This window comes from Juglans microcarpa x Juglans regia, chromosome 2D (genome assembly GCF_004785595.1).
Source record: "Juglans microcarpa x Juglans regia isolate MS1-56 chromosome 2D, Jm3101_v1.0, whole genome shotgun sequence".
Lineage (NCBI taxonomy): Eukaryota > Viridiplantae > Streptophyta > Magnoliopsida > Fagales > Juglandaceae > Juglans > Juglans microcarpa x Juglans regia.
Genome location: NC_054596.1, coordinates 550,751 through 691,978, shown reverse-complemented (window position 1 = coordinate 691,978; position 141,228 = coordinate 550,751). Strand labels below are relative to the sequence as shown.

The window sequence follows — 141,228 nt, the reverse complement described above, 5'->3', positions numbered from 1 at the left end:
TCTGCTGCTAATAGCCCAGCAAGAAAGTGGCAATCTAATAATCAGATGGTTGGGTTTGATGATGTCGAGGGTGTTGATGCTGCTAAGGTGGAGCTTATGGAGGTAACATTTCGTCCATGAAGTTACATCAAATCACGAGACCATTCTATTTTGAATTTGAAAAGGCATAGTTGCAATTGATAACTGTAAAACAGTTGATAAGGAGGTAGAACACTGTTAAAACTATTATATACTCCAGGAAAGCTAGGGAAACCCTTGGCATATAAGCTCCAACTCATAATTTGCTTTTTGGACCTTTAGAAGTTGTGGCATTGTTGATATGGACTATTTTTTTGTAGAGAAACGGAATTTGAATGCCTTAATATCCTTTTGCTGGGAAGTCTAGACTAGTGACTTAATATATATGGACTGCAAAAAAAGCCTCCAGCAATTGAAGATAAAGTTAAAAGTTTGAGTTAAAAAAAAAAAAAAGACTTAAAGTTTGAGTTGAATAGGATTATTCTTTTGTAGCTTCTAAATGATTCATAAGTTTTCTGGGTATGTAAAGGATTGTGATACCCCATATGATATGGATAAGGGTAGGTGGTGTATGAGATCTCACATTGTTTGGGAATGAGAAGTTTTTGCTCTTTGTAAAGTTCTAATGGGGTTCCAATTATATCATTGACCAGTCCTTTTGGAGTATAGGCCATGTGGTTTGGGCCTTCCATAGAGGCGTTACAAGGATACAAGGAATGATTCTTCGGCAATTGAAGATAAAGTTAAAAGCTTGAGTTAAAAAAAACAGTTAAAGATTCAGTTGAAAAGTATTCTTCTTTTGTTTTTCTTCATCAACTGTTCTGTTCTTCAGTCTATTTTTAATGAGAAGAATTGTGGGAATTGGTGAACTGTGCCCTCTGTTCATGTTCATGTTACTTGCCCTTTGGCTTTCTTTTTGTGTTGTTATTAATATTCTTGTGGAAGCTTCTTAATTTGTATGAAAATATATAGCAAGAAAAAGAATGATGGGGTAAATATCATGCAGTCTCTTCCTGATGTATGGACTGGTGAAACCAGTGTGCTTGAAGACTGTTGTTTATTGTCCAAGTGGACATTATGTGAACCAAGCGCACTGGATCTGATTTGTGATTAGCCATGTAATTTTCTTCCTTCAATATTCTTTTTGACAAGTAATTTTGTTCCTTCAATATTTATTGACACAGTTATTGTTTATAGATAGTTTCATGTCTGCAAGGAGATGTTAGCTATAAGAAGCTAGGAGCAAAGTTACCTAGAGGTGTGTTGCTCGTAGGGCCTCCCGGAACAGGGAAAACATTACTGGCCCGTGCGGTTGCTGGAGAAGCAGGAGTACCATTTTTCACTGTTTCTGCTAGTGAATTTGTGGAGTTGTTTGTTGGAAGAGGAGCAGCCCGTATTCGAGACCTTTTTAATGTGGCAAGGAAGTGTGCTCCTTCAATCATATTCATTGATGAACTTGATGCAGTTGGAGGGAAGCGTGGTAGAAGCTTCAATGATGAACGTGACCAAACGCTAAACCAGGTAAGCATTCAAATGTACTAGCATCTCTTGCATTGTTCTTGTTTGTTTGATTTAAAATCACTATTATGTCTTATTTCAAGTGGCATGTTGCATTATTACACTGTAATTTGGTTTTGTAGGGTGTGATTCTATATTAGCCAGAAAATTTGAATTATTGTCAAACCTTCTGAATGATCCAAAAAATGACTATTATGTCAAGTCACTATTCTGATTTTTCTTTTTGTAGGGAAACATAAGCATCCCTGGTCATCCTCTGAAGTCTTGCTCTGCCTTTTTTAGTATATACATTTTTTTTTCCTGTACATCAGGAACTATTCATCATTTCCTTTCATGATCCCAAGAGTGAACTTTTCAACTGTTCACAATGGAAGTTCCTTTGTTTTTAGAACTTTTCTGCTTTTGTAGTTGCTGACAGAAATGGATGGATTTGAGTCGGAGATGAAAGTGGTTGTTATTGCAGCCACTAATAGGCCCGAAGCATTGGATCCAGCCCTCTGTAGGCCTGGCCGCTTCTCCAGAGCAGTACTTGTAGGAGAACCAGATGCTGAAGAAAGGAAAAAGATCTTGGCTGTGCATTTGAGAGGAGTTCCGCTAGAAGAAGACACGCATCTTATCTGTGATCTAGTTGCTTCTCTTACTCCAGGTTTTGTAGGTGCAGATCTTGCTAACATTGTCAATGAAGCTGCTTTGCTTGCTGCTCGTAGAGGTGAGGTCGAAGTAAACACCTTCAGTATCATTCAAGCGGCCCATCCCTCCCCATTTTCTCTCTCTATCTCTCTCTTTTATTTTTTTAGATCTGTCTTCTTAGTGTATAATGAAACTGTAAATGTAGATATAATTTTCTGGATTTCGCAGGTGGTGAAAATATATCAATGGCAGATATAATGGAAGCTATTGAAAGAGCAAAATTTGGCATCAATGATAAGCAACTGAGACCTAGTACATTAAGCAAGGAGCTTGGGAAACTGTTCCCGTGGATTCCCTCTCTGGTGGGAAGAAATGGCACCGGACAGGATGGACTGCAAGGTCCTTTGGGCTATCAAACTCTCAGCTGATAAGTATGTTCACCTCGTATTGTTACTGAGATTTATCTGCCATAAGATTCATGAAATTATAATTTTTGAATGTCTACTAAATGCTGATTCATATTCTTCTACACGAGAAATAGCAATAGTGATAATAAATACAAAATGGTTATGTTCTACACCCCATGTCGTGGTTGAATGCCTATAACTCTTCTTCTCCGTAGGCTCGGAATCTATGCATGATTGTATCATATTTTTTACAAACATATAAGTCAAAGCAATGGTAATCGGAAACTTCCAGACTTGTGCTTTGCTTACCATTTGTAAACCTTTGCATACAAAGTGGATTACGTGTGTTTGCCAATAATGGACTCATGATGTTATTATTGGGAGAGTTTAGCACGACAAGGACCTGCTTTGCCACATGAAAATTTTGGATCAAGTTGGTGGACTATTGTCTAGAAAATTTGCACGTCATTGCTCCATGTTCCTTTATTTTCTATGCATGTTGTTTAATTCATTGTTTCTCCTTTAGTTTCTTTTTAAAGTCACGCGTGCTTGAGTCAGACATGCATGAACTGGGGTGGCAGGTGAGAGAGACATTCCATCTCTTTCACTTGCAAAGATTGTGAAGTTTAGAAATAGCGAAACCAAATTGGATACTGATCTAGTTGGGATTTGACTTCTTTCATGCATGGAACACGTTGTTCTGAAATCTTCAATATTGGCTTGTACCAGTAGCAGAAAGGAAAGAAAAAAGACAATTCGATGCCAAATCATTCTAACACCTGTGCTTATCCCTTGCGCAAATAGCATTCTTCATTTCTTCTTGGTTTATTTATAATATACACTATCAACGTAAGGGATTGAGACTTCGAGTTCCTATCAAAGGACAGCATGCACTTTCCTGTTGACCATACTTTACATTTTATAACGATTACACCACCAATGGGACAGACTTTAATTTTATGAACAGGCTAACTGAAGGCGATAAGGAATGCATTTCTTGGTTTAATTCCTGCTAAATTTAGAAGTAACTAGAACTTACAAGCAAACCATCAAAATGAACTTTCATAGACAATAAAACTCTGGAAAAAACACCACGATTAAGCATCAATAGATTGATTTCTAATAGTAGATTGAGTTTACATAGGTAAGAGGTGACTTTTTTGGTTTTGGGGCTGAAATTCGTTTGTGTTGACTTGTGGAGGCAGAACAGGCAAAAGGTATTGCTTCGAGGTATGTACCCAAACAGAGTATGCTATTAACCTTAACTCTCAATGACTTCCTGCGTGCCTAGAAGACTTTCTTCCAGGAAAAAATGACTGCTGAGTGCTTGGCATGATAACAATTCTTGTTTTTGTACCGATTGCTCAAAGCCACGCTCTGCTCCTTAGAAAACAGCTGCCATTATCCTCCTTTTTAACTCTTTCCTGCATGTATAGGAATTAAACCCTACGTTAACATCAGATCAAACTTCTGAGCCATAAAAGAATTTTCAGGTCCTCTTAAAACTACAATTTACCTAATGAGTTGCCTGTCAAGGGTTGAAGCAGATAAAAGACCTCTGTTCTCTTCAGCCCTCCGTAGAAGGTATGGGATAACCATCTCTACAGGCCCAAATGGCATGTACTTGCTAACTTGAAACCCTGCATTTCTCAGGCTAAACGAAAGCACGTCTGCCATACCGTATAGCTGTGCAAATTGTAGTTTCTGGTGTACCTTCCCAATACCCAAATCTTGAGCTTTTGCCACTGCCACTCTCCCTATTGCCATCAACATCTTGAATTAGATATACCGCTCAAAACCCATCATGCATGAATTATACATTGGCAAAAACTAAAAGTTTCAGATTCTTTACCTGATTCAACATTATGAGTTGCAAGAACAAGTGCACCAGGGCCGTTGGCGATCTTTTCGAGCATGATAGAAGCACAGTCATTGTAGCACTCATGTGTTTCCTCTATGCCATTGTGAATAGGAGATTCAAAGCCTAAAGAAGAAGCTAGTTTACTTTCACTTGACATGTAAGCTCCCCTCACCAATTTGAACCCCATGGGAACACTCATTTTGTCTGCAGCCTTTGATGCGAGCAACAATCTTGCTTTTGCATCTTTCAAGTAGCATTGAATAGTCCCAAATATTATTGGATTATCATCTCTGTTGTACAAGATGGCCGAAGAGTAAGTAAAGTAATCAATGGCAGGCTGAACGAATGAATGCTCTGCATCAACCGTCAAACAAATATTTGCTTCGACGCATTTTTGGCATATCTTTTGCAGTCTCTGGTGGCCTAATTGGAGATCATGCTCTTCTTGTGGGGTTAATGGTTCTGGCTTTCTGAGGGTGTGATAGGTAGGGCTTGAATCAGAGAAAATTGGGAGGGTATCCAGCTTCCATGGCAGATTGAAAGAAGGGTCTTTGTGTTGCCATCTCAACAAGTCACTGACCCGCTCAAGCAGCTTCTTGGGGCAAATAGCAGTGATTTTCACAATGACAAAGCTCACCTTTTGAAAGAAAAAACTCAATTATTCCTGCTATTATCGAAGTTAGACCAAACTGCACAAAGTCAGGGAGAAAGAAATGAAGAACTCAAATCAAACCACCCTTTTGACAAGTCAATAGGCCATATCATCTAGCATCCAATGGATAGCATGGTGAAACTGAAGTAGAGCTTTCCCCAAGCTAGACAAGCATGCGAATTTGTACACGTTCCCAAGTTGATAAGTAGAGGAAATAAAAATAGTTACGTCAGTTCTCCCCTGTTTCATCCGCCGACTCTATAGCATAACTTGAACCAAAATGTTTAACGCCTATTCAGTTCTCGGTAGGATCGGTTACATCTAACCTACCCAAAATGGTAGGAGACCCAAGACAAATTATGATAATAATGAACGTGATAAAAAACAAAAAAGGAAAAGAAGAAATTCAATATTTCTATCTCACGAGTCACGAGATCTTTGTTGCTTGTATTTTCTTTCCTTTTTGAGAGAATAAAATTTCTTGGAAATTACACTGATATATTATTTATCTATAAATAGATGATTAGCATAAAGTAAGTTATTTATGAATGATGAAGAAGAAGAAGAAGAAGAGATTCTTGAAGCAAATGAAATGAGTGGGGAAGGAGGGTGTGAAAATGAAAGCTTACTGAAGGTGGAAGAGACTTGGAGGACTCAACGGTATGAAGGAAGGCGTCCAAGTTGCGATCACAAGAGTCATTGTCGGCGGCGTATTCGACGGCGTACGTAAGCATGGCTCTGAGGCCGGCATGGTCGAGCCTCCGCACAGTCTGTACGGCCGAGACGGCGTCCTCGCCAGCACAGAAGTGCTCGTAAAAAGTGTGTCGTATGGCGCCCAATATGGCACCTCGCACCACGTCCACGTTCATGAGCTTGGACTTCATGAGCCACGTCCCGAAATCGACCATGGGCTCGATGGCCGCGGCGTGGAGGTTGGCAGAGGCGCGGAAGAGCTGCGTGGTGGGTACGGAAGAGAAGAGCTTCTCGGCATCGTCGAGGTTGAGGGCGGAGGAGGCTGTTGCGGTGGATGTTCTTCGGATGTTGGGTTCAGAATTATCGGTGAGATGGACGGCGATGGAGGAGGAGGAGGAGGAGGAGTTGAGTGGCCTCGTGAAGTGGCTGAGAGTTTTGAGGAGCTTCGGGGGAGAGACTATTACACGGCTTGCCATCAAAATAAACGCCTTCCAATTGCCAAAAAAAATTAAAACAATTGAAAGGACTCTCTTTCTCTTTCTATCTCTCTCTCTCAAAAGTTTGGACCGAACTCTGATCTGGTGGTACTGTCTTTGTTATGTGTGTGTTCTTGAGGCTTTGGCGGAGAGGGAGGCTCTATATATATATATATATATATATATACACAATATAATAAAATAACCTATGAACCCCTTACATGCAATGAGAACAGAATTTAAGCACCAGGATTTGAACAGAATGAATATATAGCATTTATTATTATTATTATTAATTATGGAAACCACAACAATCAGAGATAGTTGGAGCGTTTCCTGAAAATAACAGTGAGAAAACAGAAGGAAAATACAGGGTGGCAAAAGATGTATTAAAATTTAAAACGTTTCTTCGTAGAGTACGTGGTTGGAAAAGGAGGGTGGTGCGGATCATGTTATAAATGGGGCGGTGAAATCTACGTTCATTAATTGGAGGGTGACCTGGTCCACAGCTACACTTTGGCAAATGGAGTCGTCAAACCATTACGTGGCTCCACGCGGATCATATTCATCTCTATCTCTCAATTACAATTTTCATTAATATCATAACATGGTCATCTGCACTGTTTGCTTCCAAACAGTTTCTGCACTGTCATAACATGGTCATGTGTATGAATATTGCTGATCTTTGACCAGGGGAATATATATATATATATATATATATATATTGCCCCCAACAATCTTGAAATTTCTACGTCATTAATTATCAATTATTATGTATGGTCTCCTCCAAATGAAATTAGAACTTTTATATATATATATATATATATATATGATTAATTCTTTTCATCAATCATAATTTACTATTCCACATCTCATAAAGTAAGTATAAGATATAGAGGTGAATAGTAACTAATGTATAACAAAATCTAATATATATATATATATATATATTATCATAACACAAAATGAGTTCTGATAGTGACTCATTTATATATATATATATATATATAAATGTGGGCCACTTGCAAAATAGTGACTTACACACACGCACATATATATATATGTTAATGTTGTATTTCACAATCCGAGCAGTACCACGGCAGTCAAACTCGTAGGACCTACAGTTGAGAGGAAGAAGGGGGCTTCGGTGATGTTCGGGATTACTCCGATACTAAAGTTAGTGGAGAATAGTTAGATGATGAGGAGAGCTAAGTGAGTAGAAAATAGAAGAGTTTATAGAGTCTTCTCGTGGGAGGGATGATTGTTATTTATACTTGACTTTGACCCAATTGCTTAGGGAGATCGTGTGGTGCAGGTCGTGCTCAAGTCAGATCTACTACCACCCTTCTATCGTGGCAGTGTGTCAAGTCGTGATTGAGCCGTCTTACGATACCTCTAGCAGCACGTTGTTGCGTACTGGGTTCCTTGACACACATTGTATGCGGCTTGTCTCTAGCCTTCATGCCCATGATTGGACACGCCCACTCGCCTGCGCACTGCAGTAGTTGTCCGCTTCGTACCCTATTGTAGTGTTTGGCAGCCCATTGAGGCCACAAGTGATCACTGTCTTATTGTGGGCTCCTTGGTTGGGTATGTGGTCATGGGTTCAGTGCACGACTTCCCAGTTTGGACTCTAGGCCTGCTTTGGGTCTCTGCCTGAGGGGTCTAGGGTCTCCGCAGCTTGGTCTCTTTGGATCTGGGTCATTCTCTCATAGGCCCCCTTAACAATATATATGCTTTATCTTTCAAAATAAAACTAAACAAAATTCAGTTTGAGTTACATGAACTGAGTATTGATTTTATTTGATTATTACAAAATGTCACCGCGTCATTAAAAGACGATAACTATAAGAGAAAATATATTTGTAACTGTGAATTGTATAATCACTGTGTAATCGTTTTGAAAAAAATGAATAAAACATGAGATCTACATAAAAAAATTAATTTTTTAATAGTAGATCTCATTCAAAGCGATTACGTGACGTTTATGTATTTTACAATTGTATGTAAAATTATTCTAATTGTATAAGCCTGATATGTATTTTAAAATTACCTAATAATTAACATTATACTTTCATCAGTCAGTTTTTATTTAGTCATGCAGTTATGATACTTACGATATTACCAGAAATTATAAGTTTTAAAATGGCAACTTGAAATATTTCTTATCTTTATATATATTCGAAAGAAATATTATCTCCAAAAATGGTGTGTCGTGTATATATATATATAACTAGAAAGTTATAATTCACAGCTCATTAATGCCATTATCTATTGGAAGTTTATAAGACTTTGTCGGTACTGTGTTTATCTCCAGCTTACGTGGATCCACCTCAAAAGAAATATCTAGTGCCAACCAGGCCAGCATCTAAATGTTGCAATTGAGTAGACAGATCGATCAGATCGATGGTCAGGAATAATAACGTACTTTTATGGCGTCTAATAAAATAATAAAAAAAAATCTGTCTATTAATTAAGATAAAGTTCATATATTTTATATATAATAAGCATCAATAAACAGATAGCATCGTCCATCTTTTATTCCATTTTTGTCCTTCATTTGGTATTTTTTCCCATTTCTGTCTCTCTTGCCATTCTTACTCTATTTACGATTTTGTCATATTTGTCCTTACTTTTGTTCTTCTTATATTCATGTGTTTTCATTTTATCAAATTTTAAATTTCTCTCTTCCATTTTCCACTTCCTTCTCGAATTTTTTTCTTTTTATCTTATCAGATTAAAGATTTATTTTTCCCCCATTTCCCACCGCCTCTATTTTCTATTCATTTTTCTACTCTATTTTCAGTTCTCCTATGTTCTAGATTTTGGTTCTGCCGTATTCTTTTCCAGTTCTTATCCTTCTGCCAATTTCTTTTCGAGATGGTTATTCTTTTCATTGCCGCTTGAACCGAATTTTGTCCTTTTTATCCTTACTTTTGTTATTCTCGAATTCTTGTGTTTTAATCTTATCAGATTCTAAATTTTTCTTCTTCCGTTTTCCATCGCCTTCTCGAATTTTTTTTTTTTTTATCTTATCAGATTCTAGATTTATTTTTTCCCCGTTTCCCACCGCCTCCATTTTCTATTCATTTTTCGGCTCTGTCCTCAGTTCTCGTATGTTTTGGAATTTGGTTCTGCCGTATTCTTTTCCAGTTCTTATCCTTCTGCCAAATTATTTTCCAAATTTTATTCTTTTGATCGCCGCTTGAACCGACTTATTTTGAGTATAAAATCAAATTTATTTTCCAATTGTTATCCTATATTCTACATGAAGCAACCTAACATCACCACAAAGAGAGACCCAGGGCCGTGCAGCAGAAGCTCATCATGAGGTAGAGAGTTGCAAAGGAGCACGGTGAGTGGGATGTGGCTGATCCGACTGCTGAACATAGAGAAAAAGAGAGAGTGACGGCTGAACACCGTGTTTTCCAGTTGTTATCCTATGTTTTGCATGAAGCAACCTAACACCACCACAAAGAGTGATGAGCACGATGTTGCCGTGCTTAGAGGCTTCGCCTGCACTGTTTTGGTGGTTAACGGTGAGGCTACTCGAGTTGGTGAGTGAGACTCACGGTGATGGGTCTGAGTAGTGGAGGCTCACCAAGGTGCCTCCGGTAAGGGCAGCATCTGGGTTGACTGAGTTGTGGCTCATGGTACCCTCCAACGATGCTCTGGTTTATGGAGTTAAAATAGAGGCCTCTCGGTGATGGCCAGCGGCGGCTCAGTGTGAGCTCACGGCTGAGCTACGGCGGTCAAGTTCTTTTCCTACGTGCTTGGCGGCATGGGGTAGAAGAGACATGGATGGCCGGTGGCTTACAGTGGTGCGAGGGTCAATCAGTCTTTAGTTTCCTCCTCCTTAAGGGAACGCCACGGCTTTGAATAAAGCACGCACATGTACACTTTTAGAAGATGTTTTAGACCATTATGAAAAACTGGACGTGTCTGCTAGCTCTGGTCTTCAATTTTCACCGCAATCTCTGCTTGACCACCTTGATTCTTGCATGTTGTACAGTACAGATTGAATCAACAATAATTCAATCTAGCTAAAACTATTCGGTTTTTTAAGTCGTGAGGATTAATCTTATCAGTATATGGACATTAGCACTGTGAGTTTGGTTTGATCTTATAAGGAGTTCAGTGGGCAGTAAAAGAATATTGGAACAAGATCTGACTATATTGGCATAACAATTTTCTTGTTCAATGGTCACTATGTATAAATAGAGTTATAATTTATGACTTTGGTTTTTGTTTATAGCACATTGTACTTGAGTTTTCATCAACATGGTTGAAATTGTTATTATGACATTCTTTCGACTCACGTGAGGGTTATTCAATAAAATTATGGATAAGCATCCTTAAAAAAAATAGAGTTTTGGTCTGATCTTCAAGTTGCATTTGGTTCAGGTTTAGGCGTCATGATCATGTTTTGTCTATTGATCTTGGTCGTTTTCCAATTAAGTCTGCTTCCAGGGATGGTCTTCCAGATGTATGGATCCCCACGTGTTTATAATCCAAAAATAAACAAGCCATTTGATGTACTTTCTTCTGGTTGTGACACGAATTTAGCTAAACTTAGACCTAAAAACATGACTGTTTGGGTACGTGTGTGGGTGGAGATGTTAGGCTGGCTTTCAGACAGTGTGGAGAAACTGAATTACGGTGGTTGGCATGGTCGCTATGTTGAAGCGGCAACAACAACAATACCTTGAAGGCAAGAAGAAGGAAGCGGTGATGATTACCTTGTCGTGGCTAAATGAACACTTATGTGGTAGTCTTGCTGGCCATTGGGTTGTGGGGAACACATCAAATGGGGAAGGAGGTGCAAACGAGTTGTTTTTACTGAAACATATAGGTGGTGGCAAGTTTGCTACTGTGTTTGTTTCCTGAACACTTGGGGACATGCAAGCTCAGTGTTGTAGATCACGTAGAACAGGTTTAAGAAATTTAAACGTGAAAGTAGCATGTAAATGTAAAGTGTTGTAGTTTATCCCAGTGTAAACAAACTTGCATGTAGAAGAAAACTGGCATGCATGTCGTGAGTTTCATCCTAAAATATAGATGAATTTTTTTCTATTCATAGTTACATTTGAAATTTGTATGGATTTAAATTCTTATTTTTTGGTTCATTGTAGATTGACTAGTAGCCAAGTAAGATCACTATCATATATATAAATTTGTCGGATACTAGCATTTATTACATTTCAGAACTATATTTTTTATTCTGTTTTCTCTTATTACATGTTTTTACAAGAAATTTGTATTTTTGAAGTTAAAAAAAAAAAGAAATTTATATTTTTAGAATATTTTTCATGTTTTTGCAACTTGTCAGTTTTTTCATGTTTTTGCAACTGGCAAGTCTTTACAAGAAAAAAAAAGATGAAAATTTTTGCAACTAAAGCTAAAACTTTTTCATGTAATATTTTTAGAATATTACATATTTTTCATGTTTTTGTTCTTATTTCATGTAAAAACAACTGAATGTGGGAAAAATAATAATGTTTTATGTTATAGTTGAAAAAAATAGAGAATTCACAATCAATGTAAACATTTTTTCTCATATTCTAGAGTTAAAATTTTTTACATTATAATTAGAATATATTAATTGCTAATATCAATAAATAATAATTTATTTACTATTTTTAGATATCAAGTTTATTTAAAAACATTATATGATGATAGCGCATCAACTTCAATAGTCACTTTCGGATTTCTAATAGAAAATTGTGTAGCTGTAAATGTGTTTGTAAAAATTCTTATGTTATAGTCATGGATATTCTGCACATAATATATGTAATAATTTTTATGATCAATAAAAAAATATTAAAATATAGACAAAACTATTACATTTCATAATTATATATATATTGATCTATTTTTTATTATTACATATTTCTACAAGAAATTCTTATTTTTAAAAATACTTTTCATATTTTTGCAATTGGGCACACGTGCAATGCACGTGTGTGCTCTTTACTAGTGTGTGTGTGTGTGTATATATATATATATATATATATATATATATATCCCTCTAAAGTTATAGAGTAACGCTATATAGAAGTTATTGTAGCAGTGCACACTTTATACTCACTGCATGGCTGCTTCTAGTTGATTGTTCTCAATACTTATTTGGGAAGATGTGTAGTTTAGATGATACCATATCATGTGTACAAAATAGATATTTCTAAATAGTGACTTCTATATATATTTATTCAAAGTCGTAACCAGCTTTGAACTGAATTGCAAGTATCATCAAAAGCCGTTCCTGGTCCTACGGCAAAAGTGCCCGTTTCAATCATAGGATGACACATGATCAGGTTGTGAACAAAATATATGTTTGACGAATCACGTACGTGTCAAGCAATGGGTTGGTCTGAAAACCCTATAAATTTTCACTCACATGTTGTGAGCTGCAGTACCAAGTTGAAATCTCAGAGTTTCGTTTCGTTTACAGGGTGTTTGCATTCCAAAGAGAGTATTAAATTTACTGATCATGGACCAATCCCAGAACGCAAGTTACGAAGCTGGGCAGGCCAAGTGCCAAGCTCAGGTGAGTTGTATGCATATATATATATATATATATTCATGCATATCTATATTTAGAGTCCACTCGAGCCATTTAAACCTGCATGCATGATCGCGATGCAACTAAAAAGATGGTATTTATGATGCGTTTTTCCTGTTTGGTTCAGGAAAAGGCAAGCGGTCTGATGGAAAAGGCTGGCAATACAGCTCAGAGTGCCAAGGAATCATGCCAAGAGGTTCGCCAAAGTTTTTAATACGTTGGAATTTATATATAAACACGTCATGAAATCAAATCAAGATGCTCTTCCTTTTATAAGCCATCAAGTTAAATGCTTAATTATCTGTATTAGAGATTCAGACAACTGCCTGTTTAATCTCATGCATGAGGCGCGCATCATTGATATTTGCTGAAGTATGGAGTTGATCTATTTCAGGCTACTCAGCAGGTGAAGGACAAGGCGCAAGGGGCTGCTGATTCTGCTAAGAGTGCAGTAGGAGCGAACAAATGAAACTAATAATCTATCTAGGAGCTCATCGATCGATCCAGCCCTCCGCAAATAAAAGCTCATGCCATATATTGACTTCACTTCCATTTTCTTTCTCTTCGCACTTTCTTTAGATCTTGCTGTCAATGATGTGGTTGTTAATTTGTCCTTTGAATTACGAAGGGATCCTCTTTTATAGAGTGTTTTGGAGAAGTTCATGCACATTAATGTTTCCTGATGTGCTGCATTAACAGTTCGAAATTCCTATCTATTGCAATAAAAAATAGACAACGTTGCAATCCAATTGCAAATTATGCTTCAATGATTGTAATTATCGAAAAATATGACACATGGTCTTTATTATTAGATGGCCTTTATAAAATCAAGAACATACACGTGAACAGGTAAGTAAAAAATAATCACGATTTCGGGAAGAAGAGGAGGAAATTATTGAGGTAGATCTAGTTCCTCTTTCTTCTGGTACTCCCTCCCTAATCAGCAACTACTGCAAAAGGAGGACAAGCTCATGTTAGTGGGTATGTGTGTAATAGGTCTTGCTATTCTTCACTGTGTTGTAATAGGGAATGGTTATGTTATTAAATATTGAAATTGAATAAATTAATTACTATTTAGAAAACCGAAATTTGAAAAATAGTTTATCTAAATCAAACTGAAAAAAAATAATATTAAAATTAAGATTTTAGAAATAATGATAATAGATCTAGAGCATTTGATTATACCTAACAAATAAATCCTACACAATTTATTCTTCCGTGTTATAGAATCTCAATTATCCCAAGTTGATGATCATAAGAATCCCTTAACTATTCAATATTTTATCTCAAACAATACCAAAAATATCTCCAACTAATAACTCTATATCTCTATGTGAATTTAACTAATTGGAGACTTATTAAGTTTTTTGAATTTTTCTTGAAAATCACACTAGTCGCAGTAAAGTATTTTTGTTTTCCCTCAACTAATGGTGTTTAATCATAGAGCTTTAATCACAAATCACATCTCGATCTCGAACAATCCAAAGATCAAATAATAGTTAGTTAGAAAATTATAAGCATTAATAACAAGGATTAAACATTCAATTATGGAAATATCGAAAATAAAATAATTTGGAATATAAACTATATGTTCAATACAAGGCTAAATCAAAGATTTAGAAAATAGAATTAGTTGATAATGGAATTAAAAAAGAAAAAGAATAAAACTTGTGTTCTTTGTTGAAGTCGGTTGATGAAACATTTGACTCTTACCTCTGCCCTCTAGTTTCTTCTTCTCGAAAGAACACTTCAAGAATAAAAACTGTAACTCTCAACTTAGACTCTAAAACTAAAAACTCAAAAACCCAGGACCCCCTATTCATCCCACAAGTCGGGATTAAATAGATGTCGAAATTCAAATATGGAAACAAGATAATTGTGGCTACAATTTAACCTAAAAATCTAGAAAATAATTTCTAAACATAAAAGAAAATTATCACAAAAATAATGGGATTATCTAAAATAGAAGATTCAATGATATACAACTTAAATTGAGGAGTTCGAGAGGATTTGGTAGCCAACAGATTCATTACAGAACTCGAATTTAGTGGTCAACAAAAGATTGAGCCTAGCTGGGAGGAGTTATCCCACCGAGTAGATGTCGTGTGTGCTGAATATAATTGGCGTGGAGGTCATAAGTGAACGAGCATGGAAGTCACAAGTGAACGGGTGTGGAGGTCACAAGGATCACACAACCCTCTCCTCGCCTACCGAGTGAAACCTCTTTGCTGCCCATGGGACCAGACTCCTCGCCCCAATCTCATCAGCTCTTTTTAGATATCGCTGCCTCTCATCAGTCTGGATCCGTAGTCTCTTCTTTTGTACCAAAATACTCTCCTTTTGCACTAAGTCTTCTCATTCCTTTGAAACCAAGAAAATAAATAAAAATATATAGAAATAAAATAAAATCAATAGTATTTGAGGGAAAATGATACTTTTCACAAATAAAAAAGTGATAAAAATCATATAAAAATAACACTTATCACATGACAGCCAAACTCACAGGACTTGTAATTGAGAGGAAGAAAGAGCTGTAGTGATGTTTGGGATCACTCCGATGCTAAAGTCAGTGAAGAATAGTTGGGTGATGAGGAAAGCTAAATGAGTAGAAAATAGAATAGTTTAGAGAGCCTTCTCTTGGGAAGGGTGACTGTTATTTATACTTGACTTAGACCCAACTGCTGAGGGAGATCGTGGGGTGTCAATCTATGCTCAGGTCAGGTCTGTTGCCACCCCTCCTGTGACAGTGTGTCAGGTTGTGGTTGAGTCATCCTACGGTACTTCTATCAGCATGTCGTTGCGTGCTAGGTTCCCTGACATGCATTGTATGCGGCGTGTCTCTGGCCTTGCGTGCCCACGATCGGACACGCCCAACCACCTGCACCCTGTGACAGTTGTCCACTCCGTACCCTATTGCAGGGCTTGGCAGCCCACCAAATCCCTAGGTGATCACTGCCTTATGGTGGGCTCTTTGGTCTAGCCAAGCTCGGTGCCAAAGCCTTTCCAAATGGGTATGTGGTCGTGGGCTCAGTGCACAGCTTTCCGATTTGAGCTCCAAGCCTGCATCGGGTCTCCGCCTAAGGGGCCTGAGGTCTCAGCAACTTGGTCTTTTTGGGCTTGGGCCACTCTCTCAAAGCCCCCTCACAATACATATGTTTTATCTTTTAAAATAAAACTAAACAAAATTCAGATTGAGTTATATGAATTGATTATTGATTTTATTTGATTATTACAAAATGTCACCATCAGTAAAAGACGATAATTGTATAAGCCTGATATGTATTTTAAAATTACCTAATAATTAGCATTATACTTTAATCTGTCAGTTTTTATTTAGTCATGCAGTTATGATACTTACGATGTTACCAGAAATTATAAGCTTTAAAATGGTAACTTGAAATATTTCTTATCTTTATATTCGAAAGAAATATTATCTCCTAAAATTGTGTGTCATGTATATTATAATTATATATATATATATATATATATATATATAACTAGAAAGTTATAATTCACAACTCATTAATGTATGTCATTATCTAATAGAAGTTTATAAGACTTTGTCGGTGTTTATCCCCAGCTGACGTGGATCCACCTCAAAAGAAATACATATTGCCAACTATGCCAGCATCTAAATGTTGCAATCGAGCAGAGAGATTGACTTGACTAAAATTGAATGATAGTTAAATTTTAGTTAATATGTGTCAAAAAATTACCATATTAAATTGGGTATTTTTATAAAATTTTAGATTTTTGCTACAGTAATTCTTTAAATTTATAGGATTTTATTATTATATAGAAAGTAAATGATCAATTCAATATGGAAATTAAATTTAAATAAAATAAATAAATATAAAAAGTATGATAGTAATTAAATTTTAATAATAAATTTGACCAAGCGAACTAGAATGCTTTAAAGTCGTAACCATCTAATTTGAACCGAATAGCAAGTATCATTAAAAGCCGTTCCTGGTCCTACGGCAAAAGTGCCCCTTTCAATCATAGGACGACACATGATCAGGTTGTGAACAAAATATATGTTTGACGAATCACGTACGTGTCAAGCAATGGGTTGGTCTGAAAACCCTATAAATTTTCACTCACATGTTGTGAGCTGCAGTACCAAGTTGAAATCTCACAGTTTCGTTTCATTTACAGAGTGTTTGCATTCCAAATAGAGTATTAAATTTACTGATCATGGACCAATCCCAGAACGCAAGTTACGAAGCTGGGCAGGCCAAGTGCCAAGCTCAGGTGAGTTGTATGCATATAAATATATATATATATATATATATATATATATATATTCATGCATATCTATATTTAGAGTCCACTCGAGCCCTTTAAACCTGCATGCATGATCGCGATGCATCTAAAGCGATGGTATTTATGATGCGTTTTTCCTGTTTGGTTCAGGAAAAGGCAAGCGGTCTGATGGAAAAGGCTGGCAATACAGCTCAAAGTGCCAAGGAATCATGCCAAGAGGTTCGCCAAAGTTTTTAATACGTTGGAATTTATATATAAACACGTCATGAAATCAAATCAAGATGCTCTTCCTTTTATAAGCCATCAAGTTAAATGCTTAATTATCTGTATTAGAGATTCAGACAACTGCCTGTTTAATCTCATGCATGAGGCACGCATCATTGATATTTGCTGAAGTATGGAGTTGATCTATTTCAGGCTACTCAGCAGGTGAAGGACAAGGCGCAAGGGGCTGCTGATTCTGCTAAGAGTGCAGTAGGAGCGAACAAATGAAACTAATAATCTATCTAGGAGCTCATCGATCGATCCAGCCCTCCGCAAATAAAATCTCATGCCATATATTGACTTCACTTCCATTTTCTTTCTCTTCGCACTTTCTTTAGATCTTGCTGTCAATGATGTGGTTGTTAATTTGTCCTTTGAATTACGAAGGGATGCTCTTTTATAGAGTGTTTTGGAGAAGTTCATGCACATTAATGTTTCCTGATGTGCTGCATTAACAGTTCGAAATTCCTATCTATTGCAATAAAAAATAGACAACATTGCAATCCAATTGCAAATTATGCTTCAATGATTGTAATTATCGAAAAATATGACACATGGTCTTTATTATTAGATGCCCTTTATAAAATCAAGAACATACACATGAACAGGTAAGTAAAAAATAATCACGATTTCGGGAAGAAGAGGAGGAAATTATTGAGGTCAAGTACTCGTGTTTTGGAGATCAGCCTGCACAAGATGCGAAACCAAAAGCTTTTGACCATAAAGATTTGTACAAAAGAATGGAAATTCGTAACCCGCGCTCTATGGATTTCTATGCCACATCTGTACTTCCTAACTGCAATCCTCCATCGTTTCTGAGAGAAAAATACTGGAAACCTACACAACGCCCATGTTATGGTAGTTTTGATGATGCTCCAGGGCTCAATTCTTCACTTCGAATGAGCCTTCCACTCCTAATTTGACTGTCCTATCAGTAACAAGCGCTCAACTCCTATAATCGTAGGTAAATGGTATTCTCCATTTATGTTCATAAAAGAAGAAGGTAGTGTGAAGAACCAAATGAAGAAATCTCTGTTTTACAAGATAACTTTAGAGCGATATTGGGAGGAGATTTATTCCGAAGAGAACCGTGGTGATGGTGGAGACATTGTGACTGTGAACACAGATATAGGAAGAGAAGTTTATAGCCTGGCTGGCTTGATAGCACAGAGAGTCAGTGGTCATGTTGTTGGCTTTGATGGTTTTATGTTTATGGTGCGCAATCAGAACACTGGGGGCGTGGGTTTGAGTTCAGCCCTTCTAGACGGAATGAAAGGGATTCAAAAGGAAGGAGGGTGGGTTGATGGGGCAGATAGCAGTGTGAAGGTGGAAAAAGTAGTGAAGATGAACAGTCAGTTGAAAAGATTTTGTTGTTATGTGTTGGTGGAAAGCTTTGTTTCGAGAAGAACGGATGGAAGTACAGTGCTGAATTGTGATTTCAGGCACACCCAATGGATCAAAACCAAATGGGAGTCATGAATAAAACTCCTATGGCTACCCATGTGATTTTCTTATTGTTTTGTGGTTAACTTATATTTCTACTAGTGACAAAAAAAGTGAATCTATCCAAACAAGGTGCAAAAGAGCACCCCTATCTGGAGCGATGCTTATGGTCTCTGGCTGCATATCAAAGCAGCCCATATTTTCTAAGAATAAACCACTATCATCTCCATCCTTTTTTTTTTTTGAAACTTGATTGGCCTTTAAAATTGGGGACTAAGCAATTATTCATTTGTCTCCATTTTTCATTTATTTTATTTTGTCAATTTACATTACTGTAGCAAGCATCATGGATTAGTACAAAATATTTCTATCATGGTGAAGAGAGATAGAACAAATTAGAAGGAAGAGTAGGGGACAGAATTTTGGTTGTGATCACGTGCTGGAAAGTTTTTGTGTCGAGGAGAATGGATGGAAGCTTGGTGCTGAAATGGGATTTTTCATTTTAGGCACTCAACGTATGGGAGGATCCCACTAGCAAATGCAAAAATGTCTATTGTAAAACACAAAAGAGTAATAATAATAATTTTTTTCATCTTCTCATTATCTTATTATCTCGTATTAGTTAATTAAAAATTATTTATTATATTTTATTTATAAACTTGTTATTCAATATCAAATGATAAGAAAATGATATAAAAATAAATGATGAATAGATTTTTTATAGCAGAAATCCATTAAACTAGCTTAAAATAGGTTATAAAAAAAATAATAAAGAAATGAAAAATGTGCCTTTTTTCTACCAATGGATTTGGAAGGGTTTTATATGAACAAAAACAATATAGAAAACAACAAAAACAATATAGAAAACATACTGCCTCATGAATCCTGATTTGGGAAATCAAAAGGGCATTTGATGCCAATGGATGCTCCCAAAAAAATGAAAAATAATAGAGAGAGAGATGCTCCTTGAACCTTCAACTTGACGCATATAGTTCGGTCGGTAAGGAGAAAAGAAAGGACAAAAACAGCAGAGAAAAGAGCTTTTGGGCGTGAATGAAGGTATGGGTGATACGTGGTCTTTAGATTCCGATAACTTCAAGGCTCTGTATTTTATTTTTGGTGAAGATGAGATATATAACGTTAAAATATTGGAATTCATCTAAAAATTACGGTAATAATGTGTGAATTTCATAAATTCGATACTGTGAATAAAAACTCTCGAATTACGGTAATAACGGACAGAAAGAGCTTGTTTTTGGGCCCGGAATGACATTTGTAAGTCACCGATCTTAGAACGCAGTATGGACCCACCCAAGTTGCAGCGGATTTGACCGACTTCCTCGAAACTCTTACCAGCTATAAATGCGTCTGCACTCCGAATGCCCGCAGACTACAAGCAAACGAAAACCCAAAACTCATCATCCTCTGGTCTGTCACTCTCCCGGAAGAAGTACAACAACAACTTGAACTACTCGAACAAGTTCAGATAATTGAATGGCCACTCATTTTATTCCCTCTGGAAACCCAATTCCCAGTTCACCGGCATCAAGCATCCACACAAGAGGTAACTCCACCCGACTTCAATTTGTTTTTTTTTTTTTTTTTTAAGGGAGGCCGGGGGGGGGGGGGGGGGGGTGGTAGTTGGGAGATAGCTGCTTTTAATGTATTTTCGTACAAACCCAAGTTGGATGAAGTTCAGTTTTGCTGATTGGAGTTTATTATTGCGGTGAGAAAGGCTCCCGATTGGATGCTGAGTATGCATATACATGGTAGTAAAATAGATTGTGAATAGTAATAAAATATCCGTGAAAAACAGTGAATTAATAGTTGGGAACTGTAAATAGCAGTGAAGTAGTATGAAAATAGTTGTGTTTCCACATACGCAGCCGGAAATCTTGGTCAACCACATTGGTTTTATGCATTCTGTGGACTGCGGTTCTGAGCCCATAGCAGGCATAATTTGTTAACCTGTTTACTCTGTAGCTTGTACTTCCCGAATGTGATATAGTTTAGCTGGCTGTCTTGATGAAGATTGATCACTGATGCAGTATTTTAACCTTGCCGACTGCATGTGTGGGCATCACCCAAAAGCTTTTTCAGTGTTTCAACATGTAATTTTCTTAGGGAGTAATATCAGAATGAAGTTTGTACTAAACAGGTTGGGGAATGTGAAAACAAGGTTTGGATATACGTGGAACTCTCGCATTGAATGAATTAGTAGATGGTTTGTATTTGGATGATCGGATCATACCAGTCTTGACTTAAAATTGCCGAAGTATGTAGTTCATTCCCATTTCGTTACTGAAAAAATTCGTACGGGGAATTCACAATCATAATAGTACGGAGAATAATATTTATCACTATTTCAAAATACTAGGAAAAGCCCATTTCTATTTGCAATTGAATTCCTTAAAAATCTGAGATAACTCATTGTAGAAAACATTTTGACATCATATTCCGCCTAGTCTTTGAGGCCTTCAATATGTGGTCTCTTAATAGAATCCCATACAAATGGTAACCTGCTTAATCTTGAGGCTTTAGTTGTGCACTGTTTATTAATGTTTGTTGTCATATTGATTTTTGTAATAACTTCTACTTGTCAAAAAAATATTTGTAATACCTTTCATATGCTCATGTCCCTTCAGTTGAGAAGGAATGGCTTGGGAATATTTCCCTGAAGGCAAAGCCAATGTATCTGAGGCTTTCAAATGGCCATAGAGCAAGAGCCGCTTTAAGCGCTGATCCAAAATCAGTTGAAATTCCCCGTCAGTGGTACAATCTGATCGCAGATCTTCCAGTGAAACCCCCTCCTCCATTGCACCCTAAGTCTTTCAAGCCAGTCAAACCCGAAGATTTGTCTCCCCTGTTTCCTGATGAGTTGATTAAGCAGGAGGTGAGCAATGACAAGTTCATAGACATCCCAGATGAAGTTCTTGATGTGTACAGGCTTTGGCGCCCAACCCCTCTGATCAGGTTTGTTTTGCTATTCTGTGATGCCTTGTATTTTCTTGGAAATCTTTTCCATCTGCCATGGAGAAAAGCGTCTTATATTTTCCAGTTGAATTTAGAGCCAAGAGGTTGGAGAAGCTTCTCAATACGCCTGCCAGAATTTACTACAAGTATGAAGGTGTCAGCCCTGCTGGATCACACAAACCCAACACTGCAGTTCCACAAGTCTGGTATAATGCTCAGCAAGGCATCAAGAATGTCGTGACAGAAACTGGCGCTGGTCAATGGGGATGTTCATTGGCCTTTGCATGCAGCTTGTTTGGTCTTGGCTGCGAGGTAAGGAACACTTGTTCCTAAATGTTGACTCATGTCAATAAATTGAAGAAGACTAAATCCAAATAATGTTTATTCATCTGATTGGCTTGTTCCAGAGGGATGACCCCATTCACATATGAACTATCAGATTTGACCATGTTTACAATACTCAATATAATATGAAGAAGGTCTTCCTAAGGGAATAACAAATAAATCTTTTGCAGAAACACTCTTTGTTTGCTTGATTTGTCATATATCTGGGTGAACGAAGAGGTCTTCCTTAGGCTTCGTTTGGAACATGAACTACTCTCAACTCATCATTATAACTTTTTCAAATCCCAACACAAAATATAATAAACAATTCAACTTTTTCAAATTCTAAAATAATAATAATATTAGAAAATAATATTCTAACAATATTTTATCATCTCAACTCAACTCAACTCACTTCAACATCCAAACTCACCTTAATAATATTTATTTATTTTATATTTCTTATCTTATGTGCAAAGATACAGCTAAAACCAAGTCTAATTATACTATTATGCTCCTCGATAAAAGCTATCTGGACATTTCTAGTGCCACCAAGTACATTCTGGTCCAAATTTATCAATCAAACCTGGTGTTAAAATATCATTTGAATTTTATTGATTCAAATTTCCTATTAGGTGTGGCAAGTCCGTGCTTCTTATGATCAGAAACCATATCGAAAATTGATGATGCAAACCTGGGGTGCAAAAGTACACCCATCTCCATCTACTGTTACTGAGGCAGGTAGGAAAATTCTTCAAATGGATCCATCAAGCCCTGGAAGTCTAGGAATAGCCATTTCAGAAGCTGTGGAGGTTGCGGCTATGAATGCTGATACCAAATACTGCCTAGGGAGTGTTCTCAATCATGTTTTGCTCCACCAGACTGTTATTGGCGAGGAATGTCTCAAACAAATGGAGGCTATTGGTGAAACCCCAGATCTTATAATAGGGTGTACTGGTGGTGGGTCCAATTTTGCAGGGCTCAGTTTTCCGTTCATCCGAGAAAAACTCAATGGGAAAATCAACCCCATTATAAGAGCAGTTGAGCCTACAGCATGTCCTTCATTGACCAAAGGTGTTTATGCATATGATTATGGTGATACAGCAGGGATGACTCCATTGATGAAGATGCATACACTTGGTCATGACTTCATTCCAGACCCAATTCATGCTGGTAATATGTTGTGGGCGTTGAGAACTGAGGTTTGTTGGCATTTTCTTATTCTTCAATAATGTATTTGTCATTCTACAGGGGGATTGCGATACCATGGAATGGCACCTCTAATTTCACATGTCTATGAATTGGGTTTTATGGAAGCTATTGCGATTCCCCAGATAGAGTGCTTTCAAGGTATATCATATTGTTCTGGATGCATTATAGAACTGAGATCAACTTGTGGAACGTTTGTTGTATGCATGGAATGTTTAGTACAGAAGCAAGTGAAGACAGGCTAAGATCGTACCTTCGCTTTGTTGCAGGTGCCATACAATTTGCGAGGTCTGAAGGGTTGATACCAGCCCCAGAGCCAACTCATGCTATAGCTGCCACCATTAGGGAAGCTCTTCGATGTAGAGAGACTGGGGAAGCAAAGGTTATTCTCACAGCTATGTGTGGACATGGCCATTTTGACCTGCCAGCTTATGAGAAGTATTTACAAGGGAACATGGTTGACCTGTCATTTTCAGAGGAGAAGATCGAAGCATCACTTGCCAAAATTCCTCGAGTGAGAAATTCTTTTTCTCCTTGATTTCTATTGCCTAAGGACATGCTCTTCACTGCATTCTATGTATCAGACACAATCGATGTCTAAACATTGGTGAATCAGAATCAGGGCTGACTTGAGAGGAAACAACAAAACAAAGTCAGTTGTTGAACTTATCAGAGCGAAAAAAGAGTTGTTGGTGTCAATAAAGAAAAGTTCGGCAGTGTTTATGAGGTGAACAATTATTCATGATAGAGATCATTCAGAACCATAAATAATGTTATCTAATTGGTATTTAACGGTCTAGGGGTCATTGGTTTTTAAGATTGTCATTTGGTGAGATAACATTTCTTTTGCTGGATCTATTCGTAGTGGCTCATAGGATAATCGGACCAAATATCTTAGATTTAAAAATAAAAATAAAAACAAAAATAATGTTAACTTAAGGGCTTGTTTGGAAAAAGTTTTCATCTCAAAATTTTCATTTCATCACATCTCTTTCTCAAAAATATCACTCGAACATAAATACTTTCAAACTAATCATTATAATTTTTTCAAACTAATCATTACAATTTTATTAAATTTTTAAATAAAAAATAAAAAATAATTTAATTTTTTCAAGTTTCTAAACAAAAATAATTTTATAATAATTTTTATTAAATTTTTTTTCTATCATTTTTTAAAATTCTATAAAACATTAATTTAAATTATTTTACTATTATTTACAAAATTCTGATCATTTCACTCCCCAAGTTTGTCCCTAATGATGCACAAATGGGACCTAGTGGATTTAGCAGACGAGAGGGAGGCACCGACGGGCATTGCCCTGCTATTCATGGTGTTCTTTGTGGTGAGATCTAAATTCTAATTCAATTCGATTAATGGAATCTCTTGGAGGAAGGGTCACATTTAGAATAAATCACAAGTACATTTTTTACTTTATGATTATGGCAAATTAAGCAATTCAGTATAACTCTTTGCACATCATTAAATTCAAATTGTCCGAATCTACATCTCATTCCAAAACTTGCCTATTGAACGGACCTTGATGGGTTAATTTCTCAACTTCAAATAAAATAAATGTTATTCTTCTTTTTAAATTTTGAAACCTTCGATCATATTGTTTAATGCAACATATTTTAACTATTTTTTTTTTATTTAAGTAGTTTAGGTTTCGTAATATCATTTTTTAAGTAAAATATAATAAATAATAAAAATTGATATTATGAAAATGATAATAAAAATTGAAAAGTCTCATTCTATTTTGATCATACTAAATGGTATGTAGTACATTCATCACTATTAGATAATAAAGAAATATACAATAAATGATTATTTAATGATGATAAATATGTCACATCATACTTAATGAGATGAAAGTGAGATAGTAATATAATATATAAATTTATTTATTCCCACTTCGAAAATATCCGGTTCGGTCTGAAAAGCATTTCGGCACGTAAAGATTTTTCAAACCCTTGCGGTCCATTGACTCCATTCCGCCATAAAAATTTCGAAAACTTTCTATTTCCCGGCAAACTCTTAAGAGTCCAGCGGAAGAAGAAGAAGAAGAAGAACGATCCGCTTCACCGGCATCTTCCCTCTTGGCCCTGCCAACCTTACGGTCTGGATCTCTCTCTCTCTCTCTCTCTCTCTCTCTCTCTCTCTCGCAAAACCTAATTTTGTTAGGGTCCTGACTGGTGACGTTTTGCCGACAAGACATTGCTGGAGAATAGAGGAAATTTATGTTTTTTTTTTCCTAATGCTCGACTTATAAGAACTTTAAGGTTGAAGATGCTAATAGTTTCGAAGTGTGATCGATTGAGCTATCTGGCTTAGCATACTCCATTTCGTATTCCTGTACTGCTTCGGTTATGCTAATGTTATTTTTAAAATTTGTGATCCTATTACAACCCCTAGGGCTTGACTCAAGTGGTAAAAGCCTTGGACTTGGGTTATGCTTACTCCAAAGGCTCAAATCTCCTTGGATGCAAACAATCTCTAGAGGCTATTGGACCGAGGATTTTTCCCTTGAATTATCGGTCTATCTGGCTTAGCATACTCCATTTGGTATCCCTGTACTGCTTCAGTTATGCTAATGTTATTTTTAATATTTGTGATCCTATTATAACTCCTAGGGCTTGACTCAAGTGGTAAAAGCCTTGGGCTTGGGTTATGCTTACTCGAAAGGCTCAAATCTCCTTGGATGCAAACAATCTCTAGAGGTTATTGGACCGAGGATTTTTCCCTTGAATTATTGGTATACTTGCGGAAACTCCTTGCTGAGGGCCTGTGCAACCTGGAATTAGTCAGGATGCCGTTTTTGGACACTTGGTGCCAATAAAAAAAAAACAAATTTGTGATCCTATTATGTTATGTCTTGATAATTTTAGTAATAAATAGCAGAATGAGTTCTGTTTCACTTAGATGCTCTCTCTTATTTATTAAACATGCATATTCATTAAGATTCGTAGGGCATTAGGCTTTCATTGAAACTGCCTGATTCTGAATGCTGGCTCGGTTGCAAACTATGATGTTTGCTTTTTGATTATTCTGCTAGCTTTGATAGATTATTTATTTCTGCTGGTAATTTATATACGAATTCAGTAAGTTTTGAAACCCATGACGTTCAGTCTAATCCTCCCCTTGTAGAGCTACCATTTTAGTTAGAGCTCACTGACGTGATCAATAGCTATATTGTCTGTGCTAAGATTACACATTATGTGTTTTGTGAAGTTATACTTCTGAAGTGCTTGTGGATTGGGATCTAATGCCAGGACGTTACAGAGTCGATGGCTTGCCCGATCCAGGGCATGGAGTCTGTAGTAGCAACAGTCAGTGGTTACCATGGCTTGGAGCGGTTCAACCTCATAAAGCTGGTTTCGTATGCTGGTGCGAATTATGTCGGTGTATTGTCAGGATCAACAACACACTTGGTGCGTTTTGATCTCTGGCTTTCATTTAACCTTAACAATGTTCTGCACCAATGGATTTCCAAATTTGAAAATGAAGAAAACGGAAAAAAGGGAAACTGAAATGGAGTTTTCAATAAAAATAATTTAAAAAGTGCCAATATCGAATATGTTGTCTTTTGTTGATGGAGGATATATGTTTTACTTGGTTGTTTAGGTGTGTTTGAAATTTGAAGGAAAGAAATATGATTTTGCCAAGAGGTTGAATAAGATAATAGTCAACCATCGATGGGTTGAAGAATGCATAAAGCAAGGAAAGCGTGTCCCTGAGCATCCTTATATTTTGAATAGGTATGACTAAGTTCCATCCTTTTCAGCTTTCGCTTATCAATAGAAAATAATACACTTTATTTTATTTGATGTATATGCACTATGCAGTGATACTGGTTATCCTAGAGCTGCTGTTGGTATATGCCAACGATGCAATTTATTGTTAGGAAACTCATGCTTTCAAGATCTTATTTGTATGCAGTGGGGAAGAGGTGGGGCCATTATTATTGGAAATCCCGCCTGTTACTGTGGGTGTGTCAACAAACAATTGTAGAGTGCCTGCTGACAAATTGAATGTTTGTGACAACTCTGGAAAACAAGCTGTTGATTTGGCGTGGGAAGTTTTTGGTCTCACAACAAGAACTGAATCTTGTTTTTTAGATAAGGTAAGTAGCGGGCTGCGGCACTCTCTAAATGATGCATATATATCTTTGGTACACAGTGTAGTTGGCAGTACACACCGATTTGTCCGTGCAACTTAGTCTAATATTATTTTCAAAGGGCACTAATTTGACCGCAGCGTATTAGCTTTGGATTATTTGTTGCTCAAGACTTAAGTTTCCCCTCTAAATGAATCGTAGGGTTTATTTTCTGATCCTCAAAAGAGCAATGACACTTCTCATAAATCAAAGCACAAGTTGTTTAAAAAGACTTCAGCAGAGCAGAACAGGCCAACTAGCAGATACTGTTTAGAGGAGCCTCCTTTATCTGGTTTATATATGCAGGTAATAAGTTCCAGTACAAATTTTCCTGCTTTATTGGGAGAATAACAGTTTCTGCAGAATGACAGTTTCTGCTGAGTTTCAGAATCTAGCTGATCTAGAAATTTTTTTCCAAACTGAGTGATTACATTGGCATGCAAAATCTCAGCAATTAAGTGGCTTGCGTAAGATGCTAGTCTTGCTTACAATGTATATCTGCTTGGTTATTTTCAAAGTTATATTTATGTTTTGCAGTCGGAGACTATTGCTTTTTAATTTCCCTGAACATTGTTCTAAACTAGTCTCAATAGTAGCACTAGTTTTGCTTTATGAGTTCATACATATTTCCTCTGGTCATATCTCAATCTTTTTCATCTTTGCCTTCACAAAAAAGAATTAGCCATCTCTTGTGATAAGTACTGAGAATTTTCCCTCTTTCCCCATGAAAAGCATGAAGAGTCCAGTTTCCGTTCCTCTGAGCATCTGGATAAAGAGAAGAGAAAGATATTTAATGGTAATGGACACAATATTTTTTCTGAACCTTCATGTAAAGGAAGGAGGCTTGTGAAAAAGAATATTTGTATGGACATGTTGGAGTCTGCAAATGTAGATTCTAACCAAAAGTGCGACCCAATTAGAGTTCATGACTCGTATAGCAAAATTTCAGCTTTTCCCATGTGTTCGGGCGGTACACAGAATGCCCATATGCAGAAAATTGGGGTAACATTTGATGATCAATTCCATAATCAAAGAGGACTTAGAAATGAAGGTCGAGAAGCTTCCAAGGATTCAAATTTATTTGTTAAGCAGGAAGGAACTTCAGAAGATGGGTGTACCAATGTTGATGACTTAAGCGAGGGGATCAAAGATGAGAGTCAAATTGAACACGTTACTATATTACCAACTTCAACCGAGTTATCATGTGTTATATGTTGGACAGATTTCAGTTCAACCAGGGGGGTTTTACCATGTGGACATCGATTTTGTTATTCATGCATCCAGAACTGGGCTGACCATATGGTATACATTCTTCTCTTGTTGATATATGTCCAATCCATCTCCATTAATATGCTTGTTCATAATGTTAAAGTTACAGTTCATACTTTAAAGCGCACTTGCATTTGTTCTGTTAATTTTCAGAACAATGAGAACTTTTTGTTTTCAATAAAAATAAGGGAGAATGTTGCTTCTTAAGGGAGTTTTAGTTTTCTGAAATTGTAAGTTGCCTGGATGAAGCAAAATAGCGATCCAAAATAATTGTTCTGCCAGGAGTTCATGACAGAGATTTTTGGCTCATATATTTATTATCTTCTCTTTCTGAACTTTTAAATAATAACGTGACACTTATCATGTATCAATGCTGTGCATCATTAGAAAATTAGAGGAAGAAACTTTTCTTTTCATTTTTTTTTTAATGAGATTTTTGTCCTCTTTTCAAGCCATCAACATATAGTAAGTGTTGGAATGTGAGATTCAAAATGGATTAGACAAATGTACTACTTTGTGCTATTAATGTCTTTTCACTTTAAGTGCTCATAAGTTGGCGATCATGTATGTAGGCTTCAAGGAGGAAGATTTCAACTTGCCCTTTGTGCAAGGCGATTTTTACTAGAATAACAAAGGTTGAGGATGCAGCCGCTACCGATCAGAAAATATACTCCCAAACTATTCCTTGCGCTCCTTCAGACTTGGATATTTTTATTCTCACTGATCAAGAGACCCGCAGTTTTGGTGCTCAGGTATGTTCATACTAGTGATCCTGTCTAGGTTTGGCTTTGCTTCTCAAAATTTGCTTGTAGGAGTAAATATTAAGACATCTTTCTACTGCTTCCTTTTGACTTCTTGTATATAATAGTGAAATTATCTAAGTACCGCTGTAACGCACGTTTAATGCTAAACGAAGGCCATTAGCACGGATTAGTAACTAATATAAAATATTAAGAATTCAATAATTTGGTTACGAAGGGAAACCTTTTGAAGAACTCCTCAAAGGTAAAAACCCAAACCAAGTATACTTCCTATGTACTTGGTACATGCCTATTTCATTCACATCAATAAAGTTTTTCTCTTATAAAAAAAAAAAAAAAAACCCTAACCAAATTCAATAAAGCCAATTTTATCGATTGAGATTTTATAAGTAAAATGTTTAGAAAACCTTTGTAACTAGACACGTTTACCCAAGACACGAAACCCGCTTGTCTTCTACCTCAGTAGGTAGTCACTAGTCAGAACCTCTGACACTCCCAATCTTTGTCTTTCCTACTGGAACTTCCAGTGGATGAACTCGAACACGGCAACTCCCTTTTGGAGTGTGCTCTCACTTAATCTCATAGACTGAGCTTTTTAGAAAATCCTTTACTCAAGAATTTTCTCTTTCATGATCTCTTGAAATTCTACCCAGATCTTCAAGCTCTCAATATTTGTGACTATGTGCTGTTCAAGTTACCTTGAAACCCTCAGCCGACTTCTCTACAAATAGGTAATCCTGTAATTGATTTGGAGAAGCACTCTGCTGACAGGTTTATCCAGAATCCTAGTTAGATACGTTGTTCACTATCTGCGAACATCTCGGACTAAATTACTTCTTCTGAATTGCCTCGAGTTCAAATAAAGCTTGCATCTTTATTTTTTTAACTAACTCTAAAATTCGAAACATGCCTATAACTCTTGTAGACTCTTATCTTATAATATTAACAAGATTTGATAAGAGTTACAATTCAAACACTCATCCTTATCAGATAAATACTTATCTTTATCGGATGCACTCCTAGAGTCCTATCACTATTACATTCATCTATAATTTGAATTGAGTACAGACTCATCTAATTCTAGCCAAACATAAATTACATTTACAAATAGAAGTCCAGTCATTTCTTACTATTAAAATTCGTAATTTAAAGATTGGGGAATAAGAATAATGTTCTTATGATGCATCCTAAACCATAAGGGCACATATTCTAATGATTTTTTTTTTTTCAAGTGAAAACCTATATTTATATAAAGTAAAGAATACCAACATTAGAATTCATTATGGAGTGCAACAATAAAATTCTCGGGTTGTCAGGTGCTAGTGCATAGGATGGCCAACCTTCTCTTGGTAGTACAGAAAATATTCTAAGGTCTGTACCATGCCAACGTGTCCATATATAGCTTCATCCCGATCAGCCATTTGCCTTGGCATGGAGAGTTTCATTGGCCATTACTAGTCATTGATAGCTATTAATTTCTCTAACTTGAAAATGACCCTTTATGGACTCATTTTTCTTGAATTATAGGATTTTCATCTTCATGTTTGAATGGCATGCGATTATCTACTCTATATACTACAAACATGTGCATGACATGAACAAATATGGCATGCTATTGGAGACATGAAAAACTGAAAAATGTTAAAAACACACAATCCCACCCATCAAGGCACGACAAGAACATGATATCCCGCTTTTCTTTGTTATGATAGTGTTTGTATTTGCTCATTAGTAAATATCCTCAGGTGTCCAATATAATAGTAGTCCATCATACGTTGTTTGAACCATAATAATTAAGTCCGAAGTCAAAAAATCTATTTGAGATTCTGGATACATGTGAAGTGTAGCAGATATTGATAAACAAATGAATACTGGCATGCGGCACTTGCAGGGACTCTTTCAGTGAATGTTTGCATGAGTTGGATCTTTAGTGATTCTTTAGTTCTCACCCAGATAATTTTAGATTCTTGTGCAGATTTGGTAGATTTTGTAGCTAACTATTTGTTTGCGTTACACAGTCCTCCTTTGCACCTACTTGCAGCGCATGCCGTTGCCGGGAGCCTGAGGATCTCCTCATCAGCTGCCATCTTTGCCAGATGCGACGCATCCATTCCTACTGCCTGGACCCTCCCTTGTTACCATGGACGTGCATGCATTGCAACGACCTTCGGATGATATACCATCACACCTAATACATATCTTAATGTCACGAGTGTACTTCTACGATGCTGTATTGATCCCTTATACAAAAATCAGGTGATTCTATATTTTTGATCCGCGAGATCAATTGACCCAATTAGTTGATTGATATAGGCAATTACTTAGTTGGAGAACCGTCTGGTTTCACGTTTTGCCTTTTTGTTTGTGAGAATTATTGCTAAAATTGATTAGGACAGTGAAGCCTGAGATAAGTTGATATGATTGGGTTTTAGATACGAATTTATGGACTCCTTTAGATGCATCGTATGGACTAACTCTAAAATGCCAAATTAAGCTGTAATGGGAAATCTGTGGTAGAAAGTGTGCAATTGATATTTTATTAATCTGGCTAGAGAGCGATTATTTACTGAGAGAATAAATCTGAGTGGGGTGTGGCGTTTAGCTTTCTGCTTTCTCATATATATAGAATAGAAACTGACCATTCCGTCTTATGTATTTGTTTGTTCATGAACATCAGGAATCGTGACTTGGATCCGCGAATAAGCCCAGATTTGATGCGTGCAATATTTTGCTCTGTCTAATTTATATATATATATATATATATATAACCCACCAAATAAAAAGGCAGCTTTGATTCAAGCATGTTTATACAAGGATGGTGGAGTGAAAACATTCGAGGTCTTTTGTGCAATGATTCTTTCTTCAATATGCGGCGTGCGTATTGGGCCAACAACCAACCATGCTTTATGTTGTTGCTAACTAGTAGGTTATAGGATATGGTTTTCCAGGAAACATTTACCACTATCTTCTAAAGCTAATTACCCCTTCCAATTACTTGGCTTCCTAAATATTTAAGGGAAAAAAATTATTAAGTATCCTTAAAATATGGATGACGCAATAATGTTATTATTATTATTTTTATCTTATTAATTATCAAGTAATTAAAACAAATTATATAAATACTAATTATTATTGTCATGAGATTATCAAATAATTACCCTTTTTATATAGCTCTCAAAAAATACAATGGAGGAGCATCATGATAGACTTTAATTTCTAGAAGCAGCTTTAATCGTATGATGGGGACCTTTCCACTATTGTCTTATGTCGAGAAACTACTTTAAGCAGAAATACGAAGTGGCAGTGAATGCGGACCTACTTTTTGATGGTGGAGGTGATAATCAATGAAAGCCTGAAAGGTCCAAACTCATGGACTCATGGCGTCCACACATCATTATCACGTCCACTCCACACAACTGCTAACACTTACAAAGGACAATTTTCCTTCCTTTGTCATTTGTGCTCAGTCCTCCCATTCTCTCCCGTCTCTTGATTATTAGAAAAATAATATTTATAAATGGAGTGTAAAGTGTTGTGTATTTTTTTAAAAATAAATAAATAAATGTGAAATTTTTATGAAAAATTTAACTTTTTAATGATAAATTTCACTATTTTTTTTAAAAAAGTGCACAATATTTGAATGACCGATGACTATATCTAACGTTAGTTTTAATTATTATAACTCAAGTTTAATTAGCTAGGTACTGCATAACTTTTATTTTTTTTCTTTGTCTATCGATCATTTGATTAAACAAAACCAATTACTTCAGCACTAAATAAGTAATGCTTGCGAAAACGAAATAAACAGGACAATATGCATGCGCCCTTTTTAATGAGCTCATTAATTATATGTTTATTAATTACATGGGTGATCGATCTAAATGAGTTAACTAGAAATTAATTTAATTGAAGTAGTAGCTAGCTAGGATGATATATAATTAAGATCAAGATTAAATTAGATGGTTGGTACGTCCAAATCAAGATCATGACATGAGTTACGTACATATATAGCTAATTAATTTGTTACACACATATATCGATCCATGAGTAGTGAGGAGATCAAGTACATGTCCTTCAGAGATAAACGGATCGACCTTGATCGAAGACGAAATATGGAACTTATATATAATAGCTGCGCTTTAACATGACCATCCGGATCGAAAAAGAAGAATATCTATCTTATAATGTCATGAATTGTTCCTTCAATGGTGAATCTTAATCACAGAGCTAGAGACTAGTCCGTGAAATTGAATACTTGAATTGATTCATGTATTCGGATAAGAAAATTAGTATGTTATGAAGCCGCATGCTAGCGCTACTAAGTAGCAGCTTCATTAATTAATTTGTCCCCATTTTTTTAATTTTGCCGCACGCGGTACCAGGGTCGACTCAATATATAATTTGAACGAATAGCTAAATCCATGAAAAAAGTTCAACAAAATTTCCAAATTATGCACCGAATTAAATGAAATCATGATTGGTAAATCTATAAAATCTTAAAGCATTTTAAAAACCTAATATATATGGTTGTACAAGGCCTTGCATATATGCATAATCATAAATATTTAAATAGTAAATTACTCGCAAGAAGAGAGAGTGATCAGAGAGCTAGGCCGGCGGAGGGGAATCCTGATCAGCATCTCGATCGTATATTAAACCATGCATGCACAATGGCTAACGTACATAAAAAAGTAGGAATTAATTAACCAGCTAGCATATATGGTTGTTGTTTCAAGCATTGGATGATGATTAGAAACGTACACCAGCTACGTACGCTGAAGTACTAGTCTTGATCATGGTCTTTGGCGAATCCGCGGTTTTCAAGGTCTTTTCAATAAGCTTCCGAGCCTTCCGGCTTCTTATCTCAAATCTCATGCTCTCGCTCTTTTCGATTTTATCATAAGGTTTCTTCATCTTCAAGCTGGACCTTATTTTAGATTTTAAAGTCACTACCAACCTCTCCAACCCCATCATCACGGCCACTGTTGCTAGCTAATTAACCTGCAGTAAACAGTATAATTAAAATTAACGTCACCCAAAGCACAAAAGACATAAAATCCTAAACAGAAGATGACGAGAGAAATCCTAAACATGTGATACAGGTATACATATACATATGCATGGAAATTAAAAAGAAAACCTGAATTAAATTAGTGAAAAGAAAGAGCTAGCTGGTTGAGCGGCAAGCTAGCGTTTTAGAGTAGGAGAGAAGAGGAGGAGGAGAAGGTGAGGGAGAGTGTTTTGGCAGGAGAAACAAGTGAGAGTGAAATTATGTATGAATATTATTTGTAACGGACGGTTGGACGTCACAATGAAAGCATTAAGGGTTTGGAAGGCAGACCACGCAATAGTTAAGTGCTATCTAGTTTTTCTCTTCCTTTCTTTGAGAAAAAAAGTTGCGTCCATGAAATATCTACCTACCCACTAGTGTTAATTGTCCTTTGCTACTTTATTTTGAAAAAGATCGATCATGATTCATCAGGCTGCTTTTTATGGGTTGAATTTATTTGTTTCATGTTTTTATTTTATTTTATTTAAGATATCATTTGGTTATGAGATAAAATTTAAAAGTTAAATAAAATATTATTTTTTTAATATTATTTTTATTTTAAGATTTAAAAAAATTGAATTATTTATTATATATATTTTGTGTGGGAGTTTAAAGAAATTTTAATGATTATATATGTTTCATCTCATTTCATCTCTTAAATCAAACAGGACTTAAGTTGTTCCTATGAAATTATATGAAAATTATGTACTATATCAGTCTGTATATTATATTCGACGAAAAATATTATTATATTGCTCTTTTAGCTTTTAATAATTTCATCATATGTCATAATCAATCTCTCCATCCAGCAGATGCTTGAAAATTAATAAAACAGGCCATTAATTAGGGACATGAATCTTGTTGAAAAGAAAGAATAAATCATCAGGTAATTAGAAATTAATCATAATTAAGTCATGTCGACATGTGGGTAAGAGTTGGAATTTATTAGTTTTGTGCTTTGATATTATATAAATATATATATATATATATATTATATGGTCGAAAATTAAAGTTGTATTTGTGATCCAAAGCCATTTTCGAGGGAATTGTTTTTCGGCAATTTTCTGTCGAAAAGCACAACACTTGAGAGTTGGAATGCTTGCTGCATGCATAGGATTCTTTTATTAAACTCCTAAAGCTACTAATGAATTATCTCTCTCTTTTTATTAATTGGGCCTCAAACACCCTAGCCTGGACAAAAACGTCCTCTTTTATGTTATTAATTAATAAGACTCATTCTAAAATTAATACTAAGAGATATCATAACAGATCATGACCTATAATATTTATGACGAATTAGTATTTTATTGTTCTCTAAAAACACTCACCACCCACTTCACTTGATAATTATCAACGTACGGGCGATGATCTTACACATCACACACACATGCTATTATGTTAATTTGTTTCGTACAAAAAAGAAAAGAAAGAAAAAGACATCTCATGAGATCATCATGTATGCATGCATGCAATAATTATAAGCACATCATGATCTTGGTGTAGATCATAGGCCAATAATATATAACAAAGCAACACATTTGCTTGCATAAATCTTCTACGTATGTATGAGCGTACGTGATCATTCGCAATACGATATTTATATTGCACTAACTAGCTAGTTCTCTTTAATTTGTGGCATCTTTTATGGTTTTAAATTCATGTAGTGTTAAGTCCACCAAAAGTCCATAGAAGATTAAAGTCCATGCACTATGCTAGAGTACTGGAAAAGAGAAAGAGATCAAGATCTCACAATGACAAAATTTGACAGGACATAAATGAAATATGATCAGATATAAAGCTAGAAAACAAGATATAAAGAAGGGAAAGTAGCTTAAAGAGGGGGCCGAGTGAGAAGAGGAGAACTAGAGATCAGCTTTGAGGCTAATTTCCAAGAGCTAAGTGATTGTAGGGAGCCGAGTGAGAATAAATAACTTGTATTCGACCATGTTTAAACATATAATTGAAACCCACCACCCACCATGTTTACAGGGGAGATTTCATAAGACCCAATATTTAAAATTATTGGCAAACTGTACGACAAGCTTTCTCTTAGGCCTCATTTGTTTATACAATTATTTTCATCTTAATCTCATCTCATTTCATCTATAATCATTACAACATTTCAACTTCTTTAAATTTTAAAATAAAAATAATATTAAAAAAAATATTTTAATATTATTTAATTTAATTTTTAATTTTTATCTCAACTCATTTTTAAAAACAAAATAACGACAGCAACTCGATCCAACCTATAATTGGTTGTGCTGACTGCTGAATGAGAAGTGAATGGGGCCTGGCCCAGTCGCGGGGTGCTGCATGGACGCGCGCCGACATGGTCCAATTATTTCCATCACGCCTCTATAATAATGTCGTTGTCATCAGGGTAATGTGGGCTTTTATGGGCTAAAGTTGTCCCCGTTTTGGGGCTGCTTGCATGTCCATTTTCTTTGGGAAAGTATAATCTTTTTTTCTACGCGCCCTTCAGCTCAAATCAATAGTACGATAATAATAATTCCTTAAAAAACATGACAATATTAATAATGAATAATACTATATATATTTACAATTTTATGTATAATACTAATTTTATCAATTTTTTTTAAAGTTCAAATTTTGAATTTAAAATATTAAAATCTCCAACGTATCATTAATAACTTATACGTCACCATATATTGTTATGTAAGTAAAAATTATAAGTAAAAATAGTATTTTTAATAATTATATCAGTTGAAAAAAGAGAATAGACTCAACAGTGACTAAATAATGGTGAAGAGTCCTTCTACAGTCATCGCTCGTCCCTCCCACTTGATGTGTCATGCCACGTGTCATTATATTAAAAAAAGAAAAAAAAGGAAATGATCAAAAACGCAAATGAGACTTTTCATATCTCATTTCTGAGTTCTCTGGCAATCAGCCTCAACAAAAACGTCACTTTTAATTGCATTTTTCTCATGTGAATTTTCCAGTGACATCGCCTCCAGTATCCCTTGTAAACGAAGTTACCAATTCAAGAACAAAAATTCACAAAAAATGCGATCCAATGAAATATGTCTTTGAAGAAGAAAGGAAACTTCCACTCTTAAATTCCAAAATTAAGTAAGAATTTTGGGTTTTATGAGAAAACAATACAAGCATTCTCTTCTTTTTCTTTTATTATGCTCATCTCAGTTTTCTCGTAGCCAAACAGGAAACATGGATTTTAGCAGATAATAGTTTCCCAGGAAAATAACAAGTTTCAGACAAATACATGCGTAAGATGGGATGCGAAGAAAAATTGATGGGTTGGCTTGTGGACGATGGGATTCGAAGAAAAATCTATGGGTTTGGCTTGTGGAGGATGGGATTTGAAGAAAAATCAATGGGTTTGGCTTGTGGACATGAAAGGAAAATTAATATCGAATAAAGAACTTCTGTATCCCGAACTTGCAAAGCTGCAAACTTTAGACCGACTCCGAAAAAGAGAGAGATATTAGGGTTTATGCAAAGGGTTTATTGGATGGAATATTTGCTTACAGGAAGGGGGGGGGGGGGGGGTGAAGAAGCAAGAAAATATTAATGAAAAGGCAATAACAGGAGAGAGTTTTCGAGGAAAGGACATGAGTTTGGGAGGGAAGAAGAAAAATTGATAAGAGGAGATAAGAACACTGTATATTCAAATTTTATTTTTTTATTATTTAAAAATCATGCCACGACGGCATTCCACGTCCAGCGGGAGGGAGGTGCGGTTAGTAGCAGCATTTCTCAATGGTGAAATTTACGAAAAAAAGAAATTCAAGCTAATTAACCAGCTACTAACGACAAAAGAGATGAACACTCTTATGAATTGAAAAAACGATGACCAAATATATATTAATTATCCGTCATGTCACATGACCCTAGTTAATTAGCTCTAAAATGGATGCATGGTACCTATATCTAGCCAAAGATGATAGGTGCCGTTTCCCATCATAAAAACGACAGCGCGCAATTTGGATATATAGTTCAAGCTTCAGTGATTCATATATTATATGCATTTTTATAAATATGAAAGTCAGCATCAATGACTTGATATCATAACTAAAATTTTTATTTAAATTGAGAATATTATTGTTCCAATCAAATCATCAAGGTCAAATTAAATCATGATATATAATACCCTCACACCCACTAGCTGGAGGAGAACAAATAAATGGAGGAAAAATAATTAAAAGAAGAATATGATGATGATGATGATGCAAGTGATCAATGATGAACCCACTTAGCGTTCAAGATAGGTACAGTAGTACGTTGGTTCGAGATCAGGTTGTCCATATGCATGAATGACAGTCTAACCTATATATATACATAGATGATCAGGTGCATGCATACATGGCCAATGGTATTGGTGGACCATATATAACAGTTTGAAACGACATGCATGTGGCATCCAGTTGGAAACCAAGCTGTGTGATCTCTCGCCAATCATTGGCAAACCTTTTGCATGGTGATGCCCAAATCAAGCAACGCTTCTATCAGCACGCTAGCTGCAGGCCGCACCACCCCCAGGTATAAGAACTACTCGCCGTTTTATCCCAAGTCCTGGTTAATGTTTTTTATTCTAAAAAATAATGAATTTTATATTTGGACTTCAATTGTTCGAATTTGCATATTAATTTTTTCTCATAAGTTTTCGGTTTTTTTTTTTTTTTTTTTATCATCAAGCTAGCAAATGATACTAATTATCATATGGGCTTACAAATTATAACGTCAGCATTCGGGGGCGCACGTTGGCCGGGTAGAGTAGTACTACTTCCCTCAACTTAAATATTTTATGATCAACCGATCATCTCGTCGTGATTTGGATCAATAGATGATCTCTCACATGCATGCATATGCATCGCATATATATATATATATATATCGACTTTGCTGATATAATTTTGATCTTTTCCCCTTTCTAATCAAGTGTATATATATATATATATGTATGTATATATATATATATATTATTCTTTTGTCGGCTGGCCGCAAAAATATTGTATTCGACAAACTGTAATGAGTATACCCAAAGAAACGAGAAATTACAATAAAAATCTAGCTACCATACAACGTCGGGCAAAAAATTCATGTCAGTGTAAGTTGTAACCAACCATATATATATGCAACTGCGCGCGAGTAGCTAGCTAGCAATATATCATATATGGCTGGGGGCCAAATAATTCAGAGGCGTTATATATATACAGCTTGTTCGAGATTCTAGTTAGCTAGGCTTCAATATTATTAATATTGGTACGTACCATTTGTAAAAATAAAAGGGAGAGAAAAAAATCCTCGAGTACATTGTCTGTGATCAAGCGTGATCATGATCATGTTCTGCATTACTGATCATCATTTTGTATATATATATCAACTGCCAGCTTATAATTCATTAATATACGTGCGTAAGATATAGATTTAATATATATATATATATATATATATTGTATCTTCAAGCTTCTTTTTCCTCCTTTTGATAGAATCGCAGACGCGCGTACAGATCGATATAAACGACTAAATATGAAATTATTAATTGAGCTAACGGCCAACCAAAAGAAAAGCAACAAGACTTGCTACCTATAAATTTATAATGGTCATTTTTTAAATAAACATCTCGATCGGATCCCCACAGGAATCCACATGATTATTCGACAATGGTTAATTTAGTTAGGGTAGATTTACGTAAACCAAAAACCATATAATAACCAAATTAACCCCACATGTACCCTTAATCTTTGAATTCTATACCCTTATATCTGAACCAACTCGATCTCTTTCTCAATACCTGCAGAACTGCCTCTCTCTCTCTCTCTCTCCCTCTTCCCCCCCCCCCCCCCCCCCCCCCCCCCCCCCCCCCCCCCCCCCCCCCCCCCCCCCCCCCCCCCCCCCCCCCCCCCCCCCCCCGCCCCAAAAAAAAAAAAAAAAATGAAGCACCAATCCATTGAGCTTCCCTTGGGGAAAACCCAGCAAGTACTACCGAAGTCCCCAAAGATAGTTCTACTTATAATCTTTACCCTAGTTTTTCTCACAGTCATCCCCTACTACCCATTGCTAAAGTACCCTCTATACCTTCTCAACCACTCTTCAAAACCACCATCTTCATTTGATTCTAAGGATGATTTACTCAGTATACCGTCCAGTACTACTGAGAAGTGCGACCTATTTTCAGGAGAATGGATTCCAAATCCGAAAGCTCCGTATTATACAAACACGACGTGTTGGGCAATACACGAGCATCAAAATTGCATGAAATATGGGAGACCGGACTCTGAATTCATGAAGTGGAGGTGGAAACCATCTGGGTGTAACCTACCTATTTTCAACCCAGCACAATTTCTAGAACTGCTCAGAGGGAAGTCATTGGCCTTTGTTGGAGACTCTGTTGGAAGAAACCAAATGCAGTCTTTGATCTGCCTGCTGTCCAGGGTAAGTCCTTATAGATCTAGCATGCATCAAATTTTTAATAACAAAAAAAAAAAAAAAATCACGCTATAAATAATATAATTGAATGATATTTTTCATTTATGATGCATATATATATGTTAAAGTACTTTATTTCTATACAACATTATATTCTTAACAACTTTTACTATGCGTGTGTGCCTCGGGTTAGATTTTTGAGGTGTTGCTACTGTGGCCTGATAAACTAATTTGAAGTACATATTACTAGGTTTGATGTTTGCTATTGGATTTGATTCTAATCTGCTAAATTCCTACTCTCACGACTGTTTTCATTTCATTTTAGAGAGTTGTAACCAGGAGGTTAATTAGGTTAGTTGACCTAATTAAGCGGCCCTTTATCCTCCATGGATTATCACGTAAAATGACAGGACATGCAGTAGCATGGCATGGAATCTTTGCCACCGGCCACAATGGTGCCAACGAGTAATATCTTGCACTCATTAAACAAATAGAGCATTAATGAAACATATAATATGCGTCCCCTCTCTCTCTCTCCACGTGAAAGGTCAATATATATTCGAAGTATAAAGTGTGACATATTATCAGCCTCGTGTGTATTATTAGAGCATCTTACCCAAATTGAGCCTCCCTCTAATCATGCAAACATGCCACGAGGAAATATAATTGCCCATACTAATGGAAAAATATAAGTTAATTTCCAAGGTGGGCGGTTATATACTCTGATCTTACTCTGATCTTTTATGATTTTGGATTTCTTTTTGGAAACATTATTTGGAAAAAAAAAAAGTAAAAAATTAGACAATGTACGTTGAGGCCAGAAAGTTCCGGGATTTTGCCAAATTGCATAAATAATTCCTCATGTACATCCAAAGATATCTCTTTTCCCACCAAAACCGACAAAACATATAATTATATATTACGCTCAGGGGCTGATCAGAAAACAAACGAGGCCTGTTAATCATGGAGTTGAAGTCATCAGGGCAGTACGTAGTACTCTAGGCAGGGATGCTATAGATGAATTCAGTACTTAGTCATAATAATGGTTATTATTGTAATAATAATAATAATAATAATAATAATAATAATACATTTTTTCAGAGCGGAAAAGTCCAAATTATAAGTTTTTTAATTGTTCTTAATTTTTTAAGTTAATTAAATAATTGATGGTACAAAGGTACGTAAAATTAAAGTAGTGGTCCAACGTCATCCTTGGTTGAGTTGCACTAGCTAAGACGTACACAACTTACCAGAAACTTCGTGGAAGTGTCGATCTATATATCTTTTTTCAGTTTCCATTCACAGGAACTAAAACATCCTGACGATTTATCATTTGAAAGTTCATTTGAAAGTGTTTTCTTTTTTAAAAAAAAAAACATATATATTTATATGTTAGTGTATTGGTTGTTTTAGTTTTAACTTTTTTACTTTTCAACCAACGATTATTATCTGCAATGGTTGATGATCACATGATCATATATTTGCATGATCTCCCTTTGCTTGACATGTGATGAATGATCTTAATTAAGCATCTCGATCTGAAAGGGGGAGTATTAATGCTTGAGTACTACTAATTACAATGAAAAGACATGATCAGGTGCTTGCATTATTGATTGAGTGGTACTTCCGCTTAATTAGCTTCAAGATGCCTAATTAAGATTCAAAAACCATTGGCTCAACTTCAATTTTCATCAGCTTTCCATATTATTGGTCAACCGCTCAGAGATTTGAATCCAATATATAATTATGAGTCTTGGTGCATACAGAGATAACAGGAGGCAGCAGCAAAATACTATATAGACAATTAGACTAGAGTCATGATCGAACTTTTAACACCTTAGTTATAATAAAGGGTTATAGTACTATAGCAATTTTAGACCAAAACACTCACATAATGTCATAAACAAAGATGTATATATAGTATTTTTTTTTCTTTTCAATTGCCTGATGATCTTGATCTGGTAGATTTATGTTTTTTGTTCAAATAAAACGAAACCCAGAAGGCCTGACCATCCATCTAAACGTGGAGTCAGGAATATATCAAAATGTACTTTGGAATTATCTAACCTACCAAATGCGAATAGTTGAAATTAAGCTCTCTCTCTCTCTCTCTCTCTCTCTTTCTGAGTCGATATAGACAATTAATAGCTTACGTCGCTGTCTTATGACATTCCAACAAATATTTATTGTTCTGTCTATATACCTAGACATGAATTATTCTCTATACACGGACGGATCGGGTGGGCATAACCCTCAGATCACTGTTCTGGTGTGTTACAGTACTACTATTAATGCATGTTATAATATCATTGCTATTTTTATTGGTAAGTGGATGTGTGTGTGTGTGTGTGATCACATGAAACTGCTCGACATGAATCATGTTCATGATTGCTACCTTACAATAGTTCTGAATTAGCTGGACCCTACAAAAATCATGTGTAACATGCTGCATGCACCCTAATGTACATATATAGGAGACCTAATAAACTGATCTTTTGCTTTTGATTTTTTATTTTCCTTTTGAGGGGGGAGGCCGGGGGCCGGTGGGTTCAGACAAATGGCATATTACCAACCTGATGGTCATCACGGCCGGGCCAGTTCATAGTACTCCAAATCAAATTAATCCATATCGCCTTTGATAGTAGGAGTAGAATTCAATTTATATATGATTCTTCATAATTTGTTTGCGTCTCTCTAATGGGTTATATACGTACACTTGTATAGTGCATGCCTTAATAATATTGCAAGTCAGTACTCTGATCATCTAGTTTTCTATTTTCTTATGGTTGAGCTCCTTTCCTTTCATGTATATATGCTCGATCAGGTAGAATATCCTATAGATGTTTCATACACATCTGATGAAAGGTTCAAACGTTGGAAATACACAAGCTACAACTTCACCATGGCCAGTTTTTGGACACCCCATTTGGTAAAATCCAAGGAAGCGGACAATAATGGTCCAACCCACACAGGCCTCTTCAGTCTCTACCTCGACGAGTTCGATGAGAAATGGACGACCCAAGTCGAAGAATTTGACTACCTTATCATCTCTGCCGCCCACTGGTTCTTCCGGCCAATGGTATTCTATGAAAATCACCGGATAGTTGGCTGCCACTATTGTCTCCTAGACAACATTACCGATTTAACAATGTACTATGGCTTCCGAAAAGCATTTCGGACTGCCTTTAGAGCCATTAATAGCCTAGAGAATTACAAGGGCATAACATTTCTTAGGACTTATGCACCGTCACATTTTGAAAATGGGTTGTGGAACCAAGGTGGGAATTGCGTGAGAACTAGGCCATTCAGGAGCAAAGAGGCAAAATTGGAGGATCAAAACTTAGAGCTGTACATGGCGCAGGTGGAGGAATTTAGGAAGGCAGAAAGAGAAGGGAAAAAGAAGGGTTTGAGGTATAGGTTACTGGATACAACGCAAGCAATGCTATTAAGGCCAGATGGTCACCCTAGTAGATATGGGCATTGGCCTCATGAAAACGTGACATTGTACAATGACTGCGTACATTGGTGCTTGCCAGGTCCCATCGACACATGGAGCGACTTCCTGCTGGAGATGTTGAAGAGAGAGGGAGTGAGGTCCCATGAAGAGAAGCTTCAATTTTTAAGAGACAGAAAACTGCAAGTCAGATAGATCTTCATGTACGTACTTAGTTTATGTTTCTTTGTTGTTGTAATATGTAGCAATCATTTACTGTTGGAATCTCAAATTGGTTTTAATTATATATATTATATAATGCGTGTGTGTGCATGGTTGGTCTTGAAAGGAGATCAACTTTTAGAAATAAAAGATGGCAAAGATTTGTCGACACTGCATCTTGAGGCAGCACACATGCCCTTCAATCATTATATGCAGCATGTCCTTTTAATAATTTCTTGTAATTACCTACGTTAACCAATCTCTATATTATAAAACAAATCTCCATCGATATATTGTATGATCGACGTTTTGCGAAAAACAAGGCAGAAAAGACTAAATTCCTCTAATTCTACGTACGTGTAAGAACTTTATAATTAGCTTATTTATATGTACTTTAATTGAAATAAAACCATTACACAGATCAAAGTTAAATGTTAATTGTTCTGTAATTAGATTTAACAGTACCCCCCCAAAAAAAAAAAAAAAAAAAGAGAGAAAAATCGCAAGACAGTTTTTGGACAGGAAATCATTGATTTTGGGATAGATATATACAGAGCAATATTACAGGTGTCATGATTTTCTAATTCAGACTAATTAATTACCGCCTGATGTAGCCTTGGCGCCCAGTACGTACATATGTTATTAATTATATATCTAAAGACGTCATCGATATTGGTTATTGATTGAACAATCAAACTAACTTAATTGATCGTAGGTTGCATCATATGGGACCAAGATGTCTGGACAATATTGATTCCATGGCCTGACAGACAGCTTAATTTGATCTGGACAATATGCTTTACAAGTTTTTTTTGTTTGACTCTTTCCGTCAAAAAGATTTTCGTATTGTTGAAGAAATTAAATCACTAATAAATATGGGCCGGATTACTAGTCATGTCTACTGCTTTAATTTCTTCACGGTTAGGTTTGGATGACACTAGCTAGATAAATTATATATAGCTAGCTAGCTAGCACAAGTTAAAAATATTCCTACCAAGTTATATATATAGCTGCTACATCATCCGATCCACTCCCAACTAACACGAGTTGATAAAAGTTTAGAAGTTATTGTTTTTATCGTGCCTTTAATATATAGTCGTCGACCCTTCTCAAGTACTCATTGAATTTGGAAGTTGCATGAAGTAACCGATCATATATATATATATATATATATATATATATTCATTGACTATATATGTACGTATATAGTTAAGCAGAAGTAGTAAAGATTTGTAAGTAAATGATCGATGGGGTTAGGCATCATGATCAGTGAAGTGGGATTCAGAGCTAAACTGAAGTTCATTAAGAAGGTAGGTTGGGAAGATTGAGTCAGCATTTTTTTGTTGGGATTAGGCCGGACATATGCGTTTATGGAAATATGGTTCCACCTACAGGCTGGTGAGGAAATAATTGAAGGATTATTGTATGTATATGCGATGGACTTTTTGAGTTGGCTTCTTGTGTTGGTATCTTTTTTTATGTTATTAATCTAATTTTATAGATAATTATTGTTCAGATCAGGATCGATGGCAGTTGGTGTTTTGTCATGATATGCATGCTCATGATCATCTTTCCAATTTCATGCTGGAAGGTGCCCACAAGCTGTTCTTGAAACATTAGATCTCAATCAATATTTATATTATTATATTATTATATATATGGTTTCAAGGTCCAATAAGTGAAATAATTTCATTTGGAATATATAGTTGTCAAGCATTAGTCTTTATAATCGAATGGAATTGCATGGTTTCTTCTAGCCGACAGCTAGCATAGATGGCATGACATGTATTTCAGTTTCTTCTGTTTAAATGCAAGAAAGCCAAGGAAGAGACAGTTTATACCTCAAAATCAGACCCCGGACTAGCTCAAGACATGGTTTAATTACAAACCATGCATCTGCGAGCTATTAATTTAACTGTCTTTTAGGCCTAGGCCGGTTCTAAATTCAGCATTTCTTTCAAATTAAGGGAGATTACCAATTAAAACCGAGTAGCAGGAACTCATGATTAAGAACTAAACTGCATGATATATTCTGTCTAGAAGAATATAAAATATCATGCACAAGATGTCTGCATGTACCCTACGTACCGGCTGGCCTGAACCCAATTAATTGATGCTAAAAATAGTTTGAATCTTTCGCCAAACAATGCTAATATAGAATAATAAATTATCTATTCATGATGATAGCTCGTAATCAGAGATGTTTCCAGATGGAACCTGCTACCGATATGCTTTCACTGGCTTCTTATACGTACTACTTTAAACGGCCTACTGCTCTAAAATAGTAGTCCTTCTTTGGAAGTTGGTGAGGAAGAGGAAGGTCACAAGGAGATAACAATAAAGAAACGCAACTTCGCTGGCTCTTCTTCTTTTTTGTTTCTTTCCTATATACTTGCCTTTGAAGCATCCAAATGAGATGAGTTTTCATCCTTATCCCACACTGCAGGCCAGTCACAGAGGCTCATCGATCACTTCAATATAAATCTAAATTAGCTCCATTATCCAATACGGTCCCATATTAATTGATTAAATGCGACAAAATATGAAAGAATATATGGATATATATATATATAACAATCCAAAAAAGAAATGGACGTAATGTGTTTGAAATAATAAGCCTAGCTAGCTAATTTATGATCATTGAACTCTATCTGTAATCATGATTCATCTGTATATGACTTCGCTAGCTCTCAATTAATTAGCCACGCCAGGGAACCTAATAATTAATTGATTGAAGAAGCGCCTCATGAACCATTGAACATCCAAGGCTATATTATTTGAGTTTTTCTACTCATCATCTTCACACACCACATTTTTTAAAAAAAAAAAAAATTAAAATTTTCTTTTAATTTTATTCTTCTTAAACTTATTGAATTCTTCTACTCATCATCCATATATCACACATTTGGTAAGATAAAAATAAAAAATGTGGTGTGTGAGCCGAGATGATGAATATAATTTTTCATATTATTATTATGATCGTAGACATATCTATAGATCAATTTATAAAAAATAATATTTCTGTTTAATTTATCCTGCAATTTGGCAAAAGCCTAAAAAAACTTTATTGATTTGGCCTTTTCCTCGAGCAACCGCTGGATTAATGTAGAACTGGACCACTGGTGGCCTTAAGAGGACCTTATTATATATACATATATGTATATATAGTGATGCGTACATTAATCATTATTCCGGTCTGCATGCACCAACTTGAGCAATTAATTAACAAAATTGACCTCTCAACCAAACTGATCATGTTGATTATACAAAATCAGATACGGCCATATCACCAAAAAAAAAAAAAAAAAAAAAAAACCAAAACTAGAATATTTGATAGGCACTGACTCGATCGAGCTAGCTTGGATGGTCTCATTTTACTTATAAGCCGTTGAGTTTGATTCCAGAACTTGACCTCTCCTCCTGATCATCATGTATGTATGTATGTATGTTCACGAAGATCACCAAGTGTGCATGCAAATGGGGTTAAATTTGCAGCAGTACAAGGAGCAGCTAATCATGATGCATGTAGGGGAAGACATTCTGTTAATTTATGAAACTTATAAAAAGAGCACAAGAAGCTGTTTTTCTTTAATAGAACAACTTTTTAACCTGACTTTGACTTTAGAAACTTTTATATTTAACAGGAATGCTTCTTTATAACTCTGTTCCTTCTCGAACATTGCATGCGCAAGAACAAACTTGGACATGATTAATCTATATATAAACCACCCAAGTACAAAAAATTAATCTAAATTCAAAAGCAGTTAATAGATTATGAAAACCAGATCAGGAGCATACCCTGTTCACAATTGCGATGCTTCTTCAACTTAGTAGCTTATTTTCTTGTTGCGAAATTAACTATTCAAAATAATTTCTTTCATTAGATGGATAACTCAACTGTCAGTGTTCATGGACATTAATGATGGAACCACCAAATAAGAAACATACATAGGAAGTTTCGTTTGTTTATTTTTCTAATTTCTATTGATAAATCATGACAAAAAAATTTATCAGGAAAGTGACTTTTCTTTTCTTTTTTCCTTTACAAGTTAGTAACTGATATGAATTATGAATCATGATGCCTTTCCAGAAAACAAAGAAGATTAATTAAGAGGGTGATTTGGTTGGTATACCCAAACCTCCACTCTAATTGTAGCTTCAAGGAGTATGATTACAAATTTACAATCCATATTACTATCCAAAGTCCGTACCATCGCCCCACATCATTATTCAGCCTATGTATATTAACTCGAATCCGAAGTATCTTTCTCTTCTCAACACTTTTCCATCATGAAGTTTCATGCCATCGAGCTTTTCAATGGAAAAACCTCATCACCCAACATCCCCAAACAGGTTTTCCAACTAGCCCTTACCTTGATTTTCCTCAGCATAATCTCTCTTTGCTTGAACAGAAACACGCATTCACCATTGTCCTTTCCTAAGTTAAATTTCCAAGGTTTGAGAAGCATAGGATTTCACAAGGAATGTGATATATTTATTGGAAAATGGGTTCCATTCCCCAGGGGGCCTTATTACACAAATGCAACTTGTAGTTTGATCACTGATCAGCAAAACTGCATCAAGTTTGGGAGGCCTGATACCGAATTCATGAAATGGAGGTGGAAACCGGATGATTGTGAGCTACCCCTCTTTGATGCAGTTCAGTTCTTGGAGCTTCTCAGAGGGAAGTCACTGGCCTTTGTCGGCGACTCCGTGGGAAGGAATCAAATGGAGTCATTGTTGTGCCTCTTGGCTAGTGTAAGTGCTCCATCACTCACTTGCAAAGTTTCTTTCTGCTTGAAAGAATGCTTGCTTGCTTGGATGATAATCCCCTTGAACTTGTAGATATAAACACATTCTAATTCTAAAGCTAGCCTCAAACTATTAGCTTAAAAAGTTAACTCCTGCATGGACTAAGTCCCAGTCCCTCCCTTTTTGCTCCAGAGATTGAACGGACTCAGAATTAATAACCTCTATTCTGCATCTTTCAGGTGGTTTATCCCGAGGATATCTCTTACAATATGTCAGACACAGACTTCAAACGCTGGTTTTACGCTGACTACAATTTTACTTTAGCGACACTCTGGTCTCCATATCTGGTTAAAGCAGGTGACGCAGACCCCAGCGGTCATTCCTCCAACAGCATCATGAACCTCTACTTGGACAAGGTTGATGAGGCATGGGCGGCAGAGATCACAAAATTTGACTATGTAATCATCTCAGCTGGACAATGGTTCTTTCGACCCCTAATGCTCTATGAAAATGGTCAGCTTATTGGGTGTCACAAGTGCCAAAAAGAGAACGTCACAGATCTTATAGCCTACTACGCATACAGGAAGGCCTTTCGAACAGCATTTAGAACCCTCCTAAACCTTAAAGATTATAAGGGGGTGACATTTTTGAGGACATTTTCTCCCGCACACTTTGAGAATGGGGACTGGAATAATGGAGGCAGTTGTGTGAGGACAAGGCCATATACCAAGGAGGAATTCAAGGTAGATCGATATTATATTATGAAAATGTACTCAACTCAAGAGGAGGAACAAAGAGCAGCAGCAAAGGAAGGGAAGGAGAGAGGTTTGCAATTCAGGCTGCTAAATACAACAGAAGTTATGTTGCTGAGGCCAGACGGACATCCAAATCGTCTGGGGCACTCGCGGCATGGGAATGTGACAATAGCAGACTGTGTCCATTGGTGCTTGCCAGGCCCTATTGACACATGGAATGAGTTTTTGCTTTATATGTTGAGGAGGGAAGGTCATATTGCATTCGGAAGAAAACTACAGAAAAATGCTTAGAAATTTAGAGACATACATATATATTATAATACATGTCTCTGTACCATTTATTCATTCTTTCCATTGTAGAAATATGCGCTATAACCTACATTTTTATCAAATTTAATGGGTTTGGCGTGCACTTCAAAATCATTTACATAAAACATATCTAACTCCAGAATGCCAGTGTCACCTACAATATGGGTTTAAAAGACGTAGTAACGTGCTGCTTTGTTCCCGTAGATGTCACTCTGTTGCTCCGCATCGTCGTTGATGCTGCTGTGTTGCTTTAGTTTGCTATTCAATGGGGATATTTGCTATTGTGTTGTGCCATTATTGGGCAGGATAGCTAAGCTTGGCGCTTCTGTTAAGGTCTGCTTGTTATGCTCATTTTGCTGTCCAATGGTGTTGTTTGCATTGTGGTGGTGTTGGGGTTAATTTGGTTTGATTGCTAGCTGCTGCTTGGTTTCTGCTTTGTACTTTTGCGTTGGTGCTGTCTTTAGACTGATGTATCGGCTGCTAAGCTGTCTTGGATATATAATTTCATTATTAATATTTCTTAACTTGCCAAAAAATGACTTTACACTGAGATTGAGGATGACGGTAATTTTCAGTAGTATCGTGAAACTACTTCAAAGCTGTCTCTGCCACTCGGATCGTTTGTATTTTATGCATGGACGTGTTTTACAGTTTTATAACATTTTGCCTAAAGTTTTCAAACATAGGACAGTATTGTTTTAAAATAGTTAGCCAAACATAGGAAGCAATCTACATTGAAAAAAGGGGATATAACTATAGAGAAATACTCTAACCACAAAGTGATTATACGAAAGTAATCTCACAAACTGATGTAGCTTGATGTAATTTGTCAAATTGTAAAGTTACATTTATTGTAAAGCAGATTTGACGGATCACATGAAGCCATGTCAGTTTGTGGGATTACTTTTGTATAATTCTTTTGTAGCTGTAGCACTCCTCATAACTATATATTAAATATACAAAAAAAGATTCTTATAACCATAGGTCCATGACCATGACTACCGAATAGAGAATACACTCAAGTTTATCATTCAAACACATATTCATGAAGTTTTAGTGCCTTCAAATAGAAATCTTGATAAAGACCAATATGTGTAACGCAAAAATATAGAGCACGAAAGTCGACCTGAGTAGCATAAGTTTCTGCTGATATACAGATCGGCCACCAGGGTAATACGAAGGTTTGAGATGAACATCAGCAAGATAATCTGAAGAAGCAGATCCTCTCTCAGATGTGCTTCTTCCATACCGGTTCCTTGCAGTATTAACTTCTATGTTGTCGCTCTCAACCCTCCTCCACAATCCATTCAAACTTTCTAGCTCCATTTCTTTTAGGTGAATTTCACCGACCAGACTTTCTGCTTGTGCCTATATAAGCGAAACAGAAAACATTGAAGAAACTCTCTCCTTAAACAAAAATTTCAAGATCAAGAGTAGACACGTAATTGAAAAGTTTTGCCTACAAACCTGTTTTGCTGCCAGTTGCTCAATTAGGCTGTGAAGCTGTTTATCTAATATCTTCTCTCTCTGAGCTGCACAATAGAAATTTCTAGAAGTTAAAATACATCTACAGCATACTACTTCAAAAGAGTGTTTTACTGTGATAGTATACATAACTTTCCAACTATTACATCTCACGAAATCTAAGCTAAAAGTACTCTTGGAAAGCTTTCAACCATTGGATCGGACTCTTTCAGATTGAGTTTGCTGAAGAGAGAAGATAGAAAACCCACTTTCCAACTTCAACCAAGAACATGACTAAGACCAAAATGAGAACAAAAAAACAAAATGGTGATACTAGCAAGAAATCATTTAGCTTCTTCAAATTTTTTTGCCTTTTCCATTTTTTTTTTATCAGTAAATAAGATTTTATTGATCGTAGGAATAGGCAAAAGCCCAAGTACACTTCCTCTTCCAATGGTCCCACGTCCAATGAAGGATCTAGCTTCAATTCTCAAAATAACATGTTCTGCATTCAGCCTTTATAACTTCATGATTGACGAGAGATATTGAGAAGGATCATCATACCATCCAAATCAGAAATCTCCCTCATGGTTCATCTATCATAATTAGAAGTTCAGGAGCTTTTAGAAAGATGAACATAGTGCTAAAATAATTTTTTTATGAAAGATACCTGGGGAAGGCTGCTTCAATGCTTTATCCTGAACATGAGCCCACCTTTTTTCCAGATCTTGAACAATCTCCTCCACTGAACTCTGTGAGGATTGAACAATAAATAAGCCAAAACAAAATAAATAAGAATTCAATGTCTTATAAAGAAAAATTGAAAAAAAATTAAAAAAGAAAAGAAAGATCAATAGAAAGAACTCAACAAACCAATTCTTTTTTCTTGTTCTCTAACTTGTCCAGTATAGCTGACCTTGACACTTCTGCATCTGCCCCACCTTCAGCTACCATCTTGGATTGAACAACTGAATCACTGGATTCATCAGATTGGCTGGCAACCAAGGCAGCTTCTGAACTTTCCAGCTCCATCCTAAGATTCTTCTCAGTCTCGTCCATTCCCTGCAAGCACCAATCAATGTAAAGAAATTTTAAATGATACCTTTAACTTCTAGAAAATCATCGAGCACAATAATCTGGATTCTAGAGAACCTAAAATATCAGCTTGTAAACAATATAAGGTACTTATCAAAAATAGATTCATCACAACAAATTTCCTAGAGAATAATGATGATATGATCATGTTTAAAAAAAGTACAACATAAACAGTTCGAAGCATGACATGATGTGTCAATAAGACAGTAATATAAATAAAAGCCCGAGAAACATCTAGATATAAGTTCATAACGTTATAACTCACCTTTAACTTCCTTCGAAGAAGATCTACCTCCTGTATTTTCTCCTGTATATTGTTCTCACAATTCGATATAGCCTTTTCATATGCAGCATTTTCTTCCTGCAGTGTCACCTCTCTCAATTGGGCCTGCATATCGTAATCAGTACCAACTATTAATTCAGAAAAGGAAATATGACCCATTCATATCAAATTGACCAGCCTCTGGACCAAAATTCATACAACGTAGTTAATTACATGTAAGAACCCATAACATTATATTGCCAAAATCAATCGAGACGAGAGCAGCATCCACAAAGAAAATAGTCCGCGTATTACTATTTCTTTTTCTTCAAACATTTTTATGTCTGAATATATATTCTTATCTGGTCATAAAAAATAAAAATAAAAAAACCTTTCCTGTTTGCTCATGCTGATCTCAAGTGACTACACATTGATTTTGGCACAGCATATCAAGCACAAACGCATTTCATACAATCTAACTCCCCTCAGGACCACCTGATGCTTGCAATAGATAAAATCAAAATGCATAAAAAATACACAAACAACAATCAGACTAGGATAAAGCTATAGGAATCAGAGTTTAAAAAAAAAAAACAAAAGAAATGCATTACAAACCATTGAAGTTAAATTATCACAGAAATTATTTTTTTATTAAGTAAGAAGATATATGATTATTGATATTGAAATAGACATAGCCCAGGTACAAGATTATCACAGAAATAAACTTACATAGAAGCAGAGAAATCAAAATAAAACTTAAAAATTTGTCCAAATAATTAAAATAACAAATTCTTATAAAATCTATAAAGTGAATTAAAATCGTTTCCCACATGAGAAACAACCATGAAATAGAATCAAAATCCCAAGAACCAAGTGATAAAATCCCTGGAGTTAAATAAAACACGCACCATAGTAAGCCAATATGCCAAAAGAACAGCCAAACAAAAAAACCCTGATAAGAAAAATCCATAGTCCATTGAATAGAGAAGCAAACCTGTTCGCGTGTGGCCGAGTGAGCGTTGAGTTGCAGGGCAAGAGCGGCATTGGAAGCGAGGGAGTGAGCGTGTAGGTGAGGGAGGCGTTGGGAGATGTCAGGTGGAGGCAGTCTCAGCCGTAGATCCTGGATCACACGGCCCAGAGAGGCCGCCTTCTGGTCCAGTTCTTGAACATACTTTTGCTGCTCTGCGGTGAAAACTATTGGGATCGAATTGGGATCGTCTTCTTCGTTGCTTTGGGCCCCACCTGCTCCCACTACGTCCGCTGCCCATGCCAGCAAACCCGCCATATCTCTCTCACTCTCCCTCCCTACCCCTGAGAATGGATGTGATGAAGTTCGGAGATGAACCCGAAAGGAGGCCGTTCGGACTGTTCCGGGTCGTTTGCCCCGATGTATATTGTATTGGGGGGCCGAGGTGTTTTATTATTAGTCCCCCATGGGCTTACTAAAACCCAAATGCAGGGTTCGCTTCAAATTGGGCTTACTTGTTACTCCGTGAGACCAATTATCTACAGCCCACGATCCAAAACAAATGAAAACTCAACGGTTTTTTCTTTTTTCTTTTTTATCAATCAAACTGATATAAATGTTCTTATTGAGTCTAAACTGATATAAATGTTCAATTAAAGAGAAAAATCAACCGAAGTTGTTATAATGTTTGTAGATGAATCAGCAAAAGCTTGAGCAGGAATGTGCACTCACTTCTTGCCTCTCAACTCAAGCATGCTAGAAAGTAGAAACCTTAACCAACCCACCTCAATATACCTTCCTTCATAGTTCATACATTCATATTCAAAAACCTTCATACAATTCTCTCATACCCTTTATAATTCAACTCCCACATGTCTCTCAACTTCACTTCCAGTCCAACCTTTCCTCTCCCTCTCATATCTGCAATTCCCCATTCCATTCCTAGAAATCATTGAAGCCAAGTCAAAATACCCCACTTATTTTGGTTTAATATTACCTTCAGAGAACTTTTGTTACCAACTCCGAATAAGCTAATCCCACCTCTCAATAATTCAGCCCAATAAATGCCCAACTGCCCGACAATGTTGAAAAATATCAGAAGAGTCGTCGAAACCTTAGTCATCAAGAGTTTTAGGAAACGTAAAAAACCCACAACACCCACGCCGCCGCTGCCACCACCACCACCTGAACCCCCCGCCACCACCATGCCACCACAAGCCCAAGCTTTCAGACCATTCCTCTTCCCCCAGACTCAATCCAGCGTTCTTCCCGACCCCTCCCGCTTCTTCTCCCCTACCCTCCTCTCCACCCCTCTTCCCACAAACTGTTTCTTCCAAAACTTCACTCTCAAGAATGGTGATCAGCCCGAGTACATCCACCCCTACCTCATTAAATCCTCCCTCTCTTCTCTTTCCCTCTGCTACCCATCTCGCTTCTTCAACTCAGCTTTCATCTACCAGATTTTCAACCCTGACCTCACCATCTCTGCCTCAGACAACACCCAGCCAGATTCCCAAAAAACCCACATCATCTCCTCCTTCAGTGATCTCAGTGTCACTCTGGACTTTCCCTCTTCCAACCTGAGGTTCTTTCTCGTTCGGGGAAGCCCGTTTCTGACTTGCCGCGTCTCCGGCGGCACTGCCATTTCGATATCGACCATCCACGCCATTTTGTCATTCTCTTCAAACACCGCTCTTACCAAGTACACTGTCAAGCTCAACAACAATCAGACATGGCTCATATACACGTCCTCGCCGATCAGTTTCTCACAGAGCCTCTCTTTGATCACTTCTACCGGGTTTTCCGGCATAATTCGGATCGCCGCATTGCCGGATTCCGATCCAAAACAGGAGGTGATCCTCGACCGGTACAGTGCTTGTTACCCGGTTTCCGGTGATGCTGTGTTCACTAAGCCATTTTGCTTGGAGTACAAATGGGAGAAGAAAGGGTGGGGGGATTTACTTATGTTAGCCCACCCTCTTCATCTTCGGCTACTAGCAGGTGATGGTTCTGGCGTTACTGTTTTGGGGGATTTGAAGTATAGGAGTATTGATGGTGAGCTTGTTGGTGTTGTTGGAGACTCTTGGGAAATGAAATCAGCCCCCGTATCCGTTAATTGGCATTCAATTAGAGGTATAAAAGATGAAGCATATGCTGAGATTGTCTCTGCGCTCTCTCGGGATGCTGAAGCGTTGAATTCAACGGCGATAACAACCAGTTCGTCTTATTTTTATGGGAAATTGATTGCAAGAGCGGCGAGGTTGGCGTTGATAGCTGAGGAGGTGGGTTTTCCTGAGGTGATTCCAAAGATAAGGAAGTTCTTGATGGATACAATCGAGCCATGGTTGGATGGCACTTTTAGTGGGAATGGTTTTGTTTATGATGCTAAATGGGGTGGAATTGTCACTAAGCAAGGGGCAATGGATTCTGGGGCTGATTTTGGGTTTGGTGTCTATAATGATCACCATTATCATCTGGGGTATTTTCTTTATGCAATTTCAGTGCTTGCAAAAATTGATCCAGCGTGGGGTAGGAAGTATAGGGCTCACGCTTACTCGCTTATGGCGGATTTCATGAACTTGGGCAGGCGATCAAATTCGAATTATACGCGTCTTAGGTGCTTTGACCTGTATAAATTGCACTCTTGGGCTGGAGGGTTAACTGAATTTGCTGATGGACGAAATCAAGAGAGCACGAGCGAGGCGGTGAACGCTTACTATTCAGCAGCTTTGATGGGGTTGGCCTATGGAGACACGCATCTTGTTGCCATTGGATCAATGCTTGCAGCAATGGAAATTCAGGCTGCTCAGACATGGTGGCATGTCAAAGAGGGCGATAACATATATGAGGAGGATTTTACTAGAGAGAACAGGGTGGTGGGCGTATTGTGGGCCAACAAGAGGGACAGTGGACTATGGTTTGCTCCACCTGATTGGAGAGAGTGTAGGCTTGGAATTCAGGTGCTACCCCTGTTGCCAATCACTGAGGTCTTGTTCTCTGATGTTGGTTTCGTGAGGGAGCTTGTGAATTGGACGTTACCTGCTTTGAAAAGAGAGGGAGTTGGAGAAGGATGGAAGGGATTTATCTGTGCCTTGGAAGGGATTTATGACAAAGAAGGTGCTTTGGAGAAGACCAGGAACTTGAATGGTCATGATGATGGGAACTCACTCACTAATCTCTTATGGTGGATTCACAGCAGAGGTGATGAAGAAGAAGGCGTATGGGAGGGAGGCAAACAATACTGCTGGTTTGGTCACTATTGTCACTGAAATTTGTTTATTGTATAATTTGGTTTGAGTTAAATAAGACACTACTATGTGATTGAACTTTTTATACAAAAATATCATAACGAAATTAATTATAAGCATATTCTTACCATCGTTTGCCTCTCTTTTGTATATCAACTTATGATACTGTTGAGCTTCCTAACAACAGATCGTTCATGGTTAGCAAATAGAACAATAAATAGGCCATATCGTTTTGAATTTGTCGGTAATGCTTTGGTATTTTCATGCTGTAGAAACTTGCTTATGAGATGAATTTTTCCTGAACTTTGGGCTTAAGGTTAATCTCATTTTTTTTCTGTTTCTTTTTCTTTTTCTGGATTTCCTTTTGCTGCCTTGATTTGCATTCTACTCCCACTTCAACTCAACCTTATCACATATCTGACTCATTGCAAGGTTGAATTCGTGTCTCCATTATACTGATCTACCAAATAAGAGGAACGTTTAGCTTGTCTGGTATTTGTCAATTGTCATAGATGCTACAAGACATTGTTTACCTAGAGATTAGAGACGTAGTTTAGATTCTGCAACTTGCAGTGATTAAAAACAGACAATTATAATGTTAACACAAGAAACATCCTCTATGCATGTGTAATTTTCTGAAACGTTTTGAACGAGTGTACATTATTTACAAACTCGTGCTTTTAAGTGTAAAAGTTTTTCTTCTGTTTTCAATCGGGTTTAAAGGACCTCACCTACTTGTTCAACAATTATCACACTTTAGAGATTGGTTTGCAGCATATTTATGTAACTTACATACTGGAATAGTGTGATTTGTTTCATATAATTTTCATTATCTTCTCGTAATTTACAGCTCAAGGCAAGTTTCAACTTTTTTTTTTTTTTTTTTTTCACTTTCCTGGGAAAAAAGTTCTGTTTTCAAAATGAGAAATTCTTCTCATCAGCCGGTCTACCTAATCTACACCACACACCTAACGCAGAGAACCCGGTTCAGGGAACAACTCGAGTTCCTGGAGTTCCAGTTTCGCACGGTTCGTCTCAACTTCGTCTGCCCCTCTCTTGTCGAAGCTCAAGCCCCTCTCTCGCCGAAGCAAGATCCTCTGGCCCAAGCCCCTCTCTCGGAAGCTCTTCACAACAACCCATTATAGTGCCTTCATCCCTTCGTGATAAGATCTCTCTCCACTGAAACAGCCTTCCCCTCATCGTGCTTCTCTCTGTCTCGGTTCCTCCCGTCTCTCTCTGTACGTCCAGATCTGCGGTAGAGGAACCGTGCCTGCGTTCAGATCTGCGACAACGCCACGGTTGTTTTCCGGCTGAACCCCTGTTTGTTGTAACCCATTATAGTGACGGGGTAAGCTAATTTCTATGCTTTAGACTGATTTTTATACACCGAATTTTTGGTTGGTGACAAATATTTAATGTTGTACTCTGATTGTGTGTAATTTTTTATTTTTTATTTATCTTGGTTTTGTGTTAATTTTTGAGTGATTCTAGTGATTTTTTTGTGTGCCCATATTGTGTTTGACAGAATCATTACTTCACCAAATGGTTCATAGGAATTATTCCCTTCCATAAAGTGTAATCTTCTGCTTGATTCTGAAGGGGAAACCGTGTTGCAGTCAAGTATTACTCAAATGACCAAAGAATAGTTCAAAGTTAGCTTTTGAAAAATCTGTGTTTACTTTGAAGTCTAATGCTCAGGTAGAAGGTATGCTGCAATTACATAACTAACCTCTTTAAGATTAGAACATGGTTTGTACAATTATCATGGCCTGAAGGTTAGGAATTTTGCTGAGGATATGTAGTGCAGATCTCTCATTGTCTAAGAATAAAACAAGGCCAATTAACTTGTGTTGTAGGCAAGCACACTCTCGTTTGTATTGTTTTTTACTTCCAATTGTTTGCTACTCCATTATAGTAGAATCTGTTTTCTAGTGATTAATTCGAAAGCAAATTTAATCTTTCAACTAATCTTTCCAAATTATTTTAGTGCTGCGGTTACTTGCAACATGGATTTCAATCTAATTTGCAACAGTATGCATCCATATTTGGTATAAAGGAGGAATCCGTCATAGTTACTTGCTTAGGTGGTAAAGGAAGAGATTGGAATATAAAGGAGGAATCCATCCTTTTTTTTTCCTTCCCTTTGAGATTAGAAGAATTGAAAAGAAAACTCAAAAAAGAGGGAAATAATTTTAACTACTGCTTAGTAGGTCTTGCTGAATAATTTCTATTGTCTATTTTTTTTCAACTTTTGGTAAGATTAATTAGAAATTCATAGAGAATTTCTAGCCTACTGACATATTAATATCTTGAATAGGTTGAATGAAAACATATTAGTTTCGACTTATAAAAAAAAAACATATTAATTTCTAACCTACTGTCACTGTTCAGAATTTTTTTTTAAAAAATTATGTAGAAAATGAGTTAATAATTTTGGCTATTAGAGTTTGATGATCTGGGCGAATATGCGTAAAAGCGTTATTGCATTACTATTAATACATGCAGTTGAGAATTGTTTATAAATGTTTGGGTTTTGCTATAGATCAGCAACTGTTCACTCTCACACTTAATGTAGAATTTTTTTTTCCTTTTCCCCTTACAGAAACGGTCGTTTTGAGCCAAAAGATTCTTCATTCGAATTTCATCCCACAGGCATGAAGACCCCCTCCTCGCCCAGCAACCCACGACGCCCTCCCTCTGCCCAGTGCCACCCCGCAACGCTCTCCCTCTATTCAGTGCCACCCCGCGACGCTCCTCCTTCTGCCCAGCAACCGCCCCTCCCCACAAGCTCATTTAACGGAGCAAACCAGGTGGATCTTGAGAAAAATAGACAAAAATAGTCGGTGGAGCTCTGTTTCACTGCCGTCCCTGTGCTCAGCTTTGTAGGTAACTGCTTAACCATGTTTCCTTTCCTATTATTGAGTTCTTCTTGTGTATTGAGAGAGGTGAATTTTGGGTTTTGTAAGATGGTGTATTGCGGCTTAGGGCATGGAGAAAAAACAAAGGATATTGTGTGAACCTGCATTATAAACACATTGACTCTGCATTATACATATCTGCATTATACTCCTCTGGTTTTATCTTGGGTTCTTCAATCTTACGGTAACTGGCAATGGGGTTTCATTAGCCTTGAGCAATATGTGGTAATGCCAGCACTACTTATTACCCAAAGTTTTCTCTTATAAATGACCTTCTTGGTTTTGGAGAATTGTAGAGATGGTGTGGATTTGTTTGTCTGAGTTGGGTTGAGGAGAAGAGATCAGCTCGTGCTTCTCTCTTGTTTGGTGTTAGAGAAAAATGGATGATATATATAATTAGGCACATATGGAGTAAGAAATCTGTCTAATACTGCCAATGTCACCAACTCCTAATTCATGATCATCTCAGTTTTCAGGTCATTGACTCTCTTCTTTCTTGATGACATTTTCTTTTTCTTGCTTGTTTTTCACTCTCTAATTTGTTCCTCATTTGCAAAATTATCACTGTTTTCTAGAACATTAATTTGAGAGTCAATGTTTTCATTTGAAAATGTTATATATATGGGTAGGGGTTAATTCCTTTTCAATTTTCAAGGTGTTCTTGCCTCTTCATCTAAATAATTCTAGTTCATGAACCATTTCATCTAAATAATTCTCCACAGAATTCATGTTTAACTTATCTCAATTTTCAATCACAATATTTAGGGCTCTTCTTGGAATTTTGTATAGCATGACTCTGCTTTCACAGCTATCCTCAGGGAGTTGATAAATGTTTTAGATAGGACCTGTGGACTTGGTTTTTTATTGGATTAGATAACAGGTATGAGTAAATAAATGCAATCATTAATTGTTAAATGAGCTTAAAATGCATGCAACTTCCAGTAATCAAAATCCAAATCATTTATATTCAATATAATCTAGTTGGGACGATTCCATAGCTCAATCCAAAGTCTAAGGGTGTGTTTGGCAAGTGAGAGTACTTGAGGTACTCTCACTACCATTCTTTACTTTATTATTACTTTTTACCTACTTTTCTACTATTCATTACTTTTCACCTACTTTTTAATATTTTATTATTACTTTTTCATTACTTTTTCACTACTATTCACAAACATTCTCAACACTTCTCAGGTATTCTCACTATTCAAACGTAGCCTAAATCATTTATATTCATTCATATATAGCCATAGCTCAATCCAAAAACCAATATGAGTTGGGATGATTCCAACCATGTCCCAGAAAACTACATATACTTAAAGAAGCTGATCATATTTTCTCTTTTAAACTGATCTCATGTTAACATCTCATATTCCTCTGATCAAGTTCGCATTTCTGGCATGCTAATTGACCTTATTTCATGAACATTTGGAGTTGGCAAAAGATTAGATATTTATAATGACTTTCCTTGCCTTCTATTGTCAAGTGAGAGATAACAAAATCAACCAGTTAAATTGAATATTCTTTTAATCTGATTTTGTAAGATATTGAAGATGGGTATTAATAGTGAAGAACTTGAGATAATCTCTATGTGGTGATGAATTTGTAGAAGATTGAAGGTTCACATACGGACAATGATACGGTAGAAGATCAAAATAATTCAAACTTACTATGGAACTCGATGACTTTTTCTTTAGTCCTCACACTGCAGCAATTTGGCAAATACATTTCCTTCAAATATTCAAAATCTTCAAATTCAGCAATTATCACAAACTAGTATTGAAAAAAAAAAGTGAAGAAAAAAATGAAAGATGTCTTTAAAAAAATTAATTAACCAGAAAAACAAAAAGACGTGTGCATTAAACAATCCTACTAAAATAGTGAAAGACATTCATTTGTCTCGTTGTATGACCTTGGAATTCATACTTGGGTTTCTATTTTCACATTTTGAGGCCTAGAGTATTTTGGAGGTAAGGATGAACTCTTAACTCTTAACCTAGAAATAACTTGAAACTCCTAAATATTGCATCCCAAATTTTATTAAACATGAAACAGAATGGGTAAAAACTAGAACTTTGATAGGTAAGAATAAATAAACCAGTTAAGGTCTGGTTTGGTTTGCCAGATAAGATGAAACTATCTCATCTGGTATGTACGGAGATATAGTTTTGTCTATCCAAACGGTTAATTTCACAACTCTATTTCATTCCTAAGTTTTCAAACCCATCTCATTACTTTCTGACATAAACAGTACAAAGAATCTCACACAGTAAAAAAAATTCCTCTGTGATTAAAACAGAATAATCAATAAGTCATTATTAGAATAATATATATTTTCTGAGTATTGAATAGAAGTGCACTTTTGGGTTTTGTTAGAAAATTCGAAATTAATAAATTATTTAAAACAAACTACAACATAATTCATATACTTATTTATTACAATAATCAAAATTATTATAATTTATAATTAGAATAAAAAATGACGAATTTCTTATGTATAGATAAATAAATAGATAAATATATCTTTTAAAAAAGAGAAATTATAAATTTCGGCCAACAACTTCCCAATATATTTTAGGATTTAAATTATTTTTTAGAATAATAATATCTTTAAGAATAATATCTTTTAAAAAATAGAAATTATTTTTTGGAATTATAGAGTAATTTTGGCCAAAACCTTTCCAATATATTTTGGGATTTAAATTTATTTATGATAGATTTTTTAATTCCTCAAAAATATTATTTTTTTATTAATATATTCTTAGTAATTACTCAATCATTGGTGGGACCTACCCCTTTATAAAAGAGTGCTTCTACACTCACACATGGGGGATCCTAACTGGGATCTCACCCAGTGTTTTTCCTTTTTTTCATACATTTTTTTTATCATTTTTAAATATTTTTAAAAAAAAAAATCACAACATCAATAAAAAAAAATACTTAATCATTAAGTAAAAAAAACCAGTTGGGAATACCCAATTGCGGTTTTAGTATTTTCTTTTATCAAATCCCAAAAAGTCAAAATTATCTCATCTCATCTCACTATCCAAACATACATTTTTTTTACAAACTATCTCATATCATCTTAATTCAAAAAATCTCACTACTATTTAAAATATTTCATCTAAACTGTGTATCCAAACCGGGCCTAAGAAATTCTTTTTTATAAGTAATGATCATCAAACCCAAGTAAAACATTACAAAGATCTCGCAGTTATGGCAATCATGGCTCAGGTTTTGGCTAACTCAGACCAAAGGTGTGGGGTGTGCAATGAGAAAATTGACTGATGTGAAGAATTTTTCTCAAAATAATCAATGCACTGAGAGAGATGAAGGGAATGTATGGGCCCAATTGGGTTGGGATAGTGGAAGCATTTCACCCCCAACTGTAATTAGGCTTTTGAACGTTTGGAACCACTCAAAATGTAAGAGCATTGGCAATGGCTTAGCCAAATGTCAATACAAGTCTAAATTTTAGCTATATGTGAGAAAAAGCCTCCACATTGGACTAGCCAAAGGTCCAAAACTCAATTCTTGAGTTACAGTAATTCTTGGGTGCTCTCCAAACCTGGCGAGTTACTGTTCATACTAGAAAGATATATTTTATTATTTCATCTATCTCCATCTCTCTCTTTCCCTTGTTCTTTTTTCTCTTTCTTCATCCCGAAGTCGCCCATTTCCCTCTAATTTCATTTCTTCATCCCGAAAGCTCCCCAGCACAAGATACTTCACAGGCTCTTCTTCAACCCGCAAGCCCCCTTCTCTTCGTCGATAGTCCACGTTACAGTCGTCTTCCAACCCAAACGGTAATCTCTCTTCCTCGTTCCTCTCTCCATCTTCACTGTGTAGGCTTTCCTCTCCCTCTTCTCTTTCTATTTTCTCCCATTTTCTATTTTCTCTCAGTTTACACTATGAGTCACACAGAGACTACAGAGCCAATCAACAAATATCTCTCCATCTCTGTCTCTCTTCCTTCCTCCGTCTCATTTGGCCAATTTTTTTAGGGGGGGCTAACGTGTCGTTCCTCATATGCTTATCCCTAATCTAATTCGAATAACAATTTCTTGATTTTGGAATCCCATATTTCAACCTCAGATCATAGTTTTTGCAGTTCAAAATCCTCATTTTTCTCAGCTGTTATCCGTGAAAATCTATTGGAAGATGAAAACCCTATGTGTTTTGCTCTCTTTTAAGCTTATATGGGTGCTTTAACATATTCAAACTATTTATTTTAATGTATGCGAATAATACTGCAATATGATGCTGAGATACTCTATAATACTGCAATATGATGCTGAGATACTCTATATATGTCCAATTGCTTTATTGGACTTGAATATTGGGTAACTTTTCTGACTCCTTGAAAATTTAATATTTTTTAAAGGTGTACACACATTTTGATGATGACCTATTCTTCACTTTCTCTTACGAAGTGGAGGATGAGGTTGTAATAGCACCCAACGTAACATTTTAATGTTGTGGTCCAAGCAACTCCCAATAATGGTAAAAATAGACATCCTTAAAAAAAAGTTCAAACTTCAAAGATGTGCATCTTTCACTATAGAGGAGGATAACCTCCTCGTCTCAGTTTGGCTCAACATTAGCATCGATACAATAGTGGATATTGATCAAAAGTCTATTCAAATGTGGGAAAGAATTACCACATTTTATCATGATTATAAAAAAATTGAACATTTTCAACTGTTCTAAGGGCTCTTTGATGAATCGGTAGTTCACAATTCAAAAATGAACAAATAAGTTTTATGCATATATAGCACAGGTAGAGTTATTGCACCCGAGTGGTGTAATGGAGCAAAACAAGGTATGTACCAAACTTTCATTTAATCATGCAATTATGTAGGACTTATTTATGAACTAACAAATATTCTTCACCTTTGTAGATTGAGAAGACAAAGATGTTGTACAAAGAGATGCTAGGGTGTAATTTCACAATGTAGTACTGTTGGTGTCTTCTGAGACACCAACCAAAATGGCAGAAACACATCCACCTTTGGTAAGAAGAAAATGCCACAAGAAAAACTGTTTAGTGAAATTGTTGTTGATATAGCCGAGGATGACCTAGAGGTTTTTGCTGAGAGACCTCCAGGTAAAATAACTGAGAAAGAAAGGGAGAGAAAGCGGAAGTCGATGGAAGGCAAAGATGCTAAGATCAAGATTGGCTTGGCTAAAATGATAGAGAATAGAGCGACGACTATGGAAGAACGGCGAAATTCTATGTTGAAGGCAAATCGTGAAAGATCAGCAGCATTTGAACTAAAGAAGAAGAAGTTTGAGACAGAGATGCTGATGTTAGATTTAAGTGGCATGAATGTCATGCATCAAGAATATTTCCGTAATATCCAACTAGCAATTTTTTAGGAATCGAAGTCTCATTCTGGAGGTACATCTACATCTCATTCGACACATTATGGAGGTGTCTAATTTCTAATGTTGGTAGTTTTAAATTTTTTTGGAATTTAGTGGCTGCCCAACCACATGTGGGCCGGATAAAAATGTGGCTGGGTAGCAACTAAATGTGTGAACTGTAGATATAATCTTTGTATTAGAAACTTAACTGTGTTGATAATTTGTGGACTGTTTTAGTAATTTGTGAACTGAATATTATCGTTTGTACTAGAAACTATGTTAGAAATTATCTTTTGGTATTTATATGGACTGTTTTGATAATTTATGGACTATGTTAGTATTGTGTGGACTGTATTGGTGTTGTGTGTTGTCAATACTGTGTTGGAAATGTGATTCGTAAAGGTTCAGCTTCAGGTTGGACTTGATTATTATGCTGGTTGTCTAGTATTGTGACATGATAGCCATCTTGATTATTAAAGCTGGTTGTCCAGGAAGCAAATCAACAAATTTGATTAAGTGTACATGAACATGTCTTTAATGATTTAATTATTCCCTTATAACTTATAGTGTAGATCGAGTGTTTTGTAACACATTAAAAGAATCTCTTTTTTTTTTCAACAAAAATTAAACATGAAGTGTTCTTTTTTCACGGGATCTTGAACATGCTAATTAACTTCTTTGAATTCTCTCTAAAAAGTCCGCGAGGATTCATTTCAAAACTTAAGGGTATTAATCCAACTAATGACTTTGATTTCATTCAATAATAGAAATACTACACTTTATCACAGTTAAATAATAGAAGTACTATAAATTATCACATTAAAATAAATCATAGAAGTACTACATTTTTTTATCAAATATTATTAAAATATATAATATTATATTATTATTTTAATTTTAAAATAACTAGTCCAATATAATCTTACCTAACTAAAAGTTGATATTATAATTAAAAATTAAAATTTTAACCAAACTTTAGTACTGGCAATGGGCTAGTCATTGCCAAGTCTAAAATTTAGCAAACCCAAATGAATCGCCATGCCCACATACGTTTAGGGAAAGAATAATATTTCTCGCTTATCACTCCAATTATTACATTAGTTGTAATTTATACCCTTCAAAAAACCTAACAGTTAGATGGACAAAAATAGACGACGTCGTATGAATTTAACGGTTAAATGTTAAAAAAGATGACAAATTATAAGAGGAATGATAGTTTGAGAACAAGCCAAACTTATAAGATAAAGATTTTCAAATGTAATTCATGTGTAAATATGTTGAAATACATATTTCCAAACGTCACGTGTGATTGATATATTTTGTAAAGTAATATTATAATAGGTTTGTTGGGCGGTGGGGGTTAGAAAAAGCCTTTGGCTTGTCACTGCAGGAAAAAAAAGGCAGAAAGCTTCGGGTTGAAGAATGTGGTAAGGTGAAAAATAAAGCCTTCACAAACAATATATATTAATATTATTATTATAAGCTGCCATGATGCACCCATCACAATCATTCATGGCAATCTATAAATATTGTTTAATGTTGGTGCTTGGTCAATATGATCTCATTCCACACATTATCATCAATCCGAATGGTAACTCTAATAATATTATAGTCTTTAAACGCGGCTCTTGCCTTCGTGTTTTCATTGACTTTATTTGCGTTGCTTTCTTCTTTCGTCACAGCCAGCTTTCACTGCCTTTTCTTTATAATAAAAAAAAAAAAAAAAACCCAGAGATCTAATTTGAATATACCCATGCTTAATAGAGTTGTAAATGGCCCATCAAACAGCAAATATTTCATACCCACTTTTATTGAGATGGTAAGAGCTTTATCTACTTCAACCAAATATTCTTTCTTTCCTATGTTCGCTCGTTTAAGGCGCGGTTTGGGTAGTAAAATGAAGTGAGATAATTTTATATAAAAATTAAAAATTAAATAATAAATCTAAAAATTTTTAAAAATTATAATAATAAAATTAAATAATACACTTTTACTATCCAAACCACTAATTTTTCTTCTTTGAAAAAAAAAAAAAAAAAAAGGGAATATCGTAGAAAGGTAAAGAGAAACGAGAAACAGAGAGAGAAGAATGATAACGCATAGTAAAATTTATGGCCACCATATTAATGATTGATTCTTCAAGATTTTCGCCTTTCTTTGCATGTGAAGACTGAGGAAGAGTAAAAGGAGGAGGACAATTTGGTAGTCGCCCCCACGTCCGGTTTCCATATTTTGTGGGTGGGAACTACAACCTCTTCGCCATTACACGAAAGAAGCTTTCTCGAGAACCCCAGTGGAATTCGAAGATTCCAACCTGTTCTCACAAAGTTGCAAAACGCCTACAACCGAGGAGGAGGCGTAGGTATGGCTTCAATGAGTTTTTTAGAATATTTGGAGAGTAGTGTTGCATTAGCCCATTAGTGTTCTAGGCTGTAGTTGTCACGGTCTACTGTTTATGGTCGAGTTAAAGCTCATAGTTTTTTAGTTTGTTGGCATGGATTGTGTTGGCGGAAGGGTTTTCTGAACGGGTTTTGCTCGGTATTTTTTTCTATACTGGGATTTTCCGAGCTATTTAGTGTTTGGAGAATCTGGCTGTTCCAAATGAAGGAATTCTGGTAGATTGTTTTGCGTCGGTTTATTGAATTGGGTTTTTCGGGGTTCTCAATTCTGAGAGAAGATGACTGTGTTTACCTATTTTGCCATGAGGAAGACCTCTTTATGTATTAAATTGAGCTCTGGCGTGATGTGGAGTTGTATTTTTTTAAGGAAAAATGAGGCATTTCGATGTTGCTGATTACTCCGATACTTCAAATTTGGTAATGGACGTGTAGCAGTGCATTTTCATTGTGAGGGGAGAATCATAGAAAGATGGCTTCAACAACCCCTTCTGCGGATTCACCAACGTCCTCTGTAACCTCACCACCACCACCTTCTTCCCCTTCTCCATCAAATTCTTCAACTTCCCCGCCTCCTACAGAATCCAGGCCTAATCAGACTCCTGCCACCCCGCCACCTTCAACCCCACCCCTCAGTCTCCTCCACCAGCAGTCTCTGCGGCTCCTCCTCCATCGACGCCAGCTTCACCCCCACCGCCAGCAGCATCAGCTCCCCCTCCAACCTCACCACCACCACCTCCACCACCTTCCCCACCAACAACCTCACCACGACCTCCAGCTTCACCCCCACCATCTGCCTCTCCTCCAGCAACTTCGCCACCCCCTCCAGATTTTTCACCACCGCCACCACCACCATCTGAAGGTTCTTCTTCTCCCCAAGCCTCTCCTACGCCTCCAGTGCCATCCCCACCTCCCCCCAAGATTCGTCGCCTTCTTCATCTCCACCACCTCCTGCCAATGTCCCGGCACCGCCTTCTTCCGATTCTCCGCCTCCACCAGTGGCAAAGTCACCAACGAATTCTCCTCCCTCTCCTATACATACACCTCCTCCATCTAAAGCTGCCCCTCCTACCCCAGATACGGCATTGGCATCACCTCCTCCTCCAGTTACCTCTCCTTCACCTCCTCTGATTTCTTCTCCTGCTTCTCCAAGTAATTCCTCTGCTGCTGGAAGTCCCAGTAAGTCAACTGCACCTTCTTCTATTACTCATGTAACAGAAAATGAAAGATCTACAAATACAGGTGGGTCAAGCACGGTAGGATCTGTGGCAATTGGCATCGTAGTTGGGGTCCTAGTAATTAGTCTTCTTGTGATGGCCGTGTGGTTCTTACAGAAACGCAAGAAAAGGAGAACTGGAAGGAATGTAGGCCACCCCATGCATTCTCCATTTGCCTCCTCCCAGAATTCAGGTTAAACATCTTTCTTGTTTTCACCTTATTTATTTTCAAGGTATTTAAGTAAATTCTTCTTGGCTTCTAGTGGCTTCTTTGCTTATTTATTTATTTTATATTAAATTGGTGATCTTAAACCTGCTTAATTTATATACATGTAAGAATTATTGCTAAGAGCTCCATGAACTTGTAGATTTTCGATTTTTGACATAAATTCTAGAACAATAGTTATTACACTCTTTTTCAATTTGGCATGTCTCTGTGGAGCCTATGACTTAAAAGCATTTCAATCTTACTGATTCCGTTTTCTTTTCACGTGCTTCAGAAAAATTTGAGTCGTGGATATGGTGTGGCAAAGTCCAAATGCTATTTCAGATTTTTCTTTCAAGACTCTGAATTTTAGTTTTAATTCATTCTTTCGTTCATTCATAGTGCATTTCAGCTTCAGTTTCATTATGATTTTGAGTTAGTTAGCAAAGCTATAACTCACTGAGGGTTTGAGTTCAATGAATATATCCTAATGGGCTTGCACGTGCTCTTCAGATTCATTATTTCTGAAGCCCTATTCTCCAGCTCCCCTAGTCGGAAATGACTCCGTTGGAGAGTTTGTGTATACACCATCAGAGCCAAGCGGTGTAGGCAATTCACGGTCATGGTTCACTTATGAAGAATTATTCAATGCCACAAATGGGTTCTCAGCACAGAACCTTCTGGGTGAAGGTGGATTTGGTTGTGTTTTCAAAGGTGTCTTGGCAGATGGAAAAGAGGTAGCTGTTAAACAGCTAAAAATTGGTGGTGGACAGGGAGAGCGTGAATTCAGAGCAGAAGTTGAGATAATTGGTAGAATACACCATCGTCATTTGGTCTCCCTAGTGGGCTACTGTATATCAGAGCATCAAAGATTACTTGTCTACGAATACGTCCCAAATGACACTCTTCATTATCACCTTCATGGTAAGAAATGCTTCTTAGATGATAATTAAAAAGAACAAAAGAACACAAAAAAGAAAAAAAGGAAACCTTTATTTAAAATTGAAAGTAAAATCTAGAACTCGTGTGCCATATTGTCCATAAGCAAACTATTTTTATGCACGTGGCTTGCAAATACAATAGGTCCAAAGCAGGTTTACCAGGAGTTTTCAATTTGGTCAAAATCTACCATTCATGGTGGACCACTAACAATTTCTTAGTAGGGTTCATGTTTCAGAAAGTAAAGGGATTTTAGAGTTGTTTAGCTTTGATGGTCTACTGCATATGACTCCCCAATCAAAATTGTAATATACATCTACCTACCTAAATGAAATATTTTCAGGTGAGGACAGGCCCATTATGGATTGGGCAACCCGACTGAAGGTTGCTGCTGGTGCAGCTCGTGGACTTGCTTACCTACACGAAGACTGTAATTTTCTTTTCTTTCTTAGGGTCTTCTTACGTAAATGTGTTTTACACCTGAAATTATCAGGTCATTTGTTTTGTCAACTCTGCATGCATACATGGGTATCAGGGCAGTCTGTGAAATAGTGAACTTGTCTGTTTTGCCATGTTTTTCCCATTTAATATTGTGCTAATTAAATGTAAAACAAAGATATTCTCTAGATAAGTGCGCCTGATACATCTTATAGTTGGGGTTAAACAAATAAACAAATTTGGTCTCAAGATTTTAGAAATATATTACAGTAATTATCATATGCATGTTCAATATTGAAAGTCAGTTAATCTACAATCCTGGGCGCCAGCAAGTTCTGGAAAACTTGCTGTACGTTGAGAATATAAGTTGGCAAACCCATCTTGAATAATTTGTATCTAATGTTTTGTTTCAATTTTTTTATTTATTTTTATCACAGGCCATCCCCGCATCATTCACAGGGATATTAAATCATCAAACATCCTTCTTGATAGCAACTTTGAAGCTCGGGTATGCCTGTTTCTCCAGCCTTGATTTTCTTGGAAAAAACAGTAATTTGCATCCATCTGGATCAAGATGGTTTTCTCCAACTGCTATTCATTATCCCCTGAAAATGCTTTTTCATCTTCTGCATGATTTTTTTTTTTCTTTTCATTTTGCAGTTTTATCTGTTTGAGTGTCTGTTTTATTTTATTTTTCTGGGTATTTTGTTGTTTTCTGTTTTGTACAAACCTGTTTGGCTCTAGAGTAAGCTCAAGATGATTAACATGCCCTCTATATTCCAGCGAACATGGCAGCTGGATCTGATTTCTCTCCCTCTCTGAATTTCATGTTACTAATTATTTATGTTCCTAAAAGATGTGTTTCTAATTAACAGGTTGCAGATTTTGGGCTTGCAAAGTTAGCATTGGATTCAAATACTCATGTAACCACACGTGTTATGGGAACCTTTGGGTAGGTAATCCTTATTTGTTTGCTTGTGTTGTCTCCTATATGACTAAACAAACTTTCTTGTAGGTCATGTTTGTTTCTGTGTTTGTGTCTTGTAAAGCTTAAGATTTGGATGTAAATTTCATGGATAAAACTAGCAGCACTATTGACATTTTAAAGGTCAACAGTATAGATCCCTTTGACCACCAGGCAACTTCATTTGAACCTTATAATTGACATTGGAAGGTTTTCTGAACAAATGTTTAGATATGGCATGCTTTTCATTCAAACTTCAAAGGTAACATGAAGCAGGCATCTGGAATATGTTACACTGCCGATGTGTGTCACGGTCACATTTTCGATTTTTATGTCTCTGATGAATGGAATTATACAATTCTCCAGTTACATGGCTCCAGAATATGCAACAAGTGGCAAGTTGACTGAAAAGTCTGATGTTTATTCCTTTGGGGTTGTGCTTTTGGAGCTGATTACGGGTCGCAAGCCAGTGGATGCCTCTCAGCCATTGGGTGATGAGAGTCTAGTTGAATGGGTAAGTCCACAAATATGACATATTGCAAATACCGCACCAATTTTTTCCTTAAAATACTCCCGCTGACTGGATGAACACATTTAGTCCGATTTGGGATTTGTCGTTCCTCAACTTTTGTACTCTGTACTTTTACTGAGGTTTTTAAAGGAGAGGGAAGAGGTAGAATTGGGGGTCTTTGGCCAGTAATTAGATTGCACAGTTTTAACCGGAATTAGAAATTTTCTTCAGGCTCGTCCATTGCTTGCTCAAGCACTTGAAGATGAAGAGTTTGAAGGGTTGGTAGATCCAAGGCTGGAAAAGAACTATGTTGGAAATGAAATGTTTCGGATGATTGAGGCAGCTGCAGCTTGTGTGCGTCATTCAGCTGCAAGAAGGCCAAGAATGAGTCTGGTAATTATGTATAAATGACAAATATCTTCAATATCTCGTCTGTACTTCAGTAGGATTTAATGAATTTTTTGTTCTTCCTTGCCCCCATCTCAGGTGGTGAGAGCATTAGAGTCTTTGGATGAACTTTCAGATCTCACCAATGGAATGAAACCTGGCCAAAGTGAACTATTTGATCCAGCGCAACAATCTGCACAAATTAGGATGTTTCAAAGAATGGCATTTGGTAGCCAGGAATACAGTTCTGAGTTCTTCAATCAAACAGAGAGTAGCTGGAGGAGTGGAGAGCATGGATAGCGGAGAAACCCTTCATCTGCAAATGCATCAGGTGTGTGGGGCAGTTGAGATCAATTTACGGCTGACTATGGCAAATACTATACTTTCAATTTGTGCTTGAAGGGATAACTTTTCTCCATCTACTTATTTAAAAAAGAAAGAGTGAACTGCTCTCCATCTTGGGATCAGATTTGAGGCACGCAATTACTTAGCAATCAGGTCGTGCTGCTTGTTCAACGTAAATCTCATGCATCGTATTTGCTCCAGTTCTTTGTTCTCTTAACTAACAATTTTTTTGTTATAAGGGTCCTTGATTTTGTATTCTTTATTATATATCTATAGATACTTGATACACTGTTTTTTTGTATTCTTTATATTGATTTATTCAAGCTCTTCGTTCAATTAGATTGAAATCTTTTGTGACCTGGAGATTATAAAAGCCAATTGGCCTGACGTAAGTGTATTCTGCGCTCAAGATGCTTCAAAACCCACGAATGAAAAAGAACTCCATTTGATTCCAACTCATCAAGCATGCAACTTAATGGTTTAAAGCCTCTTTTAAAACTTACATGCTACAGTTAGCAGGAAGCAAAAACAAATAAATGAAAAAAAAATAAAAAAAAACTAATTAACACTTCCTGTCTATGTATTGCAAGCAACACTCGATTTTGGTCCCTTTTCGTTACTAAAAATTTAATAAATAATTTCTTAAGTGATTTTTCTATTCAGTTGAGGATGTTTCTAGCAAGAAAAGAAGGGACCTCTATTTCCTTTCCTAGCACCTCTATTTTTCATTATTTTTTTTTTTTTTACAAAAAGTACTTTTCTTTAATTCATCAACGATAATGAGATAAACATTGAGATTGGTAAACAATAAGCAAAGTGACACGAGACACTTTTGCTCTCTGTTTTTTCTTTTTGTGCAGGGCTGCCCATATCACGACTCAGTAATAAATACCAAGTATAAGGATCGTGAATTTGTTTCTATGCCTTTTAACTTTAAACATCTTAGTTCGTTCTATGATAATTTTGTCTATCTCGATACCCACAAATGTGATACTAGCCAAGAAAATTGATTTTAATTTGGCCCACTCGAAACTTGCATCGTGTGATTAACTTGACACGCTGGAGGGATGGGCAAAAGGAGGTCTGCATTCTGGCAATGCACTTACCACTCACCCTCGTGCTCTTCCATCTAATATTCTTCATCTACCAATATAACCCAATTAGAAGCAGCCCCTCCTTTATCAATTAAAATTTGCCATGCAGGCATGAGAGAGAGAGAGAGAGAGAGAGAGATGGCGAGGATAAAACTGATGGTGCCGCTAGCTTTGAAGCAGAAACAAGACAGTTGTTTTACTAATCCAAACAAATGCAGTTTGAGTGCAAGAAAGAGGGATTTGGTTTGTGTGACAAGTGGGAATTCTTACTTGGGTTCTCACATAGTGAAGGAGCTTCAGGCTCACGGTTACCCGGTTCGTGTCACTATCCAAAATCAAGGTATGCTTAAAGAAAATTATGTTTTGATCGGTGCAAATCTTCTATTGGTTTCATCGAACCAACTTACAGAAAATAACCTTTTTTAAAAGAAAGAAAATAGGCTAACCATGGTGATAGTGAGTCTCACTGTGGATAAAGATTCCTTCTATATTCTTTGCGCTTGCTCCTTGTAGCCTTATATACAGCTAATGAGGAAGAATGGTACCTGAAACAAAAACAAAAAAAAAAAAAAAACCTTTCTGGTGCATCCCAAAGTACAAAGATGTCTCCATAGAGTCAGTACTCCACTCAAAAACTAATCAGTGCTTGCATTTTTGCATGGAGCCTAATTTTGTTTCATGGCGGTCTGATTTGATGAATCGATCTGATAAAAATTCATTGCAATAAAGCCTTGGATCCGTTTTAAGCTCTTCAACCAACCCAACCCTCTGATTAGGATTTATCCATCAATTAGGGTTTCACTATATATATTATATTTAGTAATTATTTGCATCAGTCTACAGCCAGCCGCAGAACACCATGTGCTGGGTTTAAAGAAAAAAAAAAAAAAAATTTCATGTGAAGTGTGCAGAGAGTGTTCAGCCGCACTTGTATTGTATTATTTTGTACGGCTGCCGTATTGCCACACCGTGCATTCGAGTTTCATCTAATAAAATATTTTGTTGGTAAGTGATTGATTTTTCTCAACCGCACATAAAAAAATGATTAAAGAATGCTATTTATCATCTTACACTATACATTTTATATATTTTAATATTTTTATTTATTTATTATTTTATTTTATTCTTATTAAATTAGTTAAATTGTTCTACTTATTAATTATATATCATATATTTGTTATAGAAAAAAATAAAAAATAAATTAAAATAAATGGTATGTGATGTGTGAGCAGTGAGCACTACGTGGATGATAAGTATAATTGTTCAAAATGATTATTGTCGCCGATGGATCCTGTCAGGGACCCAACCAAGGCCAGCTTTGAGTAGACATTTAAAGCACAACCAAATATTATAACCTTATTGGTAGACTTTGTGGTTCACGCCATGTTATTTTTTAATTGAAAAATGATTTGTACAAATTTTAAATAGATAAGTTTTATACAAATTTTTGTAAAAAAATAGATCCTATTTTAAAAAAGTGTAAAAGAAACTATTATTTATTAGTGAGATCTATTATTTTATAAAAAATTTATATGAGACTTATCTATTTGAGATTTATATCTAGCATTACTCTTTTTAATTTTATTCAATGGTGGATTTTGAGGAGTTGAGGGAGCTGATAGGAGATGAAAGGATAAATCAACTAGAAAGCGTTGTAGTAGCAAGCGTTGGAGATGTGGAGGGCCTCTGCGATGCTTTTAGACGTTGTCATGCTATTTTTCACACCTCTTCCTTTGTTGATCCACATGGGGTCTCTGGTTATTCAGTAAGTTTACTCTACAAATGTTTCAATTATCAAGTATAATCATCGCATCTTCAATAATTCATCCCGAGTGCATGGCAATTCTTAAGCCAGTGACCTTTTTATTATCTCTATACCAACTGCATGATAATTTTCAGGAACGAATGGTACCTCTTGAGGCTGAAGGAGTAACGAATGTCATTGAAGCTTGTGGTAGAGCAGCATATGAAAAGAGATGCGTCTTTACATCTTCTCCTTTCTTCTATCTGGAAAGGTGGCAATGTGGAGAGTGTTGTTGATGAGACTAGTTGGAGTGATGAAGGGTTCCGCAGAGACAACAAGGTACTTCCAGCTTTTTTTTTTATTTTATTTCATTGACTCTATTAGAAGCCTCATCGTTAGCATTCTGCATAATGGATTGAGGTTTTGGCAGTATTAACTCTGTTTTCAATTAAATATGTCAAGTATGACCCTCGATTATCATTATATCAGTTAAATCAGTGACTGTTATCTTTCAGCACCATCCTTTTTAAAGGCTCTAAATGATCACTAACAGCATAATTGAAAGCAATTCATCGCTTGAAAAGGTGCTATTATTGTTTCCTGAACCTTTTTATTTCTCAAGCCCTCTCTCTCTCTCTACTAGGTTGCCAGTCTTTATCTTAACATCTTTCACCTTGTGAAAAAAAAGCTCCCACCTTAACTAGATTGGTTGAATTACTATGCCTATCCCATGATTTAAATATACATAGTTTTGAAAGTTCCATCCTTTCCACACATTGTTTGTCTCTCTTAGTTCAAAGGGCACGACTTTATTCTTGATTGTAGTTGATAATGGTTTCTTCATTTGTTGTGATGAACAGCTTTGGCTGGCCTTGGGCAAGACTGTAGCAGAGAAAGTTGCCTGGAAGAAGTCTAAAGAAATGAAAGTGGAGCTTGTTACTCTGTGCCCTGGACTGATCATGGCCCCCTCATTCCCAAATGCTCACAAAGAAACCTCTGTACCATACCTTTAAGGTATTTGATATTTCCCCTTTAGTTTTATTCTCCACTTCCTGTCAATTTTTGGTCGGAAAGACATGACAAGATGTGTGAATCTGCCATCCACGAGTTTCAAGCCTATGCCTGCAAATAATATTTCTACTTCAAAAAAGTTCACAAGTTAATCTCTATGTTTCTAATAATATTTGAAACGAAGGTGGGCAGAGCATGCTACGACAAGGCATCCTAGCTACCGGAGATGTTAAAAAAGTGGCAGAGTCACATGTCTATGTTTACGAAGCAATGGATAATGGAGCAAGCGGACGATATCTTTGCTTCGAAAGAGTGGTACGAAGATTGGAAGAGTCCATTGAACTAGAGAATGGGTTGCACATGCATGGTTTGTTATCAGGAAGGAGACAAGAAGTCTTCCCAGAAGGAGACGAAGAAATACGTAGCAACCTTGACAACTCAAAGCTTGCTAAATTGATCTTACAGGCTTCTCGCCGCTCATCTTGCAAACAATGAAACATAAGAGTCTGAAAGCGTTCTCTGTTAAGAATAATTCGAATTTGAAAAAGTTGCAAGATGAGACGAGATGATTTCTATATTTTTGTATCTAAACGAGTCGAAAGCGCTTCACAGTCATATTCTTCCACAGCTAAAGGAAGTCAACAGCTAAACCCGACCACTTTTGGATTGGGCTGCTTTCCTCTGACCACACATCGCTTGCTGCTGGGCAGGTCCATAAAAAGTGACAGATTGAGGAATTTTAGAGTATAGATGGGATACAAAGGAGACTCTAATATCTGCCTCTTAACCGAATCTTTCCTAGTTGGCAAAATGTCATGACAGACTTTTCATAGAAAAAGCTTAGCACTCCCCAGGACTTGCAAGCCCTGTATTTGTTGCCAACTAGAATCCATTTTAGATTGCCTTGATTATTCACCCCTCATAATTGTATTTTTGGAATAAGAAATGATAGTTATATGAGTACGCAAATATTGCATGATTATTTTAAAAAGAGTGAATAAATATGAGATTTATAAGAAAAAAAAATTTTAATTTTTTAATAATAAATATATTTTTTTAAAATAACTGTATAATATTTATATATTTCATGGCTGTATGCCGTAATACTTTTTATAAAACTATAAGTGATATGCACTTTTAACATGAAAAAGTCGATTATTTGAACGTCGCTTTCTCAAATGGAATCCTACCATTGGTTGACTTGTAATTTAATTTATGGGCACTTTCTTCGTATTGGTAAAGAAAATAGAGAGATTGTTGGTTCTAGAAAAAATAAATAAATAAATAAATAATGTTTATCATCATAATTTTTACGTTTAGAATCTAAACACATCTTAACTTATCATTACAACTTTTTAAAATTTTAATGTAAAATATAATAAACAATTCAAAATTTTTAAATTTTTAAATTTTTAAATATTAATAATATTAAAAATAATATTCTAACAATATTTTATCATCTCAACTCAACTCATTTTAATATCCAAATACACCTGTACAATCTATCACATTTGTAAAATCATTGATAAACCATTTAAAACATTGAAAAGTAACGGTACTCTTTTTCTTAGATTTTTTCTAGATAAAACATTTTAAATAATTTTATATGTAATCATTTAGAATAATACTAGGCCTACTGCTTGTTCATCCCGCTTGATGTGGCATCCCAGTGGCGTGCAAAATGGATTAAAAAATAGCATCCCAGGTGGCATCCCACTCTCCCTTTCTCCATTTCCCTTTCAAATTCTTTTGTTTCATTTCCTCTGTTTTCTCTCAACTTAATCCTAAAAATAGGAAGTGAAACGAAAACTCTTCTTCTCAGTATTCTTGAGTTTTATCTAAATGTTTGGAAGCCCAAAAGATAAAATGTCGAGAAATTGAGATTTTCTTTGTTCTATCAATTGTTTCCTTCTCTCTATTACCTGAGGAAACAGAATGTATTGTCTGCTGAGTCATTCGGTTATGCTCTTGCAACTCAATTAGTTTTTTCCTATTGTTTTGGGATTAAATCGGTTTTTTTTCCTCTTATATTTTAATTCATTCTAGGGGGGAGGGGGGATACAGGTTTCAAAGGTGTTTCACTTTTTTTCTTTCTTTTTTTTTTCTGAGATTTGATTTTTCTATATGGTTTTGGTTCATTTTTTCACTGTAAAATTTCTTTGTATAGTTGAAGAACGAATTGAAATTAGCTTTTGTAAATCTTGATTGTTGTATGAAGTTTGTGCGACAATGAGAGATGGGAGTTCGAAGAAAAGCAAGGTTTAAGAAATGCCACTTCTCTCAATTTGTACGCTTTTTTCCTTTTTTTGGGTAATGAGATTGCTGACTCTGTATTACTTCGTAAAGTTTTCATGGCCCAGGACATTGGTCAAGAGCAAAGCTGAGGACTTTCACGCAGGCGATGTCCTTATGAAGGTGATAATGGTCTGTCATTTATGTTGATTTTCTGCACGATTTTGATGCAATTAGGGCTCTGGACTTTGGACTTGGAAATATTAACTTTTATATAAAAAACAAAAGCGAGATTTTTTCAGCAATAACTGACTGACTTGCTTTAATATTCTTCTAGACCCTTAATGCAATTAGCCTTATTCTCTTTTTGCATCACTGTTGGATACAACAATTGTATTTTTCTCGGGTGTATTGAGGTCTGCAAAGTCCATTAACAGCTCGTGATCTTTGTTGCATGAATGTATAATAATGATGCATTCAACGAAAAAGAGCACATCTTTAAGAATATTTTGGTGTTTCTTTTTCAGGTGGTGAGGAAGAGTGGAGGAACAACTATTCAGAGAGGCAGAAATGGTATCGGTGCCTGACGGGATCTGTCGGGTAGGGGTTTGGGGGAGGAGTTTCAAGGGGTTTTGCAAGGGGCGAGTGAGTTCTGAAATGGATTGGGGCGAGATCTGCTAGGGAGGGAAGGGACAAGCTCTGAAATGATGCTAAAAAAATAAATAAAATAAATAAAAAAGCAAAACTGGCAATCCAAGTCAAGCGGGAACCGAAAGCAGGATGCACAAGCGATTGCTGTAGCAGCGCCCAATCATTTAAATTAATGTCTTTTAAAATAGAGTAAAGATACAAATATTGCATATGGAAGTTTTTAAGAAATATAAATGATATTTACAGTCTTAGATATCTAAGTCTCGCACACTTTCTTTAAAAAAATTAGATAAATCTAAGCGTCATATAAAAAATTATTCTTTTAATAATTGATCCTAAGAGTGTATGAGTGTCGCACACTTTAAAACTGTATCTAACACTACTATTTAAAAAAAAAGATAGATCTGTAATTAAAAATAGATTTATTTTGCAAGTTTGTCTTACTTTTAAGAGACTTGCATAAACTTTCCTTCTTGACGTAGACTTGATCAAACAGAAGATTGAGAATGAAAAAAATAATCTAAAACAATAACAGTTGATTTAGGACGGGTTTTGATGTATATCTCAATCCATCTCATACTACTTCATTTTTTCTAATTTCCTTCCCAAACATCACTTAAATATAAATAATTTTTAATTTTTTCTTATAATCATTAACTAATTATTACAAATTTTTCAGATTTTTAAACAAAATACAAAAATAATTCAAACTTATTCAAATTTCAAAACAAAAATAATATTAACAAATTATATTCTAATAATATTTTAACTTTATAATATTTCCATTCAACATTTTCTTTCTCATTTTTCAAAACCTAATAAAATATCTTAACTCAAACAATTTTACTATTATTCACAAACCATTTAATTATTATTTACAAATTTATCATCTTGTCTCGTCTTATCTCAACATCCAAACAAAGCCTTAGGGTTAGTTTGGATGTCCGCTTTGTTTGGATGTTAAGATTAGATTTCTCATCTCATCTCAATATCTAAACATCATTCAAATACAAATAATTTTTAATTTCAAATCATTAACTTTTTTGTCTAATTATTACAATTTTTCCATACTTCCAAATAAAGTACAAAAGTAATTCAATATTTTTAAATCACAAAACAAAAATAATATTATAACAATATTTTAGATTTCTAATATTTTTATTTAATTTTGTATTTCTCACTTCCCAAAATCTCATAAAATATCTTAATTTAAATTATTTCTAGTGGTGCTATCCGCACCGTATGGTGTGGGGTAGCTCCCCTCCCTGCCCTCCGCCCCCGCATCCCAGGGGTGAGGACGGACTCTCATTCTGCCCAGCCCACATCAATAATAGACTACAATCCACGAGGTCTAAAAGTCATTTCTAGGTTTAAAAGTGATAAAAAAACATATTTTTAGACTCAAATTGTAAACTTAAATTTGTATATATGACTATAATTTAAAAACTATATAAATTTATTAGTGTATATTTTGTGTAAGTTGTTGTGTAATACAAAAGTCTCACATTGTTTAAGTGTGAGATTTATATTGTCAAAGTAATATATAAAAGAGTCACCCTACTACACTACAACTTACACAAAGTATTAAGTAAAAATTATACTTAATACATATTAATATATTTATATATAGCAAGAATAATAAATATTTATATAAAAAAATTTTTGTGTAGGGCGAGGCCCTGTTGGGGCCATACAGCCCCACTCCATCCAGTTGTCTTACCTTGCGGGGCATGGCGGGGTGGGGTTGCCCGTCCCTCTATGTGAAGGTAGGGCCTCGCTGCCCACCTCTAATTATTTCACAATTATTCACTGAACTTTCTTCTCATCTCATTTAATCTCAATCTCCAAACGAGACATTAGTCTTAGAGTGTGTAGTTTTTGCATATTAATTTTGAAAATAGTAGAGGCCACCATTAAAAAATAATTTTTATATAAATTTTAAATTTACTAATTAAAAAAAAAAAAGAAGCGAAGACTCCAACTCCAAGTGTCTTATAAGATTATTTATGTAAATTTTTTTTACCTTATTTTTAATTTGTACAGAGTCTTTTGAGCACGTGATTATCCCATTTATTTTTGATATTCTAATAATTGTTTGTTTTCATAATTTATTTTATTTTATTTTATTTAATTATTATAATTTTTTAAATTTTCATATAAAATAAAATAAATAATTTAATTCTTTTAAATTTTAAAATAAAAATAATATTAAAAAAAATATATATTTTAATAATATTTTACTCATCTTCATAAAATTCACTTCGCCATGACCAGACTGTTGGAAGTTTGGTGGAAAAATTAGCATATAGCGGTGTTGGTAGTATTGCTGTCGTGGAAGGGGAGGAGAAAGAGATATGGGTGAAGAGTCACCGGAGGGTCAGCAGAGGGTTAAGAGAATAGCGGCGGCGGCCTACGACTACGAGAACGATTCCAGATGGGCCGACTATTGGTCCAACATCCTCATCCCTCCCAACATGGCCTCCCGCTCTGATGTCGTTGACCACTTCAAACGCAAGTTCTACCAGCGCTACATCGTCCGTACAATTATCGCTCCCCACAATTCCTCTCTGTTATTGTTGATTTTACGATAAAGTTGTCTTCTTTAGAGTTAGGGCTTGTGACCCATGAATCCCAACTGGGTTTTTATTTGTTTCTTCTACATAGTTGGGTTTGTTAATTTTTTTTTATACATTGTTTGTTAATTTTTAATTGTCTATCTTTTACTTATATAAAAAATTGTCCGTCTTTATTGTGTGCGGACTGACCCACCAATTCCGCATCTTGTTTTTCTTTGATTGTGGGTTAATTTCTCTTTTCTGGAATTGGAATTATCCTTTATTCCCCATTTTTTGAGCGGTATTTTAAAGAATTAGGACTGAAAACCATGAAGTTCGTTTGTCAAAAAGAAAAAAAATGATATCGGGAATGCATCCTTTTTATCTTTTGGGGTTTTGGTTCTAGTTAATCTGACATAGGTTGCGTGGATTTATCTTTTAGGCCTCTGTGAATCTGTGATTTCAAATTGTTGAATATTTTCTCCTGTTAATGTTTACCTATCAAAAAATATTATTTTTTCTTCTGTTAATGTATGTTTGGTTACTGAATTTCGTGGCAATTAGATGTCGATTCAATTCCTACTGTATATTATATGGTCCTTTCTTCTTGGGCTGTTGTTGTTGTAGTTGTCTTTTTTTTTTTTTTTTCATTTAGACATCTGATATATGGTTTATTCATTTTTTCTTTATTTGTTTTCATTCCCATGAGAGTTATTCTTTTATAAAAGGATTTGGGTTTGGGTGGACTAAGGTGAGTCTTTAGTGTTTGTTGGGATATGTCATCCTTTCTTGGTGTCCTGGTTTGTATGGAGAGAAAAGGGATGGTTTTTTCAGGGGGGCTAAATTAGGAAGTAGAGGTGGTTAAGGGGTCTGGTTCATATTTCATAGTCATTTCTTTATATTTGCTCTTGGTCATGATCAACTGTCTATAATGTTACACGCAACTTAAATAATTGTCAATCCCAACTTCAGAAAGCTTAATACATAATGTAAATACTCAACTCAAATCAGCCTTAATAATAGAAAAATATATAAAAATTCTAAAGACTATTAAATAATGTAAGAAATAAATAGAGTGCTGTTATTTGGAACGCCTTGTGATCTTCAACCAATTATGTGCTTCAATATAATTACCTGGAGTGAGCGCTATAGCTTGTTTCCAATACTGAGCGGCTTGATTGAACCAAGCCTCTGCAATTTTAGAATCTCCCTGTTGAATGGCATGTTCTCCCCTGTCAGAATAGGCAGTTAAATTTCTTCCCTTAGAACGGTACTTGAGACTTTCCTGCCTCATATGGCTCAGCAGTCAATTCTTTTGGTGTCAGGGTGGGCCACTTCTCCCCCTATAACATAAAAATCAACTATCTGTAATGTAGATCATTATGAATCCATTGGAATGCATCCTAGTGGTCAAAGGGTGAGCTTTGGATTGTGAAATTCTAGGTTCAATTCTGCACTGGTGTTCCCTTGAATTACCTGACACACAATTCTAACAGGTGGGGTCATGCATCTGGAGTTTACGTGGGTTCAAAGGGTTCTTGTTGTTTCTTTTTCTTCTCCAAATCTTGTCCTGGACATGAGATGTGCGTGTGTGTGGATGTCGTTGGATCTGTATATATTGTAGTATTTTGGCTTAACCTGTGGAACGCCACGTTTGACTTGCCTTGTTTAAGAATAAAGGTTTGACTATTGAGTGATTGCCAAAGCTATGGCTCAAATGACACTTCCCTTGTTCTTATATGGGGAGGGTGAGATCATGGGCTTAGGACACATTGGGTGCGTGCATGACTTGCCAATAAATAAATGATATTGAATAATTAGTTGTTATCCTAAATATTGTATCTTTATCATGTGGATTGAAAATACACCAATCAACATTCTTTTCTATTGCTTCCCCTGCTTGGCTGCTTCTCAAAGTACAAAAAAGAAATTCTTTTTTTACCATGCCAAAAGATGGATATTTTAATTAAAGAATTACCCTTTACAGTTAAGATTCTGTCCCTATGACGGGATGAGGGATTGCTTTGTGGGTTCATGCCATGTTGTAGTGTCTGTTTTTTAACACATGCTCTTTAAAGGTTATGGAATACATGAGTTCTTATTTTTGTTTGTGTACATTTCATTTGGTTTTGCTTGCACCTTGACAATCTTTTCTGATTCTTGGATTTGATAAGCAGGATCCTGATCTCGTGGTAGATGCTATGTCTTCTACCGGTTCATCTCAGCCAGCAAGGCCAGCAGCTCCATCCTCTGCTTCAACAACATCTTCAAATGACCAAGCTCGACCGCGTAACGCAGGTTGAACGTTTGGATTTTGCTATTAATCTGAAATTGAAATTAAAAGATTACAAATTTATTAGTTCACATACATTTATATTCTCTTTCACTGGCCTTAAAATTACTGTTGCCCTTAAATTGAACCGTAATATTTCTGTAGGGTCAACGACTCGAACTTCGGGGACATCGTCAACTATGGGCCCAAATCCAAGTTCTCTACGCTGGGATCAGCAAACTATTCAGTTCTCTATGAATGCTTGGGTACATTGAATTATCATTTATGCATGCATCCATGTATTTTAAACTGCTGCATAAAGTTGTGTGCGCATTTGCCAATTACTTACAAGATTCCTCTCCCTAGCTTTTCATAAATTTTACATTCGTATTTGTTTCCTTAAAGTTGGTTCTTATTTTTCTATTAGACTTTGGAACTGATCTTTTAACTGTTATTGAGGTAGGGAAAAGAGAGGGATATCAAAGACAAGTAGTGACAACAGTAAAAAAGTCATATATCAGTCTGTAGACAGATATTTGTTGCAAAATGTGTGATTTTGCCAACATTAGTAGAAGAAAGGCTAATTTGGAAGAGTTGAATGTTCATCTCTGTGGAATTGACAGTCCTTGTTCTAGAGTTGCATAATTTTTTTTAGCTTCTGGCTAAATAATCCTTTACCACCACTTCTCTGTTCATTTCCATTACCGATCAAAACAGTAACTGAGTTACATATGGAATATCAAAACAATAGAGAATAGGTGTGAATTCGGTCCAGTCCGGTCGGTCTGGAGGGGGTTTTTGGGACCAAACCGAACCTCTTCGGTCCAGGATTTTCCCACCTTGGACCGAACTGAACACCCATAGGGACCGGACTGGTAGCTATCGGTCTGTTTGGTCCGGCCCAATTTTTTTTCATCTTTTTTTTTTTTTGCAAATAAATTAATAAAAAAAATTATTTAAATTACTAAAATTAAAATTAAGTGAATTATTAATGTAAATTAATGTAACTAACTCATTAAAAAAAATATTTAATTATAATTATATTTATGATATTGATCGTTACTACTTACTAACTTAGACTTTAGTATGCATAATTATTAATAATGCCCTATATTAAAAATTAAAAGTCTAACATTTTATATATGGTTAATAAATATCAAATAATTTCATTGTACATAGATTATTCATGCTTGCTTGCAACTTAGGTATTTAAAAAAAAATTACCTAATTACTTTACTTAAGTGTAAATAGTAGAGTATGTATGAATGCATTATGTATCTACATATATTACCATATGATTTCTGATACATTATTAATTGATAGCATATATTATTTAACATTTTATATAGTCAATGATAATATATTAGATGAAAACTATATAAGTAACTTATCAACTACTATATAAAATAATATATATTGTATGTATAAAAATATTTAAAAATATATATACTAATTCGGTCGGTTTCGGTCCGGTCCTAAAATCACATACCCTGGGACTGGACCAAACCTTTTCGGTCGCACAAATGATGGACTGAAACCGACCACAAGAATTTTCAGTCCGGTCCGGTCGGTTTTTCCAGTCTGGATGGAAAATTCTTCAGCCCTAATAGAGAATCCTTAAATTAACCTTTCCGGGCTTGAATTATTGCTTTTTTAACTCTTTTTTTGTGTTTCTAGTCAAAGTCCTAGCTGATCTGCTATTGTTCGTGTTTTTCTTTCAAGCATGATTTTCTTCTTTTATGAAGGATTTGTAGTGTCATTGAAGAATTGAATACCTTTACAGGCAAGTGTAGATCAGAGTGAAAATAACAAATTCTAGTGCATCTGAATCATAATCTAGCAATTATATCCTTTGAGAAGCCTCACAAAAAAAAACTGCTAAAAAAATTTAAAACTTTGGATCATTCGTTTTATGTTGAAAGAAAGATCCTTGTACCATTATTGTTTTGTTCATACATCTGGACTTCTTTTTAATATTGCGTATATTTCTTTTTTTACTTCAGGTGTTTGTTGTAGCTGTGCTTGCAATTTTTCCACTGATACCTAGAAATCTTTCACAAAGGGCATATCGGCTTTCCTTTATGGGCACTGCATGTTCCTCTCTATATTCTGTGTATTCGCTATATGGGGTAAGTTTTTATTCTGTTTTTGTGCCCTTGTAACCTTTCACGCCATGATTAGTTTGTTATCTTTCTTTGAGATCAATTAACCAATCTTATATTGTTGCAGAAACCAAGGGCATGGAATCTTCAGGCTTTGCAAGTTTATTTTCAGTCCATTATTGCAACCAAGGATTTTATCTACTTCATATACTGCCTTACCTTTGTGACTTCAAATCTTTGCCTCAAGTGTGAGAATTGCTTTGTCTCTTACATCCTTATTTACCTTCCCTTCAGTTCTTATTCTTAAGTTTTTTTTTTTTTTTGGTTCTTCCATCCATTGTTATATTTAGCTTTTTTCCATAGTCATGCCTAGTATTATGAGGTGATCTTTGTTGCAGTTTCTTTAATTCCCATCTTATGTCGAGCACTTGAACATGTTGCAAAGTTCCTTAGGCGTAATTTCAGTCGGTCCTCCTTGTACAGGTAGGAGAGCTATAAACCTTTTAATTGTATGCACGTTTGGTTGGTCAATTATTTGGTTTCACTTGATGACTATAGTTCTTATTCGGTTTTCTTTCGTCTTGTTGCCAAATCTGAACAAATATAATGGTACTATCAAAAAATGCTAGGGGGCTTTTGGGTGGTAGATTATTTTGAGGATTCAGATTTTTTATAATCATACCATCTAATATGTTTTTTTAATATAATTTCCATAAACTATTCCATAGTTTTCCTATAATGTTAGGAAATCGAGACTCCAAGTACACTGTTATTGGACTAATTTTTACACCTGGGCGTTGAATTGTTATGCTTTGTCCTAAAACTTACCAAAAAATGTTTGTCTTAAAAGGTGCTACACAGGCAACTATATCGCTTCTGAATGAGGGTGGATTCCTATGGTATGATAGCCCTGCCATAATAGGACTGGTACGCACTAGGACATAATAGATTGCTTGACTAGTCCTTGCTTCTGAAGAATCACCAATGAGATGATCAATTTATGGTTGAGGCTGTTGACTACAGTTGGATTGAAGTTGTTTATGTCAACTTGCTCTTTGGGAAGTTTCATCTTCTTTTTTAGATTTCTTTATTACCACACAACCTTGCTCAGAAACTGACCAGAGTCTGAAGAGTCGTTAATTCAGTTTGATGCGCCAGAATCCTTGTCATGCTGTTTCCTCGTCTTCATTGAGTAGAGTTTGTCTACTTGCAAACTATCTTCAATGCCCAAGTTAAAACAAATAATTGTTTAAACTATTATCATGTGAGCCGTTGTATTCCATTTATTATTTTCGGTATATGTAACTGAATGATTTTATATTTTCCTCTTTGTACGGACAGGAAGTACTTGGAAGGACCATGTGTTTGGGTGGAGTCAAACACAACCACCCTTAGCATAGTGTCTTCACATGCTGAGATTGGACTTGGCTTCCTCCTAATTGTCTCTCTGTTCTCGTGAGATTCTCAGAGACATTTTCCCTTTTCAATTCTTGCAAGCTTTTATTTCCTTTCACTGTTATGTTTTTGTTCACTTCTGAAGTCTCTTGGATTCTAATGCTATGTTATGCACAGGTGGCAGCGCAACCTTATACAAACTTTCATGTACTGGCAGGTTTGTGACATTGTCTGTTATCATCTATAGAGTTGGTTTTTTGTTGTTCAATCGAAAGTGTTGTTAGCTATATTCGCTGTTAAGCAATGGAGAGAATTAGAAAAGTTTAGAGCTAGAGAGAGAGAGCTTGAATTTGTTGGACATTTCTTACTATCCTTTAGCTCAGACAATGCAGGCTCTTTATAGACAGCTGAGTGGCCTAAAAGAATGAGGAAGAAGTGTTTGGAATGTAGAAGTCTTGTCGACAGCTTTAGAAGAAATGTTCGTGATTGTTTCTAGAATTAAATATTCTCAAAGGTCTCAAATCATCTCAATAACTTATGATGTGGCTTGATAGACCATATTAAGCTGTAGTGATGGAGTGGCTCCCTTATATGTATATATATATATATATGTATGTATGTATATATATTTCCTGTATAAATAAAGGGGGAATTCGTTCTATTTTCTTATTTGCTCTCTATTTAGGTTGTGTTAGGCTTTGCAGAATATATAGCAAAGTGCGTAATGACTCTTTTTATGTGTATTTTCTTTGCTTTTTGACCGTGTCGAAACACGTTATTTGACAGCTATTGAAGCTCATGTATCGTGCCCCTGTCACTGCAAGTTACCATAACAGTGTATGGACTAAGATTGGGAGGACTGTCAATCCGCTTGTCCATCGCTACGCGCCATTCTTGAATACTCCAATTTCTGCTGTCCAGAGATGGTGGTTGAGGTAGAAGAAACAAGTAGAAGAAGGCAGCCTCAAAGTCCAAAGTGAAAATCCCACCTGGATCCACTCTTTTTATCTAACTTATGTCAGATACATGACAAATTTTCCATTATGATTAGAGTCTACTGGAAGTTACTTGCAACGATTGAATACTTGTTTGTTTTATCTTTTATGTACTGCCAAAACTTCTCATGGGGAGTTGCATCCACTCAATTTACCGTATAATTATTATTCCGAAAACACTAGAAGATTTCCACCGACCGAATTCTTTTTTTATTTTTTACTCGGGGATTAAGTAAGTGTTTTTAATTGAATATGTGATTTTTTTTTTAATTTTTAAAAATATCTAAATAGTTTTAAAAAATGGTGAAAGTAAAAGTAAAAAAAAAAAAAAATAACTGATCAGTAGAGGATTTCGTTTGTTTTTAGAGATGAGATAATATGAGATTAAAGTTAAAAAATTGAACAAAAATTGTTAGAATATATTTTTTAATATTATTTTTATTTTGTGATTTGAAAAAGTTAAATTGTTCATTTTATTTTGTATAAAAATTTAAAAAAGTTATAATAATAAAATGAGAGATTTTCAAAGTTTTTAAAATTTTAGGTTTTAGATTGTGTTTAGATGTTAAATTGAGCTCAGTTAAGTTGAATTCTTTTTTAATAGTAATGAGTTGAGTACTGAAGGGAGTTATATATGACTCATCTAAATTGAGTTTAAAATATGTTTAAATATTGAGATGAGTTTAATATTTTTTATAAGAAATTGAAAAGTACTGTAGGTTTTACATATAACGTATAAAAATATTTTAAGTTGAAAAAAAGTTATAGGTTTTATATGTAAAAAGATTTTAAATTAGGATAAATTTAATAATTTTAGAATTGAATGTTTAGTTATTAAATTTGATTTAAAATTAGATTGAATTTAATTGAGTTCAACTAAATTTATGAACTAAACACAACCTCAGTCTTGAAAGCAAAGTACGCCTTAGTTAATATCCAATTATTTATTTATTTATATACCTCCTCCTACTAAGAGCACTCTCAATAGTTTTTCTATTATACAAAAAATATAAAGAATTTAAAGAATTGTTCTAAAAAGAAATTCTGATTATGTAAAATAAATTGTAAAATACATTTAGTTACAGTATCTTATTACATGTAGTGGATACTGTTCATTCTGTAAAAAAAATTTTATTGTTGATATTTCATTTACTCCTTATTTTTATTTATTTTGATTTTTATCATATAAACAAATTCTTTTTATTATTCATCATTTAAAATACATATATTTCATTTTCTTCTAAAAAATATTTTAAAAATATTTTTAAACCAATTTTTTCATATTTGATTTTATTTTTAATTTTTATTTGGTTTATATATTTTTGTTTTACGTGTATAAGATTGAATTATTTTACATTGTATATAAAAATAAATTACAAATATAAAAAGAATATATGGATATTATAAATTTATTAATAGAAATGAAATATTTAAAAAAAATAAAAATAATATTTAAATAATATAGAGAAAAAATAAATAAGTTGATGAATGACATATTGTAAAAGTTAATATGGAAAATAAAAAAGTAAATTTTGATGATGTATTTAAAAAAATAAGATAAAGAACCAAGAACTCTAAAAAAGAACGCGCGTCAATACATATACATTTATATATTTTATTTTTATTTTATAAAAAAAGTATCGTGGCGAGATACGAGTGGTCAGGATTCAAATTACTCCAGAGAAGAAAGCAGTGTCTTCTCCACAACTAAAGAAAAAGTCTTGGCATCAGCCACCTATGCGGCATCAGCCAAAAGCAGACCTTATAGTGGCACCGAAAACTAATAAAATGGAATCGAATCTATCTATATAATGAGGCTGCGAGAAAACAAAGCAATGCACGGCACCAGCTGGATTCAAATTCCCTCTCAAATAACAGCAGTTAACTTCTTGCGATCCAAATACCAATCCCACACAGACCACACTGCCTTCCTTCCCCCCTATAATTCCATCTCCGGCCACCCCCACTGTTCTCTTCCGTCCCTCCGTTTTCTTCATTCATATCTGAGGTCCATAGTCATGAATGACGTCGACACTAAGCCCTTGCTTTCTTCCAAGCTTTCCAATTACACTGATGCCGCCAATAGCCACCAGCGCCGGCGCCGAGCATCAGCTAATCCCTCCTCCGGGCGCCCATCCCCCGGCAGGGCTCAGTCTTTCAGCCGAGATTTCGGGCACGCCGCCGCAGAGACTTATCTCGTCACCCGGCTCACCTTCACCCTCCTCCGATATCTAGGGTACTACTCTACTGAAACTCAATCTCCTTGTATTAATGCTAACTAAAGAACGTCTGTACAAATTAAGTGTTTTACGATGAACTGGTCGGACAACTTTGCTGCTGGTACTGAAAGGTCCTTGATTAATGTAGTTAACTGTCCGAGGGAGAAAAAAGATGGATGAAAGGTTTCTCTTTTCTTTGTGAGCCATAAGGGAGCCAGTTAGATGACGATGATCGTTTTATTAAACGTAAGTTATATGCATATAATTTATCATTTCTTTTCATTCAGGGTAGGGTACCGATGGATGACAAGATTAGCTGCTCTTGGTTGTTATGCCTTGCTACTTATGCCCGGTTTTCTTCAAGGTTTGTGTTGTCTTACATGTTGAATAAACGTCATTCCCTTATATTTCTTTGCCTTTACTTTTATTTGATTGCTTATTTAGATTACTAGATTATGAGAGAAACTAAATTTTGGGGATTCCTTGTGTAATCCATGCCCAGAACAGAAACACGCGGCGTGGTTTCTATAATTTTCTTCAATCTGTTACAGGATAAATTATGTATTTCAGGACATCTTCACATTATTTTCCAAACAAACAGAACTTAACCTGCTTGCTAATTTTCTGCAGTGGCATATTATTATTTCTTCTCAAGCCAGGTCAGGAGAAGTATTGTTTATGGAGAGCAACCAAGAAATAGGTATGTGATTGAGATAGAGGTGATAACATATTTTTTAATTTTCATTTTAATAAGCTACAAACTTGCTCATGGATGATGTATCTCATGCAATTGCTATTTTCTACTGTCGCATTTTTATCCTTACATCTTTTCTACAGGTTGGATCTATATTTACCTGCAAATAGTGATGAACCCAAGCCAGTTGTCATATTTGTAACTGGTGGAGCTTGGATTATTGGGTGAGTGATTTGAGATAGCTGCTAGCTTTTGCATCACTTGTCACCCTGAAATTGCTGCATATTATTTGCTTTACCTCATCTGTTAGCTTAATCTATGCACTAAATATAGGGCAACAGATTGACCCATGCCTTTCCACAGCTTGAGGGCTTAAATAGGTTTAATGTTCAATGATATGATGATGTTGACTATCACGGAGATGTACAACTGTTTGTTTCCATTTCTTTTTGGGATAGGGTAGTATATATTACTCATGAGAGGCTATATAAATACACAATCGTGCTAAGGAGGGAGTGGCCACCTTGCTTACAACACCCTTACATGATAGAGAGACATACACCAGACCACATCCACCGAAGCCACAAGCAAAAACAACAACTGCAGAAACATAATCAGTCTGCCACTTGGATAAGAAGACCTGCAGAAAAACTTTCAAAACACCCAAAAGCACAGCGAAGCCTGCAGAGATTTGGATAAGAGAACCTACCACACAGCTCCTGCAGACACCATACTACAAGACATACCCCACCAAATCCACCATCCAACAAACAGATGTTTGGTTCCAGTATCAGACAAGAAGTTAAATATTTTTTATGAGAGAGTCCCTGACATAGAGTTTAGGATGTCAATTTGCATTTGGATCAGCACATACTCTGAGTTGGCAAGTATTACCCATCTTTGCTAAATGAGAATAATTCCCAAATTAGATCTGATGAGGAGCTCTTTAGGTAGATAAAATATAGTTAAAAGGATTCTCACGGATTAATTTGTACATGGGAGGATGGAGGATAAGATGAAAAGCAGATCCAAGGTCACATTGTAAATTTATATTGCTGCTTTCATTGTAAATTTACGGTGCTTCTGGGTTGAGCTTTGATGGTTAAACAGTTTCTAACCACATCAGTTTTTTTCCCCACTTGTGATGTCAGATGTATGGTATAAGGTGCTGTACATAATAGCATTAATTCCCTTGCATTATATTTATTCGTCTACTTTGTTTCTTCAATGTCACTTATATGTGTTTTTGTTCATTGCCTGGTTTAGGTACAAAGCGTGGGGTTCTCTTTTAGGACAGCAATTAGCAGAACGAGACATAATAGTGGCATGCATTGACTACAGGTATTTGGTTCCAAGATACAATACTGTTCATCAGAATGCTGCCCTCAAACACCCCCCCCCCCCCCCCCCCCCCCCCCCCCCCCCCCCAAAAAAAAAAAAAGAACCACCATGAAAGGACCTGTCAAAATAGATTTCTTTATATTATAAATGATGTAATTTATCTTGTCTATGTAATTTATGCAAAGTTATCAGGTGTACCTGCATATAATTCTTAATATAACTTAGAACATACTTACATTTGGGTTAGAGATTGCTACTCGTGTTTGTTGCATGCCATAACAGATAATATGTGCATGCAGAAATTTTCCTCAGGGAACTATTAGTGATATGGTGAAAGATGCTTCTCAGGGCATCTCATTCATCTGCAACCACATAGCTGAATGGGGGGGTGACCCTAACAGGTGACAGACTATTTTCTTAGTTTTAGGGTTTCCCCATCTTATCTCCAAACCATTCCATTGATCTCTTCATCCATGTTTGAGCAGGATATATCTAATGGGGCAATCGGCTGGTGCGCACATTTCTGCTTGTGCTCTCTTGGAGCAAGCAATCAACGAATCTGAATATGGGAAAAGAGAGAGTATTTCTTGGAGTGTCTCTCAAATAAAAACTTATTTTGGATTATCTGGAGGGTATGTTTTGTTATGTGTTACTATTTTGTGAATCTCGTAGAAGTTTACTGACATTGATCTGAGCCCCTCATCCAATAGGTTTAATTCATGGTATTGTTGACCAGTTACAATTAATAGTATAAATTTTTTGATGATTGTGAGGATCATCCCTGGGGTTTAACCTTTTGTGAACCTAGATGAGACCTTGCCAGTAGATTTTAATGTTCAAACAGTTCACATGGATGGAACAGCTGGACATCTGTGATTTGCCTTCTCCATTAGCGTGTGCTGATTTTCAAATTGCAGCTGTGTGACATATCTGTTGTTTCTGCTGCAAAGCTTTGATTTTATTTTGTGGAGCTTCAGTCTAGTAAATGCACTCTTAAGTTATCATGCCTTTTTTTATTGGCACTGGGTGTGGGGGAACGAAGTCCCGACTAATACAGGGGGTGCACATGCCCTCTGCAAGGATTTTCCCGCAACTGCACCTCGGGTAATTCATCGGGAAATCCTCCTAGTCAAATGGTCCCTGGAAATCCTTTGCACTCAAGGGTTTGGACCTTAAACTTTGAGGGAGCATACAACCAAGACCAAGACTCTTACTACTTGAGCCAACCCCTAGGAGTTTTACCATGCCTTTTGATTATTATAGGTGTAGTAAAGGTATGGCCTTCAATCTTTCAAGGAGGTGCCAGACCTAGGCTATAAATGTTATTATTAAACAGTTCACATAAACAAGGTCCTGATGTGGCTTGGGCTTTCCTTGGATTGTTACAACTATTTAGGTCCTTCTTTATGCTGGCTGCTATATATTTATCAGAGGTGAGAGACTTATTTCCAAAAGTAGATACCATATATTTTTTCGTTATTTTTCTGCTGAAAGATACTCCACACACACACACGTACACACTCTAATGTCCTCATAAAGTTCAGAAAGTGTGACAAGTTTAACACACCAATTTGATTTGAGGCTTCAAAAAATAGGTTTGGTTTATATAATAGGAGGCACGACAAAATTAAATTTCTATAGTTCTTATGATAGTAATCTAGAAGGCAGCGGGATAAATCTGTCAAGTACTTTGCTTTAAACATTTACCCATACTCCACTGGCACCATTCCGTGTCCGTAATAGGTAGACAGGACTCTCTTTGCTTTCCCATCTTAAAGATGCAAAACCTTAATTCTGGTTTTATGGCATTGAGAAGATTCTAGCTACAAATTCCTTAATTCTGTTTTGCGTTTGCCAATCTACTGGAGGATGCTTATCTTAGGTCCATACTCTCATTCTTTTCCCCTGAAAATTCATTGAGCAGGTACAATTTACTCAATTTAGTCGATCATTTTCATAACCGAGGCCTCTATCGCTCCATTTTCTTAAGGTACTTGCCAAATAATGTTTGCTGGGAACCTATTGGCTTATTCTTATGTTTTTAAGTGTTTACACCTTATGTATTCCTTGTTATGTTTAATTACAGCATTATGGAAGGTGAACAGTCTCTGCAAGAATTTTCTCCTGAACTTAAAATACAGGACTCAAGCATTAGGGATGCTGTTTCTCACCTGCCTCATTTTATTCTTTTTCATGGAACTTCAGATTATTCCATTCCAGCAGACGCCAGGTTAGAATCTTCCCTGAAATAAATGCTGCAAGCTCACTATGTTTGATAGTAGGGATGGAAAGTACCTAATGAACTCCATCCCAAAATGGGGCTTCCTCGATGAAAAAAAATGGGGTGGACAATGTAGGGTGAGGTTATGGTTCAATACTTACAAAGTGTTTGTGAAACTTACCAATATAATAAAAAAGATGATGAATGGAAAATATGAAGTATGGAGGTGATGGTGTAAGGGAAAAGAGGGGGAAGGAGAGGGTGTCCACCTTTTCCTCATGTTGTTTGGTAGGAAGGAAAGAGGAGAGGAAGGATTCAAAAAATGAGGAATTACTTCTACCATTGGTCCATTATATCCCAGATTGAAATAATTTAAAGCGAAGGTAGAAGTGAAATTTCATATGTTTGTCTTTAAGAGCATATCTTTCCCCTCTAATCCTACTCAAATTATCTCTATGAACTGATGATAATGAAGAAGACAATGATGATGCCCACCCACTGGTGAATTTAAAAGTCAAAAGTAAATAAAAATAAATAAACTCTTCTAGTATTGATAAAAGGAAAAGTCTACTATGCCGTCCAAATGTTACCGCTCGGTTTGACCGCTCGGTTTTTTTTTTTTTTTACCGAATGATGAAAAAAGTAATTTTAAATGTATTGATGTATTTTTTTTATTTTTTAAAAATATTTAAATACATTAAAAAAATGTGAACAGAAAAATGATAAAAAAAAAAAAAAAAACTAGTTTTACAACTAGCGGTCAAACTGAGCAGTGCTACTCGGGCGGCAGAGTAGCACCGCTCTTGATAAAATAATTATCTAACTTACCAAAAAAATGTAGTGGGAAATACGATTCATTGGATTTGAAATTGAATAAAATACGGTGCACAGGGATAAAAAATATTATCCGTCTTATGTTTGATACTTCCCTTCTTCACGTTTCTGAAAGGATGGAAGAAATGGCATATTGATAATGTAGTTGGTGTGTAAAGGGCATAATATAACTCTGTCCTGATCCTGCCTAGTACCTCTACGATGATAATGGAATAAGTGCCATGCTGAAGCTATGTTAATGGAAACTTCAACGAACTGTCATATCCTTCTTGCCATTAGAGATCCATATACGTGACTTGGGTTCGGCTACAATGTTTTTACAAGATTCTCAGGCATACTTCCAACTACTTGTTTCTTGCCTTTCGCAGTATAACTTTTGTAGATGCTCTTCAGAGGGCAGGAGTCCAAGCAAAGCTAGTCCTGTTTGAAGGAAAAACGCATACAGATTTGTTTCTTCATGTAAGTGATGACTCGGGATAATTTCTTGTAAGGTTGCATTGCCTTGTCTAGTAGTTTTCAATGTGGTATGCGCACCGATATTTCCAAATTTGTATATACCAATATCTCATATTCCGAAAAGGAAATTTCAATATAGACCATAGATCTAATTAATGCATACGGCAGGAAGCTGTTGTCCTTCTAAGCAAGCCTCAACATTTTTCCATTTAATACAGGATCCTTTGAGAGGCGGGAAAGATGAACTGTTTGACCAGTTAGTTGCTGTGATACATGCTGGTGATAAGGAAGCTCTTTCTAAGGATGCTATGGCCCCTCCAAGAAGACGCCTTGTGCCTGAGTTTTTATTACAGCTGGCTCGCAAGATCAGCCCCTTCTAGACCTTATAGCTGTCCAAGTTTATCACTACCATTCCATGTTCTTGCCTGTATTGCTTAGACCATTGTCTATTCTTTTATTCTTTGGGGAGATATTTTGGTATTCCTTTTTCTTTTTTAATGATAATTCCCAATTTATTGAGATCGGGGAAACCTCGTTATTTACTTTAATGCGTTGGCCAGCTAAGTCGCCAGAAAATGATATATATTGGTTACGAGTATCATTTTACCCACAAATCATAAAGAAATGCTCACTTAAGATCTGACTGTAAAGATTGTACTATTCGTGATTATTAGTGAAATTGTATATTTTTTTAATATTAAGAAAAAATTTAAAAAAAACTTAAAAATAAAATAATAAAAAAATAAAAGTTTCAAAGATATTATATATAGAGTAGTAAATGGGTGATAGGAGATAGTAAGTTTATCATTATCCTTTAACAAAATAGTTACATATATTTTGGAGTCATCTTTAAAAACATTTAACAAAATCCCTAAAAAGCAAACCTAATGACCGAATGATTAATAATTCGTTTTTCGGGTTCAAATTATGTCCTAATCAAGATACGGACTTTTTACCTCTAAATTTAGGGTAGACGTTTACTGTGACACATCAACTTTTACTCCTTAATTAAGGGGCTGACCATCAACCTCATGAAGAGATGGTCGTTCGTGATGATCACCACTTTTGGTTGGGGGTTTCCGGACACCCATGGCTCTCACCACTCTCTTGGGTCTATCCCCACAGGAAGGAGCTACGTACTAAGTAACCCTTTATGGGCGTGGCCGAAAGGGTGGATTTGGTGTAATCAACAACTAATTAATAACGTTTTGCCCATTACAATGAGACGCGTACAAGACCATCCCAAACTCCCAATTAAGATGCAAACAAAAATAGATAAAAAAAAGAAGACGACGAGCTAGCGTTATTTGGTGGTGATTTAACAGTACTGACACGTACGTTGCTTAATGAGCTGGAGCTGCATGAGTCTAAGGGGCAGCCCGTGGAAGCGGTGCGTAACTACGAAGTTTCCTCTGATTTCGATATGAATGAATGAGTGTGCGGTTTTTATAGGCTAATTCCAAGTTGACGACATCACCCAAATGCATGGCTTGCAAACAATGCGAATAAATTGGACCACTTGGATCGATATTATTATTAGTTTTGTATTGTTTAGATCATCACGACTATAGATAGTACTTGTCAATGTCAGCGACGTGGATCGATTGAGTACATTGTCGCTGTGAAAAATTGGTGTCATATATGTCTAAATGGGAGACTCGGGGTCTAACCTATGAATTAAGTTCTACTTTACGTAGTCTATCAAAGTCTATATCATGCTATATACTTCTGAGATATATACAAGCTTCTTTAACTTCTTTTGTAAAGAAGCCAGACAACAAAATCTCCAGTGCTGTTAGTGATCCTGGAAGGTCCAGCCCGCCTAATTTGAATGGTAGAAATTAAAGGCAAGATTAATCTCCATGTAAGCTGGCAAGAGGTAGAAGACTTGTCAATTGACTTGGCGTGATTGGCCTTTAGCTTTGCATGATCTGTCTTCTTCTATCGATCACATCCTATCTTTGGCTCAACCACTAATTCATATAGGGCACTTCATAACGCATGATGATCTTTCTGTTTAGCATGACATTCACTTGAATGCTACTATACATGTATGCATGACAAAGACATATATAAATATATATATATATATATATTTATATATTTATGGAGTAATATTGTTTATTGACTATCCTATATGAATGAGAAGAAAACTATTTATTTATGATATATATTTCCTATATATATGACTATTTCCTATATAAATGACTATTTCATACTAAAATAAGTTAATTTTTATCACAAATAGTCATTCTCGCAGCAAATAATCGGTCATAAATGTTCATTTTTTCTTGTAGTGATATATATCTTTTATATTTATATATTATACATATATCCTCATAATCAAAAGGTAAAACCAAATGCGTGTATTACTCATAGAAAATTATGTTAAGACTGTAGAAATATACTAGAAGGATGCTCATCATGATGAGTGCTCATCAATATCACTGAAAAAAATATTGCGACGACCGATTTAAAAGAAGAGTAGTGCTAGGCTGCCGTCCAGCAATGACAGTTGGGCGTGCTGCCTAGCACAAATTTGTCTTTTTATTTTTTTCTTCTCTTTCTTTTTATATTTTTTTAACATATTTAATTTTTTTTAAAAATAAAAAAAATTCACCAATATACCAAAAGTCACTTTCTTAATCATTAAGTAGAAAAAAATTATAAAAAAAATATATAAATAATCAAAATGAAGAAGCAAACTCAGACAGTATATTAGCATTTTTCTTAAAAGGAATATTCACAAAGCCTTTTTAGGCACTACATATAAATCAGATCATCACTAGCTAGCTAGCTGTTACCCACCCCACAAGTTACCTACTTGATCATGTCTGCTTCGCTATATATATATATATATATACATATATATATATATATGTATATATATATTAGCAATAAGGGAGAAAGGAATATAGGGGATATAAGGCTCAAGATCTAGAAACATGGAATTTTCTCTCCCACACAAAATAATTAGGATTTCTCAGTAAGTCTCTGCAAACTCATAATTTTTGTATTTATCTAGCGAAAGTCGCGCAAATCTCTGGAACAAGACGGTTTGCTCAAGCAAGGGTCATCTGGCTTAATTCATTGGGTGCGGCTACTATGCCGCCCATCTTGACCACTGGCGGTATGCTCAACGTCAAAAAAATTTTTTTTTGTTTTTTTTTTATTTTTACATTTTTTTACATATTAAAATATATTTAAAAAATAAAAAAAATATACCAATACATTTAAAATTACTTTCTTAATCACTAAGTAAAAAAAAATAAAAAATTTGACCAGCGGTCAAATGGAGGTGTCAAAAGGGCATAATAGTGTTTCTCTAATTAATTATTTTATATCTCACGAAATTTTAAACCAACTAATTCAAATGTGACTAAACTAGCTACAATCAATTAATACTAGGTACCATGTACCCAAATATTTCATGGGTTGACACTGAAATATTTACCAACACAAATACAAAACCGATCGAGCATCAACCAAACTGATTTTAAGACGACGGCAATATTCATGGATACAAATTTATAGTACCCGGCCGGCCGGGCATATGTGTAAAAACTCTTGCCAACAGATCATCATCATCATCTAGTAAACAAAGCTCGCTACATATAAAACCACCTGCACATTCAACCAGCAGTTAGCTGAAAAAATCAATAAAATCGCCGCCTATAACCTTTCCCGCGCGAACTCAATTAATTAAGATATATTTTAACTCCTAAATCAATTTTTGATATTTAAGATAAATATATATATATATATATATATATTTATATACAGCCACGTTTGGCTTACATGATTACTTTTCAATTATTCTATGGTCCTGGCCAGCTTTATAGTTTGTTCGCTTTTGCAAATTGTACGCGTCCTAGTCATGAGTCAATATTACACGTACAAGCTGGCTCACGTACACTCGGATACGGGTCTAGCTATAAATAGAAGCAAGCCGCTAGAGAAGGTTTGCACAATCAACTCTCAAAAATGAAGGCAATTTTACTCATCATCTCATGTCTTCTAGCTTCCTCAGTACTTCTTGTTCCTTCTTCAGTTTTAGCTCGAGAATTGAATGCAGGTGTGTATACTACGTACTTATAATTATTTGATCCAGTAGATAGTCGTGTTTGATCTAATTAATATTGCATGTATTAAGCATACTTAATATTGATCAATTGAAGTACTTTGATGTTGTTATTTATAGCCAAAAACAATAATTAATTACATGCACACAAATATATTCATTAATCTACATGGTCGTTCCTCAAAGAAGGCAAACAACAATAAACAAAAAAAAAAAAAAAGACTGTTGCTCTTTTCCGTATATATGCTGAATGATATCGTGAATTTTCCTATTATAAGTGTTCCATGAAACATACTTTTTGAATCGAAATGTGTTTTCATGCATATTGCAGTCGAGCAAGCTGATGCTCCGTATAGAAGTATAGCTGGCCGTGGGCTGCCAGGATCATGTGGTCGTGGTCCGAGGTATAGCCCATGTTTACCAAGAAAACCCCCGCCGCCACCTTCTAGATCTTGTGGCACCTATAATCGTTGCCGGCCTCCTTGACATCAGAAGCGCCATGAAGTGGTACTACTGCATGGTTCGGCATAAAAAGCACAAGATCTTTTATAATATATATATATGGTTTTCTTGGGGACTGTGATGGCTTACTTCGCAGTAGTAGTGTTACTCTCTTGCACTTGTAATAATGAATGAACTCCAAGGAGTCCTGTACGTACAGTTTGATGTAATGTATTATATATGTGGGCAACTTGAATGGGTAATATAATATAATCTAGGTATTATCCTGTCAAACTTTAGATTCACATGTATCTCAATTAATAATCCGTTTCAATATTAGTCATTGGTAAATCATATATATTATCAAGCATAGATCTACTCTTGACTTCAAAAATTTGAGAGACTAAAATTGTGTTTTGTGAGATACTATAATTGATAAAACCTTAAGTAATTTATGTATTATACACCCAAATTATTGGAGTACTTGACAATTGACACTCTAAATTATCACATTTTAACAGTTCATACCTTCGTTTAAGATCTAACCCTTAAGATTGTGCCATATTTTACGCTATATATACACTAAGATCTAGTCTAATGATAGAAAATAAAATAAAATAGAAAAGAAAAGGGAGAATGGAGATAGACCTTGAAAGTTACATTTCTATAGATCTCTATTTATAGCAAAATTATATTGAGATAGAATAATGTAAATATCTTAATCACTATGAAAATCAAATCAAGCTAATATCACAACAAAATGATTTGATAATTATGAAAATCAAGTCAAGATAATATCAAATCAAATTCAATATCCCCTCAAATTAAAGGTGGAGAATCTTGAACTTAAAATTTGAGTGTGGCCATATCCATTAATTGATCGCCGATTAGATGTTGGTGTTGGTGATGAAGTGGTTGGCAACTAGAACATCAAATCTGAAACTATAGCCAATAATGAGTTATATATGACCTTGGTTAACTATAAGACCAAAATCAAAAGTCCAAAGTTGGATATGAGGCTTCAAACAATGTTCACAATATATCAAAATCCAATAAAAAAAATGTACCACAACTAATAGAGATATTCCAAATGCATGGATTTGAGATGATACATAATTGAACGAAGATGAAAATTTTGTAAGAGGTAAATCTAGAGGAAGAATAAATATTCCACATGATCAAGCATGGAGTTAGCCAAGGGCTTTGATACCATGATAGAAAATAAAATACAATAAAAAATGAGATTGAGAGGGGAAAAGGAGAGAGATAGACTTGAGGCTATATCTTTGTTATTATCAATTGTTATTGAATACAAGCCATACAACCATATTTATAGGAAAACTATATTGAGATAAGATAAGGTCAATATTTTAATTATAATAAAAATCAAATTAAGATAATATCAAATCAAATTAATTTGACAATTATGAAAATCAAGATGATATTATTTTCACAGTTCTGCTAATTAAGTACAACCGGCTATGGGAATTGTTGTGCAACCGGCTGACACATTAGCATTTCACAATCTCATTTTTCTTTATTCGTACATCTGCAATCTCCTTCCCCTCCACCTTCATCGCTATGCTCTTCCTGGTCTGCAAGTTTCTGGCATGGTACACCTTGGCCGAAAGTGCCATGACCCGTAGTTTGACCCAACTCGTACTTGCCATGGAGAACCATCGAATTACCATCTCTGCTCTTCTCAGCCATTTCTGGCAGCTTTAACTTGAAATAATATATATATATATATATATATATATATATATATATATATATTGATACATAAATGAGGAGCAACTAATTATTTGATGATGCATGCATGTGGTCATCAAAGAAATTGACTTCGAGGATCAACATTCCCAGAGTTCACTGCCAACAGATACACAGGTTGTGACATAACTAAAGCGACAGAGCCTACAATGGCGCACCCCATGATGAAGGTTCGATAAACTAGAAAAAGAAGAGTATGAAAATAGAACTTTTGGGCATTGCCAATTGCCAACTTCTTCAGATTCCATTCACTATACGTACTACATTGCGACGGAAACAGCAAATCCTATGCCAACATGATATACATCTGGATACGTGACCTCGATCAACTTTTACATTTTTTTTTTTTTTAAAAATAATCTATTGGGAGCCTTACATTCATCTCAAGCAGAGAAAGCAACTTCCATAGCTTGCAAGACTGGTCCAATATTATCAAATTTGAAATTTCTCAGGCTCTTGTCAGGCCCTGTTTTCTGTTTGTAAACATTAGCCTCAGCTTTCTTCACCTCCTCAGTGCTTCTGTTGCATTTCCAGTTTCCTCTGATAAAGAACTTCCTGGCCATCTTTCACAAATGATCGGAACTCGCAGAGTGCGATGGCTACCAGTTTGTTGGCGGAGGCCTTTTCCTTTGCGGCCTAGTCTTCTCACGTGATATTGCATGGCGCATGTTTTTTTTTCAAAGATGGCGGCCCTACAAGGAATTTATTATGCTTAGGCACTGTATTTTATTTATTTTTTGATTCGTGAATGCTCAAGAGAAAGCCAACCAGATGATGGATGCTATGAGAGAGAGGATCGACGCGGTAAAGAAGGTCGACAAAAACATAGTTTGTGGTCGGTTCGCCGACAACCTCCGTACCAGCACTCCTCCACCCCGTAGCTCCACCCGTCGTGTTGCTCCTAGACCCAGAAGTCGCTGACAAGCTTACAACTGAATCTCCTTGCCACAGATCTTGAGAAAGCAGAAAGAGGGGGAAGGAGAGGAAGAGTGAAATTGAGAAGGAGAATGAGAGGAAGAAGATGGTAGGAAAAAATTGATAGAGAGAGGAAACGAAATGAAGAGAGGTAGAAAAAATAAAATTTTTTATCAAAATGTGCACCTGGTTAAGCGGGGTTTTCCCAGCCAATCGCAGGTAGAGTTTTTCTTATTTTCAACATATAAGATCTTGTAATAAGCAATAATTTGTTTCATAAAAGGTACCCAAAATCTCAGTGACCGAAAAATTCAGTGCTCACGAGGAATCATAAAACAAAATAAAAATTTCCACACTCTAGCTTTTGTAAAATTTGATTGTTGAGAATTAATTTCGATTTCTTTAGCTAATGATCTCTGTTACTCCATCACACCTATATTGAAGAATAGGAAGGCAAGATTTTCAAATTAATTTAAATTAAATGGGACAAAGAAAAAAAAAAAAAAGAGGAGAATTAAGATTGAAGACCGAGATAGATCGAGATTCTTCGTTTGGTTACTGAACTCAGTTGAGTTCAGTTTAATTTTAAACTGTGTCTAATATCCAAATACTCAATTCTCAAATTAATAAACTCATTCCAACTCAAAAACTTATTACACATATGACCTACAACTTTTTTTAACTTAAAACATCTTTATATGTGGGACCTACAACCTTTTTCACTTTCTCATAAAAAATATTAAATTCATCTTAACATCTGAATACATTTTAAACTCAGTTTAGATAGATCTCACATAACTCTTTTTACTACTCAACTTATTATTACTATATATAAAGAATTCAACTTAATTGAACTCAGTTCAACATCTAAACATATAAGACTCGAACAGAGTTTAGAAGACTACTTTCCGGTTGAGTTGGTGCATGCATATGGGATTGGGATGAGTGGGCATGCAGTGGCCTATATCCTTTCACGCGATGATGAGATGTGTGTATGTATAATGATATATATATGGGCCAACACAAAATAAATCCCACCAGCATTAATTATTCAATAATTCTACTGTACGTACAGAGTCTCATTATTCAACGTTACTCGATCCATCGTCCAGTAGTAGTACTCTTTAAGTTTTACTACGTACGTACGTACAGGCCGCGAGGTGTTGATGATCATGGGAAATCATTAATTCCTATCCCTATATCATCATTCAACAAATACACTTTGTTTATGTCGTGACCCAACACAAAATTAAAGACAGAGAATGATCTGCGCAAATTTGTACTGGACGAGGGCATCCTTCTTCCTTTCTTTCTTTGCTGCCTCAAGTGAGATTCTTCCACATGTACGTTCTAATTACATTAATTCATAATCTATTTACGTGGTTTCAACTGATAAGCAAATTATAATTATTTGTTATATTTCGTATTTTGCACTTCAATAATATACCAGTAGTATTGTGCCTAGACACACAGATTAAACATCTTTTATACATTAATTCTAGGGACAAAGTCTTAAGTGAACTGCAATTTCTGAATTCTAGAGTAATTTCTCACACCGTGATCATTAGAATTGATGCCGATGCGACGATGCTTGTTGTATGAACATTCCTTAATTAGTTTCGTAAAAGAAGTCGTTGGAGCTACTCTCAATTCAATTAATATGTGACTAAACTCGAGATTTACTTTTATCTAATAATTTGTTGTCGATCGTTACCAGATCATGATCAGAAGCTTGCATGCATCCAGCTGGTCACGAGCAAGTCTCAAGCTATATATACGGTCATGATCTACACATGATGATGTAAGTTGGCAACCTTCTGCTTGTTCTAGTTAATTAAAGATCAGAATGACATATATATAGAGTATTACTTTCGAATGACATTATCACTCTTTCTCAGGTAACGAAAGAGCAATTAATAATGTGGTTTCGGGTATTCAAATCATACTAGCTGGGCTGCTTGTACGTTTTTGTTGGAGGAAATCAAGGTCAAAACCTTGGAAGTTTTCTAGAAAAGCGAGTAGCAGCTTTGATTCCTAATAATTAACTATATAATGAGAGCTTTGAATCCTCGTATTGCGATATTGGAAATTATACAAAGAGTTGTACTGAAGCATGCACGTACAATTAATATTTTCTTGAGACTGCAGGGGAGAGAGAATTAAGCAGGCTTCTCTTGCTCTACTAGTACAAACTGAGTTAATATTAATTTGAAGATTCAGAAAAGGAAAAAAGCTAATTAATTTGAAGAAAATAAAGCTTATGAATCCATGATGTACTGTTGCGGCCTTTAACATCCTGATCACAATAGAAGTTTTGGATCTTCCAGCGTTCCCTCTTGCTCAAAAAGAAAGTCTTTGGACGATTATGGGGCTTAAGCAGAAAGCAACACAGGAGGAGCTGGCAGTGGCCAATGAAGTAGTTGCTGAAAGTGGGGGATATGGTACGAGAAAGGGAAGGCAAATAGATCAGGAAGCTCTCAACGACATACAATGATCTGGGCAGGGATAAGGCTGGATTGCTCTCAAAATCTCTGCTTCCACTATATCGATGGAAAACAAGGAGCTACTCTTTTCAAGGTGAAATGAAAGAGAGCATGACGATAACACACTCAGTGACACCACTGCTAGAGAAAGCGGCGGTGAGAAAGAGACCCGCTTTCAATGAAATTGAATACACCTGAACTGGAAGTTAACGAGAAGGACAGCCTTGTCTTCAATGAATTAGAGAGTTGGATAATTGATCATATTTCATAATTCCTACCATGCAGTTCCGCAACCGTCTGTGTATATGTATATTGTGTGCATATATATATATATGAAAAAATCTTATTGCAAGCAATTTCATGTACCAATATTAAATGTAAGATATTCTTTTATTTTTTTATAATAAAAAAATAATGTGAGTATTGGTATGCAGTTTAGTACGCCAAACTGCTTGTACCTAGCAAGTCTTATTTGTTAACTGTACTAAAACTCCATTTTATGAGTCTAAAATAAAATTTATGATAATAAGTATTAAATTAACAGTAATAAGAAATACTAAAGTCGTAGATTGAAAATTATATTTACAAGTCGGTGGCATACACCCTCCATATATACCGTTAATATAATAAGTTTTGACTTTTAATAAGATTTAATATTAAGCTTCTCTAATAAATTAAATTTCGTCATATTATCGAAGTGGAGGAGGGTGTGTCCTCTCTACTCATTTATGAGTAAAAAATTCAAGAATTTTATTTATAAACTGGTGTGAATAATAAACCTAACAAAACATGATTTACATAGAATAATTTAATTTAGAATAGAAATTTTGAATTCTGACTTGTACAAATCAAATTTTATTATACAATTGATGTAGATGATATATTTTATACATCGACTTGCAAACTGAATTACTGAAAAAAAATTTATAGTCCAACAACTCTATTTTAGCTCAAAATACATTTATTGATTTGAGAAAGTAATACTCTATTTTATATTTCTACACAATTTTAGCTTATATTAAGCGAAGAAATTACTCTACTACACGTTACCTATTAAATCCAAATAATTGCCATGGAATGACTTCTTCACTCGGATCAGACAAACTTAATCATTGGCAATGGTCGTTGCCAAGTCTAAAGTTTGGCTAGAATCTTAATTTTTGACTATAATATCAATTTTTAATTAGGTGAGTCCATATTAGACTAGCTATTATAAAGTTAAAATAATAATATAATATAATATCTTTTATTTTTTTTATAAATACAATTCATATATTTCCTAAATCTTCATGTTTTGTAGAAATAATATGTCTACTCTATCAATATTCGCAATCAGTAGAATAAATAATGTGTATGCCATGTATGTTTTACCATTCAAAGAGATAGAAAAGTGATGAAATAATAAAATATTACTTTCCATTGTGAATAGTAGCTAGTCATGTTTAGAGAGGACTTAAGATTTACTGTAGCTCAAGTCTTAAGCTTTGGACCATTGAATAGTCCAATGCGGAGGCTTTTTCTCATATATAGCTAAAGTTTGGACTTGCATTGACATTTGGCTAGTCTATTGTTAATATTTTTAGGTGATGTCGAGGTGATGTCGAGAAGGACGATTGATCTCTTAAGTTCCTGAAAAGGCATCCTTCATGATAACTGTCATATCGTAGTAATATATATGATGGTTTCAATATGCTTATAGTGGTACATTTGAAGGAAAATGAATGATTGAAGTATCAAAGATTCGTGAGCGATCAATAGAAGAACTTAGAAAATTATTTTTCAATACTTTACTTCATTGGTCGATTGTAATTAATTTCAATAAAATGAGTTTCCATATTTTTTTTTTATCACTAAATTAGTACGCTAAAGCGATATTCTTGTATATGTCCTGCATACCTAGACTTTTGCCTATTCCTATAATAAACAAAATTTTGTTTACCAAAAAAAAAAATCAAATAAAAATTGTCAAAAGAAAAGAGAAAGATTATCTAAAGAAAATGACTAATGCCGAGTATAGATTTTAATGTACAAACCACAATGGAAACCTTTTGTAAAAATATAGATCTCATAAAAAAAGGTGATGTGTTTTTTCACATTTTTTAATGATAGAACTTATTTATTATAAAAGATTTACGCAAACTTATATACAACACTATGTTTGAAAAGTAAGAACATCTCATTTTGTATCAAAATTTCTTATAATTTATTTCTTAAATATTATTAAAATATAAAATATTTTTTAATTTCAAAATTTTCATTTAATCATTATCAAATTATTATAATTTTTTCAAATTTTTAAATAAAATAAAAAAAACATACTAGCTTTTCAAATTTTATAATAAAAATAATATCTAAATAATTTTATAATAATTTTATTCAATTTTTCTTATTATTTTTTTAAATCTAATAAAATATTTCAAATCAAATCATTTTACTGATAATTACAAATGATTTCGTTATTAATTATAAAATTCTTATATAATAAGATTACTATTACTATGGACAAAATTCTTTTTCCGGTGATTACTTCAAACAAAATTCTCGCGGTGGACACAGTCACACAGCACACAAACGGGATCCAGTAAGCGACGCCGATGACATAACTGCAAAGCCAATTCCCTCGTAATTACGCAAAGCAATTCGAAAGATCTTTCAAAAGATCCACACAGCTCCTTCAAACCCACGACGGCGCGACAGAGCCCTACCCTCTCTTCCTTGACGCAGCCAATCATATCTCTTTCTCAGACGCTCAGCTTTCCGTCTTCTTTACTGAAATCTCTCAGATTGAGATACATAGATCCATGGCATAGCGTTGACTCTGCTTGTGTTGTAACCTCTATTCTCTTCCCAATTGAATAAAGATTTGTTCGCTCGAGGTAATACCACTAGCTCTAAAACCCTAATTTTTTTTTTTTTGCTTAAAAAATTTCTTATTCTCTCCTTTTGGCTGCTGAGAAACTCGGGAATAGTTGCCAGGAAGTTGTATTCTGAGTTCGGTCGGTTCCTTATGTTTATTTTTCTTTGTTTAGAATACAGCCGAGAGATTCTTGTCCCAAGAAATAGGTTAGACTTGTCCAATTTTGTGTGTTTCGTTTTTTTCCCTGCCTTGTCCCCTTAATTTCAGGCGTAACTTCCTTTTAACCCTAATCATTTTCTTTCCTCATTTCTACAGCCTCCTCATTTTCCGCCGGTCCTCCTTCGCTTTCCTCTTCTTTTGTCTAATGCTAGCATTCTAGCAACTCTCCTTCGATTGGCTCTTCCTTTTTACTTGTATCCATGGCCGATGGCTACCACAGTCATTACAATTCGCATGAGTTTTAATGTTTTAGTGTGGATGTAAACTTGCAGCTCATGTTTTGTACGTGGTTCCTTTTTATTCTGATTTTTTACATAAAAAAAGAACGATGAATTATTCTGAAAGGAAGTGCATATGTATACGTACATGCATACGGTTCTACATGTATGAGTGTGTGAAATATGTTGTTGATGTAGTTTTCTTCATTAGCATCTCTTATTTGAACGTTGAACTTTGTTTTGTTGTTCACTGATAATTATTTGTCTGTTGCAGAATAGCTTCTTTGATTTGCTTGCTAGACCCACTCCAACAGAAGTTTCTTCACTGAACATGGAAATCGAGGATTTGAGTGGCCTACCTACATCTGGTGACTATGACTGTGGAAGCGAGAACAATGAACTTCACAATTCTAACTATGAGCCAATTGATCTTCACCCTACATATTCTGAGAATAAAGAAGTCAAACTACATAGCGAAAATCATTTACATGAGGATGATTCTCGATATGAAGAAAGTCATTTCGTGTCAGAAGCAAACATTGAAAAGGATATTGTTGGCTGTCATTCAGATATGGAAAAAGAAGATTTCATTAGCCTCCCCCCTTCTCATGATTCTGGCTGTGCAATTGAGAACAATGGAGTTTGTACTTCTAGTTATGGGCCTAGTTTATCTGATGCTCAACCCAGTAACTCTGCAGATAGAGAAATGAAGATTAACAGTGAGAACCTGGGTGTCAATGATGTTGGCATTCACCATGAAAACCACCATGGTATGCTGGAAGGAAACCTTGATACTAATTTGATTGACCATCCATCTATCATGCAAGTGAGTGGTGAATTGGGTGATACTGTGGAGTTGAATAGCTTCAGCTCTAAAGTGCATGCTGAGAATGGTTGCCTTGCCGTTCGAGATGGGATTCCTGTTGGAAGCCACAAGATGGATGGTAGTTGTATCCTTGTTTACGATTTAACTTCTCATGATTTTTCTCATTTAATCTGTAGTAACTAAGCAAATTAAAAACTAAGGCGTTGGTTTATTGTAGTGCAATAGTTCAAATAACAGTAATACCACTATTAGCTTTTACATCCATGGAAAATCAGTTTCTATCCATGGACGTTCTCCATAATTTGAGATGCCAGCTATATCAGGTGTTAAGAGAGCCCGGATGACATTTGATGAACAGCTACCTTCAGTGCGTGTCATGTATAATTCCTTAACGAGGTTGGTTAAAAGTAATTTTCTGCACAGGACAGAATACGTAGTTTTAACTTACCTTTTGATATATTTAAAACTATACAGGGGCACACCAAAAAAAATGGAGATTTTTTTTTTTTTTAGAATGACCCATGATGAAAATCACATTTTACATAAATATTTCTTCCTAAGGAAATTACGGTTAGTCTATAGGTAATAGATACTTTTACTTTCTCAGGGCTAGTATACAGAAGCTCGAGGTACTATTACAGCAGTGGTCACAATGGCACGCTCAACATGGTTCTTCATCCCAAGTAATGACCGCTCTTCTCTAAAGACTAGAAATTTTGGTTTCTGATTTATCTTCTCATTTATGTAGTATGTTCTTTTCTACTAGTCTAGTTGAATTATTACCCTTAAGGATGCATGTATTCACTCCTTTCATTCCCTAAATGATATGGAATGACGGAGGAGTTAGCTCAAGTGGTAATGGCCTTGGTCTTGGTGGTATGATCCCTCTTGGTCTAACGTTTGAACCCTTAGGTGCAAAAGATTTCAAGGAGCCACATCCCATCGGTAAAAAGCCAACGATTTACTTTATTTGTGTGGTGGGGATGCATTACATGGGTTTGGGGTTTAACCGGGTAAAAGACATGTTGCGTTTACACGTCTCTGAGATTTATCGTCATAAAAAGTAATAAACTCATCTAACTTATAAGGTTTGGAGCTGGTGGTCAAGTTCATGCTTGGGTCCATTGAATTAGAGAAAATGATTTTGTCAGATGTCCAAACTTCTGGGAATGTAACATCCTCCATTAGTAGGGACAGTAGAGCACTTTTTGTCTATTTTGATTGATTAGGATAAGTACATTTCTGTGCCTTTTTGTACTTGGGCCATGCCTCCTTTTCTTATGTAGAAAATTCTTGATTACCTATAAAAAAAACATTTCTGTGCCTTTTGAGGTTTAGGTCTCTGACTTGAATCTTGTAATTCTTTACCTGTGATTTATTTGTTCATTATGGTAGGTGTCTTTAATATAATCTTGTAAGAACGCTCTTGTATATGTCCCGTATACTCAGGCATTTGTCTATTTTATGCTCAATAAAATTTTGTTTATCGATAAAAAAATATTTTTATCTTGTAAGAGCGTCCTATTTATCTATTGCGTAAACCTCATTTGGATCCTTTGTCTATTATGCAATCAATGCGTTTCCTTTTTTTCCATTTGCTGTAATAAGTTCTAAACTTTGATTAAAGCTAGTCTGAAATTATGCATCTCTTAGGATCCTGATGAAGTGTTAGAATCTGGTGAAGAAATGTTCTTTCCTGCTCTACATGTTGGCGTGGAGAAGAACTCTGCTGTGGTGAGTTTCCTGGTTATGTTTCTGAATCCTGCATAGATCTAGATTGTCTCAGAAGTTTTAGTTTTGACGTTTCATGTGTGAACTTTCTGCTTTTTGGAGGTGGTGTTGAAGTTGGTTTTGGACCTGTTAGTGCTTATTGCACTGATGCCAATGCCTGTTTTGTTAACCTATTCCACAATATATAAACAGTGGTTTAACTAAAATGAACTTCCGGTTCATTTTTCCCCCTCAAGTTTGCTAATTTAGAGAAGTACATAGCTTCATAGCAACTACATGAAGCTTTTTTAAGACAGATCATAGCATGAACTACTTGCAGCACGTCTGAGAATATTGTTTATGAGCCTCAAGTATCTCTGTGCACCTCTATGTAATACTAGGATGACTTACACATTTAACAGTGTTCTCTCTGCCCTCAACCTGGTGGAATATTACAGATTAAAGAACTTACAGTGAAGGCATCTATTTCCTAGTCATGAGCTGCTCTGGTAGAGTTTACATTTCCCTAAGGGAAGCCTCCTTAGCCTTTGTATGCATTCGATGCCTTGCCTTTGCCTATTTACCTGACCCATATATACTTTTTGTGTACTTGGGCTTTGCCTATTAACTTCATCAATAAAATCTTATTTTACCTATCAAAAAAAATTATTGTACTTATTCAGAAAAGGCTTTCTTGAGACTCCTATCTTCACACCACAAATTATCCAAAATCTATTCTCAATGCCATCTCCCAACTCAAATCTATTATGGTTAGGAAACTTCCCTCAACCTTATGTCTTTTCATAATCCCACTCAATAGCGCCTGTGGATATTGGATTTCATAAGAACACCATTCACCTCCACTGGCTTGCATAGTTAGCATCCACTACATCCCTCCACAAGGCCTCTCTCTCATTTTTGTAGCGGCAAAGCCACTTCTCTAAGAGTACATGATTAAACAAGAGCAGGTTTCTTCTTATCAAAAAATAAATAAATAAAAACAAGAGCAGGTTTCAGACTCCCAATCCACCTTGAGATATTATCTTGGGTAATATGTCTTTACTAAAATCACTTTTTTATTTACTAATTGATATACTTGCAAATAATGCAAAGTGCTTCTCTTCCCTCAATGACTAACCATGCTGATCCTTAAAAACTCATTTTTTCCTTTTTTGGACAAGTGAGATTTAATTGTCTAGGCATCAGAGAATGATAATGGTTGGTGTGTACATTTTCTTCAGGAACAAGCCTGTTATTGTTAGTGAAGATAATTTTACAATTATAACAAGACTTGAAGTTGGCAGTCCAACTTCAGGGGTAATTTATTGGTAAGTGATTAGGCATAGAGGCACTGTGAATGTAGGCTGTGGCAAGAACAGGTGCTTCAATTTTTCAATCGTAAGTCTGAGGATCGATCTTGGTGTTTAATATTAGAGCTCAAGTAAGTTCTTGTAGTTCATGGTGTTTGTGGGCTCTTGACGGTGGGGTGTCTGTTGTATCTTTGGAAGATTATGTCTTCCATGAGTAGTTTAGCCATTGAATCGAAGGTGTTTGAGATACGGGTGGAGGGGTGTGAAGTGCTTATCACGGAAAGGGGTTGGAAAGGATCGCATACTTTGAGGTTGGGTTGGGATACAGCACGCTGGGTCTTAAGGGCCTTGGAGGAATGTTCTAAGCATGGAAGTAAGGTGTACTACTCTGCATATAGGGATGGTAACAGGGGATACATTGCGCAGAAGAGTTCCAACTCCCGTGGCAGTTTCTTGGCCTTAGTGGAGTATAGTGGAGGGGGGCGCCGGAGTTTCATCTATATTTCTGGCGAAAGGGATGGAATGGGGTGGAGGAAGCTTGCAGTGGTCGTGAGGGAGGTGAGTAACAAGTGTGCTCAGGGGAGAGGTTTACCACCTTCGTCGACAGTAGCACCCCCATTGGCTTGGTCGTACTTGGAGGCTATGCAGACACCTCGTGTTGGGAGAAAGTTTGCTTCGGCAGACCTGAATAGAGTAGGTGAGGTTCCTGTTTTGGTAGGTACACAAAGGCGGGAGGGTGATGGCAGAGGCATGGCTAGGCAAAATGATGCAAGTTTCTTGAAGGATTTGCGGGATATGCAGGCGGCTTTGGAAGAGATGGCTGTTAAAGTCAAAGGATGATACGGTGCGTTTTGGGTAAAGAAGTTATGGGATCGGAGGCTTTGGGTGTGGACCAGGAAAGGGGACCTAAAGGTAAGGCCCAATCCAAACATTATTTCGGAACTGAGCCCAACCAGATGAAAGGTTTGGCATGGAGGAAGAAGACACAGGTCGGGGTGGACTCAGAGGTGGGTGGGTCAGTGCCACCATCACCGGCGAAGCCTTAGAAGGTGATGTCGAAGGTCCTCGAAACTTCGATGGAAGAACAGCCGCCGGCAGCAGAGTCCATGAAGCATGGAGGGATGAACTCAGGCAGTTTTGCCGTAAGATCAGAAACAAACGTCTCGGCTACTGTACAGACTTGGTCGACGGTAGTAGATAAGGAAATCCCGATGTCATTCGCGAGGAGTATAGGTGATTTTCTTGTGAGCAAAGGCAAGATAGTTTCGACGCAGTCCCGAGACAATGTATCGGAGCCGATATTAGCACAGACGCTTCCACCAATAGCACAGAAAGAGCCGATAGGCATAATGGAAGCTTCAGAAAGGGAGGCAGGGGAAATTGTTGAGGCTGCTGAGGGACATAATGAAGTTCTGACATCTATGATCACTCACACGAGGGAGGCAGATGAAGCAGGGGGTTATTGTTTATTGTCTCAGTTCTTAAATTTAGAAGGAAGCAGGCAGGCTGAGTTTGTACGGTCTGAAATGGAAGAACAGGATATGATGGTCTCGGATCCAGAGCTTGAAGTAGCTGTTTATGAGGAGGAGATGGATAGTTCATCTCCGTTACAGATGACTCCTCTTCAGATTGTGTCGGAGGAAACCTCAGATTGGGTTTTTAAACAAGTGGAGAAAATTCAAAGCTGTGTGGGGCTATTTTATGATGGTTATGAAGAACAATTGAGGGCACTTTTAGTTGCTATTGAAGCTGGTCGATCCACGGTCGAGCAGTCATCTGTGAAAAAGAAGCGGGAGTTGAGAAGATTGCATTGTTCTATTAATTATGACAATAAGGAGTGTACTTCGGGGAGGAACATATCTAAGGGGAGGGAAGTTATATCTATTAATGAAGCCTAAAATTATGTTTTGGAATGTAAGGGGGATTAATAATGTCAATAAACGCCTTCGCATTAGGTCCATTATTCATAGTTGGAAGATTGATGTTGTATGCCTCCAAGAAACAAAATTGGAAAGTGTTGACAGGAATGTTATTTGTAGCTTGTGGAGAGGTTCATTTGTAGGCTGGACATATTTAGCCTCTTCCGGTGCTTCTGGTGGAGTACTAGTCATGTGGGATAGTAGAGTTGTCGAGATGGTAGAAGAGTGCATTGGAAATTACTTGGTGGCATGTGTATTAAGGAATGTGGAAGATGGGTGGTTGTGGGCATTAGCAAGTGTCTATGGTCCCAATAGGGATCGGGATAGGAACCTGCTGTGGGATGAAGTTTCAGGGTTGTATTCTATGTGGGATCTTCCTTGGTGCATATGTGGGGACTTCAATATAGTTCGATTCCCAAGTGAGCGGGTGGGTTCTTCTTCAATAACTTCAACAATGGAGGTTTTCTCATAGCTGATTTTCGACTTGGAACTGCTGGATTTGCCGTTGGTGGGGGGTGAGTATACGTGGTCCAATTCTAGAGGCAGTTCTAGATTGGACAGATTTTTAGTATCATCGTCGTGGGAAGCCCATTATCTGAAGCTGTGCCAAAAACGTTTTCCAAGGATAGGATCGGACCATTTCCCCATTATTCTTGAGTGTGGGGGTATTCATGAGGGCAAACGGTACTTTAAGTTCGAAAATATGTGGCTAGAAGTGGAGGGCTTCGTTGATAAGGTAAAAAGTTGGTGGCTGTCATACCAGTTTGAGGGGACTCCTAGTTTCGTTTTGGCTAGGAAACTCAAAGCTTTAAAAGCTGATTTGAAGATTTGGAATAAGGAGGTTTTTGGGAATGTTGAGCAGCAGAAAAAAGCCCTCTGGGAAGAACTTCAATCCTTGGAAGCTGATGGGGATAGCGAGGAGAGCTTGTCTAGGATAAATGAAGTAAAAATAGAACTTGAGAGGGTTCTTTTGAGGGAAGAAATATCATGGAGGCAAAAATCGAGAGTTCTTTGGCTTAAAGAGGGTGATAAGTGTACTAGCTTCTTCCTCAAAATGGCCAATTCTCATAGACGTAACAACGCTATTGAGATGTTAAGAACTGAAAATAATCCACTTACCTTACCTACTGAAATCCAAGAGCATGCTGTGCAGTATTTTAGTTCCCTCCTTAGTGAGATGGAAGATTGGAGACCTAAGATAGATGGATTGAACTTTGCAGCGGTAGATGCTTCTTCAACAAGTTGGCTGGAAAGGCCGTTCGAAGAACTTGAGGTGCATCGGGTGGTGTGTGGAATGAGGAGAGACAAAGCTCCCGGACCGGATGGCTTTTGTATGGCATTTTTTCAGGATTGTTGGGAGATTGTGCTGGAGGATGTGATGAAGGTTTTTCATGAATTTTATGAGTTTCAAAAGTTTGAGAAGAGTTTGAATGCCACTTTTATTGCCTTGATTCCAAAGAGAGTGGGTGCTACGGTGTTGAAGGAGTTTCGCCCAATTAGTTTGGTAAGTAGTGTCTATAAGATTATTTCAAAGGTGTTAGCAAATAGAATGAGCAAAGTGATGGGGAAGATCATTTCCAAATCTCAAAACGCATTTGTTAAAGGACGGCAAATTATAGATTCGGTGTTGATTGCAAATGAATGTGTAGATAGCCGCATGTGGGAAGGGCCTCCGGGGGTCCTTTGTAAGTTGGACATGGAAAAAGCATATGATCATGTAAACTGGAATTTTCTTTTGTTTATGCTTAGAAGATGCGGTTTTGGTGATAAGTGGTGTGGCTGGATAAGTCACTGCATTTCCACTGCCCGCTTCTCTGTACTTGTTAATGGACAGCCTTGTGGGTATTTTCCGAGTTCTAGAGGTTTGAGGCAGGGGGGGTCCCTTATCTCCCTTCTTATTTGATGTTGTTATGGAAGCATTAAGTCACATGGTGGAGGCAGTGGTAGGAGCAGGTTTTATTTCGGGTTTTTCAGTGGGTACTAATTCTAGTGGCCCTTCTACTATATCACACTTGCTTTTCGCTGATGATGCCCTCATTTTTTGTGAGTCTGTTGGGGAACAAATTCAAATTTTGAGGGCTGTCCTGCTATGTTTTCAAGCCGTCTCGGGATTAAAAGTGAACTTAAGTAAATCGGAGTTGGTACCCGTGGGAGAGGTCCATAATATTCATCACTTGGCTGAATTTCTGGGGTGTAAAGTTGCATTTCTGCCCATAAAATATTTGGGACTACCGCTAGGGGCATCTTTTAAGGCCAAACACATTTGGGACAGGGTGATCGAGAAGATAGAGAGGAAGTTGGCAGCATGGAAAAGGACTTATTTATCTAAAGGGGGTAGGATTACTCTTATAAAGAGTACTCTCTCTAATATCCCTACCTACTTCCTTTCTTTATTCCCTTTACCAGTTGGTGTGGCCAACCGTATTGAAAAATTGTATAGAGATTTTTTATGGGGTGGCCTGGGAGAGGAGTCTAAAACTCCCTTAGTGAGTTGGAAAAAAATTTGTTGCCCAATTGCTGATGGAGGACTGGGTATTCATAGTCTATGTAGTTTTAACAAGGCGTTGTTAGGGAAGTGGCTATGGAGATACCTTGGGGAAGAGGAAGCGTTGTGGAGGGGGTGATTGATTGTAAGTATGGTAGTGATTGGGGAGGATGGTGTACCAAGGAGAGCAGGGATTCGTATGGAGTGAGTCTATGGAAGTTTATTAGGAAGTTTATTAGGAAAGGTTGGGGTCGCTTCCTAAAACAAGTCAACTTCTCGGTTGGTGATGGTTCAAAAATCAGATTTTGGTCTGATGTTTGGTGTGGGGATATTGAATTGTCTCGAGCATTCCCGGTTGTTTTCAGATTAGCGACTAATAAGCAAGCTTCGGTTTCCGAGGTGATGGGTTTTTCCAATGGAATGGTGCTTTGGGATGTAGGCTTCTCCAGATCTGTCCAAGATTGGGAAGTAGAGGAGGTCACTGATTTTTTTAGACAGTTGTATTCAGTGGAGATAAGAAGACAGGGCAGGGATCAACTATGTTGGAGACAAACAGCCTCTAAAAAATTTACAGTTTGATCATTTTATAAGGTGATACTAAATCAGCACCATATTGACTTTCCTTGGAAGCGGATTTGGAAGGCTCATGTTCTGTCAAGGGTGGCCTTTTTTGTATGGACAGCAGCAATAGGGAATATTCAGACTATAGATAATTTGAGAAAGCGCGGAATGATTGTTTTGGATTGGTGCTTTATGTGCAAGAAAGAAGCGGAATCAATGAACCATCTACTACTTCATTGTGAAATGGCTAAAGTGCTGTGGGATGGTGTGTTTGGAAGGGTTGGGCTGTGCTGGGTTATGCCAGAAGCAGTGGTTGATTTCCTAAAAAGCTGGACCAACTTTCAAATGCATACTTGTTCCCAAGTGGCAGCTGCATGGAAAATGATGCCTTTGTGTATTATGTGGTGTATTTGGTTGGAGAGAAATTAGAGGTGCTTTAATGATCGGGAATGCAATAGAGATGCATTATGGAAGTTTTTTATAAGCACTCGACTTTGCTGGTTCTCTGCTATTGTACTCAAGGGTTTTTCTAAGTTTTAGAATGTAATTAGGTGTTTCTTGTGTATACTTCCTGTGTACTCGGGCTTCGCCTATTTCATTGTGCTTAATAAAGTTATAACTTATCAAAAAAAAAAAAAAAAAATTATTGGTAATATCAGAGACATTGACATGGCTCTTTGATATATATGTTATAGACCACACAGATTTTAGGGTAATAGGTGCACATAAAAGAATATCAGGTTAAATTTGCTTCCTGCTTTCATATTTGGTGTAGTTCAGGTTCACAACTTACGATTATAATATCTTATCCATCTTAGTACATGATTATTAAAACTTAAGGATTTATTAGAATTTCAGGACTTTCCTGGATAAATAGCTTCATGGCCATCAAATATAAAATTGTTGTTTGATCTCACTAGTTAATTTCATGGCTCTTTGTTCCCTGGCCATCCTTGGGCTGTTGTAGTTGAAGAATAATTCACACTAGGGACATCTCCTTGTTTTTACCCAATTTAGGAGATTTCCAATTCTCTCCCTATTGTACCATGATGGGGATGACATTTTGTTAGCTATTAATGGGTAAAATGTTTGTTTGTTTAATGTATACGATCTTTTACTTGCAGTCCTTCTGGATGGACAACCAAACAAGGAAGCAACAGAACAAGGAGTTCATTCCTTTGGATAGTAACTCTGTGCCTCTTTACGATCGTGGATATGCATTAGGTTTGACTTCAGCTGAAGGTTCAAATAACGTGGAGGAGTAAGCCCTCGTTAATTCTTTTATTATTTGTTGATGAAACTGTCCCATGTACTTGGGCTCTTGCCTACTCTTATTATCAATAAAATTTTGTTTACCGTTTAGATAAAAATTATTTGTTGATTAAAGCTTACCCTTGGATTGACCTGCTAAGTTCACAATTGAATATGTGACAATCTGCTATGACTGGTTGGAACATGCAAATTAATTATGTATTTTGAGGTCCTTGGAAGATTAGAAATAAGGTCGGTGAGAATCATGGTTTTGTTGATATTAACCATTACCATCCACTGTGGCTCTGCAATATCTACAACACCACAAAAATTGCAAACTCGTTTGTTTATTTATATACTTTTTCTGATATTGAAATGTTTGTGTTCCTTCTCTTCACTATAAAGTTAATGTTGTAGTATTGCAGTTTCCCTTGTGGTGGAGGTATATCTGCATTTATATGAAACAATTAGTTCAATTTGTATTGTGCTTGGAGTCGGCAGGAAAACTCTGGAGCAATAGCCTACCTTTATGTTTTTTGTAAGAGCCTTTTTTTTGGTTGACATGTTTAACGCCTTCGATCTCTTTGGAAGAAAAGCAGGAAAGCGAAAAAGAAAATTATAACACCAACAATAACAACAATAAAGACGAAGGGTGAAGATACCTAAAAACATTGGATGACCTAGGGCTTGGATCTATGCAAGAATATGCAAATTAGTTTATCTATAAGCCAATAAAAATCTATTTTTTTCTTATGAACATTATTCTTATAAGAGGATGATCTTCTTATACTTTTACCTATGAAAAAAATGGGATTTTTATCATTTTAATAAATCATGGTCCTGCTTGACATTGGGGGACTGATTTTTTCATGTTTAGTGAAGAATTGCTTCTCAGCATGGGTAAAGATAGAAGAAAAGAAGATCACTTCAACATGTATGTGATATTAGTTTTGTTAGAATAGCTTGTGATTGTTTTCGTTTTCCTGTTTCGAAATTGTAGAGGCTTGGGGATAATCGATAATGCAAGTCGTTGTTTCAATTGTGGATCTTATAATCATTCTTTGAAAGAATGCCCAAAGCCCCGTGACAATGTTGCTGTCAATAATGCTCGCAAACAGCATAAGTCTAAACGCAATCAAAATGCCGGTTCACGCAATCCAACTCGATATTATCAGAATACTCCTGGTGGAAAGTATGATGGTTTAAAGCCGGGTACTCTTGATGTTGAAACACAGCAACTTTTGGGCCTTGGGGTATGTTTCTCATTATGAAAGTTTATTTATACTTTGCAGAGATGTTTCTTGTTGGGATTAAGTATTATAATTCAATTCCCGATCAAAGTAAATTAAAACAAAAAGGATAAAAAAAGTATTATAATTAAATTCACCGCTAAATTTGTGATACTGGGTCTCGATTGGTTGGTTTGATGACCATGGAAGATGGCATATATATAAGGTACATTCTCATGTCCCAACATAAGTAAAACCAACAGGTAAAGAAAACATTCATCTAGTCAGACCCAAGTGATTGGCTGAATTAGTCATTTCACAGAGGGTACCCATCAACAGAGCTTTCCACTTCAAAAACATCCTAGGGTACTTCTATTAGCATACAAGTTATATGTCAGAGGTATGGTGAGTCTGGCAGGTTTGTATATTTTATATGAAACTGATAAACTCTTGCATTTACTCATATCAAGCTCGGCCGTCCAAATAAGTCAAATTTGATGATTAGAAATATCTTAGATTCAAAAAATCAAATTAAAAGAAATCTTTAATCACCATCCTGCTACCACTAACAACGGTACAGAGGTCATGTAACTATTCATCTTGACTTCCATATACAACCAAGAACTCCAGTTTAGCTGAAGAAAATGGTGCTTGAGAGAGTTGAAAGGTGAAAACGAATTAAACCCCAAGTGTTAAGAAACTAAGGTGTGAATGCTTTCTCCTTTTCATTCTGATTTTAAGCAGCCTCTCCTTTGTGTTTTATGAACATCATGCATTTGGATGGACCTTGACTCAGTTTCTTTATGCCCTTAGCTTCATGTTCGTTTAACCAAAGTGTGTATTTCTTTTACCACTTGAATGGGCTTTTAGGCTCAAGTAAACTCCTCATGAGTTCTGTAATTTGGACCTAATCATTTATATATATATATATATATATATATATTTTTTTTTTTTTTTTTTATGTCGGGGAACCTCTCCAAGGCAGGACCTTTCAGACCCACCTCTGCAGAGTAAATCCCGATCTTGTGCACCACACTCTCGGAAGTTTTCTCACATGAAACTAGTTAAATCGCTAGCTTTTCACCAGGAGGTGTAGCCCGAAGGATTGTTTGCACCCATAAGGTGTTGAACCTTGGACCTTGAAGGGAGTGATATCCCAAGACCAAGGCCTTCACCACTTGGGCCAACCCCTTGGGGTTAAAATCATTTATATATATATATTTAAGTAAAATTATTAATAAGCACAACCCTAGTACACTGGACCTAAATCGGTTTTGTTAGAATTGCATCATCTAGAGCTACCACCTATAACTGTTGGATTGTCCTTTCAGTCTGTCATGTTGAATGTTCTGTATGTAATTAGATTCTATGCTGGCACCTCTCCTTTCTGGTTGAATTTGCTTGTAGGTCTTTACTGTCACATCATGATCACTTCTTCTGTATTGTTCTTATAGTGGAGACGTTGAAGTTGTCAATTATACTTGCTAAAAACGGGACTTTGCTTGTTATGCTAGAGTTTGGGTTTTTTTTTGGGAGGGGGGGTGGATGTTAAAGTCCTTTTATTATGTTTTTTTTCTTTCTTTTTTTTTTGTATGTAGGAACTCGACCCACCCCCTTGGCTTCACAGAATGCGGGAAATAGGATACCCACCAGGATACCTTGGTATTTGATTATATATTGTGTAGTTTTTGTGTTCAGTTTTACTATCGGTTTCAAAGTTGTAACAATTATAATTTTTTTTTTCATTTTTCAACTCGTAACACGAATCCTGGAATTTTTAGATCCAGATATCGAGGATCAGTCATCTGGGATTACAATATATGCTGATGAGGAAATTAAGGAAGAACAGGAAGATGGGGAAATTGTTGAAAGAGACTGCCCTGAACCACAGAGGAAAATGACGGTCAAGTTTCCTGGATTAAATGCCCCAATTCCAGAAAATGCTGATGAAAGACTTTGGGCAGCTGGGCCATCAAGTTCAGATTTTTCCAGGAACAGATTGCACCGCAGATTAAACCATAATTCAGAACCAGTCAGCAGAGGTCATCATCGCGAGCAAAGGTGGTCCAGGGATCTTGGAGATGATGGGCCTCCTGGCTGTGAACCAGGACTTAGCCCCTCTCTGTCTAGTTTTCATCCGAGGTATGTTGGTTATGATTCTAGTCATGATTCTCAGAGTCCAAGAAGTAACATGCCGAGACCCAGAAGCCCTAGCTTTGGACGGTCCCTTTCAAACAGAGATAGACGCAGCCCTTTCTTTGATGGTCCCGTAAATTATGATTCTTTACGACACGATTATGGCTCGGGCAGATATGAAAATTGGACTGATGAAAGCAGGAATGACTACGGCCGGGATTTTTCACCTCATAGTAAGGATACACAAAACAGGCATTACCATCGCAGTAGAAGGTAAAACTAAATTGATTGAATTGTAGAGGCAATTTGTGAACTTTCCCTGACATTCATAGCAGGGGAGTGAGTGTACAAAATTTAGATGGATCTCTGTTACGGTGTAGTAGTATGTGATTCTCCAATTTTTAGACATGTCCATTTGTTTTCAGTTTGAACATAGCGGTCCTTTGTGGTCAAGATGTTAAAATGCTTAGTTGATGGGTTTGGGATTTCTATGGAACTGGAATTTGTTTGGGATACCCATAAATCCTTGTTTCTCTTCCTTGGGTTTTTTCTACTTTATACAGCATTGCTTGCTACGCTTTCACATCCTTCTCTTTGCTTCTTTGGTTGCTCTTTATCGGTCAAGAGCTCACAAGTACGACGTGTAGGACTGGAATGAATATATATCTACAGTTACTCATGTTCTTACCTAGACAATACGAGTCACGAAAGTGTTTCTCACCCGATGAGAGATTTTCTGCGTTGCATGTCGTCTGGAGGCTCCAAAAAATGCTCCTGAATGTGACGTGGCAAGAGTGAGTAACTATGCAACATTAGCTCACTCAAGCACATGCACTAGTTATTATTTAGCAGTTATCACTCAACCAATTATATACTATTTAAGATAACAATGTCCGCTACAACTTCGGGTCAAAATTGTAAGCCTCTTGGGCGGCCTGTATCTCCTCATTTACCTTCTGAGCTTCCCCTAATGCATAAGCATCTAGATTACATTTATATTGTCCTCCCTCAAACCTCAACATTCAAAACGTTACGTGCATACCACAACCATTTTTTTATTTTTATTTTTATTTTTATTACTCTAGACCATAACTTCAGAGAGAGAGAGAGAGACGAAATTCGGGTCACAGGGTTCAAACAATCATTCCAGTAGGGATACAAACATTTGATACAAACAATTGGAAGGGTGGAAGCCGAGTGTCCAGCGTTAAATATGCACTGGGTTACTACTACATCAAAATATCTAGGATTGTCATTAAAAAATAGAATGCCCCCTATTTTCTAAATCCTAAAAAGAGAAATAGAGAGGGCAGAGCAAAACTCAATCCCCAACCTGAATACTTGCGATCTACTAGCTACATTTAAATTGTTAATACACATTACTACACGTCAGGAAACTCCTAACAGCAATCTAAGCGAGGTCCAGATCCATTCAAAGCCCACCAATATGGCAAACAGGATCCGGCATCATTATGTTGTAAAGAAAGTCCAGAGCTTCTTTCCCATTGACACTTCACCAGGATGTTCAGGCTCTTCCTCATAGTCATCGCCCCCATCAACACTATCAACACCGGCAGCATCTTCACCATGGGATTCACTCCTGTACTCATCTCCATCACAGTACTCCCCTACCCCTTCCAGTGTCTCATTCACCTCTTCACTTACAGCTGCGTTCTCAGCCAAGTTTTTTGTTGTATCAGCTTTGTCAACCTGAGAGTCTGCATTTCTCCCAGACTGTCGCACAAAGTAGAGATGTGAAATCAGAAAAAACAATTCAGACACTTTTGAAAGCCAGTAGAAATGGCACCACCACTCACATGGGTGTCCCATAGTCACTTACAAGGAAGACTCTATTATGTTAACTAGGGCAATAAAATGACTAGTGAGATTTAGAAGAAACCAAAATCCCTTACCTGAACAAAGTGGGTGCTTCCGCCATTCTCACTAGCAGCTCCAACTGAATGTGCAGGAGCAGCATTAGAGAGAAGAATTTCCTCCCCCATCACTCTAACACCATCAGTATCTTCTACCTTGTTTTCTTCGCTAAGGTCAGGCCTGCCTCTGGTAGAGGCGACAGTAACTCCACTGAAAACCATTATTGCAAAGTTAGAAGTCAATAGCCTAATACGCCTCAGAAAACTTAACAGACCTTGCTATAAAACAATGAAATGGTGGCCTGTTAAGCTAGCCACCACAGATGAATAAAGGCTCTTCCTACAACAATTAATTGGAGTCATATCTTTTCTCTTCTCTTCCCCCTCTCCCCTATATTTCTCTAAACACCACAGATGGACAAGGCCTCTTCCTGAATCAATTAATTGGAGTGATATATTTTCTAATCTGCTCTGCTCTGTTTTCTCTAACTTTAACTAAGCACACCACCTAGATGGTCCACATCCTCAAATCCCCCAGAGTACTCTTATTTTCTCTATTTTCCTTCTTATTTGAATTGGGAGGAGGGAAATTGAGGGTGGGAATAGACATCATTTTGCAAAATTAAAATGAAGCTGTATGTTCAATAATCGATACACAGAAGGATGGTGAATCTGTTAAAGACTATCCCTGGAAATGTATTTGGAGGGCAAAGGTGCCTAGTAAGGTTGCTTTTTTCTGTTGGTTGGTCTCTTGGGAAAATATTAACCACCGATAATTTGAAGAAGAGAGATTTTTTTTGTGATTGATTGGTGTTTTATGTGTAAGAAGGATGAGGAATCTGTTAACCATCTTTTTCTTCACTGTGAGGTGGCAACAATTTTGTGGAATGAGATTTTAGCAAGGGTAGGCATTGGTTGGGTGATGCCTATGCATGTGGTGGATTTTTTGGCTTCTTGGCAAGGTTCAGTGGGATGTAGAGGCAGTGCAGCAGTGTGGAGAATGATTCCCTTATGTTTGTTTTGGTGCTTATGCCTTGAAAGAAATGGGAGGTGTTTTGAAGATTGTGAACGTTCTATGGGGGAGTTTGGGGATTTTTTTCTTTAGCACTTTCAGTTTTTGGGTGAATAATCTTTTAAGGGACAGGAACATTTGTCATGTTTTATTTTAGTACTGTTTTTGCTTTAGCTTGTATTTAGGTGTACTCACTTGTATACTTCCTGTGTACTCGGGCTATGCCTATTTACTTGGAATAAAATCTGTTATTAACTATAAAATAATAATAATAATAATAATAATAATAATCAATACACAGAAGTCTAAAAACAATCTACTTGTACTAGAATGCAACCGTATACCCACTTTTTCTTAAGGTTGATTGGTATCACATTACTTGAGAGTGTTATAATTATAGAACTTACGTTTTGGGTCTCCGGAGATTGTATCGTTTTTCACCTGGAGCTTGCACAGGTGGAGGAATTTTCTGTCTCCTTTTCCTGTGCTGGCCTGCCACAATGCTACCAGAATGTCCTCCACTATCTTCACCATCATGCTCATCCCCCATGATTTGAGATGTTTGAGCACGATTCCGCTTCCTGGCATTTCCTGGTAGTCTGTTACTTGCAAGAGCAGAATCACCATGACTTTCAGCATTATCATAGCCAGAATCCTCCGTATTCCCATTTGGATAGTCACTCTCATTTGGTTCTAAAGCTTCTCCAAGTATAGCCTTAGCATCACTGACAACGGCCTTCACAGAACGTGTCCTATAAACTCTAGGCCTCCCTCTTTTGCGAAGTTTGCGCTGACCTCCATTCAAGTCAGACGGCTGGGAATCTTCCGTAGCTTCTGGTGCCTTATTATTGATGTTGCTTTGATCATCAGCTGATAAATCTTGGCCAGCTTCTACCTCTCTTATGCTGTTGTCAGATTGGATCCTCTGAATGTCAAGAGAATCAGTCGCAACACCAAGAGATAGCTCTGCATCATCTGCAGGGTTAGATACTCTCTTGGATGGTTCTTCCATATCTACATGCTGGTAAGACAAAGGCGCTGCCTCTATCAAACTCTGAACAGCAGCAGGCTCAATCTTTTTGCTTGGGGAAAAATTAAAAATCTTGGAGGTGCATTTGCGTAGCCAAGATACAGTTCCACCAGAAACTGGAGATCTTGAGACACCTGCAACTGGAGATAACTCATTGTTTTGCATCTCAGAAGCAGCCGCATTTCCACGGCCACCTTCCTTCACATGAATATTAGCCAGTCTTGGCAGAGAAAAAACCTCTGCATTCTCAGTTTCCTCTAAAAATTGTAAGTCAGACAGCTCAAACTCGGAGATGATTTGACCACAGCTCTGACAACTCTTGAGTTTTTCAATAAATGAAATGAAGCGTTGTCTCTCCTTAACAAATTGTTCACGCTGATCTTTCAACTTCCTGCTAAGATCAGCAAGCTCATCAATGTCCTTTCGCATTTCCACTTGGTGCCTTTCAAGATGCTTTCTGTTTTCATCAGCTTCTTGTCTCTCTTTATCTATTTTAACTCTCTCAAGTGTAATTCCTTCCATTTCTCTCCTAGCTACTTCTCTCAAGTAATTAACATTGTCTAATTGTCTCTCTTTTTCTTCTTGAAATAGCTTCTCCCTCTCCCGCAGTTCTTTCTCTTTGTCCTCTAGCTGATTCTGCATATCAGTCTCAAGTTCTCTCTTCCGTAGCTCAAGATCATGAAGCATTTGGCTTCTATCACTTTCAGCTCTTTCAGCAATTGCTAACTTCTCATGCTCCATTTGAGCAGCAAAAGACTCTTTGGCCACTTTAAGATCTTCCAGTTCCCTTTGTACGTACTCCTGTGTTGCCAACTTCTCATTTTTTAACCATTCTTCTTCAGAGTGTTTCAGTTTTTCTACTTCTTCCCTCTGTTCAGTCACTTTTCTCATCTCTTTCTCAATCTCAGCTCGTTTCACATCCAGCTCATCCCATTCTCTCTCAAATGTCTCCTTTTGCAACTTTAAATCTTCAGCATCCTTCAGAAGCAGTTTTTTCTGAAGCCTGTAATCATCTATCTCCTGTTTTAGTTCAGATTGCAAGCGAACATATTCTGATCTCTCTTCTTCACTCACTTGAAGCCGATGCTGCTCTTCACGTATCTTCAATAGCTCTACATCATTATCAGCCCTAGTCTTCTCAACTTCAGCCTTGAGACTAAGCACAACCTCTTTATCAGCAAGCACTTGCTTCTTCTCATTCTCCAAACTCTTCTCCTCAGATCTGATGGACTTCTCCCTTCCCTTCAGATCTTTCAGCTTGGACTCATGGTCCTTCTCTTTCTCCCTAAGCTTCTCCCATCTCTTTTCCAATGCCTGCTCTCTTTTCGCAACTTTCTGCTCCATGTGATTAACTTCAGCTTCCCTCTTCTCCACTTCAACCACCTTGTTATTTAACTCATCATCCAGTGATTTCCTCTTTCGATCAATTTCCAACTCGAAATCAAGCTTCTTTGCATCCAGAGTAGCATTGTGGTCATCAAGAAGCTTCTGAATCTCAGTCTGTGGACGTTTCATAAAACAAGCCAATGAAAAGAAAATGTCAGCAGCATAATTTTATATGATAGCTAATGATGTTCCGATCTGACACAGTGAGACCAACTTTCTTATGCTGGCATGCAGACCTTCTTTTAAGAGTTTTCCTTTTAATAAGTGCCAAAATAGAGAACTTGTAATGACTCAAGGAAAACCCATGCCACATTAGTGCCTATATTCCAAGAGTAGTACTACAATTAGAACCCCTTGGGATTATTACACACAGCAAGCAATTCTCCTTCCCAGACAATATGGGATCTCATTCACTCCAAAATTACTAATTCTACTGCTGCCAACACACACTAGATGAAATATAAAATGAGAAAGCACATGCTAGCAAGATGACAGATGCACATTGTGTGCACTAACTTTGGTGAATGCTTCTTAAAAAGTATTCCACTTATAAGAACATGGTGTAAGAACTTACTCTTTCTCTAGCATCGAGCTTTTCTTCTAATGCAAGTAGCTCTTTCTCTTTCATCTCCAAGTTTGTCCTCATGGCATCAAATTCCTGCTAAAATTATATATTAATACATAATTCAACAGATTTAGCAACCACTCAGCACAGAGAAATACTTGCCTGCTCTCTCAATGTTAAATGTGAAAGCCTGCTGTTTATGTCATCTTCTTTCCTTTTCAAGCTAATGTTGGTTGCATCAATCCTCTTCTGTTCCTCTTCAAGGTCCTTTTCTTGCTGCTTGAAAATCCTATCATTCTCATTTGCCCTCTCCTCTCTTTGGTTAATAATTCTTTGACCCTTGGCCAGCCTCTCTTCTCCCTCCTGCAATTTTCTTTCCCATTCTCGCATGTCCTCTCTTTGCTTGGACAAAGTAGAATCATAGGACTCTCGCCTGAGAAGTACAAACAACTTAATTAAATGAGAAAAAAACGAACTATGTAAAATTGCCCTCACTAATTAACTGTAAAAACCTTTTACAAAAAAAAAAAAAATTACAGCACTCAGTAGCAGATAGATTCAAGAGCAAGAGTATGGATATAGCAAAGGTCAGAAGAGTTAAGCTTACTCAGAAATGAAGGATAAGCGGTCCCTTTGAAGTGCAGCTTCTTGAGCCTCCAAGTCCTGTGATTTTCTCTCAATTTCTGCACTTTTTCTGCTCACCTCAGCAAGCTTGGCATCACCAGCACGCAATTTCACCTCTACCTCCAAAGATTTCTCCTCAATGCTAGTGACTAAAGCAGTTGCCTCAGCCAACTTAGAATCAGCAGTAAACTTGATTGCTGCATTTTCCGAGCGCATTTCACGCAAAGCCTTCTCAAGCTGCAAAACCAACATTCTCCACATATGAGCATCACCTGCACTTTTTGTTTCTACAATAGTGATATCAAATTCCATCAATGAACGATAACGTAAACGATCAAACTTAGCATTTTAACAGATAAGCTAGGTTCATGACAAAGTATTGTTATTTTGTCAACAAAAAAAACACATCAAATGGAATACAGCGCAATCATTGGCACAAGACTTGATGTTAAGAGATGAGCTCACTGAATAAGAAGAATTTACTCATTTTTACACACGTATAATCTGCAACTAAAAAACCTGACAGATAATGCATATTGCTTCTCATAATAAGAGCAATTCAACTTAGAATATAAGAATCATCTCCACAGTCATTACCGAGCTTTTAGCCAATAGAGCTCCCTTCGTTTCTTTTATATTGTGTATTGCAGACAGATTTTATGTGTGTGTGTGTGTGAGAGAGAGAGAGAGAGAGAGAGCTGAGACATACTCGATAGATGATTTTTTCTTTTCAAAGAGGGGCTTGGGTAGGTGGTGATATGAACTCGTTTTTATGACATGGATGATGGAACCCCACCAAGGTGGGGTCCAATTCCAACAAGGCAGCGCCTTTCAGACCACCACTGGGACGTAGACCCCAAATACACAACCTCGCTTGCAAGAATGTGTATCAGGAAATCTACAGAAACTCCTAGTACAGAATCAAATCTAGGATGTTTGCATCTACAACTCATCCCAAGCCTCCACTTTGACAACTAGGCTGCAACCTAACGGGTACTAAGATGAACTAAATTAGATTGACAAAATATGTTATCCCATGAAATATATGTATTTCTTCTAATTATTTAGTTTTTATCAGTAACAATATACGACATTTCTGCCCAATAATAAACATCTATGTATGGGTGTATCAGGAGCAAGGAACATACATCAAGCACACACTCCTTCTCAACACCCAAGGCTTTTCTCAAATTCTCCTCCCGCTTCTCAACTTCAGATATTGCAGTTAAATGGACCGCTTGTTCTTGTTTGAGGGCATGCTTTGCTTCTGCTAATGCTTGCCTGAGTTCTTCATACTTAGAAGTCCACTCCTTTTTCTCAATCAAGAGAAGCCCCATATTGTATTGGTAGTCAAAAAGCTGGCCACACATCAGTAAATAAGTTAAGCAGTAAAGCGTTATATTTATTAAAACAAGTGAAGAAAGGAAAATAGTACAACTTTTCTTTTATAAGTATAATGGAAAGCAGTACAGCTAACATTTTTTTTTATAAAGTAAAAGATTGAATGGCACAAAGCAGTACAGATAACATAAAACAATAAAACAATTACAGATTTTTTTTTTTTTTCCCCGAGGGCCATGGGTGAACAATGAAGCTGAAGCCCTAACTCAACCAACCCGCTGCCACCCCTCACCCATCAACAATCGGAGTGTGATATCTCTCCTCCATCACAGACGAGGCGGTGGGCCCCGGCATCCTCGCTGAGGGCTGTCCGACATCGGTCCTTGCCGGCAAACTGGCTCTTTCACTTCATCTTTGTCGAAGGTGCCATACTATCACCGTGCACTTTCAACACCACCACAAACTTGGACCTAGAGGGAGTTCGTTGTGAGGCATCTGACGTCGATTCTTTGCCAGGGATTGGGAGTATTCTACTATTTTTTAGTTACTTCCTCCATTACTTTGCGCAACCTGAGCTTTTGCATTAGCCATCGTTACATACATGTGCTACAGACTCCGGTGACCTCATTGTGGGGTCTCCGACGCCAGTCATCCTCCAGTGACTGGAAGTTTCCGTTTTCTCAGTTAAGGGGTTCTGTTTTTACCAACTTGGTGCGCCTTTGGGCTTTGTTTTCCCAACCTGATAACTCTACCCACCTTCGTGCATTGCTTTTACTCGACAGAATGATACATTTTAGCATGGGATGCCCCTGCATCTGAAGTCAAGAGTTGATCAGTATGGGTTAGCTGGTGCGCTTTTGGGTGGAATCGAAGGCTTTTAAACTTTTGCCAGAATCATGGAGATTGTCATTAAAAATTGTGGAGGAGCAGAAGGGTGTGGAGATTTGTAGTGATGGGTCGTAGTGGTCTAGAATGGTTGATGGCTACAATGGAAGAAGTAGTACAAGCGGGGAGAATTTTGGATTTCACAAAACACTTGCGCGAAGGCAACAGAACATTCATGGCTCAAAGATGCTCCAACAAGCATTGTAGGTTTATAACTGTCACCGAATATGGTGGAGGAGGCCGGCAGATTGTTGTAGTCATCCCTAACGTGTATGAAGGTCTGGGTTGGGAGAAATTTGCTGCAAAATTACGCAAAGCTGCAGATATGCTTTTTGCTGATGGGTTAAAGACGGAAAACCAAAAGAAGAACAAGAACATCAACTTGGAGGTGAATCATAAAGACTCAAGTACATCCACGGTGGCGAGGCAATCATATGCGGCAGCTCTAAAGACCGGTCATGATTTGGGGGTTCATGGTGAGGGGAATGATGTAAGTGGTTTGCAGATCACGCCTCAGAACCAGCTTGTCGCGATGCATAATTCTTTAAAGGAGATGGAAACCTAACTTGTCGAATTGAAGGCAGCGGTAGCTTTTTTGTCTACGAAAATAGACCTACTTTCAACTGGAGGCAACAGGGCTGTAAGGAACAAGGCTAAGATAGGCTTGAATCCTTTTAACTCAGATAAAAGAAAGCAGAAAATCAGATTCGGCCATATTTCTATAACCAAATCCAAAAGAGTATGGTAGGTCAAAAGGAAGTATGGGTTATTTGAAGTGGGTTCTACGTCGTGTATCAACGTAGAGACATCTGTAATAGAATGTCATTCGCCTCAGGTGACTTTTGTACCCAAAGAAACTACGGCTCCTTTGTCGGAGTTGAAGGAAAATGGTGTCATACATTGGTGAAGGGACCCACAAAAATTGCACATAAAAGGTCACCAGAGGTGAAGGGCTTGATGTCATACCATTGGAGATAACCAATGGAGTTGCTGAGGAGGTACGGGATTTGAACATGGATTTGGCATTGATGCCTTGCCTAGAGTCGGAAGTGTAGCTGGATACTGTGTCTAGGATATTGTGGCTCCTTGGTCTCTCTTCCACCAATAGCATATTGGATTCTACCTACAGTTAACGAGATTCAACAGTATATGGGAATTTCACATGGAGGATTTGAAGACCAATTTAAAGAACTAATTCCATCCAGGCAAGCCAAGCGTTTAAAACCAAATCAAGTTTCAAGAAAAGTAGGGAGCTACAGTGTCTTTTTTCGGCAATCAACTACGACGCTAAGGGTGGTAGCTCAACTAGAGGGAAGTCTAAAGAGAGGGCATTGTGAAGAAGGGAAACAAGGGGTTAGGGTGGAGTTTTTTGGCAGAGTTTTAGTTCTATGGGAAACAATGGGTTGGGGTCTGGCTTGGTGTTTTTTAGGTTGTTTATAACGGGCTTTTTGGGTTATTAGGGATTTTCTATTATGTGCAAGGTGTTCTCTTGTATACATCCATGTACTTTATTACTCCTTTTGATATATATAATATTTTTACTTATCAAAAAAAAAATTACAGAAACAAAAACATGACTCAGCCCCAGAATTGAGTAATGACACAAATGTATATACCACAAAAGATATCAACAAATGGAACTGAAAAGAAAAAAAAAATCTAGAAGAGAACCCAGCAAAGAAGAAAAAACAAAGGTAGACCCAGAGAGGCAGAGCGCAGGCCAGTGGCTGCCCATAAACTAGGAAAGAGGTATCAGGAGGGCAGAGGTAATTGATAATGCACATAAATTGCTGACACTCAAATTTCTTTTTGACAAGTGAATTTCTGACACAATTTTTTTTATAAGTGAATTGCTACCACTCAAATGGACGAAACTTTAATCTCAGTTAGATTTTTTACAACTAGTTTAATCTCAATTAACTTAGTGTTGGCTCTATTAATTCTTGTAAATTTAATCAGACTTAAACTTGTCATTAATATGGTAAATATATTTGATGTCGTACCCTAAAACATTAAAGTTGGTGACAGGATGAGGAAAAAAATGAGCAATTACTTGTTTGGTGCAAAACATCTCTTGACCACCACGCAACTTAATGACTTCAGGAGAATGGTGGATTACACGTCCAAATCTTCAGACATACAGATTGTGAACTCATTATTTCTGGTTTAAAGAACACATAACACATGATGAAAGCATGTTTTAGGACCCAAAATAATATAAAATGTACGCAATGTGGATTCGGAACAAATGCAGTAAAGCGAAAACGTGCAAACACCTAAACATGCATGACCGAGGAGAGGCTTATTACTAAACCTTGTGTATGGATAACATAATTCTTCATGGGAGACTTTTTTTTTTTTTTTGGATAAGTAAGAAATTTTATTGATTGAATGAAACTAGGCAATGCCAATGTACACAGGAATGGGAGACTTCTTTTTTACTTAAATTTAATCTTGTAAAGGCAAATACAGTACCATTTCCTAGTTTTTCTCGACGCTGTGTAACAGTCACAGCTTCCATTTGTCCACCACCCCCCCTCCCCAAAAAGCCTATACTAGGCTTCTGTAATCTCAAATCCATATCCTTGGTGAATGTGCCAAAAAATGAACAGAGAAAAATATAGCCGGGGCAGACAGATTACCCTAGTATTAAAGTGCAACATTTCTTGAATTACCCGACCAAAGAAGTGTAACAACATGCCAACTAACTGAAGAAGTTTCCTTTTCTATCTAAAATTACCAACCAACTCCAATATCGAGTTGAAAAGAGTTAAAAAAAAAATCGTCAAATGTGGGAAAAGAGACGACGGTAATGCCTTTTTTTTTTTTTTTGTATAAAGGATGGTAATGCTTTTTCTTCGTCCCATTTAATGGAAATTTGAAAGCAATAAAACCCCATATAAATACCAATGTTAAAAGAAAGTAAGAAAGAAAGAGAGAGAGATTAAAAAAAAAAAACCCAAATTGTAAAACAAATCAACATACAAAATACCAACGAAAAAAATTTAAGTGTTTATAAGCGAATTATAAAACAGTAACCTCGTTTTCAAGCTTCGAAACCTTCTCCACCAGCGAATTCGGGTCCCCGGACGCCTCGAAGAAGCCACCATTTTCTCCTACCAAGCACGAATTAGCGCGGCAGAGACTTCGACAAGAGCAGCTGCGTTCTTTCCCTTTCCAGCGGTGGCTTCTCCGGAATCCTGATTCAGCGTGGAGCCAGTAGCAGTCTTATGGCCAGCGGTTCCGGGCGTAAGAGACCAGCCGGGCCACAACTTTTGCGGGGTGGTAAACATGATGAAACTCTAGAAAACTGGGCCTCAGTAAAGAACGGAATCGCAGATCGTGAATTGTTCAACTTCATAAGCACACCGAGCCCTCACCGAATCAGACAGAACCCTAAACGTCTTCGGAAACCAACACTTAAAATTTATCTAACTTCTTTGAAAATTCCCCGTAACTTGGGCACGATCGGAATTATTTCTTGAAGTAGTGAATACGACGTCTTTTCGGAAATGAAGTCGTTCGCTCGCTGGCCGTGACTGACTATCTCTATGTCAGTCTCAGTCTGTCTGTGTGTTGGGGAGGGGGATTGAGGAATTTTCCTCGTGTGCGCAGGCTCTAATAACAGTAACCCTAGTGCGGACGTGAACGGAGCCCCAAAAGTCCGGCGAAATCGGGATTTGGAATCCGATAACGTCTCGAAGCGGAACACCTTACCCTTTTTCTTTTTCTTTTTTCGTTTGTGTGACGTTGAGCGAGTGTGTGCGCTTTGCAACGCAGAAGATCACTCACGTTCTTTTCCCTTTTTTTCTTTTTCTTTTTTTTTTAGATTTTATTGTTATTAATATTATGTGGGAATGAAATTACGGTACTACCCATTAATTTTGCAGTAGTGGTGTGCACGCTTCAGGTATGGGTACTTTTGGGATTGCGATGAATGGAATTATGGAACGTGGGTGTATTATTTGGGATTACGAAAATGCCCATGGTTGGTGGAGCCGCTCCAAGACTCCATGTCTTTGGGTAAGGTTGGTCCGTTGTGGGAGAGTGGTCCCTTATGCGGTGTACGGGAGAGGAAGAGAATAGAATAATAATAAAAAAGTTCTGTATATGATACTAACATTTTATCTTTATTCCACGAGTTGATTTTGTCTATCAATTTTTATATTTATTTTTTAAAAAAATAAATAATTATTAAATTATAATAAATATATTATATCTTATATAGTAAAATAAAAATAAAATATGTATAGTATTTTTTTTTTTTAGATCAAGATCATGTATGGTATTGATCTAATATAATAATAAGCGGATGTGGATGGATGGAAAAATGCTACGGTGTTATTGCTTGGGAAGTTGGAAATTGAGATTTTGCCCAAGTTATAAGGGTATGAATGGAAATGCGAGGGGGTAAGCATCTTTTGTACTGCCAACCCCACGTGCCCTCTTTCACATCATTATCATATCACACACACGACAAAAGTGAGAATTTTTCTTTCTTACTGCGGAAGAAAGCGAGAAAGCATGAAGTAGCGAATTTTGGTTGAGCTTTTAAACCATGGTTAAATTTTATGAAAATACTATTCTGCCGTCTCAACTGTACCGTTTGATTTGATTGTTTAATATTTTTTATTTATTTTTTAATCTGATGATGAGAAAAGTAATTTTAAGTATATTAATATATATTTTTATTTTTTAAAAATATTTAAATATATTAAAAAATATGAGAAAATAATAACATAAAATAAAAACACAAAAAATAAAATGCAGTCAAACCGAACGGGTATTATGAGCGGCAGAATAGCCATACTCAGTAACTCAAGTTTTAAAAAGAGTTTTTTTTTTTTTATATGTAATATTTAAACATATGGTTAAATGGGCTCCGAATTTTGACAAGTACAACGGTAACAACTGTGATGTAGTTTTTCTTTTGGGTCCGGGGGATGACGGTGACACCTTGGTAATTTTGACCAATTAAGATGATATTTAACATCATAATATTAGAAACAACTCTCAAATTTATAAGATTCGTGTAATTTTTTTTATTTTTTAAATAGTAAATTTTTCATACTTTTCATAGTAAATTCACTTTTTTTTAAAAGATCTACGTAAAAAGTTTGTACCTCTTGAATTTGTATATATCATTATGCATTTAAAATAGGTTAATCTTTTTCAATCACTTCATGATTCAATGATGTGACTTTCTTGTTATCTAAATGGTAGTTGGCAACGAGAAAGGAATTGGAGAAAGGTAATGCTACAGAGCCCACGATTCTTACCGATAATTGACCGATTTGTATGTGACAATTTAAAATGTTAAAAACAAAACAAGAAAAAAACAAAAAAAGAGATAGAAAGAAAGAAAGAGAGAGGAAAATCCGTAAATTGTAATACCCATTCCCGCTCCCTCCCCGTCCCACTCCCTCCCTCATCCGTCCGCGCAGCAGAGGTTTTTTCAGTGAAGACCTTCGTTCCCAGCCTACTCCCCTCCCACCTCCCACGCGAATCTAAGCTGTAAGTTTTGTTTTCCTCTTTTTTATTTACATTTCAGACCAGTCAAAATTTTCCTTGTAAACTTTATTCCCTGGCACCAATATGCATCTTCAATTCTGTCTTGCCCCACAGCACTCCGATCACCTTGATGGCTCCTCTGAAATCCTTTCCTTTCATTGAAGAAGGCATTTCTTCCTCGGACCCTATGGCATCCTCTCCAATTTTACTTTCCTTGTTTCTTCTCAATGAACAAACAAGTTGTCATGAAAGAAATAAAATTAGAAGGAAAAAAAAAATCCAGACAGATTCATGAACTCAACAAGTGATCACGATCGAAATAAAATTAGAAAAAAAAAATAAACTTAAGAGGTTCAAACAGAAGTGAAACTCTTCAGACCAAACAGAAACCCAAGTTTCAAGGACTAAATAGAAATCCAAAATCACAAACTCTTCGGAACAATCTTGAAAGAAAATCTAAAATAGAAAAATGAAACTTAGTGTTTGTTTATTTTTAGAGATGAGATGAAATAAGATGAAATTAAAATTAAAAAATTAAATAAAATATTGTTATAATATATTTTTTAATATTATTTTTATTTTAAAATTTAAAAAAATTAAATTATTTATTTTATTTTATGTAAAAATTTAAAAAAATTATAATGATGAGATGAGATATTATTCGAAACAAACGAGGCCTCAGAGAAATAAATATACAGAATAATTTCAGTGCGAGAGGGAAAGGAGGGTGGAGGGCGTGCGATTGGTGCAAAGGTGATGGAGTTAGATCTGTGCGAAGGGGAAGGAGTTATGAAGGGGCTAACTAGTTTTTCTTTTTTAAATACTTTATACGGCCATTAAAAAAATTACATAACTAGTTTTTCTTTTTACTTTATACGGGCCATTAAAAATGTTACATGTGGCATCGGTTGGAATCTCTCGGTTCTTCTAGCATTTTCGTTGGAGGAAGGGGTAGAGCAAGCTGCAGGACAAGAGTAGAGTGCGTGTGTAGTAGTCTTCGTCTCTTGGCATTTTATTAGCAGAAAGAAAATCGTTAAAGGTAGTTAATTGTGAAGGGAGTTATGGTACATGACTTGGATATATTAATTAGGGCAAAAAGGGTTGGGCTTCAACACTTGGAAGCCACGAAAAGAATAACGTAAAGTATAAAAGTGTTGGGTGCGGGCAGGCCGTACAGTAGCAGAAGCACCACCTGCTACTGGAAACGTTTTCGTTTTTTTAAAAAATCTTGGGGTGCAAACAAGAGAGAGTTATAGGAGGAGGCCAGGCCATTCTAGATCATCTGGATGGGTTCATTTATAATGGAAGCTCATGAGGGAACGTGATAGATCATGGTTCATAATTTATATATATATATATATAGTTTGATGCATGGCTAGCAGTTTAATTAGGCCATTTTGGGAGATGAGCCTAATCATGTAATATGATATATTTAGTTGTGTTGTATTGTCAAACCCTAATTGAGTGATGAACTGATCCGATCCCCGGCCCTACGTACGTACGTACCCTCCTCCTCCCGATCTCATACTGCATGTTGATCATGTGTAGCTAGCAAATTAGCATTTACCAATGCCTGCCTCCCATGCATCGAGACTCCAATTAATTATCAAGACACTAGTACTGTGAGTACTGATATTATATAGCTCTCAAACTTTTTGGAACAGATATATATAGGATATACCTCGGCCAGCTACTGGCCTGATTCATTTTAACTTAAAAAATTAATTAAATGTTTCACAATATATATGTGTGTGTGTGTGTGTATGTATATATACACATACTACATGCTAGCTGCACTAATATATCATGCGTCGAAGCAGTGTGTTGACCTGGCTATCTTTACGTACGTACAAGTATTAGTCCTGATCAAGGACGTTATACGTACGTTGGCCATCCATCTACTACTGATATATATTCAAGCTGGAAGACATATATGCATCTTAATTAATGTGGAACCTTTTTCATGCTTATGTGTATAAATATAAATATAAATATATATATATATATATATATCAATTATCGGTTCAGCACTGCTACGTACGTACCGTACTGTTAATTTGTTTTATTTAGTTGGATAATATTAATGACTTTAGCAAGCATATAAATTAAATGATAATGAACTTATATATACGTACGTATATACTCGGCAATTTTCTTATCTGCCTACTATATGTATATATTTCAGTACTACCACTAAGTATAACTCTTAAATATTAATTGGTTTATAAAAAGTAAACAATGCATGATGACTTGGTCTTGTAGCATTTATATATGTACGAATTGATCAATAATTATTCTAACACGACTGATCTCATGCATGCTGCATGCTCCTCTTTTGGACTTCAAACTCCACTAATTAACAAATTATATATAGATGGTCTTTCATCCAAGCATAACTTGTCAAAAAATATGACAAAGTTCCAACGCGAGTCATGATTAGTTAGTGAAATATTATACGTACATGCATTCCCTCAATCCACGACGATCGATTTCTTTTCTCGCGCCATTCCAATTATCACAGTACCTTGCATTAATATTTATCATCTCCATTACTAATTTATCTTAAAACATATATATATATATATATAGATATATATATAGTTAATCGCACTTAATTGATACACCACCAATGTTCAGTGATCAACTGCATGCACCAGAAGGTCAGAATGGTAAAAACTTTTTTTTTTTTTTTTGATCGGTAGAAAGGTAAAAACAAAAAATAGACCATAAAACAACAAAATTTCTTCAGTTCTCCAATGTTGGTAACAATTAGTAATAAATGTGGTGTTTCCGGGACAGCATTATGGAAGCTGACATTAATATTGGGTCAGTACTGTCCCACTGATGAACAATTAATGATATCTTGATCATATATATATATATTAGCTTAACCATGGAGTACTGATCATTGTAATTAGATGTAGCACAGCAGCAGTACTGATCTAGCTAGGCGCTGACAAATATATATAATTTTAGAAGAAGAATCATATATTGTCAACTTCTTGAGCAAATAGAACTATAGAAATGTTGTCATGTCATGAAACAAGAGCGTTGTCTAATGGTTGGGGAAGGCCCGAGGTAGTGGCACGAAAGAGAGGCTAATTCGTGATTAATATATATAGAACACATTTTGCATGGTTATTTAATATGAAAATGAGAGCTAGGAAAGATATCAGATATGATAGAGAAATTAAGAGAGAGGGCAGGCTTGCATGTAGTCATGTGTTTTGGAAAGAAATGCCGCCTGAGAGAGATGGAAATGGGTTGGGGACAAGCACTGCATGCCTTTGGCAAATCCAAGGCCTAGACGGCGTCACCGACGCCACATCCGACGATTTTGCCTATGTCTCCTTTTTGTCCTTTTTCTGGACCCCTTTCATTTCTTCTTCCCTCGATCGCCTTCTCACCTCCTAGCTTCCTCCTTGATCACTTCCTCTAATCTTCTATTTAATTAGCAATTAGCCCCCTACTACTACTACTACTAGTCTTTAATTAGCTAAAAGATTCCATGTAATAATTAAAGTGGTTAATCTTAAGTACTACGCGGGTGGAACTGAATTTTTAATAATATATAATAATATTAATGGAGATGCCTAACTAGCTAAATAGCTGCCCGGGATACTTCAGCTGGTCATATA

The 141,228-nt window shown here is 36.3% G+C and overlaps 16 protein-coding genes, 1 long non-coding RNA gene and 1 pseudogene across 20 annotated transcripts in view; 14 read left to right on the top strand and 4 right to left on the bottom strand.

Moving 5' to 3' along the window:
* The window catches only part of LOC121249591 (probable inactive ATP-dependent zinc metalloprotease FTSHI 3, chloroplastic), a 4,072-nt gene extending 1,329 nt beyond the window's left edge, over positions 1-2,743 (top strand). The window contains exons 1-4 of the mRNA XM_041148310.1: positions 1-102; positions 1,216-1,539; positions 1,945-2,245; positions 2,395-2,743. The exon at positions 1-102 is cut by the window's left edge and continues 1,329 nt beyond it. Of these exons, the coding sequence (XP_041004244.1) occupies positions 1-102; positions 1,216-1,539; positions 1,945-2,245; positions 2,395-2,594 (927 nt within the window). The 3' untranslated portion in view covers positions 2,595-2,743. The remainder of the gene's footprint in view (positions 103-1,215; positions 1,540-1,944; positions 2,246-2,394) is intronic.
* An 868-nt stretch (positions 2,744-3,611) lies between these two features.
* Positions 3,612-6,665, bottom strand: LOC121249592 (proline dehydrogenase 2, mitochondrial). The gene is made up of 4 exons (XM_041148311.1): positions 5,716-6,665; positions 4,426-5,071; positions 4,090-4,330; positions 3,612-3,997 (listed from the first exon to the last, which is right to left on the bottom strand). The coding sequence occupies exons 1-4, from the start codon at positions 6,253-6,255 to the stop codon at positions 3,958-3,960; spliced, it is 1,467 nt and encodes a 488-aa protein (XP_041004245.1). The 5' UTR covers positions 6,256-6,665; the 3' UTR covers positions 3,612-3,957.
* Positions 6,666-12,507: 5,842 nt separating this feature from the next.
* On the top strand, positions 12,508-13,335 carry LOC121249589 (late embryogenesis abundant protein 2-like). Its single transcript, XM_041148309.1, has 3 exons — positions 12,508-12,802; positions 12,945-13,013; positions 13,212-13,335. Exons 1-3 carry the CDS (start codon positions 12,746-12,748, stop codon positions 13,284-13,286), a joined length of 201 nt encoding a protein of 66 aa, XP_041004243.1. The 5' UTR covers positions 12,508-12,745; the 3' UTR covers positions 13,287-13,335.
* A 3,427-nt stretch (positions 13,336-16,762) lies between these two features.
* LOC121249588 (late embryogenesis abundant protein 2-like) lies at positions 16,763-17,855 on the top strand. The gene is made up of 3 exons (XM_041148308.1): positions 16,763-17,071; positions 17,234-17,302; positions 17,501-17,855. The coding sequence occupies exons 1-3, from the start codon at positions 17,015-17,017 to the stop codon at positions 17,573-17,575; spliced, it is 201 nt and encodes a 66-aa protein (XP_041004242.1). The 5' UTR covers positions 16,763-17,014; the 3' UTR covers positions 17,576-17,855.
* Positions 17,856-18,087: 232 nt separating this feature from the next.
* LOC121250901 lies at positions 18,088-18,826 on the top strand. The gene is made up of 2 exons (XM_041150143.1): positions 18,088-18,268; positions 18,300-18,826. The coding sequence occupies exons 1-2, from the start codon at positions 18,088-18,090 to the stop codon at positions 18,824-18,826; spliced, it is 708 nt and encodes a 235-aa protein (XP_041006077.1).
* A 1,278-nt stretch (positions 18,827-20,104) lies between these two features.
* On the top strand, positions 20,105-24,028 carry LOC121249587 (tryptophan synthase beta chain 2). Its single transcript, XM_041148307.1, has 6 exons — positions 20,105-20,354; positions 21,436-21,763; positions 21,859-22,075; positions 22,723-23,260; positions 23,339-23,437; positions 23,566-24,028. The coding sequence occupies exons 1-6, from the start codon at positions 20,285-20,287 to the stop codon at positions 23,832-23,834; spliced, it is 1,521 nt and encodes a 506-aa protein (XP_041004241.1). The 5' UTR covers positions 20,105-20,284; the 3' UTR covers positions 23,835-24,028.
* A 1,235-nt stretch (positions 24,029-25,263) lies between these two features.
* Positions 25,264-31,813, top strand: LOC121249586. Of its 2 annotated transcripts, none has more exons than XM_041148306.1 (8): positions 25,264-25,413; positions 26,577-26,725; positions 26,919-27,052; positions 27,234-27,417; positions 27,613-27,756; positions 28,183-28,752; positions 29,292-29,471; positions 31,522-31,813. In XM_041148306.1, exons 2-8 carry the CDS (start codon positions 26,582-26,584, stop codon positions 31,543-31,545), a joined length of 1,380 nt encoding a protein of 459 aa, XP_041004240.1. In that variant the 5' UTR covers positions 25,264-25,413; positions 26,577-26,581; the 3' UTR covers positions 31,546-31,813. The 2 variants fall into 2 exon arrangements, with proteins under 2 accessions (XP_041004240.1, XP_041004239.1); XM_041148305.1 differs by having other exon boundaries at positions 31,499-31,813.
* A 2,163-nt stretch (positions 31,814-33,976) lies between these two features.
* Positions 33,977-34,696, bottom strand: LOC121249585. The gene is made up of 2 exons (XR_005937618.1): positions 34,621-34,696; positions 33,977-34,481 (listed from the first exon to the last, which is right to left on the bottom strand). It is a non-coding gene; the product is annotated as an uncharacterized LOC121249585 (long non-coding RNA).
* A 5,525-nt stretch (positions 34,697-40,221) lies between these two features.
* On the top strand, positions 40,222-44,770 carry LOC121249584 (protein trichome birefringence-like 19). 2 transcript variants are annotated; one of them, XM_041148303.1, is made up of 3 exons: positions 40,222-40,353; positions 40,439-40,950; positions 43,769-44,770. In XM_041148303.1, the coding sequence occupies exons 2-3, from the start codon at positions 40,450-40,452 to the stop codon at positions 44,591-44,593; spliced, it is 1,326 nt and encodes a 441-aa protein (XP_041004237.1). In that variant the 5' UTR covers positions 40,222-40,353; positions 40,439-40,449; the 3' UTR covers positions 44,594-44,770. The 2 variants fall into 2 exon arrangements, with proteins under 2 accessions (XP_041004237.1, XP_041004238.1); XM_041148304.1 differs by having other exon boundaries at positions 40,245-40,352; positions 40,436-40,950.
* Positions 44,771-48,707: 3,937 nt separating this feature from the next.
* LOC121249583 (protein trichome birefringence-like 19) lies at positions 48,708-50,485 on the top strand. The gene is made up of 2 exons (XM_041148301.1): positions 48,708-49,357; positions 49,591-50,485. Exons 1-2 carry the CDS (start codon positions 48,890-48,892, stop codon positions 50,395-50,397), a joined length of 1,275 nt encoding a protein of 424 aa, XP_041004235.1. The 5' UTR covers positions 48,708-48,889; the 3' UTR covers positions 50,398-50,485.
* An 885-nt stretch (positions 50,486-51,370) lies between these two features.
* Positions 51,371-54,631, bottom strand: LOC121249582. Its single transcript, XM_041148300.1, has 6 exons — positions 54,231-54,631; positions 53,240-53,362; positions 52,753-52,941; positions 52,550-52,631; positions 51,883-51,947; positions 51,371-51,783 (listed from the first exon to the last, which is right to left on the bottom strand). The coding sequence occupies exons 1-6, from the start codon at positions 54,519-54,521 to the stop codon at positions 51,478-51,480; spliced, it is 1,056 nt and encodes a 351-aa protein (XP_041004234.1). The 5' UTR covers positions 54,522-54,631; the 3' UTR covers positions 51,371-51,477.
* A 473-nt stretch (positions 54,632-55,104) lies between these two features.
* On the top strand, positions 55,105-57,672 carry LOC121249581 (probable endo-1,3(4)-beta-glucanase ARB_01444). The gene has a single exon (XM_041148299.1). It carries the CDS (start codon positions 55,268-55,270, stop codon positions 57,470-57,472), a length of 2,205 nt encoding a protein of 734 aa, XP_041004233.1. The 5' UTR covers positions 55,105-55,267; the 3' UTR covers positions 57,473-57,672.
* A 10,132-nt stretch (positions 57,673-67,804) lies between these two features.
* LOC121249580 (proline-rich receptor-like protein kinase PERK8) lies at positions 67,805-73,474 on the top strand. The gene is given in 10 exon segments (XM_041148298.1): positions 67,805-68,755; positions 68,758-69,050; positions 69,053-69,539; positions 70,065-70,475; positions 70,834-70,920; positions 71,366-71,436; positions 71,804-71,880; positions 72,259-72,406; positions 72,635-72,796; positions 72,890-73,474. Coding segments are annotated over 10 exon segments (2,091 nt in total). The 5' UTR covers positions 67,805-68,601; the 3' UTR covers positions 73,091-73,474.
* Positions 73,475-74,202: 728 nt separating this feature from the next.
* On the top strand, positions 74,203-77,563 carry LOC121249579 (annotated as a pseudogene).
* A 4,550-nt stretch (positions 77,564-82,113) lies between these two features.
* LOC121249578 lies at positions 82,114-89,363 on the top strand. The gene is made up of 9 exons (XM_041148297.1): positions 82,114-82,401; positions 84,600-84,720; positions 84,860-84,960; positions 86,698-86,823; positions 86,924-87,044; positions 87,195-87,279; positions 88,138-88,251; positions 88,369-88,408; positions 88,978-89,363. Exons 1-9 carry the CDS (start codon positions 82,222-82,224, stop codon positions 89,128-89,130), a joined length of 1,041 nt encoding a protein of 346 aa, XP_041004231.1. The 5' UTR covers positions 82,114-82,221; the 3' UTR covers positions 89,131-89,363.
* A 1,559-nt stretch (positions 89,364-90,922) lies between these two features.
* Positions 90,923-97,470, top strand: LOC121249577 (probable isoprenylcysteine alpha-carbonyl methylesterase ICMEL2). The gene is made up of 11 exons (XM_041148296.1): positions 90,923-91,422; positions 91,693-91,769; positions 92,036-92,105; positions 92,243-92,323; positions 93,366-93,440; positions 93,740-93,841; positions 93,926-94,072; positions 95,365-95,430; positions 95,527-95,670; positions 96,864-96,954; positions 97,170-97,470. The coding sequence occupies exons 1-11, from the start codon at positions 90,998-91,000 to the stop codon at positions 97,329-97,331; spliced, it is 1,440 nt and encodes a 479-aa protein (XP_041004230.1). The 5' UTR covers positions 90,923-90,997; the 3' UTR covers positions 97,332-97,470.
* Positions 97,471-109,195: 11,725 nt separating this feature from the next.
* LOC121249576 lies at positions 109,196-123,877 on the top strand. Of its 2 annotated transcripts, none has more exons than XM_041148294.1 (9): positions 109,196-109,517; positions 110,215-110,885; positions 111,076-111,157; positions 111,369-111,444; positions 112,415-112,495; positions 119,871-120,007; positions 120,998-121,250; positions 122,825-122,888; positions 123,008-123,877. In XM_041148294.1, exons 2-9 carry the CDS (start codon positions 110,267-110,269, stop codon positions 123,637-123,639), a joined length of 1,944 nt encoding a protein of 647 aa, XP_041004228.1. In that variant the 5' UTR covers positions 109,196-109,517; positions 110,215-110,266; the 3' UTR covers positions 123,640-123,877. The 2 variants fall into 2 exon arrangements, with proteins under 2 accessions (XP_041004228.1, XP_041004227.1); XM_041148293.1 differs by having other exon boundaries at positions 109,197-109,517; positions 110,210-110,885.
* A 614-nt stretch (positions 123,878-124,491) lies between these two features.
* LOC121249575 (protein CROWDED NUCLEI 1-like) lies at positions 124,492-135,839 on the bottom strand. Its single transcript, XM_041148292.1, has 8 exons — positions 135,119-135,839; positions 131,002-131,211; positions 129,837-130,090; positions 129,392-129,662; positions 129,239-129,322; positions 126,656-128,778; positions 125,276-125,447; positions 124,492-125,096 (listed from the first exon to the last, which is right to left on the bottom strand). Exons 2-8 carry the CDS (start codon positions 131,188-131,190, stop codon positions 124,833-124,835), a joined length of 3,357 nt encoding a protein of 1,118 aa, XP_041004226.1. The 5' UTR covers positions 131,191-131,211; positions 135,119-135,839; the 3' UTR covers positions 124,492-124,832.
* Positions 135,840-141,228: the final 5,389 nt, after the last annotated feature.

Bases quoted from the DNA above. Each gene is read 5' to 3' on its own strand.
- LOC121249589 (XM_041148309.1), top strand. From the start codon at position 12,746: ATGGACCAATCCCAGAACGCAAGTTACGAAGCTGGGCAGGCCAAGTGC. The intron at 12,803-12,944 runs GTGAGTTGTATG...TGTTTGGTTCAG, and splicing joins AGGCCAAGTGCCAAGCTCAG to GAAAAGGCAAGCGGTCTGAT. The intron at 13,014-13,211 runs GTTCGCCAAAGT...GATCTATTTCAG, and splicing joins CCAAGGAATCATGCCAAGAG to GCTACTCAGCAGGTGAAGGA.
- LOC121249577 (XM_041148296.1), top strand. From the start codon at position 90,998: ATGAGGCTGCGAGAAAACAAAGCAATGCACGGCACCAGCTGGATTCAA. The intron at 93,842-93,925 runs GTGACAGACTAT...ATGTTTGAGCAG, and splicing joins TGGGGGGGTGACCCTAACAG to GATATATCTAATGGGGCAAT. The intron at 94,073-95,364 runs GTATGTTTTGTT...TTCATTGAGCAG, and splicing joins TATTTTGGATTATCTGGAGG to GTACAATTTACTCAATTTAG.
- LOC121249586 (XM_041148305.1), top strand. From the start codon at position 26,582: ATGGCTTGCCCGATCCAGGGCATGGAGTCTGTAGTAGCAACAGTCAGT. The intron at 26,726-26,918 runs GTGCGTTTTGAT...TTGGTTGTTTAG, and splicing joins CAGGATCAACAACACACTTG to GTGTGTTTGAAATTTGAAGG. The intron at 27,053-27,233 runs GTATGACTAAGT...ATTTGTATGCAG, and splicing joins CATCCTTATATTTTGAATAG to TGGGGAAGAGGTGGGGCCAT.
- LOC121249578 (XM_041148297.1), top strand. From the start codon at position 82,222: ATGGGTGAAGAGTCACCGGAGGGTCAGCAGAGGGTTAAGAGAATAGCG. The intron at 84,961-86,697 runs GTACATTGAATT...TTTTTACTTCAG, and splicing joins AGTTCTCTATGAATGCTTGG to GTGTTTGTTGTAGCTGTGCT. The intron at 87,045-87,194 runs GTGAGAATTGCT...TCTTTGTTGCAG, and splicing joins TTCAAATCTTTGCCTCAAGT to TTTCTTTAATTCCCATCTTA.
- LOC121249587 (XM_041148307.1), top strand. From the start codon at position 20,285: ATGGCCACTCATTTTATTCCCTCTGGAAACCCAATTCCCAGTTCACCG. The intron at 22,076-22,722 runs GTAAGGAACACT...ATTTCCTATTAG, and splicing joins TGTTTGGTCTTGGCTGCGAG to GTGTGGCAAGTCCGTGCTTC. The intron at 23,438-23,565 runs GTATATCATATT...GCTTTGTTGCAG, and splicing joins CCAGATAGAGTGCTTTCAAG to GTGCCATACAATTTGCGAGG.
- LOC121250901 (XM_041150143.1), top strand. From the start codon at position 18,088: ATGGAAATTCGTAACCCGCGCTCTATGGATTTCTATGCCACATCTGTA. The intron at 18,269-18,299 runs GACTGTCCTATC...AGCGCTCAACTC, and splicing joins GAGCCTTCCACTCCTAATTT to CTATAATCGTAGGTAAATGG.
- LOC121249592 (XM_041148311.1), bottom strand. From the start codon at position 6,255: ATGGCAAGCCGTGTAATAGTCTCTCCCCCGAAGCTCCTCAAAACTCTC. The intron at 4,331-4,425 runs GTAAAGAATCTG...TGATGGCAATAG, and splicing joins AACTCATAATGTTGAATCAG to GGAGAGTGGCAGTGGCAAAA. The intron at 3,998-4,089 runs GTAAATTGTAGT...CTATACATGCAG, and splicing joins CTTGACAGGCAACTCATTAG to GAAAGAGTTAAAAAGGAGGA.
- LOC121249581 (XM_041148299.1), top strand. From the start codon at position 55,268: ATGCCCAACTGCCCGACAATGTTGAAAAATATCAGAAGAGTCGTCGAA.
- LOC121249576 (XM_041148294.1), top strand. From the start codon at position 110,267: ATGGAAATCGAGGATTTGAGTGGCCTACCTACATCTGGTGACTATGAC. The intron at 111,445-112,414 runs GTAATGACCGCT...TGCATCTCTTAG, and splicing joins AACATGGTTCTTCATCCCAA to GATCCTGATGAAGTGTTAGA. The intron at 122,889-123,007 runs GTATTTGATTAT...TGGAATTTTTAG, and splicing joins ATACCCACCAGGATACCTTG to ATCCAGATATCGAGGATCAG.
- LOC121249588 (XM_041148308.1), top strand. From the start codon at position 17,015: ATGGACCAATCCCAGAACGCAAGTTACGAAGCTGGGCAGGCCAAGTGC. The intron at 17,072-17,233 runs GTGAGTTGTATG...TGTTTGGTTCAG, and splicing joins AGGCCAAGTGCCAAGCTCAG to GAAAAGGCAAGCGGTCTGAT. The intron at 17,303-17,500 runs GTTCGCCAAAGT...GATCTATTTCAG, and splicing joins CCAAGGAATCATGCCAAGAG to GCTACTCAGCAGGTGAAGGA.
- LOC121249575 (XM_041148292.1), bottom strand. From the start codon at position 131,190: ATGGGGCTTCTCTTGATTGAGAAAAAGGAGTGGACTTCTAAGTATGAA. The intron at 129,323-129,391 runs GCAAGTATTTCT...TAATTTTAGCAG, and splicing joins ATTTAACATTGAGAGAGCAG to GAATTTGATGCCATGAGGAC. The intron at 125,448-126,655 runs GTAAGTTCTATA...AATGGTTTTCAG, and splicing joins AATCTCCGGAGACCCAAAAC to TGGAGTTACTGTCGCCTCTA.
- LOC121249584 (XM_041148303.1), top strand. From the start codon at position 40,450: ATGAAGCACCAATCCATTGAGCTTCCCTTGGGGAAAACCCAGCAAGTA. The intron at 40,951-43,768 runs GTAAGTCCTTAT...ATGCTCGATCAG, and splicing joins TGATCTGCCTGCTGTCCAGG to GTAGAATATCCTATAGATGT.
- LOC121249583 (XM_041148301.1), top strand. From the start codon at position 48,890: ATGAAGTTTCATGCCATCGAGCTTTTCAATGGAAAAACCTCATCACCC. The intron at 49,358-49,590 runs GTAAGTGCTCCA...TGCATCTTTCAG, and splicing joins TGTTGTGCCTCTTGGCTAGT to GTGGTTTATCCCGAGGATAT.
- LOC121249582 (XM_041148300.1), bottom strand. From the start codon at position 54,521: ATGGCGGGTTTGCTGGCATGGGCAGCGGACGTAGTGGGAGCAGGTGGG. The intron at 53,363-54,230 runs GTTTGCTTCTCT...TACGATATGCAG, and splicing joins ACTCGGCCACACGCGAACAG to GCCCAATTGAGAGAGGTGAC. The intron at 52,942-53,239 runs GTGAGTTATAAC...TGGTGCTTGCAG, and splicing joins TTCTTCGAAGGAAGTTAAAG to GGAATGGACGAGACTGAGAA.